The sequence below is a fragment of the Neospora caninum genome, chromosome IX (genome assembly GCF_000208865.1).
Source record: "Neospora caninum Liverpool complete genome, chromosome IX".
NCBI classification, from domain to species: Eukaryota; Apicomplexa; class Conoidasida; order Eucoccidiorida; family Sarcocystidae; genus Neospora; species Neospora caninum.
In genome coordinates, this window is record NC_018390.1 from 4,253,974 (window position 1) to 4,391,032 (window position 137,059).

Sequence of the window (137,059 nt, forward strand, 5' to 3'; positions counted from 1 at the left end):
GACGGACACACGCTCCAGCGAGCCTTTGAGTGAAATCCCTGCATAAACGCATGCGCCCGTGAATGCAGATCCAAACGCACACATAACCACACACGTGTGAAGACACAAAATCCGCAAAAGGACGCAGTCTCGCGGTTGTGAAGGTGACTTTCTTTCGGTGTCGACGTAGAGGCGACACTGGCGGGTTCGGCGGGGAACGAAGGGAGCAAACGCGTTGCTGCTCACTCGCGCCTTGAAACCCGGAAGACAAACCCTTCCTAGGTTCGTTGCGTAGGCGTTCTTTCCAGCTTTTCCTCCGTCGACGTTGAACAACCAGTTTTGCTGCGAATGTCTGGTGCCGGGAAAAATTCGACTGCGTGGCCCGAGACCGCGTCACCGCGCCGCGCTTTCCAGTCGACGTCTTACTCTCAACATCTCTTTCCCCGCTCGCTTCGCGTTTCTCGATGCGCGGGTGAGCAGGCGAGCCGCCTCGCCGTGAGTTCCGGGTTTCTCGAAAGAAATTAGGGCGTCTTTAGAGTCTCCCGGAGCACAGCCTGTCGGCGTGGCTGTGCGCGTGCGAGGGTCCGCATGCAGGCAGGAACGCGTGGCGTGGCGAAGAAATACAGGCGGAGGCGAGGGCAGACAGCGCGCGCGAGAAGGCTTCGCAGAGCGAAGTAAATGCAATGGAGGGAGGGCAGCCCCCACAGGGGGGTGGCGAGCCTGCTGCAGTCCCCGAGCAACTCAACGGCGCGGATGTCGGCGGCCTTTCGGCGCCCGGTGTGGCGTCTCCAGTGGAAGTTTTTCCTCAGTCACAAGTACAGGGCGGCGAGAACCAGACCGCGGCGTTGCAACAAGCTGCGACCGAAGCGGTGGGTTCGCCGCATCGCCCTCCCAGATCGAGCGCGGAAGACCCCAGCGACGCGGGCCGCGACGCAAAGGCCAACGCTCAAGGGACTGGCGTCTTGGCGGACGCCCTTCGAACTCGCGTGCTCCGCGGCGATGCGCAGCTTCCCGTTAAACTCCCCAGCACGGACACGGACACGCAGGCGACCCACCCCACTTTCCTGTCGTGTCTGCGCGGCCAAACTCCCGGGCAAGAGGCGGTCAATCCGTTGCGGCGCGCTGCCGCTCCGCAAAGCGTCGATCGGAGCTCCGCGGAGCCGAAGCGAGCGATGCATAGGGCAGAAACCGCAGGGTTTTCGAGGCGCGTGAAATCAGATTCAGTGAGCGGTCCGCTGGCGCCGGCCGCCGAACGTTCTCAAGAAAAGGCTCAAATGCAAGGTGGACGTACAGCGAGCGAGACAGCCCCGGGGCTGTGTTCAGGGGAGCTGGCTCGGGACGTTCCAGCGAGTGCCGTGGGTCTCGGAGGTTCTGGCGGCGCCGCGGAAACTTTAGAAAAGCATGCAGGGGCCAGGAACTTGCTCGACACGCAGGGCGCGAGCGGGTGTTTGCTGGACCTGCCGAGGTCGACCGTGGCGGCTCGAAATTCGGACGGGAGCAGAACGCCCGAGACTTGCCTGTCTCCGGTGGATACCCCTGAGACTCCGTCTTCTCTTCCCACCGTGGCTTCTCTCGGAAACTCCCCCGTCTCACACGCGGGAGGAGACGCGTTTCAAGGGGAAACGTCCTTTCTTCCGATGCCGGCACCTGCTTTTGACCGTCCCCTGGCCACTTCCACCGCTCGCGCACCTCCGGCCTCTGCTGACTCGTCTTCATCTCCGTCTTCCGCTGGCACGCCGGCGGCATCTGCGTCTCCGTCCCCGCTGCCTTGGCGCCAGAGTGTGTCTCCTTCGTGGTCCCTTCGTCCGCGGCGGGCTGTTCCGAACGTCGTCCCAGATGTCGAGTTGTTCTCGACTGTGCGCCGGCTGCAGCGCAGGAGCCTGATGAAGCTCACCGGCTCGGACGAGGGGGCGTACGGGGAGAACTGCTGCGCCTCGCTGCTGGAGCTCTTCCGCCTTCTCCAGGAGCGCTATGGTCTCTCTCCGGCGTCGGTCTTTCTTGACATCGGCAGTGGGAGCGGCGTCCCGTCTTTCCTCGCCTCCGCCGCGGTGGGGTGTGTAGCCTCGCTGGGCGTCGAGATAGACAGCAACGTGTACGCCATCGCCTGCAATAACCACCTCCAGCTGCTGGACCAGCGGCTGGTTGCTTCCCTGGCAACGCAAGATCTGCTCCTGCGCACACGGGAGGCGCGTCCTCACAGCGAACAGCCCGAGGCTTTGTCTTCCGGAAGGAACGGCGGCACCCACGGGGGCGACTGCGGGAGTTTCTTGGCGCCGCTGGACGGCGTCGTGGGGCCTGCTCTTCTGAACTGCCTCCGCGACCGCACCGCCGTGACCGAAGAGGACCTAACTTTCTCCGTGGCCAATGTGAGCGCAGGCCTGGATCGCGAGGCCGAGAAGGAAGGCGAGAATGAGAAGGAAGGAGAGGCCGAGCAGACGCACGCGGAGAGGGGCGGTGGGGAGGAAGCCAGAGAGCCGCGTGCTTCGTCGCAAACAGTGCCAGGGCAGGGCGCCCGCGCAGATCCAGCAGACTGTCCGAACTCGGGCGTGTCGGACTCTCTTTTCGCGCTGTCTCCGACGGGTTTGGCGTATCCATGCAACGTCGCATTTAAGTGCGCAGATGCGTCCTTGTTTGCCTCGTTTGACGGCGTCTCACACATTTTCTCCTTCGATCTGGCCATGCCGCCGAGGGTGCTCTTCCGGCTTTGCTCGCTGTTCAACCGGTCCCAGTCCCCGGTCGTCTACGTCTCCTTCCACTCGACTCTCGCCTCAACGTACGGCCTCGACGCTCGCCTCGTTCAGCGCCTCCGCATGCGCATGGCTGGGAGCGCCGAGAGCCACGTGGCCTTCATTTACGTCCGCAGCTGTCTCTCTCTGGCGCAGCTCGCCCTCGCGGGAGGCGAACGAGCGGCGCGGCCGAGACTGTCCAGCGCGGAGAACAAATCGCGTCCGCGTTTGTCGAAGACCGCTCCGTTCGGACACGTGTACGAGAAAGGGTTGCAACGGAGTGGCCCGCAGCTGCTCAGCGACGGCGCTGTACTCCGAAGCGGGAGAGACGCGGCAGCGACGCCACAGGAAGAGGGATGGGATTGCGCATTTACTGCGGGCGGAACGCGGGAAACGTGGAGGGAGATCGAGCACGCGAGTTTGGTTCGGGCGCTTCTCTTGCGGGGCGTGGTCCACAGTCGGACCGAGAGCTTCTTCAGCCGCTGTGTCCTGGCCGGCGTCTTGCCGCGGGTAGCCTTCACGCTCCTTCACGCGGTAGGGCTCCTGTGTACGGACACCCCGTTGAGTTTCGAGGCGCAGGAAGGCGAGGTTCGCGTGGAGCAACCCGAGGGAGGGAGGAGGAAGGAAAACGACAAAGCAGAAACGGGGGAGACGGAAAACGTCCGGTTTTCTCCTCTGTCGGACTCCGTCCTTCCCGCGTTGCAGTGCTGCCGCAAGTGTTGTTCCGAGATCTTCCTCTCAAACCTCGCAGGTGGCGACGGGGAGTTTGGCGGGTCCCCCAGACACGCACAAGGCGCGACGGTGCCGTCCATTCGCGGCCTCGCTCTCCCCGTCCCTCGCCTCCCTCAGCAACAGCTTCTTCTGCTGCGTCGCCTCGTCGGAGTCTTCGGGCTGGACCAGCTGCTGGAAACGGGCGCGCTGTCCCCTGAGAGTCTGGAAGACCTCTTTCTTCTCCGGCCGGTGTCGGCGTGTCTGTGCGGAGACAGGCCGTGCGCCTCCGGGCGGCACTCCGGTGCATGCGCGGCTGAGGCAGCTGAGGCAGCTGCGGCAACTGAGGAGAGAGGGAACGGAGAAGCGAAGAGAAGCTCGGTTTCTTCGCTGCGGTCGCCGTCGTCGTTTGTCTGTGTCCACGGCGTTCGGCGCCTCGCGCTGTTCCTCGGAAAGGTGATTCTTCAGAGGCGCCTCGCGCGTCCAGACTGCGACAGAGACGCCCAGCTGGCGCCTGCAGGGGGATCGGAGCCGGTTGCGGGCGACGCGGTGGGCTGGACCAGCGCACTCCTCGAAGTCCGCGTGTGCAGAAAGTGGGACATCCAGAGAAAGGCCGGCGTTAGCACAGACCCGATCTCGCTGGATGCGTGGAACGCGGAAGCGCCCTCCTTCAGCGGAAACCGGCGAAGTGCGCGCCTGCGGCGGGAAGGCGCGAGCCGCGCTCCGGGAGTCGCCACGCAGAAAACAGTTCGTAAAGTTTCACAGGCCCGGAGCAGGAAACCCCCCGGGACGACGAAGGCCCAGGGCAGAGGACCACACAAGTTCAACGTCAACCGCGCGAGGCCACGCCCTCGACGAGAAGGACGCGCAGCCGGCAACGGGAGCCAGCGAGGCAGACGCGGGGCGCCAGTGGGGGTGCACAAGGCGGCGAGAACACTTCGCGGAAATGGGGGGGTTCGGCGAGCACAAGCGTCGCACGACGAGCGGAAGCCGCTGCGAGGCGAGGAATCGCCGGACGGGTTCGAAGAGCGAGAAGCGTCGCTCGATGACAAGTGGATGCGCTTCTTTGTCTGCTGCGGCGCCGATCTGTCAGTTCCGGACGCCCCCGATGGAGGTCAACCGGTGGACAGTGAGAAAAGAGGATACATGCTGGGACCAAGTGGAATCGGCGACGTTGGCGTTTTAGAAATCCCCTGCCTCTCCCCCCTCTGCTACACTTGTGGCGCCCGCACCGTCCTCCCGCAGTTGCTCGAAGCCAATGCCCCCCCTGCAGTCCAGCAACTCAAGATCCAGTCCGAAATTCTACAGCTCCAAACCAACCCTCTCATTCAGGTGAGAACGAGCGTGGACAATGTCGAAACGTGCAGGGCCGTCCGAGGTTCTCTCTACCCGTGGCTAGGCGAACACATCCGGCGTTTCCGGATGCATCCCCACGTTCATGGACAGCATGCATGCGAACACCAGAAGTCAGCCGCGCACGCGTAGCAGTGTGCGTCTGTGTGGGAATGACGCCAGGGTGTATTTGGGTGTCTGTACACATGGTGCAAGGGGGCTCAGATGCATCTTAGCTCTCAGGGCCTTCGTCGGGAAGGTGAGGTGTCCGTGTCTCTTGCGCGGAGGGTCTGCCGCTGCGCAGTCTGCCTGCGTCGTGGGGTGCCGTAGGCGTGTGCACGAGACGCATGCAGATGAAGGAAAGGAAAAAGAGTCGGACTGCAGCCAGTCAGAAACGGACACATGTCATCTAAGGGAAGGGACGTGATGCGTTTGTGGGCGTAGGCCTAGCTCATCTTCTCCAGTGTGTGCACGGCAGTTTCTCCTCCTGTGTTTGCAGCTGGCAGACAAAGAAGGCCAGGCGGCGTGGGATGCGAACCTGAGCCGAGAGGCAGGAGCCTTTTTTCGCCTGGGAAGTGAGGACGAATCCGAAGGCAATGGAGACGAGAGACACGGACGAGGAGCGACCTGCAAAGGCCGCGCGTGTTCAAAGGGGCAAAGGGCTGCCGCGGCGGACCGCTTGAAACGAAGAGACGAAAGCCACCCAAATCGCTCGGCGGGACATTTACGTGAGGCCACGTTTCCGAGCCTTTCAGACACCAGCGGCGCAGATCAGGTTGAGTTAGCCGAACGCCGCCCACGGTGCGTCCACGCCATCCGAGCGACGCTCCTGGAGCGCCTGAACGAGGTGCTGTCTCCGAGGGACACCTCGGCTGCAGGCGCACCGCTTTTGTGTGGAGAAGCGAAAGAGGACCTCGCGGACGGACTCCCGGTTAAGAGTGAATCTATCTCGGAAGGCGAAGTGACCCATCACCAATTGGAGGTGGAGCTTTGCCGGAGGGTTGAATGGAGAAGACGACTCTGTGATCCGTTTTCGTCTGATCCCGTGCCTGACGAGATTCGCTGCTCCCCGGTGGCCTTCCTGGGTGCGCCGGCTCCGGCGGACTCTCTCCAGTTTGTCTGGGATTTCGCGAGAAGTGCAGATCCCTCTGTTCCCCCCCGTTTCCTGTCCAGAGGAGACGGGAGGCCCCGGGGCTTCCGCGCCGGCGACGTCGTGCCCCTTTTGTGGCCCGAGGTGCGGGCGACGGACACCCACGCGGAGAGAGGGAAGCAGGAAATCGTGTGTTGGAATGCCCAGCTGCTCCGTGTACAGCGGAAGACGAGTGTGGGGGTCGCGAAGGATCCGATTTGCTCGGCCGCTTCGCCGCAGCGCACGAGACGCGAGGCGAGGCGGGGCGAGGAACGGGTCAAGAGCGCGGCGCCGGGAGACTCCTCTGTCTGGTGCGAGCGCGAAGCGACGGCACAGAGCCGCGAGACCCGCCGAACCGGCCGCAAGGGCGCACAGTCAATGGAAGCCGAATTCGGCGTCGCCGAGAACGGGTGGGAAATGGAAGAGGAACTGGACTGGGAGATCGCGCCTGGTCTGCCGTTGTGGGAGTGTCGCTGGGAAGTCAGGGCGTTCCCTGTCGCCGGCGACGCAGAAACCTGCTATCAGGAAGCGCGGGAGTGGATCGTGGCCCAGCTGACGGCGCAGGAGACAGCGGCGCTGCACCTTCTTCGCCGGCTGAATGCGCCGCTTCTGCGACTCTCTCGCCAAGCCGCGGTCGCGTGTCTCCATCTGGACCCCTGCGTGGCGCCGGAGGAAGTGGCGGAGCTGCGGAAAACGGTCCACGAGGCGGACCAGCTGCAGCGGCTCTGGGTCCACGCGCGGTTTCTCGAGTTCGCCCTTCTCCAGGAACTCATGGTGGTGGATTGGCGAGAGGCGAAAAACGGAGTCTGGGACGCGCGCCTCCGGGGTCTGTTGCAGGGGCAGATCCTGCGTCTCCAGCAGCTCCAGACCCTGCGGGAACTGGGCGAGCGAGACATCTCTCCGGCCCGCGCCCAGGTGCTCCTGAGACAGCTAAAAGACGCGCGGGAACCCCGCGGACTCCTTCATTTGCCGGCGAGCGCCGCCACGGGGGTATTCCCCATTCAAGAGGCGCAGGAAGAGGCACAGGATGCGCGCTCCCCGTCTTCTGGCGGCGAGGGAGGGACGAACGCGACGCGCGCCCAGGCTGAGGAAGCAGGGGAAGTCTCTCAGGCGTTGGGGCACGCACCTGCGGCCGCAGTGCGGGAGGCCGTTCTGTCCCTTCTGGCTTCTCTTTTTCGGGGGAGGAGACCGACTCAGCTCGTGGAGGAGATTCTCCGCAGGGCCGTGAGGCTCTTGGATCTCCTCTGCATCCGGACGCAAGGGCCCTCGCGAGAGGCTGTGGCGGCTGCGTGGGCGCGTAGGGCAAACGAGTCGGAGCTCTGCGCGTGGCTGCCCGAGGCCGTTCGGGACGTTCCGCCTGGGAGCGAAAGCCGTCGACCGCGGGGAGCAGAGGAACGACAGGCGTGGGCGACCAGCCGGTTGGCAGTGCTCCGCAATTTCCTGCGGCGCCAGCTGGGTGAATTCAGGCGTCAGCTGTTGAGAGAAGTCGAGGAGGAGCAGCACGCCATGCTGCTGTGGTTGCTGGCGAGAGAAAGCGCGACGGAGGCCTCGCAGGTGACGGCGCGAGGCCGTCGAGAAACAGACGAAACGTCGGGAGTCTCGCCAGGCGGAGAGCCCAGCGACGGTTCGAGTGAGAACCGCTTGACCTCACAGCGGGGTTCCTCCTCAGTTACGGGGGACCGGTCGACGAACGGAAGTGAGACGAAGCCTGCCTCAAGCACTGAACGGCCGGGTAAAGAAATCGGCGGTGGCGGGTGTTCATCCTCAGAGAGTTCTTCGACGGAAGCTGGAGGGGACGGCAAGGCGGCGCGCGCGAACGCTCGATCGTTTTCCTCAGAAAAAAACGTCTTCGCTCTCACCTTCGTGACAGCAGGTGCTAAAGGGGTTCCCGAGGCGTTCGCCTGTCTCCACTCCCTCCCAGAGCATCTGGAGGCGCTGATGAAAGGCCCGTTGCCCAGGAGCCTCCCCATTCGTGGCCAGGACGGGAATGGAGAAGGCGCACAAACAGTGGAAATGTGTCCACTGTGGCGCTCCTACTTTCTGCAGTTGGGTTTGATCCACACAGCCAAAGAGCTCCTCTTCAGACGGTCTCTCCTAGACGCAGGCGACTCGCCTGCGGCACCCGCGCGCCAACCGCGCGCATCTCCCACTGAAGACAAACAGGCAGTTGTGCCTGGAGAGGCGTGTATCGATTGCATGCGCGAAGGCGTCACGCATCTAGCCGCTGGGACCTTGCCTTTGCCAGGGAAGGAAAAGACGGCGACAGAGGTTTCGCGTACGCCGGAAATCGCGGCAGACCGCGAAGAAGCGAATCGGTGCAAAGCTTTCGGTCCGACACACAAAGGACAGAGAGACAGGGACGAGGATGGCCTTCTCGCGTCGCCCAGGGCGCCGAAGAAGCGAAGGAGCGCCGAAAGCCGTGTGAATTAAAGAACAAGCTATACAGGCTAGGGGAAATGTAGGGAAACATGTCGACTCAATCTATCCATTTACATGGTCGGAAAACATATGGAATATTTATTTATATACGTTTGTGTCCGGCGAAATCGCCTTCAATGAAAAAATGCATACCTGTGCATGTGTTAATACTTTCTTACGTCCCCAAAAAAGACTCACGGGCCGTAGACGTTATGTATGGGAACATTTTAACGGTGGCATAAGCACGTTAGTACGATTTTATGTGTACCGTATTCTATGAGCTTCGGAGGTTAGCAGAACGAATGGCTGAGAACGCATAGAGGTCCATGAATTTGGGCGAATCCTTGGACATAATTTTCACGTAAAGTAGCTTTATAAAGACGCAGAAAATATACGTTCCTCGGTTCCTGTATTCGACACAGTTGTTTTAAAACGCGTCGGGAATACTGTGTGTGTTATTTGTCTCGACCGCGATCTAACAGCGTGCAAACAGTAAGGGTCGGCATGGATGAACATGTATATCTACGTGAGGCGAAGTAGGTCGTCTGCGCTTACGTGCATCCGTGTATACACACCTATCTGGGTTCGCGTGCTTGGCCAGGCGCTCATACTTGTGTGTCACTACTGGAGACCTCTGCACATTTTTCCGCTCTCTGAAGCGCCGGGAAACAGCAGTACCACGGTAGAGGAGCGTGCCTCCATGTGCATGCAAACCTGCTGAGGTAGCTGCATGCGAATTTTATGTATGCCAACAGAGGTACACCGCGTTGTGTGTGTAGCTAGGGTGGGCAGTGTCATCCGCATGCTTTAGTTGGACGTGGATCACGTTTTACACCGCCGCCGGGGTTCCGTGCGTTTTTGGACGTACGTTTTATTCCGAGAAGGAGGGAGAGCGTTTTCGGCCGCGAATGCTGATGAAAGGCTTTGCGACGCCAGCATCTAGCTGAATAGAGGAAACCAGATGTTCAAGAGCGCAGAAGGGATTCTGCCACAGTCACGTTTTCATGCTTATGTTGATGGCTCAAGTGGTAAGGCACTTTCGCGTTGCGCGCGCCACATCGGAGATGAGCAAATATATTATCAATGTGCTTTTATGGTGTTTTGGTGACGTAACTGTATTTTGGATGGTGAGTTTTGTACTTGGGGCACACTGTATTAGCGGCCCACTGCTTGCCATGTGCCTCTTTCTGTCTGCAACAAATGCATTTCCCTTTTTTTCTTGGCATGCTGGAAGAATTCAGTTTGTATTTTTCTTCGCTTGAGAGTGTTTTACCGAGACGAGGCTGATTTGCACTGACTTGAGAGTGACGAGAGTCTCTGTCGAAATGCCTCGTAAGGTTCGTGGCTGTATAGGCGCCACAGAGCCATACCGCAGAATGTCTTTGTGTTTCTATTCTCTTGTCAAAACGGGTTTGGTGGGGAAGGAGGGAGGGAATTGGCGGATTCTGCCTTTTTGATGAGAAACTTTCCGGTTTATAGAATGACCAGGGGACACCGACGGGCCGGGGAAGCGTGAGCGCGCTCCCTTTTTGCACTACGTTTCATTCGGTGTTAGAACAGAAGAAACACCCCAAGGGACGTGGAAGAACGGGCAAACAATCGAGGAACGCGGCAGCTCGCGTTGAAAGCCTTGCATATTTGGGGGGGTTGGGGGGGGGGGTATCATTGTATGGAGGTATATAGAACCCCGTCATGGTTGCATTACCAAGGGGCCGAGTGGAGAGCTCTGCAAGAGCAAGGCAAGAACTGGGCAACGCCCTTTGAGCTGCCGCACTGAGTCGGGGGAAGACGAGTTCCATGCGTACACGTTCTGGAGTTATAACACATATTTTCCGTTCATATGTGAGGTACGCCGGCAGTTTAAAGGGACGGGAAAGAGGGTGATGAGCCGATTCGGGAATGTGACTTCTACGGTGAGTATGGGTCAACTGTTATCCAGACTCGGGGTAGCGTGAGGGATATAGTTTTCGTGTATCAGATCTTGGGACTAGTCTTTGCACAATTGAATGCCTCTACACTTGTCAAATGTTGCGGCAGTAAAATGCGCCTTGCGCTTCCGGGCAAGGGAACTCTCAGCCGTAGAACTAATCGGTCGGCTTCCGACTCGGGCCACTCCGCATGGGGGCGTCCGCATGCTACCTTGCCAAAAACCAATTGATAACCCCTTCGAATCGGATATTTGGATCGAAGGCCTCCTAGGTCGCAACAGGTTCCTCAAGCGTCTGCAGCTGAGAATGGTGTCCAACGTTTCCCTGGGAGAAGCATCGAACAGTGCGTCGTCCATGCACAATCCCCGGTGTGTGGCGCTGTGGTCCTCTCCAGGAGATCATCCACCGTGCCTCTCTAATACACTTAAACCGCGAAAGGGTACCTCGCAGGCATAGATCTACTGTGTCTTTCCGCATCTCTGCTTTACCCTACCGTTTTCACACGTCAGAGTCCACCTGTGGACCGCACTGTCCGAGCCCCACAAGACAAGAAAGTGTCGCTTCTTGAGCCATCCCTTGTGGTCCGATTGAGGTCTAGTGATAAGCCACTGGACAAAAACCGTTTCTTTTACAGTTGTCTACACGCACACGCCAAGGTGCGTCGTGTGTGCAACAACGCCTTGCTAATGTAGTATTCGACTTGCCCATACTTCCGTGTTGGACTCGCGAGTTTAATTGAGTAAACAACGGTCCTGGCTATGAAACACTCGAATCTCTGCAATGCGACAGTGCGTGCCTCACCGAAGAAAGAAAACACACAACAGTGGTACGCGCAGTAAAACGTTTCTGAGACCGCCGTCGCCCATTCGCTTTCGTAAAGAGTTTTCGAGGGAGAACTGCTACACATGTAGCAGCTGACCGAATGGAGCCACAGCCGCGCGCGCGAGGCACCTGTAGTTCAACCTTCATTTTCTTACACGAAAGGGATGATGATGCACGCGACTTGATACATCCCCTCGAAAACTATTGTGAAGTCACCTCCATGTCCTAGTGTTGTTTGGACAACAGAGTGCAAGGGAGAAAGGACTCCTGAAAGCACCGTTCTGGAAGTGGAATGATGAACGGCATTTGCATAGGAAACAGAAATGTACTGCGGAACTTCCCTGTGGTATTCATTCCCCAGAGCGTCAAGAAAGGCACGCAATACCGGCAACGCTAACGAAAAGGATTCCAACTACAGCCTGGCTAATGGCTGCATGCACACGTGAGGTCGCATTTGAAGTCGTGTGCGTCGTTGTCGACACGGCGGTTGCTGCTGATACGTCAATATGGATCTGGCATGCCGCCGTGCGCAGAGAGCCGGAACCGCCTGTAGTACTACAAGAGTAACAGAGAGCTTGCTTTTCGGACGGTAGCTGGGGAAAGGTCACCGTGTATACGCCGTTTCCTTCCCTCTCGGAGCGCCTTGCCTGGGGAACAAGTGTTGAAAGATCGACTTCTTTAGTGCAGGCGCCATCTTTGTTGTCAAAAACCTTGAGTGCGGCTTCTGGTGTCAGAGTGGATGTCGCTGGTGGATCGCAGCTGAACTGAACAGTTTGATTCGCCTTGGAAACGGTGGCTTTCTGTTTCCCACTCTCGGCTGTGCAAGTAAGGACGTTCTCTGGCTGTTGCGGGTCATCTTCAGACGAATCGTCGGTACCGGGTTCCTGCTTCTTTGCCGGAATTCGAATCGTAACAGGACAGGCGTCCTTTGCGACATCCAACACGGACTTCCCGCCTCGCTTGCAAAAATACTTTAAGGTTTTTCCTTCTTCTGTGCGGGAGGTGTCGGGTATCTGAAGAGTGTAACCTGAGTCGTTCCCACTGCCATGATCAAGGGTGGCGTCTTTGTACAAATCGCGAAGGAGCTTTTTGGTGTGCCCCGCGACGGTGATGTCCTCTGCTACTTCCTGCTCTCCTTTTAAACCAAGGTGGTTACGACCTTGGGGGGCTGCGGCCGCCACGAATACGTATAGGGGATCTGAAGGAACCAAGGTGTCGAATGGGGAACCGCACTTGAACTGGACGCTCCGTCCTGCTTCCGGAAACTGAACCGTTACTCCACCAGTGTTGTCACACGTTTGCGCGCTCGTCTTAGAAAGTTCAGTCCCCGCCGCTGCAATTGGTGCCCGCGAGGAAGAGAGAGTGATGCTGATGCCAATAACCAACAAAACTCTCGGTAGGACTCCCATTTTGTATTCGAACGGTACGGTCCGTGTACGGCTGCAGCGGCTACCCTCTCTGCTTTTACCAACTTTGGCGGCGCTTGTAGACGAAAGGAGGGCAGGATGAACTATAGCTCCATTGGGTAGGGCTGTTTGTAAAGGAGTGCGAGAAAAAAACGTCCCATAAGACTGATCGCACCGTGAAATCGGGGAGAAAAATTGTTTCTGCGTCTGTCCTTTGGCCATGAATTCTACCTGCACCGAACGTCAGCAGTGGGAGTCCTTCAGGCCAGCCCCGTTTAGATGCACACCCACTACCTGACCCCGTCCCCCGTCAGAGCTCCTGCCGTGATGCGCCGTCCACGAGATTGATTTTTGCACTTGCCCTGAGCATAAAGGCGAACGCTCCTTTCTGGTGGTCGCAAGAGACACGTAGACTCTAGGACTTCGAAGCCCTCGGAGTCTCGTGCCTGGGCGTATCACATCCCAGGGGACACCAGGGTGTCTTTTTCCCGGTTCGTGGCTTGGCTGGGACGACGGGTTGTTTCGCAGTCTAGTTGTCCGTGTGTTGTCCGTTTGTTATCGAACAGGCCAGTACCAAATGAGAATAGGTTCGGTACCTCGACTAACAACGCCAAGGAAAATGAATCAAACGGTCTGCCGCCGCCGTCACGAACCATTTATTTTCTTTCATGGGGCGACACCTGATGTTTCAAATACTAATCTTACTTTCGTAGAGACAACTGTCCGTTCTAGTCCTTTGCCTCACAGTAGATTTTGCTTTCACCCCGACGTCACTGAGCATGAACGCCTCAAAGAATAGATGACAGAAAATAATAAGGGACATCCATCAGCGAAAAAGGCACGAGCTTTGTTGCCGGGCTGCTGCTGGTGGCTGAAAGTGTCACCATACTACAATGGCTCAGGCCAATTCGGAAGGTGCAGGCAAGCATTTTACTGAGAAAGCGTTAGCTTGTAGTTCATTATTTTCCAGGACTCGTAGCTGACAACTCGTGGAACAACAAGAGGAGATACGTGCCATCAGACAGGTCGCAAAAACGATCTAACACAGCAGGCGACGGTTTGGTCCAGAGACAATCGGAGAGACTGTTTTTTGCCAGACGCGTATATTTATCAGTGTATGCGATTCATCCATCTCCAGAGGCTATGCTTTCCTTGTGTCACTATGCTACACCGTCGCTCAGTTCTGCCTGTACAGTTTTCTTTCCTTGCCAATGTGATTGTAGGCATGACTGACAGTATAGACGATCGGGTTCCGGCCCTGATGTCCCGTGGTCCACTCACTTGTTGGTTCCAGGGTGTGTGCTGTTTGCACCCTGGTGCTGAGGGGCCGTTCTGCCCCGTCCATGGGGTGGAAAGATTCAAATTTGGTTCTACTTTTGAAATTGTACCTAGTTGTTAGAACTCCGGTTGTCCACACACATTTTGCTGTTCAACGGTGTGCATCTATGCGATACCGACGCCGACATAGACTCTTGTCAGAACACCGTAAATCAGGGTACACCCGCTATCTACGGCGAGCATGGGGAAAGAAGATATTGCTCACATAGACTCTTGTCAGAACACCGTAAATCAGGGTACACCCGCTATCTACGGCGAGCATGGGGAAAGAAGATATTGCTTCGAACACCTCGTCTCATCGTTGGAACACACAGCAGCGTTGTGAAACCGGAGTGAAAGCAATGGACGAATCCAGATTCTTGCGTGACATAGTTGGGTGTTCACACGTTTCATGCCCATCCAGAAAGTCGGGTTGGTACAGGGAAGGCCTTGGCCGACCATGTAGCCCTGAGCTGAGTTCAGAGGCTTGGAAAGCACTGATGGCGACTGCCGACCGGAGAAGAAACGTGAACTGCGGTTCAGCATAGTCGCCGCTACTACTCATGCACAGATTTCGCAAAAATCACGACACAAAATCTCGGCGTCCCTCTTCCTGCTTGCTTGGTGCCATGTCAAGGATGTACTCTCCTGAAGGCAGGCGTCAAGTTATCGGGCGTGCTAACGGTACAAAAGCAGATTCTGCTGATGGCTGCCTCGAAATCGTACCTAGAGCAAAGAAAGCGATCGCCCCCGGCGACCTCATAATGTATCCAGAAACGCGTTCGCATTCCCGCCATCTCCGAATGATTGCCGTAACTTGATATCCTATCTCTATAGGACAATTATACGTGGAGGCGCAGTGTCGACGGCAGTCGAGTCGATGCGGATGCGCCATTGTGTGTCTCCTCTTGAGTGCCGGGCATGGTGCCGCGTAAAAAAGGTCAAAGGAGCAGTATCAAGTTGCAGCTGAGAAACATTTTTCATTACCGTTTCGAAAGGGTCGTCTTCCCTCTCTACTAGAAAGCAAGTGCCATGACACCAGTGGCAAGAGCCGCAACTACTGAGAAAAAGGCGGCTGCCATGCTTTTCGAACCACGGAAGATCGGCCCGTCACCATTTGATTCGGGGTCTGCGGATGTAGATGACAGAACAGTAATTCGGAACTTGCAGCTTGTCTCGGTCCGTGAGCTTTCGCGCGTGTCACTGTTGTCTGCTTCGCCGGATGTGCACTGGTAGCATATGGCTTTGTTTCCAGTGGAGGGGAGACGCGGAATTCCCACAGTAACGATGCCCTTTTGATCTGATCTCACAGCTGCAGGAACGAGCGTCGTCAGGGACTGTACGGTTTCACATTTGCCATCTCCATCGTCAAATACAGCGGACGTCTCCTCGGGCTGAAACGACAGTCCTGCACTGCATTTCAGCTTCAGCTCGCCTGGTTCCGAGACGGTAAGTTCCTTGTCTTGACCAGCATTGCACGTATTGACGTCCGGAGGCAAAGTGTCCTCTTGACCTTGCGGAGGAGAGGTTCCATTTTCGGTTTCACCTTCGGGGCTTTTGGCAGCTACTTTGATGTCGACAAGGCACATACGGCGCGGCGCTGCCGACGAGAGGTCATTCGCTTCGACCGGGCCATTCTCACCAGCAGCACCTGCTTCTTTACAGAGGTATAAAATGTACGTTTCCTTGGGAGGTCTTGATGAATTGGGAACTCTGAGTGTGTGGCTACTTCCGCCCTGGCCGTGCTGAAAAGTAGCCCCCGGCATTACGGTATTGAGAGGTACTCCTTGCCCTGGCGATGAATTCTCAGTATACACCAGAAGGGGATCAGAGGGGTCAAGAGTGGTAATCTTAGGGCCACACTTGAAAGTCAGTATTTCCTGACCAAGTGGCAAGGCTAGATTTAAATATTTGCCGTCTGTGCAAATGTTTTCGTCAGTGCCTGGAATTTCGGGGTCAGCTAAAACCCTGCCGCATCCCGTCAAGACAGTAATACCGGCCACAGCCGTGGCGAATCTCATCATTGCCATCTTGATTGTTCTCATTCCACTCCACACCAGGGTGGAATTGCAAACAGCTAAACCCAAGACACTAGCAAATGGGGGCAAATATAACGGAAATGGAAAAAATTCACAGACAGAGAAGAAAGGTCGCTCGGCACACGGCGTCGTACGGTTGCGTGCTAGGTCATTGTCTGGGTCCAGGAGCTGCTGAGAGGTGCGACTGTCTTTTGTCGCCTGAATGAACGACAGCGCTTCGGCGCGTAATTGCTAGATTAACTCGCTTATCTGAGTAGCGTAGAGAGCGTCAGGGAGAAAGAGAAGAAAAGTCAAAAAAAAGCTAAGACACTTCCGGAACGAAACAACTTTCAGCTCTGCTGGGCTAGGAAGGGCGTTGTCGCCCCCGAGGCGGACCACAAAGCGCCCGCAAGAGATTAAACCGGCGCTGCTGCTCTCTAAGAAGCTGCATTGTGAGCAGTTATCAGAAATACTTATTTTGGGAAACCCTGGCTTTGGATAGCCAAGTTGATGGGGAAGGTTGAGGGTCGTCCGCGAGCCGAGAGTCCGGTTCAGTTGATGCAGCAAGCCAATAAGTAGACCGACAGAATGTCGATGCCTGTTTGAGCGGGAGGGAGTCAACCAGGTAGATGTACATATATGTGGAAGGCAGCTATATCCTGGGCGCATAGATAAGCACGTACGTGCAAATTCCCGTTGCCAGGTAGCGAAATTTACGGGTGAGGGATAGACAGATAATGACGCATCGACAGCAGGACGACAACTTCAATTGTAAGTGGAAGACGATTAGTGTGGGCATCACTCGTGTTTGCTCTGTCGCGAGAAATGCCCATGCATAGTGTGTCAGAAACACTTAAATTGTTGTCTGCATGCTAGGGCTGAAACGCAAATGCCTCCCGACAAATCGAGTTCTTTAGATAGGCCAGAAGAAACCCGTTCTCAAATGTGAAAGACAACGGAAAATGCCGACCTGGAATCATCCGCTAGTTAGATAAGTATCGAGTAGATTTTTCCCCTGGTTCGCAGTAATGGGTTCGACTATTGGGGATGCCTAGCGCTCCTACAAGTGCGTAGATTCTAAAGGATTGTCATATGCCGTGGATGATACGACCTCATAGGGCAACTCACATGGAACGCCGCGTCGTGACCGGGAAATCGGTCGAGTCCTCGCCTTGCGCGAGACTGAAAGCGCTAAGAAAGTGCGGTTTATTGGTGACAGAGATGAAAAATGACCCCACGACTTGCAGTTCATCCTGATCCACTTGGATTCCCGCCAACCAATCAGAGCTCGATGATCATAATGAAACGGGCAGGCAGCTAGCAGTGGACTTCACATGAAGCGCGTCTGGATTGTGCCGTCGTGTCGTTTCGCGAGTATCTAGATATATGTAACAGCTTTTCTTCCCGCCACCCTCCCACAATAAATAATATCGGTTGCTTCGATCATGTTCGCGTGAAAACGGTGTTGTCTCATACGAAAAAGCTGTTTGTTCTTCACTGCCGGCGGCTGGCGTGTGCAGGGGCACCGCGTAGCCTCGTTTTCCTGGTTCGTCTTCGAACGGTAGAACAGTGCAGAATGCCTTTGTTATTCACGCAAGGTTCTAGAGTCTTTATGGTTCCCCAGAAGCAGCATTGAACAACCTATCTGCCGCTGTTGGCAGAGTGGACAAACGCAGAGCTGGCGAGAAGAACTGAACTTAGAAGCTAAGCACACCCCGAGAGAGACCGCGCGAAACGATTCACCCAGAGAGCAGGTTGTCCACGGCGAAAATGGGTCCGGCGCCCTCGCTGCCTCCACTCGAACTCGTGTCTCTTCGTCCTTCCCCTCCGGGGTTCTGCACGCCTCCAAGTTGCCCGAGTTTCCTTTCCTCTCCACCGTATGTTTCTTCCCCCGAGTCTACAGCGAACTCGTCTCTTCTGACGAAGCACAACTTCTCGACTTGCTGCGGAGGCCGTCCTAGCGCCCTGTGCATGTGGAGCCGCTTCCGCTCCTGCTGGTGGCATGCGGCGGGAACAGCCCCTGTGTTGGCGTCTGTATGCAGGCTGAGAACAACGCCTGGAACACTCCCTGTGTGCCTTAACTCCGAGCGATGTCCTGGGCACTCTCTGATCTCCGCCGGTCGGCCAGCTAGCTCATCTGTTTGTACAGACTCCGCCCGCAGTCCGTACACAGGAGGCGGGGGGAAGGCATATCCAGGGCGTGGGCGAAAGACATCTGTTGCCAGCGGTTTCAGCGTTACGCCGGCGCCCCGTGGACGGCCCGCTGGAGACAGAGAGCCCGACGCCTGTCGCAGGAGCGCTGCATCCGGAGAAGGGACGGAGCCGGCGAGAGCAGACTCAACGACTTGCTGTGAGCCGTTGTTCTCGGTGGTGTCCCGCCCAGCAGGATTCCGCGCCCCAGACTCGTAGCTAAACCGTCGGGCGCTCTGCGAGTCCCCAGTGTCTCCGCTTGCGGCGCTCTCTTGAGGGGCGGGACGGGGGTCAGCACGGCGAGGAGGCAGCCGACGCATCGGCCCAGAGGAGACAGACCCTGTAAACTGCCGCATGTGGTTCCTGTTCAGAAGGACAGAGCCGCCGGCAGGCGGTGCCCCGTTGGGCGAGCGGGCTGGGTCGGTTGTGGGTAGCCTGTCCCCTGTCTCTGTCTTTCTTCCGGGCTCGGCTTCGGGCGGGCACTCCGCATGCTGTAGAGCCCGCACGCCTCCGCGAGGTGGCCGACTCGGACGAGGACACACCAGCGAATGCCCGCGCCGGGGACGGATGTCAGTGCAGTCATCTAAGGAGAGACAACTTGGGCCACGGACCTCTTGCGGCGCCTGCACGGGAATGAGGAGGGAGCAGTTTTCTGTCGAAGACCGAGACGGAGGGATAGCACTTTGACGGATGTTCGCAACTCCCTGGGAACCTCCCGGGGCTGGCGACCCAGTGGTCGCCTCCCCGTCGTTGCGCTGCCTAGAGCCGACATCGGAGACAAGCGTCAGGACTCGAGGAGGCGTAGAAGTCTTCAGGACCGAAAGTCGAGCTGCGGGAATCTCTCTCATTCTCGGCCCGTGCATTTCCTGGGCCGCAGCAAGAAGCCTGGACTGGTGGGCCAGCGCATGCAGGTGCTGCGGAGCGCGAGAAACTAGGGTCGAGACACCGCCCCCGAGACCAGTTGTCTCCTCGACCTCTGGCGGAAGGTGTGGGGTCCCTCGCCCCCTCTGGATGTCTTTCTTGGTCTCTGGGGAGACGTCGCCGACGGGACGAGGGCCTTCTAGCAGCACATTCCGAATCTCAATGGGTGGGCGAGTGTGGCGCCGTCCCTTCAGCTCAGTTGTTTCGCCACGTTCACAACTCTCCGACGGAAGAGAAGAAAAACGCCGGTCCTCTGAGCCTCGAGAGCTTTCTGCGGCACGTGTCCCCTCGACGCCACTGCGGCTGCCACCCGATCCGGCGTCCGCAGTGCCTCGGGGCCTGCGAAAGGAGACTGTCCCCGCCGAGTTCTTGAAGACTGGATCGGCGTGCTCGCCAAGGGCCTGCTGGGCTCCAAAGCCCTCGGTCGCCCCGCGCGTCTCCCCCACAGCCCCGCCCGCGCCTCCAGGCTTCTTCTCCCCCGGAATCAGACAAAGAGATGCATGCGACCCCGGACGCCCTACGGCGAGCTTATCCACGGATCCGAGAGACGAAGACGAGCAGAGAGAAAAAGGCTGCGAAGAAACATGAGCGGGGAAGGAAGCGTGTGAGGAGAGCGGAGCCGCGAGGCGAGAGGACATGAGGGACGGAGGCCCTCCCGGAGCTAAGGCGGGAGAGGAAGGGAGGAGTGGAAGGCCAGGCACAGGAGAAAAGGTTGCGGACGACTGCGCAACTCGGCCTGGCGCGCAGGACACGGGAGGCGATTGACAGGGGCGCGGCGACACAGAAGGAGATTTTGAGGGGGTCACAGGCAGGAAGGGGGCGAGCGGCGCAGCGTAGGGAGCAAGTGGAAGGCTCGGGAGGAGGCGAGTCGACGGCGGCGCGGAATCGAAACGATAGATTTGGTCCAGCGCGTAGAGAAGAAGGCGCTCCAGGGCGACAGTTAGAGGATGGAACGGGAGACTCGGAGACGCCGCTGCACACCCACACACACCGAGACGCGCAGCTCCGCAAGAGAGTAGAAAGAGGAGGCAAACAGCCTTCCGCCAAAGGAGAAGACGAAAAACGAAGAAGGGCGCTACCAGACGCCTTCTCTTCCCGTTTCATGTGCCCTGTTCTTTGACCTGTTTTGTCTCGCGTCTCTTTACGAAGCCAAACACCTTCTCTCTCGCTCGTCGTGCTCCTCTCTCAGTTCGTCCTCACCGGCGGCTAATCCATGCACAGACGACGCTCCCAGCGCCAGACGTAACAGTTCTTCTTCGCTTTCTTCCGGAGACACGCAAGCGGATGTGTGTCCCTGCGCGCTGCTGCGGTGGGCGCCTCTCTCAGCCTCCTCGCTGCGGTCTCCTCTCGCTTCTTGAATCGCCCTGTCTCTCTCGGCTCTTGGGGCCGGACCCGTCGCGGGCCGCAGCCGAGTCGCGCGGTGGAGGAGGGACGCGGTCGCGAGCTCGGCGCGAATGAGCGCGGCAAGGAGACACCACTCCGCCTGCAATAAAGAAATTCGGCGAACCAGAGGAGAGAAAGGAATAAAACGAGAGGGGAAGGCAACGCCGGAGACAACGATACGAAGGAGAAAAAGGCTCAAGAGGAACGGAAGAAAGAAGACTCAATAAGAAAAAAAACTGCCCGCGACACCAAGAAAGAGTTTAAAATGGAAAAAAAGGAGAAGGGAAAGCGAGAGGCGCACGAACCCGGGCCACCGCGTTTGGAATCTTCATCCCGGCGTGCGTACGGCCGCTCGTCACCTTCGACGGTCTGTGTCTCAAAAGAGAGGAGCTCTACACGGAGTCGCTAGGAAGGCAGAAGGCGCGGCGTGGCAGAGACAAGCAGGAAGACTCAGCTAGGACAGAGACAGCAAAGTGGAGAGCTGGGTCGTTTACCAGTTCACGCTGTTCATCTTGCACTGTAGGTGTCTCAAGCGGCAAGAGAGAAGACATGGACTGAAGCCATTGATCTTCCGAGGGAGAGGAGACAGGGAACGAAATAGCGTCCCAGGAATCTGCGAAGGGCCGAAGCGGCGCTTCGCAAACACGAAGATCCCCGTCGTCTGTGTCTGTCTCCTCTCTCTCCGTCTCTCTCTCTTTCCCCGCTATCGTCTCCCTCTCGATCGTCTCCCTCTCGTCCTCGTCTTCCTTCTCGTCTTGTTCGTTGTTGGAGACACGGCTGTCTCCCTCGTCGCGCTCCGTGTCGAGCCTCGGGCAGTCACCAGCGCCACTCAGGAAGAGGGCAACGGGCGCCAAGGTCGTGTCGCGCGCAGAGACAGCAGGCGAGGAAGAAGTCGCGTCAGCACAAGACGAGGAGCGACGACACGGGCACGGGAACGACCCAGCGCGGCGTCTGTCGGAAGACGCATCCCGCTGAGAGATTGTCTCTTGTTCGTTGTCTTCTGCGCCGCGCGCCTTCCCCATCTCCCCTCCACTGGTCTCTCTCGAGGGCGCCGTGCTCGACGAGGACGAGCGCACGCGAGGAGCGGAACAGGCCGAAGAAGTGAAGGCTGAGCAGGGAGGAAACGGCCTTCCCAACCCCCCTTCTCTTTCACTTTCGAGTGTCTCGGGTGTCCCCGCTGCTCCGGCTGCAGCGCCTGCGGAAACGGTGGTGGCTCGCCTGCGTCGTCTCCGCGCTCCGGACAGATCGGCCTCTCTGCATGCATGCAAGAACGCTGCAGCCACATCGTCGAGTCGTATTTTTCCGTCAAAGCTCGGGTTTCCGGCCGTGTCACTCGGAAGTTCCGGGCGTCCGCCTCGCCGACATTCGGCGCTTTTTGCGTCTGGCCGGGAGAAATGTCGCCCCTCGCCCTCACTCTCTTCCGCCGCGGCCTCGCCGGAGGCGTGGCGGCGCAGGGCCCCGCGCAGAGCTTTCAGGATCCGGTCCGGAAGCCGAAAAGGAGCGTCTCGAGCGCTCTCGTGTTTCTCCAGGAAGAACTTCGGCTCGCTGAAGACGAAACTATCTCTGAAGAAGGCGAAAATAAGCTTCTCCATCTGCGACTCCTGCGTTCCCTCCGCAGGCTTTCTGCCGCTCTCCGTCGCGCCTGCTCTCTCCGATCCCTGGTCTCCTCTCGCGCTCGGTCCAGTCCCTTCGCAGGCCGCGTCTTCGGCGCGCACGGGACAGGCGATGTCTTGGACGTCGGCGCGCGTCCCTCGTTTGTCGTCCTCTTTCCCCTTTGCAGAAAAGGGGAAGAACGAGAACGTGGAGCCTTGCTCGCTCGGTTTTCCCTCTTCGTGCCCCAGTGCGGCTGCCCGTTCCACGTTTCGCCTCTCTTCCCTCACCCGTTCTCTCTCGGAGGCGAGAAACACGCCCCGGATAACTGAGGGCGGCAACCCAGTCGCCGGAAAAGCCCAGAGCGCCCTTCTTCCCGCTCGCCACCCCCCCGGAACTGGTCCATGCATGCATGCCTCTCCGGCTCTCGCGCCCGGAACCTCCTGCGTCTCGCGGCTCGTCTCCGCCCCGCTCCTTACGCGTTCTTCTCGCGGGGGGTGCGGGTCTTTTGGCTCGCTTTTCAGCTGTGCGCGACCTGTCGCTCTCGACAGAAAGGCTGCATGCGCCGCGCGGCCTAGGTCCAGGGCATCAGCGAGAGCGAGGATTTGCGGAGCCTGCACGAGGAGCGAGTGCGCCGGGGAGAGTTCTTCCCAGTAAAAGACGCGAGTCTCCCGGGACTTCTGGCCGAGAGGCGCGGCGTGTCCTGTGTGGTCGCGTCGCTTCTCGCCGGGGAACTGTGCCTTCTCTCCGCTCGCTGAAAACGCCCAGCCTAGCGACAGAGGCAGGCAGAAGGCGAGGGAGGAAGCGAGCGAAGCTGCGCGCGTTTGCGCGGCTGTCAAACTCATCCGCTCCACGGCGTCAGGAGACAGCCGAGGAAACTCAGCTGAAGAGACACGCTGGCGGCAGAGCGCGCGCCGCTGCGCAAACTGCTCGGCGTGCTGCGCCCCCGCAAAAAGTGTCTCCGGATCCTCGCCCCACCGCGACTGCGACGCCACACAAGCCGAGGAGAGCAGCGACGAGACAGGCCGCGAAGGACACCCGCGAGGCGCAGAGGAACGAGGAACGGGAGAGGAAGGAGCGACGCCTTCGCGCGGTGTGTGTCGGGCAGACGGCCGAGGCGTCGAAGAGAGAAAGGGAGCTGGAACGAGACGCGGAAGGTAGGAGGCAATGTGGCTGCGGCACAGGAGGAGGAACAGCACGTCCCACCCGAAAGGGAAGAAGTTCCTGCCAGCGATGAAGTCGTTTCGGGCTCCGACAACCACCGGAAAGCCTCGTGTCTCCTCCCCTTCCGCGCCTGCAGAAGGAAGGGCCGAGGCGGAGGGGGGCGCGAGGCGACCGGGCACAGGCGCCACGCCGAGCGCTTCGAAGGCGGGACGAACGGGCGAGACGAGAAGCTGTTTCAAGAGTTGGTCGGCAAAGAGGAGCGATATTTGCTTCTTTCGCTCCCTCAGAAACGCTGCCTCTTGTTCGCGCGAAGACACGCGAGGCGAAGATCCACGCGCATTCCGCCGGGACCGGGCCGGGGCCCTCTCGTGCGTCTCCGGCTGCCAGGCGCCGGGCGCAGAACGACCTGTCTCCGCTCCTCGCGAGTGAGGCCCCTGAACGCGCAGCCGAAAGAGAGACGGAGCGGCGGGCACAGACAGCGCCTCCGACGCAGCCGTCGAGCGAGAGGACTGAACGCCTGCTGGGGATCTCTCCTCGCTCAGCGCGAGCGCATCGACCAGCCACTGAACCGTCAAGCGCAGCGAAGGGAGAGGCGGAACAAAGACGGGGAAAACGAGGAAGTTCGGCGCAGGGAAAAGAAGGTGAAGAGGCGAGAGGCGCGGCCGCGAAAAGTACCGCGACTTCCTCGGACACGGACGGGCTGTCGCCCCCGCGTGGAGCCGGCGGCGCCCGGCGCCTTCTGTTCGCATCCAGCGCTCTGCAGCACGGGGCTGCGAGCCATGCGGACCTCCACTCTCTCCAGTTCCTCCTCGCTGCGGCGCGTCCGCGGAGAGACGAGCAGCCACGCCCCGCCTGTCGCGGCGCCAGGCTGCTCTCGTCAGCGGCCGGAAACCCTGCGCTGCCTTTTCCAACGGAGGTGGACGGCGGAGCGGCAAATACTCCGAACTGAGCATCCCCGGCAACCGAAGACCCGAAGAAGAGAGATCTTCGGGCGTCGCCTCCGCAGGCGGAGACAGACGGATGCGTACACCGGCGATGACGAGACTGTCTAGAGCATAGCAAGTGTTCACGTCGCGTTCTCCACAGGGCTCCGAGTTGTGTTTCTCTTCGCTTTGCATGCGCCCGGCCCCACCCTGTCTCGCGCCTTCGTCGGTCTGGTGTCCAACCTCTGAGCGCTGGCGTCCAGTTTCCCCCGTCGCCCCTCCCCGCACTTCACGATCGCGCCTCACTCCGTTCCGGTTCTTGTAGACGGCGTCGACGAAGAGAGAAGGCTGCAAAAGGCCGTAGAGGCGCCGGACGAAGGCTTCGACGTCCGCGAGGAAGCAGTCAGTCGCTGCGCCAGGCGTCCGCGAGGAGACTGCGAGTCTCTCGCGGGCGACCTGCAGCAGACAGGAGAGGAAGAGGGCGTAGCGGTGCGCGATGAAAGCGAGCAGAGCGGGGAGCGAAGAAAAATTCTGCAGGAGATTCTCCTGGAGAGGCGGCAGGGAGATTTTTGGGGTGCGCGCGAGGTCAGGAGCCGAAAAGGCCGAAAACGCGCGCTTCCTTCGAGCCCGCAGCCTTCGCGCCTTCTCCCTCTCCGTTCGCGCGGCCAGGGCGCGGACTACTACGGGCCAGCGGGGCCGCGAGACGGAAGACCGGGAAGAGACAGACACGGAGCGAGAGGAGGCAGCCTGTCCACGAGGGTTGGAAAGCTGCCGAGAACGCGACGCCGGCGAATCGGCCGGAAACGAAGACGAGGGAGGGGAGACGCGAGCGGACGGAGCGAGCGACTGGAGAGAAGTCGAGGGCAAAGGCTGCCTGTCCCGTGCCGCGCCTCCTCTCTCCACGACATCTCCGCTGGTCTCCGTGGCCGGCTCAGCTCCCAGGGCGGACGAACCGAACGAAGTGAGGCGCGCCCCTAACTCACTCCCGCCTGCATCGCCTTCTTCCAACCTGTCTCCTGCCTCTTCGCCTCCCCTCCCTTCGTCCGCCTCGTCCTCTTCGTCCGCTTCTTCCTCTTCGGTCTCTTCGTCCGCTTCGGTCCCTTCTTCCTCGCTCGACACCAGAGATTCGTCTATCGACGTCGAAGACACGTGTTCGTCCTCACTCCCGTCTTCCTCCTCGTCCTCGTCTTCTTCGTCTCTCGATCCCCAGACGTGGTGGTTTCCGAGGCCGAAGAGCGAGACGTCGCCGCGGAACCAGCCGCGGAGAGAAGTGACAGGCTGGGCGGACCCCAGACGGCACGAATTCAGCGCCCGCAGGGAGAAGTAGTCTCCGACTGTCGGCCGAAAAGGCCGAAGCAGCGGGTGGCTAAGCGTCAGGCCGCAGAGGAAGTGCGGCGGCAACAGAAAGCGGAGACGGAGACGCCCTCGGCCCTCGTCCTCGAAGGCTGCCAGCGCCGCGGCGCCGCGAGAGGCGAGCGCAGAGCTGCTCCGGCCTGCTGGAGGGGAGGCAGAGACACCTGCGAGCCCCCGGTGACACGCCGGGCTCTCGTCTGGGGTTCCCCAGAAACAGGAAAAGAAGTCCCGAACAACAGCCCAGTCCCCCGCAGGCGAAGCGGCAGAGGTCGACTGTAGACCAGCAGTCCAGAGCGCGAGAAGCTCCCCGACAAACGCCTCGATGCAGCGCTGCTGGCTCCGCCTCATGAGTCGCTGGACGGGGGCTACCAAGTCCTTTCGAAAGTCGAAGTCGCCGTGCGTCGCTTTCTCTGGGAAGTGGCCAACCGCCCATTCCTCGACGTCGCGTCTTGCAAAGGCTGAGAGCGCAGCGACTCTCGCGGCTTCCAGTCTAGGATCCGTCTCGTCTGCGCTGCTCGCCTGCCTCCTCTCCTCGAGGTCCCCGCGCTCCCCACCGTCTGGCCCTAGCGGCCGCGCCCCCCTCGCGCCCCAGCCAGCCGCCCCGTGGGCCGTGGTGTCTCCGCGGTCGCAACTCGCCGGTTGTCGCCCCCTGCGCCTGTCCGCCTCTTCCTCAGCAGGGTCAGCGCCTGGCTGCGAAGGCTTTGGGCCCGCTTCCGCCGCTCTGTCTCTCCTGCTGCCTCCCGGGACTCGGGGGGCGCCGGCCGCGGCCGTCGCTAGTTGGGCTCCAGGCGCCGCGCGGGGCGCGGAGGCGGCGGCGGCGGCGCGGGCCCGCCGCAGCTCGCACACCTTGCGATAGGCGTCAAACATGGCGAGGCTGCCTTCCCACGGGAAAAGTTCGTCTGCTTGGCCGTGGATCCAGAGGACTGGGCAGTCGCATGCAAGCACCTCGTTCTCCACATTCCACCTCGACGCGACGAGCGCCCGCGCAACCAGAGACGGCACAAAAGCCGCCGCTGCATGCGTAATCGAGCGGTACGGACACTGGAGCACCAGCCCCGCAGGCACAGGCAGAGACGCCAGGCGCGAGGCCACCGGGAGCGACTGGGAACCCGCAGAGACAACAGAGGCAGAGGAGGAGAAGCCGGCAAGAGTGGCGCGCGGTGGAGACGAAGAGGGAAGAGAGGACGGGGAAGAAGAAAGACTTGGGGGAGCAGCGGAAGGAGACAGAGATGAGTTGCATCTCGGGGGCAGAGAGGCAGACGAGAGAGTCGGTTGGCGGGAATCTCCACATGAGTCTGTCCTAAAAAACGACTCTTCCGTTTCGTCCCTTTCCTCACCGGCTTCGCATCCTGCCTCGTCCTCCGCCATCCACTTGCCCAGCGTGGTGGCGAGGCCGGCACCGCCTCCGGAGGCGACAGCTGCAGCGACGCCGGCGAAGAAGGAAGCGAATTTCGTTCCCCGCACCCGGCCGGGTGTCTCCGTCGCGAGGTCGGAGCCTTCTTCCGCTCCGCGCGGGTTGGTCTCCCCCACGCAGAAGACATCTGAGCGTTTCTTTCTTCGGCGACGCGTGCCGATCCCCGAGAAACCCTCTGCACTCTCTTCCTGGTGGCCTGGGTCGCTCGCCCCGCCACGTGCGGGCCCGACGAGGCCCCTCGCGCCGACGGGGCGCGGAGACGGCACCGCGGCGGCGAGGCTGCATGCAGCGCGCGTGCACGGGCCGGTTCCGATGGAGGTTCCCCACAGGATGATTTTCTGCGGCGGCCATCGCAGGTGGTCAGTCGCGAAGGCGAGGACGGAGCGGAGCGTCGCGTCCACCGAAGCCTCGTCTGCAGCGCCCGCGTACTTGCCGTATCCGGGATAGTCAAAGAGCAGGAAGTTCGCCCGGAGACGCTCGGCGAGCAAGGCTGAGCGCGCATACACGTCGCCGATGTCGCTCCCGTTCCCGTGTGCGTAGATGATGAGGTACGGCGAAGCCACTGCGCCCGCGGTCGGACCGGAAAAGAGCGCAGACACGCCGTTCGAAACCGCCCCCGGCGAGGCACAAGCGGGTGCATGATTGGAGCCGCGGGGAGCGCGTGCGGGGCCGTTTGGGGAGAGAAGCGTTGAGCCGCTTCGCATTCGCGGACCGTTTCGCGCGGCGTCGCCGTCGTCGCTTTCGAGAACCCCTTCCGGTGCCTCCCCCGTGGTGGGTTTCTCTCGCGTTCTTCCAGCTGCGTCCCGGGGCTCCTCTGGCCTCTTGCCAGGGACGACACAAAATCCACAGACGCACACTTCCGAGCACGCGAGGCTGTGGTCGTCTTTCTCGGTGGCTTTGCCCTGCAGTTCTCTCTCCAGGACGCGCTGCTGAAAGAGAAACTGGCGCTGCAGCAGCGTGAGGAACGCGCGCGTGTGCGTCAAGCGCCGCTGCAAGTCGGCGACCTGCGCGTCAGTCTGCTCCGAGCACGGCCGCGCCTCTGCGCTCTCTGGCAGCTTCCTCGACGCCTCTTCTCTCTCGCCTCCTGGCACGCCTTCGCGGTCGGCCGCCGAGAGACCAGCCTGAGTCGGCGGCTCAGGGCTTAGCTCTTCTCTCCGTCCACTGGCCGAATGTGCGCCTGATTCCCGAGTTGCGGGAACGGCGGCGCGGCCGCGACGGTTTCCGCCGAGTGCACGCAAAGCGCCGTCCTTCCCGGCGCCTGCAGCGCGCGATTGCGCCGGAGACCAGCTTTTTCCGGACTCGTCCCCGCGCTGAGAGTCTCGGCTGAGAGTCCTGGGCGGAAAAGAGTGTTCTGGACGACGCGAGGCGCCGACAGTCTCGAGACACCCGTCGCCCAGAGACGTGTCCCCGTTCGCCGCGGTCGCCTGTCGACTTCTGGGGTTGGAAGTCTCGCCTGGGCACGCCGCCTGCGAATCCCCGCCTCTCGGACCCGCCTCGGCCGCGCGGCTCTCGGGTGTATGTACACCGCGCCGGCGCGCGCGGAGTCTCTCGCGGAAGCGCAAGAGCTCCGCGAGAGAAAGGTGGTAGTGTCGCTCCAGGTTCCGCGCGTGGAGGCGGAGGTGCTCGAGGATTTCGAGCTGCGTCGCGAGATGTTGGCGAAGGTGTTGTCGCGGATGCAGGAGAAGCAGAACGAGCGGGATTTTCGTCTCGGGCGAGTCGAGGCGCGGAAGGAGCAGCAATTGCGGAAAAGAAGTGACCTCGTAGCTGCTCAGCGTCCCGGGGAACATCCCCGAGTCTACGACCTTCTGCACGAGCTGACTCATGGCGCGGGAGGGCGTCGCACGGAAGCCGGAAAAAAGGGACGAAAGAAGCAGCCGTCAGCGTCCACAGGAGACGAAGAAAGAGAGTGGAAAACGAGGAGAAGGAAGAGAGGACGCGCGGAGCGGCCGTGAAACGAGCGGCGGAGACTGTGCCAGGGGCGGGCGACAGAGCGTGAATAGAGACACGAGAGGGTATAAAAAGTCGCCTATCGGCACTCAGAGAAGCGCCCGGATCCTAGAAAAAACGCTCGGGGAAGAAAGAGGGAAAAGAGAAAGAAAAGAGAAAGAAGAGAGAAAGACGAGAGAAAGAGGCGAAGCGAGTGTGTGGCTTGGAGGGCGAAGACGAGGTTACGCCGCGTTTTGCGCCTGCTCTCTCTTCACTCTCGGCCTTGCCTTATCCCCTTTTCCCCTCGCTCTCTGGAGTCGGCACGCCTCAGGAAACAGACACTGAAGAAAAACAGAGAGAGATGTGTGTATTTGCGGTCTCTCCTCGTGGAAAAGACCTCCCAACCCGTTCCCCTCTCCGGGGATATCCGCCTCTCTGTCTCGCGCTCCCCTTGACAGCTTTCGATATAGACACACGCGACAGACTCTGTTTTCTCTCCGCAGGCTCTTCGGCAGCTCCGAGCTTTCCTCTCATGCGAGAAAAGTATCCGCATTTTCTGTTTCCTTCTTCCTCTCAGAATCGCAGGGACGAGCCGCTTCGTCGCGCTGTCCAGCTAGAAGACACGGTCGATTCCCGCGCCGTGTCTTTCCAAAAAGCCTCCCTCTCGCTAGAGCCTCAGAAAGTCTCGGCTTATACACGGGTTACCCGACCCGCGCCAGCAGCATCGACAGCCCGCTCCGGTCAAATTGACCACGGCAAGAAACGAAAGACACATGCAGACACACATGAATAGATATATGAGTATCGGTTGGGAGGTGGATGTCAAAATTCGATTTCCTCACTTTTTATTTGAGGAATTTGCGCCTTAACGCGCATGCCTTCAGGTGTCTCAATCTCGCCTCTCGGTGAGAACGGGCGCATGCATGTCCTGCCTGTTTTCGCAGCGAGACCTGTTTTGGAGGCGCATTTCGTTTCTTGCCTCCTCTTCTGCCCTGTCAAACTGTTTTCTACTTCGCAGACTGTCCTGGGCTCGTCGCTTTTGTCCTGTGTGGAGAGTTCTCTCCTTTCTTGGCAGAGCGCGACGAAAAAGAAGGGGGGTATACGATCGTGGCCCGTCAACAATAAAACGATTTTCCAGATGGCTTGCCCCGCTTTGAATGTTTTCTCCTTTTCCGAGAGGCAACCTCGCCGTCTGAAACACTCTCTGTTTCTGTTGTCGCCTGTTTCCTCGCGTTTCTCGTCTTTGGAGAGGATCTCCTCAACGCGTTTTCCTTCGTCTACGTCAACGTCGTAGTACTTGTCAACTCCCCAGGATCCAGTTAGCTTTCTTCGAGTCGTCTCTTTTCTCGTCCTACCCCTCTTTCTCTCTCTCCGCTGTGGCTGTCCCTCTCTTTCTCTCCCCTCCTTCTCGCCTGTCCTTCTCTCCTCTCTTTCTCTCCCCTCCTTCTCTCCCCTCCTTCTCTCCTCTCTTTCCTCTCTTTCTCTCCCCTCCGCACGTGTTAGTCTGTTTCTCTCGCAAGGGTGCGGCGGCGTGAGGCTGGAGGCGAGACACTGTAAGATCGGGAGGGAAGAGAGAGAACGACAAAAAGGCCAAGAAATGAGGGTGTTGCGTAGAAGAAGAGCGCCGGAAGAGAAATAGAGGACGCCGGAGACTGAGCTCTCACGAGAACAGACGTTTTTTCTCTCAATCGGAGAAACCTCTTTTGGCGACAACGATCGTTTCGTGAGAAGTTAAGAAACGTCGTCTCCACAGTTCTGGAGCAGAGTCGCGCTCTCACAGGTCTGCCTCGTATGTGCGTAACCTCCATCTCTCTGTCTGGCCCTCTCTCCTCTCGTGCGGTCCTTCCTCTTTGTTCTTCAATTCTTTTCGCGTCCGTCTTTTCGTTGATCCGGTGGTCTTTCTTCCTCTTCTTTCTTTTTACTTGTCTGTTTTTCGATGGCGCCTCTGCCTCCTCGCTCGTCGTCTCGCTCTCGGAGCCGCGAGGCTCTTGCGTCGCGTCGCGCGGAGGCCCGCGGACCGCACGGACCCGCGCCTGCGCGGATGTCGCGAAGCAGGCAAGACAGAGACGACGAGGACGAGGCACAGGCGGCCCTGCGCTTGCTCGACGAGGTGGACGATGCTGAGGAGTACGTTCCGCTGAAAAAGCGGCGCGAAATGAAGGCCAAGTTGCTCCAAAAACAAATGCAGGCTCTCGAGGCGCACCTCGAGCGAGAAGAAGGCGGAGGCGACAGCCTCGATGAAGAAGAAGACGACGTGAAGAAGAAAAAGGAGAGCAATGGTAAGCCGCAAAAGGAGGAGGGAAAATCTCAAAGGCACAACACTCACCAGGCTCAGCTCGGGCCGCTGGAGACCTCGGGTCATGGCTCCTTCTCTCCACCTCCTTCCCCCACCTTGTTCGCGTGGTCTTCTCTCCTTCTCTTTTTCTCTTCTCGGGCCTCTCTCTCGCGCTCTGGTCCCTTTCTCTTCGCTGTCTCTCTTTTACGGCATTTTTCTTTTTCTGGTTGGGTTTTTTTGCAGCTGCGCTCTCGCGCGCCCGCGCGGATTTCCGGAAGACGCTGCTGGCGACTAGCCACAAGCTCCGCGCCGAGGCGGAGGCGCAGAAGAAGGACATTGAAAAAGAAATGGAGGAAGAAGAGAAGCGAATTCTCGAACAGGTACGGTCCGGCGAGACGCGTCTGCGGATCGCGGAGCTGTTATCCGCACAGTCGTTTGCACACAAGTCACTGGAGACTTCTGATTTGTCTCTTTGCCGAAAAACATCGGCGTCAGTCGAGTCGAAAACCAGCGAGTGCAGTGGCGGAACGGAGCTGTGCTCTCCCTGGAGTTACACAGAGAAACCTCGACGCCCTTGTGTCTATACACATGGATAGATAAAGATATATACATATATACACATATATATGCATATATATATATATATATATTTGTAGTTATGTGTGTGAATAGAGATCAGAGTTGGGTGCATTATCGATGCATCTCTGACAGAATCTTCCCGGTCCAGAGACGAGCCTCCAGCTCGCGGGCGTCATCTCCGTCGCTCGGTGTACAGTGCACAGGTAACCCTCCGTGTGCCTTCGTTGCGTTCTTCGTTGTGTTTCACTCTGTTTCTTGGATTCGACCGTTCGTGAACTTTCAGGTGTCGAAGTCGATGGGGGCGCCGCTGCAGGGCGTGCGCGAGCGAGCGAAAGGGATCGTGTACACGAGTCGCATGCAGTCGACTTGGCGGCTTCCAGATAAATATGCAGGGATGACGCTGGCCGAGGCGAACGAAGTCCGCGAAAGATTCTTCATTGACGTGAGCGGCGAGGATCCGCCGCCGCCTTTTCGGAACTTCAAGGACATGCGCTTTCCACAGCCCATTCTCAAAGGTCTGCAAGAGCGCGGCATCTCTTTTCCGACTCAGATTCAAATGCAGGTAAAATAAAGCACAGCGAAACTCGGAAGAGAGTGAGAGCACAGGAGGCAGAAAAAGAGACAGAACAAGAGAAGACGAGAGACAGTGCGGGGCACGCCGAGAGGACACACACTTAGGGAAGACACGGGGCGCTGTCCTCTCTCTGCTGTCTCCGGAGCTTTCGGCGGACGCTCTCTCGGCCGCGTTTCCCCTCTTTGGTGTGCGCTCTTCCAGTTGTTTTCTTTGCGTTTTCTGGCATCTCCTCTCCAGGGCATTCCAGCGATCCTCCAAGGGCGAGACATCATCGGCATCGCCTTCACCGGCAGTGGAAAGACTCTCGTCTTCTCGCTTCCGATGATCATGGGAGCACTCGAGTCCGAAACACGGGCAGCGTACCTCCCCGGTGAGAAAGGCTGCGCGCAACAGACCGGTGGACATTTCTGGCGCGCACTCGCGAGAGTTGCACAAGATCCCTCTGTTTTCCAAACGTATACCAAGATTCACAGACACGTATATAAGATGTATTCGACACATTCAAGATACATCAGATGTATAAAAAAGCTTTAAAGATGTATATAAGACGTGTCGAACATATAAAACCGTGTTTTCGAAGGATCGCGTGTGCGGGCAATATATATTTATATATATTATATATTTGTATGTCCCGGATATCCATTACATATGCGGCGTATGTCTGTGTCTCTCGTTCTCTACACGCGGCTACCTCTGTCGCTTTCTCTCGCATTTCCTCCCTCCCTTTTTCTTCCGTGTTCTCTCGCTTGATCTCTCTCGTCTTGTGCATCTCTCTCGCTTGATCTCTCTCGTCTTGTGCATCTCCCTCGCTTGATCTCTCTCGTCTTGTGCATCTCTTTTTCTGTCTGTACACCTGGATCCTGTTTTTGTCTTTTGCGTCTTTCTCCAGGGGAAGGCCCCTTCGGCCTCGTGGTGTGCCCGTCGCGTGAGCTGGCGAGTCAAACGAATGACGTCTGTTCCTTTTTCTGCAAAAAACTCGAGGAGGGCGGCTACCCGGCGCTCCGATGCTTGTGCGTCATTGGCGGCTGCAGCGTGGTCGAGCAGGTGCGAATCAGAAGAAAATGTGGCTGCCAAAATCTCTTGTTGCCTTACCCCTATCCGTGTTTAGTCCCCAGTACATCAACGCACATATGCCTATATATATGTGTATAAATATGTGTATGTGTGCATGCATGTTTGTGGGTGCATGTAGGCCTGTGTCTGTATGTGTTCGGGTTGGTAAGAAATGTGAAGAGTGTCGCTCCGTGTGGTGCGTCTCTGTTTTCCGTTTTTTCCTTTCCTTTTTCGTTTCCTGGGCGCGTGACACAAGTGACGTCTTCGCTCGCCCTCTGCTATCTGTCCTCGAGCGTCCATTCTTCTCGTCGAGTCTGACCGTGCGCGCCGCAGCTGGTCCAGCGTGTATGTCGCGTGGTCTTCCGAAGCCATTCATCGCTTTTTCTCTCTTCTCTTCCTATTGCTCTCTTTTTTGGTCCTCGTCTCTTCTGTTCTTCGAACTCTTCTTGCCTTTGGCCTTGCTGCGCCCCCACTGCCTCCCGGCGCTTTGGGTGTGCGCAGAGCAGTCCAGTCTCTGGCGGTTTTCAAAGAGACGCACGCGCATCTGCCGCAGGGCGATACTTTGAGAAGTTGGAGATTTGTCTCGCTTTTCCCAGGCCAGAGAGGTGCGCCAAGGCGTTCACTGCATCGTCGCGACTCCGGGAAGGCTGACCGACATGCTGAACAAAAGACGGCTCTCGCTTCAACAGTGCGAGTATCTCTGCTTTGATGAGGCAGACAGGTCAGAGAAGAAAGAAAGAAAGAAAGAAAGAAAGAAAGAAAGAAAGAAAGAAAGAAAGAAAGAAAGAAAGAAAGAAAGAAAGAAAGAAAGAAAGAAAGAAAGAAAGGACTTGTCCGTTTCCAAATGAGCTGGGTAAGCAGAGGCTTTTCTGTGTTTTTCAGAATGGTAGATATGGGTTTCGAAGAAGAGGTGCGGAATGTGCTGGACAGTTTCGGTCACCAGCGGCAGACGCTTCTCTTCTCTGCGACGATGCCGCGAAAAATTCAAGAATTCGCAAAGTCGGCTCTGATCGATCCCCTCGTGGTCAACGTCGGACGCGCCGGTGAGTGAACAACACAGATCGCATTTTAACGCGAAACGCGGTGTCTGTCGAGCAGCGCTCTCTCCCGCGGGTTGGAGTGAACAGACGGTGTCCTTTTTCCGACGGAAACTCCACAAACTTTAGAGAGGGAAAAACACGTTGAGAGTCTCTCGCAGGTGCGCATCAGCGCATATGCGAGTATGGATACGTAGTCAAATGTTAGCTGACTACAGACCGTGAGAGCGAAGTTTTGTCGAAGTTGTACCTCCGTTCTTGCAAATCGAAAGAGGCCGCCAGATACTCCAACTCACACACACAAACAGCATTATGCCGTGCCTCGGTATGCAGTCTCCTGCATGCGCAGCACACAGAGTTCCAGGCGCCGGTGCATGCGTATGTTTGGCAGGCACGTGCAGGCCTCTTTTCTTGCGTGCATGTGTATTGCGAATGTCCGAATCCCAGGCGCTGCTAATCTGGACGTCGTGCAAGAGGTTGAGTACGTGAAGCAGGAGAACAAGCTACCGTATCTTCTCCACTGTCTGCAGAAGACCGCGCCGCCAGTGTTGATTTTCTGCGAGAACAAAAAGGACGTGGACGACATCCAGGAGTATTTGCTGCTGAAAGGCGTCGACGCCGCGGCCGTGCACGGCGGCCTGGCACAGGAGGAACGCAGCGACGCCGTCCGAGCTTTCAGGTGAGGAAAATCTCCACGGATCTCACAGACCGCGGCGGGCTCTCCACGACCTCTCCCCTTTTTCCTTGGTACTGGGCGTCTGTGGCGTCGCCCGAGCGGACTTCTCTACGTTTCTGCTGAGAGTCGAGGAACGAAGCAAGGAAGAAGTTTTCCGCTGTCCACAGGCCTTGGGTGGGGGTCTTCGGTTGTGCCTCCTTTCCTCTCAGGGGAAAGCGCGTGGTTTCGCGGCTATATGGTGTGCAGACTCTGAAGGCCTTCTCGCTCGCTTCCGAACTGTGTGTCTTTCCCGAGTTTCTCCTCCGCGCTCGCGGGTCTCCCTTGGCGTCATTGCACCGGTGTCGCGACGCGTTCTCGTCGCCGCTGTGTCTCCGCCGCGGAGACACAGCGGCTGCTCGTACAGTGCCAGTCTGGGCGCTCGCCGGGTGCGTCTCCTCTCCACGTTTTTGAACTCGGCACATGCGCTTCGAAAAACGCGTCTTCTTACAGCGGCTACGCGCGGCATCCTCCGAGAGCCAAGGTCCCCAATGAGGCCTCGGAGCAGGCTTTCCCATTTCGCCCGACTCCACTCGCCTTTCCGTTTTTTTCGTTTTTCTTGTGCGCGTTCCGGCTGTCTGCAGGGAAGGGCGGAAGGATGTGCTCGTCGGCACGGACGTCGCCTCTAAGGGTCTGGATTTCCCCGCGATTCAGCACGTGATAAACTTCGACATGCCGAAAGAAATCGAAAACTACGTCCACCGCATTGGGCGAACAGGCCGCTGCGGCCGGACGGGCGTCGCGACTACCTTCGTGAACAAGAACCAAGAGGAGACAGTCCTCCTCGATTTGAAGGCTCTGCTCATTGAAGCGGGGCAACGCATTCCACCCTTCCTCGAGGCTCTCGATTCCCGAGGTCTGAACTTGAAGGTGAGAAAGGCCTTGTGCGCCCCAGCCTCAAAAGCAGGTGCCCGCGTGCTCTCCTTGTCCTTCCGCGCGCTCTGTGAGAAGAAAGGCCCGGTGCGGCTTTTTTGGCGCAGTCGCCACGCATGCGCTCTGCATGCATCTCGACCGCGGGAGTCTCTGGAAAGAACACATCCAGGGCGCATCGTGGACCTCGCACGTCTGCTGCTGAGCAACTAGGGGCCGTTCACCCTTGCACGTGCGGGGCAACATGTAGAGCGATGCAGGTATATATATATATATATAGATAGATATAGATATAGACATAGACATAGATATAGATATAGATATAGATATAGATATAGATATAGATATAGATAGATAGATAGATAGATAGATAGATAGATAGATATCCGTGTGTATGTGTGCATATAGATGTGTTTATGTATATTCATCTACATATAAGTGTTTTCGCCTTCAATTCTGTGCCGAGTGTTCCTCGGGGATTGCCGGGTGCGGTATGTGCGTGTTCGGGGTTTCTGGTGGTGCCTTGTTCTCCGTTTCTTCTCGGATTTTTTCAAGGTTCGCGTTCCCGCCAGTCTTGTAGTCTTTCGTGGGCGCGTTTCCTCTCTTCAGTCACGTCTCTCTCTCGTTTCTCTCGCGACGGGGCCTGGGTTTTTCCCAGCGCTGCGCGTGCGTTTCGGCTCTCCGTCCGCTGTCTCGTCGTGGATTTCCACGTCTCTCCGCACAGCTGTCTGAATCCAGGCGCGCGCTGTCTCTGCTCTCAGGAAATTGGCGGAGTCCGTGGATGTGCGTATTGCGGCGGTCTCGGGCACCGCATCGCCCAGTGCCCCAAACTCGAAACTCAGAAACGACAGACGCAAGGGGCAACTGGAAAAGACTTCCTCACTTCCGGCTCCCGTTACGGCAATACAGCCCAATACGGCGGAGACTGGTGACAGACGCAGCCATACATATATATATATATATATATGCATATATGCATATATATATGTATATGTATATGTATATATATATATATATATGGACGCATGGACGTATACGCAGGCATGTACAGAGACGTATATCCAGAGAAGGATACTTACATGTTTGTGTATATTTGTATACGCTGTTCCTGCGCATGGATGTCGATCTGCCTTTGGCAGGCCTGTGTCTGTGTATTTCCGTTTTTGCCTGGACGTGTACCTGCCGTGCGAGCGTCCAGGTACTGAGGAAAGAAGAATTTGAGTAGAAGGCGTCTACGTACGGCAGCGGCGTTTTCGTGGGCCGATTCAAAACTTTTGAAGCGCCGTGTGTATCTCTGCAAGATTAAGGTTGCACATGCACATATGCATACGTCTTTCTGTGCGGACGGTACGTACATCGCAGCTTCTGGGTTTCGCCGTAGCGTATTTGTTTGACAGCTTTCGCACGCGCTAGGCGACTTCTGCGGTGCAAATGTTTGTGTATGTGTATGTGACGTATACGCATGCACGTTTATATAATCGTTTGTATGCGCGTGTAAACGGCGGATACAGGCACTGAGGACGGAAGGAAGGTTTTATCTTTTCTCTGAGGGAAGAAGCATGTTTTCCAATGCAGAGATCGGGTGCGTAACGGGACGGAAGGCAGGTCGTTTTCGTGCTGTTTTCCTTGTGAGTCTATACCGACTGTGGAAGCCACAGCGATTCGTTTTTTCCCTTGGCGCAGCATATCTGTTGGGGAGGGAATCGACAGACTGGTACATACGTTTAGGTTCTTCTAGAGCTGCCCGACACATCTGCACTCCCTGCTTACGCCGAAAGGTGCGAAATGGAGAGAGCCTCCATGCGCCCTCCAAACTGAAAAAAAGTGCGCCCATCGCCGAGGCCGTTTTCGAGTCCACACGTTCCGGGAACCGGGCGTGGTAAGCTACCGCCGACGGGCGGTTCTGGAGCAGAAATACAGGCGGCGTGATCGACTTCTACCAAGAGTTGGTCAGGTGCGTACTCTCTGCGCCATCCGTTATTCGATCACGCAGAAGATCGAGTGTGTATACTCTCGAAAAATTAGCTACAGGGGGTAAACGTCAGAAAAGGCGGCAAAACTCGTGTCCCTGCGGGTTACAAAGGTCCGATCTGAGAGTGTGTGAGAAATCGTAGCGAGAGAGCACGAAGACACAGACTGGGAGCTCTTATGGAGTTCTGGTCTCCAGCTTTGTACACGGGGGCGCGCGGTGATGTCCGCAGTGCAACATGGGAACTCAGCTGTTTCCCGGTTATGAAACCAAAAACCACGTGCGAGACGTAGAGGAGTGCACGTCTCTCGCAGTGGGCGGGCAAACTTCGACCTAGAAGCCTTCTCTGTTTTGAGGTGAGTGCCGCGCAGAGTGCGCAAACCCCCTGTTTTTCAGCTGGGTGAACTCTGCCAAACTTCCTCCAAAGAGACCCTCAGCTTGGCAGTTGAGAAGAGGCTCTCTGCGCTCTTTGTTTGCTGTGGTTGTTCCTTCTCGAGTCCGTCTCTGGTCATCGCTTTGTCGGACCTCTCGCGCCCCCTTTCGTCTTTACTCGTCCCTTTCTCAGGAAACTGTCGCCTGTTTTCTTTCACAGGCTGTTTCCTGCGTTCCTCGTTCTCTGGTTCCTCCTCAGCCCTGCAAACCGCTCTTTTTTTTCTCTGGGAGTGAATCAGTATTTTGCGCCGATCTGCATTGCAAGAGAGTTCTCGCGGGTTCGGCCGCGCTTGGCGTGCGGCCCGTGTCGCAGTCTGCCCTGCGTTTTCGTTTCGCAGTCTGCCCTGCGTTTTCGTTTCGCAGTCTGCCCCGTTCAGGCCCTGTGTCGGCGACCCGCGATTCGGCGCGGATACGGTCACTTTCAACGTGGCAGAACCTCGTCCACGCGTTCTCGGAACCAAAACTCGTAGCAAGAACCCGCGAACCGACAACGACGTGCCTGAAACGTGTGCCACGAGTATAGAGAGACCACTACCCAATCTAGGGTCGTCAGTATGAATGGATAGACCCAAGTCTTCCTTGCAGACGAGTCGGGCTACCGGTTTAGATCTTGAATGTCTCTGTTTACCGGGTTCGAAAGTTCTGCTGAGCTTTCCCAGCAGTAGCGGTCGAACGACGAAGGAGGCGAGTGCCTGTTGCCCCCCAGCAATCGTAAAGATCTTGGCTGTCTGTATCTCATAACTGGAGTCATATTCAGTACCCTAGGGACTATAATGTCTCTGTTTATTCGATTTGAGTTATACAGTTCTGGATCGCGGATCATTTGTACAGAGACGATATCTACTTATAATGTGATAATGACAATACATGGTCTAGCTATGATCTTTATGTTCTTAAGGCTGGCCAGTAGCCAAGGTACCAAATATGGTATTGGACAAAGAAAGGTTTGTAATCACTGTAGCATCCCAGAAACTCATTTGTTCTCATGGTAGTACATATCCGAGGGGAGAAGGCAGTCTCTGGGAATCACGCGCGGCACGATCACGTCCTAGACATCCGCATCTGTCAGGCGTCGCCACGAAGCAGAAACGGCGATGAGGTGCCGGTTTCTGGTGAAGACAACGCAGTTTTCCCTTGCCACAGGGTCACGCGGAATGGAACGAGATTTGCGTTCATCAGTCGCGCGAATCCCCCCGAAGGAAAGAAACCACACTTCGGCACGGTCCGGCGAAGAAAAGGCACCAGGCAGCATAAACTAAGCGTCGCCTGGAAAATTTTGTTGCGGGCAAGGGGGCGTTACAAACACACTGCCTTCATATTTATTCACGTGTCCCAGGCCGTTGTCTACACTCTTCCGCACGCCACCAACTCGTGCGTTTCCTGGGTTGCCACGTGAGGCTAGCCGGCGGAGACACGCCAGGCAGCGGTCTTGTCTTGCAGGCCGCCGCGTTCCGCCTCCAGCGTCCTTGGAAACGCCCGACACACGTCTCAGGCGTGTTTGGCGCTTCAAAACGATTTCCATGGAGTCGCCGCAGTCCTCGGTTTCTGCGCCTCCGAACCAGATGTTTCGTAGACATGGGGGCAATGTCACACGTGGCAGTTGCCCGGTTCCTGCTTCTCTTTTTTCTGTGTTCCCAGCTTCACGGCCCGCAGCTGTTCGCGTCCTGAAATGAACTCGAAACGCGCGCGTTCGGTGAGGGTCGGGGACGCACGCTCGTGTTTGCCGAGGCCGAGCGGATCGCGCCGGTGGTGTCTCCAGGGTCATTAGAAAACGAAGCCGCCCGTGAAGCTCCGAGGGCAATGACTCCTCTAGGACCGAAAATCCGGCATGTTCTGGGATATCCGTTCCGTAAGATTGTCCGCACGTTGCGGGCGGCTGGCGCCAGCGTTGGACGCAAGGTGACGTCATGGACGTCGGGTTTCATTTGGAAAAGGCGCTGGACGGCGCTCGTCGCCGAGACGGTCGCACAGATGAAGAAGGAAAGGAAACAGGAGAAGGAAGAGCGACAGGGCTGCGCCGCGGTAGCCCCCTTTGTAACGAATCCTCACGCGCTGCCGACGTCGCTGGGGGCACTTTCGGCGGAGATGTTGGACGCGCTGACCGGGCTGTTCCCGCCTCAGCAACCTGTCGAGATGAAGTCGAAAGTGACAGGCTCCTCCATCACAGTCAGGTTCTTGGAAACTGTGGGTGTCTCTTCGTACGGAAGCGTTTTGATCAGATGCCAGAGCTCCGCCGAAGCGGAAGAATGCTCTCTTGAGGCGTTCCCCGTTACAAATCCTTCATTGCGCTCGAGTGCAACCGTCAGGAGGCAGTATCTAAGAGCAATGAAGCAACTCAAAACTGCGTCAGGGCCCTCACAGGTCGGCATCCCCCGAGATCTTCTCGTGCTGAAAAGCGCCCGAGGCAGCTGGTGTCCTCAACGTCCTAGGGATGCCTTTGCGTTTCCGAATGTGTTCTTCAAGCGGTCTCTCCAGGCTGAAAAGCTCCGAGAAGTTCTGACGCACATGGCAGCCGCCACAGACCCCGGGGGGCAACGGACGGCGCATGACGCTCGAGTCTCCCTGACGAAGCAAGTGCACAAGGGTGTATCGCTCGCTTCCCCAACTCTGTGTCGACACGGAAACATCAACATTGACAGCATCTTTGTCACGGTCGATGGCATTGTGCACCTGCAACCGCCCGTTGCAGAGTGTCCGTCGCCTGAACAGTCCTCCGTTGCAGCAGATCGTCATGAAAGCACTGCAGAGGCCGCGGCGGAAGAAACTGACCAAGACAGAGAAATACTAGCGCCCGCGGAGGAACCCATCAGCGACGACCTTGCGCTCGCCATTGTCTTTACGCATATTTGGTGTCCCCTCCGGAACTTCGAAGATGTTGCCTACGAACTGACGTTACTCAATCGTTTCGAACGCGAGGTCCCAGAAGAGTTCTTCGAACGATGTGCTTCGCCGCCAGATGCTATCGAAGTCTTGATCGCGATGTTGGCTTTGTGAGCCTGGAAACTTGAGAGAGTAGTAGTGACGGTGTGCTCGCTTGAATAGTTTTTGTTTGTGTAATTCCCATTTTGTGGTAGATTTTGTTTCATCATCATCACAACTGAGACATTGGTGCAGATACCTGTACTTCTGAGAACCTCCTGTGTTGGAGCGGACGACCGTCTCTGGAAAGCCCCTCGCTTTTTTTTGGAACCGCTTACACGTTACGAACTGAGGCAAAGGAATCGCTGGCCAGGCGGTTCCGGGATGTCTTTATATGGACGCGCTCGTGAGTGAAACACAAGGGTTCTCTCGCTCTCAGGCAAGGCGCGGTAACGAACGCTTACCGTTCTCACCCTCAGCACATCCCGTTGCCGCACCCACCTAGTGACGTCACCAACTCGCTTGCGTTTTTATGTGGCAGAGTTCGCGTTAACTGCAGATTTCTCAGGCAAAAACTCGCCCAGTTTTCCCACGAGTCAGAGCAGTATATATAGAGCTGTGATGAGGCGCGCGCGCCTCGCGTTGACACGCAACTAAAAGTTCTCTCTCTTTCGATTCGTGGTCTTCTCTCGCGACAACAACGCTCTCTGTTTCCGCCGTTGCGTTCCTCCCAGCTTGCTCCGCTTCACTTTTTGTCGCGTTCCTTTTCCCTCTCGACGGGTGGAGCGCCGTGGGCCACGGGCGTGTGTGAAGAGACCCCCGTTGCCTGTCGCAAAGGCGTGTGTCGAAAGTCTTGCGCTGAGCGATCGTCTTTTGCTTTGCGTCGAGCTCTCAGCTGCAGTTTTTTTTTCGCCAGAGTCTCTCTCGACGAAAAGGATTTGTTCCGCCCCGAGCTGCCAAAGCGCGAAAGCTCTGGCGGGGAGGCCAGGTATGTGCCTCGCGCGCCCTCCAGGCTCTCTGCGTAGGGCGCGTTCCCTGGAACGGTTCGTTTCTCTCCGTTCTTTCTCTCTTTTTGCTGCTTGCTTCTCTTTCGACGTTCGGACCACACAGAGAATCGAAGGGGACTCCGTGTCGAAGAGACAGAGGGTGCCTGCGTGGAACTCGTTTTTTCGCACGAAAAGAAGGGCTCTGAAGCGAGAAGACACAACGCCTCTCGCGGTTCTCTCTCTCTTCCGCGGGGGTTGCGAATCGCCACACCGTTTGCGAGTTTTGTCCAGGACCTCCCGTGGGGCGAGTTTCCGTTCCCTTCCGTTTTCTCCCTCCACAGAAAAAGCGTGAGGGATATGTGTCTTGCTCGATTTCCGCTCCGCCGCGCGGACAACATCTTTCGCCGGTCCTGCTCCAAAGCTTGCGAGATCCTCTGCTGTCTCGAAGAGTCTGAGCTCTCCCCAGGGCGTTTTATCGTAGAGAAGGTCTAGCAAAGCGAGTGCTTCGTTTCCCGCGACGCCGTCCGGCTGTCGATACACCCGGTCCTCGTCCATAATTCCCAACAGGTGTTCGAAAAGAGTCGACCTTTCCTTTTCGTCCACGCTCCAAAAGAGGCGCACATTCTTTTTGGCGTGGAAAGCCGTCTGTTCCCTGAAGGAAGAAAAGAAAACGCCCAGGTCTCATATGCGTCGCTCTCGGTTTAAACCGCACATACCAGTCGGCCTTTCCTTGATCCCGCCCAGTCAGATGGACAGCCGATTTTTCCAGCTTCTTCACGTTTGTCGTCTTTCCCTGGTGTCAACTGAAACTCGACAAAAGAATTTTTGCATCTCCGCGACTCGGTGGCGAGCCTGAAGCCAACTGTGACCCAGCGACGCTGACGGCGTCCGGTTCTGTCTCGATCTTCTCTCCGACACTTCGCGCTCGCTCTTTGGCCCCGGTCTTCCCTCCACGAAGATGGTGTTCTTTCTCTCGATTGCTTCGCGGCTTCTGCGAGATGTTTCTTGCTTCCGTTCCCTCGTCTGAGACCTGTGTTTCCTTACTTCCCCCTCCTCAACCGCGTTTCCTCCGCACAAAATGACGGACTCTGCTCTCCTCGAGGCTCCGGCTCTCGACCGGGGAAGCCCCCTGCCCTCTCCGACTGTGTCTGTAAGACGACCTAACTTGGCGGGGTGACCGGGTTCTCCGCCCCGTTCTTGACTTCTCTGAAAAAACCGTATTGGTAGCTGGAATCAGATGAGCCATGTTCAAACGGAATTTCACATTGGGGCACGTTTTTTAAGTGTGTCCACGCATGTGCCGCGTGTATGTACAGCTCTCACCTTGAGGCGGATATCTCCGTCCTCAGTGTCTGGGCTTGCGCCTAGACCCTCGAAGGGGACTGGCACTGCGTTGAGAGGCGGCTTTTCGGCGGTTGAAGATAGGGTGTTTGTTTTCACTGAAGGATGCGAATGTCCTGCCTCTTTCACGTCCAACTGGACCTGTTCTCCTGTGTATTTGACGCGCAGCACTCGGCCTTCATCGACATCGGCTGGGTCTCTGCGCTCGGCTGCGTCTCTGCCCTCGTTGCTTGTCTCCTCTCGGGCATTTCGATCTTTCTCCATCTTGCACATTACGCCTTCCCCTCGCTGCAAAAATATGTCGTCCGCATTCTCCTGTTTGTTCCTGTCTACGCCGGTGAGTCAGAAAACGCCAGTCCACGCCGCTTATCCGTCCTGTCCCCTATATACCCCGTTAGTTCACAGCCTCGGCACATACCTGCGTCTGCGCCAACCTACACCTCTCCACACCAATAGATCTACGAGTATGGATCTGAATCCGTATGCCGAGCAGTAGACATGTCCATGTGTGCGTCTTCGCGGCCAACGGTATCGATCTCCGAGTCTCTTAGGTTCGCGCTGAACCTCCCCGAAACGCAATCGTGGGGGTCCGAGCGAGATTCTCTGTACACTCCAATTCTATGCTTACACCTCACGGTGTTCAAACTTCCTCTTCAGTCTCCCCTTTTCTCTCTTCACGTGTCTATGTATACGCATGTGCATACATATAAATATATATATATATATATATATATATAGTCAAATATACGCCTGCATGTATGGGTGTGTATCTGTTTGTTTGTGTGTGCACGTGTGTTTTGCTTGTGTTTGCAGTGTCTTCTCTGGTGATTTTGATTGTGCCGAGTCAGTTTGTGTACATTGAGGCGCTGCGAGACATGTGGGAAGCAGTCGTCGTGTACTCCTTCTTCTGTTTGATCCTTTCGCGCTGCGGTGGAGAAGACACGTGTGCGAGTGCGCTCAGCCGAGACCCAGGCTCTGTGCGCCATCCGCAGCCGGTCCCCTGTCTCCTGCGCGTCTGGAAGAAACTCCTGCGACTGCCCGCGACGGAGGCTGCGCTGCCTCCGCTCGGACGCCGGTTTGGGCAAAACGACGTGGCGCATGCAGTGAGCGGGAAGGAAAAGGAGGGGCCGCGTGCCGAGCGCGCAGGCGAGGAAGGTTCCAACCCCGCCAGCGCACAGACGGCGCGAACCCCTCCAGGCTTCTACGGCCGAGAGGCCAGAAGAGACCGCTACGGTTCCAACCGCGACCGGAGACAGAATGCTTGGTTTGGAGAAGACAGTGTGCTGATGTGCAGAGAAGATGTACCCACTGACCTCGCCTTCGTCAAATGCTGCAAGCGGTGGATTCTCCAGTTCATTTTTGTAAGGAAAGCCAGGGGGCGAGGGGAGGGGTGTTTACCCTTTTGGAAAGAGATGCGGGGCGCCATAACCAGGCAGTCGCCCCGACCAAGCACAGACAAGTCCCTCTGGCTTTCTCTGTCTCGGCGTCTGTCGTCGTATCTCGGCTTCTACACCTTTCCCCACCTGTCGACCGCGCAATTTACCTGTGCTTCCTCTCTCCTGGTCTCTAACAGCGTTTTTCTCCCCTGCGATTTGCTTTAGTTGGCCTTCCTCCACTCCGGGCGCCGTCGCCTGTCACCCGTTTTCCTTTGATCCGTCGCGCGCCGCTCCTCTGTCGTTTCAGGTGAAGCCTACCATGGCGCTCGTCTCGCTGGTCATGTTCAGTGTCGGCAAGTACCACACGTTCGGCTTCCAAGTGCCCTACATGATCATCTACAACATTTCCATCTGTGGCGCTCTCTACGCCCTCGGTTTGTTCTATCTCGCCACGCGCAAGCTCCCCGCTCTGGTAAATCGCCAATTCTTTTCTCTCCCAGACACTTTCGACGTGTGACACATGCCGACGTGTACTTTATAAATAAATATATATATATATATGCATATATGTGTATATATATATATATATATGTACACATGTATTTGTGGGTATGTGCAGTGATGTCCTGTCCACGGAAATAGTTGTCTGTTGCGGTGGAAGAATCGTGGGTCGGGTTTGTGTAGTTCTGCGATGTAAGCGACGTTTCGTTTGTCTTGCAAAAACATCTGAATGAATGCGTGCGCGTGCGTGGTGCGTAGATGTAAACACAGGCGACCGACGGCGAGCGTATTTGTGAATTCGAGATCACTTTGCATACGTTTAAATCCAAAGCCAACAAAGAACCGCGCCTTTTGCTTCCTTGATTCTCGGGTTGTTCACACTTTTCCTGTCCGCTCTCTTCCTTTTACAGATCTAAGCATATGTAAAGTTAAACCTATAGAATTATCTATATGTATGTGTACATGCTCAGGCGGGAAATGTGTAGGTCTAAAGGCAAGTACGCATGTCGGATGTGTGTACTTCGGTAGGTGCGGTGTCTGCCTGAATCGTGTCTGTGTCGTGTTCCTCCTCGGGGTTTTGCCCGGTTTTCAGCTGTTTCTTCTGGTGTTTGTCCCTCGACAGCTCCAGTTCCACCCTGTGGCGAAGTTCTTCGCGATGAAGCTGGTAATTGTCGCGACGTGGTACCAGGCCTTCTTCCTTGGCATCATCGACGGAATGACCGTCCGAGATGTGACAGTGAGCACACCTGCCCCAACGCCATTCTGGCGCTTTCGAGTCTCCTCAGGAGAAAGCAGACAGGGAGGGCAACTCGCTCTCCTTTTCTCTCTCTCTTGATCTCTCGCTCGTTCTTTCTCTCTGTCTCTCTCTTGTTCTCCCTCTTTCTCTCGTGTTCTCTCTTTCCTCTCTTCTCTCTTTCTCTCTCTTGTTCTCTCTTTCCTCTCTTCTCTCTTTCTCTTGTTCTCTCTCTCTTTCTCGTTCGTAGTGAAGGCATGCGACGAGCTGCTTCCCACGATCTTGTGCACGTGGGCGACAGTTTTCCACCTTTTCCGGCGGTGCCCGAGTGTGTGTCCACGCGTCTCTCCTAAACCGTAAACGCGGTGTCTTCCGTGTCGTTTTCTTTTTTCCAGAAGTGGACGAACTGGCTCTTGTGCATCGAGATGCCGTTGTTCGCGTTGCTGAACGCGTACGCCTACCCCGTCCTCGAGTTCCTGCCGTCTGCGGAGGCGCATGAGCCCCACAGCCTGTCCAGCTACGATCCCTTCCAGTCTTCTTCTGCCCCCGGCAATGTCACTGTCGGCAAGGCTGTCTCTTCCTCAACTGCTGATCTGCCAGGTAAAAGAGAGGCCTCGCAACAAGCTCCACGCGCGCATATTCCCGTGCTTTTTTCGCGTCTCCTCTCCGTGTGCTCTGCATGTGTCGCGCGTTTTCTCGGGGGATTTCCGGTACTTTTCCGCGTAGGCCTCGACAAGGCGCAGCCGGGAGTCGTCCAGGGCGTGGCGATCGGAGACGTAGCGCAAGGGGGGGGAAGCCCAAAGCCGTCTTCGCCCCAGAACGGAAACAATTTCGCGCTCGCAGCCTCTTCCTCGAGTTCCGCCTTCAGCGAAGTCGGCGGCGCCGTCGCGGCTGCAGCTTCCAAGATCGACGCGACTCTCCACGTCGCCGCGACGACGATCGGACGGCCCTTCCATGGTAAAGAAAGAAAACAGACCAGAGAAGGGGAAGACAACGAAAAGGGTCGTTCAACTATTCATGCGAGCGGTAGTTAAACCCTGGACTGGGAAAGAAGAAACTCGAGAGGAAGGAATCGACAGCTGTTGGGAACGCGGGAGACGCCAGTTCTCTTCGAAAAGTTTCCGTGCGTCGTGTCCGCGTACGAGAGCGGGGCTCGCCCCAAAAAAAGGTCGACAGCTGGGGCTTTTCCTGCCGTTCGGCGCGCGCCGCCTTCCGGTTCCTTGCAGGCATCAGCTGCGTCGCGGATCCTGCGGCGCGCGAAGTGGCTCTGCGAAACGTGAAAGACGCCGTCCTTATGTCAGACGTGGTCACTGACGCCTACTACAATTTCCACGCAAAGTACAACCAACATGCGCTGCTTATCAATGAACCGCCGGTAAGAAACGCACACGCTCTCAAGCACCGAATACACATATATACATATATATACATACACAAATGTAAAAATGCATGTTTGTATATACAGGCGTGTACGTGTGTGTTCATATGTATCTCTTTATAAATATGTACATATATATTGTGAGTATGTGTCTGTGTGGCAGATGTGTCTTATTCAGCGTCATTTTCCTCAGGGGAAGTCGTGCGGCTTGTGTCAAGTGCCTGTTTGTGTCTTTCTCGGTCTTCTTTCTCGTGTCTTGACAGCCGGAAACTCAGAGTCCTCGAGAGAGCGTGCGCGATGACAGTCCTTTCAATTCCCCCCGGTCCAAGCAGACTGGGCTCTCTGTGGGGGCGGCGCTGAGTTCTTCCGAGCCTTCGGTTCCGACTTCTGCGCCTTCCGCTCCTTCTCTCTCTTCTCTCTCCTCTTCCGTGCCCTCGTTTTCTCTCAAGTTCGTGCCTGAAGCAGGCTCCCGCTTGTCGTCCGCGCCGGCTTCCTGCTCGTCGCGCGAAGACCCCAGGAAGAAAGACGAGTTTTTCGCGCTCTTCCCTGCGGAGGCGACGCGAGAGGCTGAGACAGTCGAGGGCGAGACGTGCCGAGACAGCGAAGGCCACGCCGTGCATGCGGTGCGCGTCACGTCCAGCGCGTCTCATCCCGGGGTACCGTGAAAGAGGCGAAAGGAGCTTCAAAGAGCAGAGGAGACAGAAGAGAGCAATGAGAGAGAAGAGGGAAATGAGAGAGGAGGGAGCAATGAGAGAGGGGAGAGAGAGCGATGAAGGACAGGGGGAAACGAGAGGAAACTCGTAGGGAGGAGAGGAAAGATTTTCACGTTTTCAACTGCTCGTGCGCCAGACAAGGGAACAAAGAGGTAAAAGGAGAGGACGCAGACTGGAGTGAAGTCATCTCGTCTCATGTTTGTTTCTTTTTGTTTCTTCTCGGCTCCTTTCCGATGCCTCCTGGCGTACATTTTGAAGGGAACGGCGCGAGTGTTGGCAAGGAGACCTCGGCGGGTCTCTTTTCCTTCATTTCTTCCTTTCTGCATGCATGTGGGGTTATCTCGCATCCTCCGCTCCGGGGGGAAGTGCGTGCATTTAAAAGGGTAGGTGAACCTACGAAAGAATGCCGCGTAGGGGCCCTACCACAAAGTTGTTCATGCATTTGGATATTTCCAGATGTGTAGATATATACGCATGTTTGCAAAGGTGATCGGGTGTACATACACCTCGATACGGTCACGTGCATGCATGTGCATCTTTTTCGTGCGTTTTATCGGTGGTGCATGCGGCTGATCGACGGTTTCTGTCTTTCGTTCTGTAAAGGTGACACCCCGACGGGGCGCCTCTTTTTTTGTCTGTCGTCACTGCGTGCCCTCTTTGTCGCCTCTTCTTCCACTTATTCGTCTGCATCGTCTTGGTTTTCCTTTTTAAAAACGACAAACTTGGAGTCGCTACATAGATTGTTCGGTCTTGTCGTTCGGCCACATGCTGGTAAATCCCACTTCGTATCCACGAGGACAGGGAGAAGTCTCAGGGCGCCAGAAAATCAACATTGAGGATCCTCTCTTTCTCTAGGGGATTGTCCCCCTCCGCCGTGCCAGGTTTCCCATCGTGGTCCCGCGATTAGGCTTCCTCTCGCGGTTCATCTCCGTTCTCATCCGCAAACCTCTGTGGCGGGTCTTCTCGCTCTCTTCTGTTGTCGCTCATCCTCTGGAGCTGTCTTGCTCCTGCGCCTGGAAATATAGGGCCCTCTAGGCGTTTCCCCGCCCTTCCCTTTTCTCTCCTTTTTTCCGTCTCTCTCGTTTTGTCTCCTTTCGCGCGATGCGAACAGCGCAGGGGCTTCACGAGCCAACAGACTAAGAGCCAGACCGAAACTCAACCAAATGCGTTCTACGCACATATCCATATATCTCCAAATATCTCCACGTATATCCATTTAAATGTATATGTGTGTGTGAGTGTACATGTGCCTGTGCGTGAATTTCTTGTTTCTATATGTATACATGAAAATGCATATATACACACATGAAAAAACGTCTTCTGGTCTCGCAGGCGTGGAGTCTCGAGTGTTTTCAGGAGAGACGTGAGTCTTTCGCGGATCTAGATCGATCAGCAGAGGGCAAGAGGGTCTTCAACAAAAGGGACAAAACGGACAGGAACAAGAGGCCGAACAAAACGTGACCAAGAAAAGATGAACAGCCAAAGAAACGCAGAGACACGACATGGCACCTCCGACTAGAATCGGCCGCCATCTAATTAAATTTCAAAAGGGGGAGGATTTGCTCTCTTTCTTCTCCTTTCTCTCCTTTCGTTTCTTCTCTCTTCTCTCCTGTTGTCTCTTCTCTCTCTTCGCTCGCTTTATCTTTCCTCTCTCCCATTCTCTCTCTCTCCTTTTCCCTCTTTCTTCTCTTCTCTCTCTCCTCTCGCCTTGCGTCTCCTGCCGTCATCTCCCTTGTCCTCTTTCGTCCCTCCGATGTCTTCCTCTGTTCAGTAAGGTGCACATCGGCCATGATTCGAATTGAAAGGTGAGCCTCCAGGCGTGTCCGCGTCTCTGCTGCTGTCTCCTTTTGGCCAACGGTGGTTTCGGATGTTCAGGCGCTTCTGTTTGGCGGGTGCGACGCGAGAGTCCTCTTCGTCTGCCTGCAGGGGAGACAGGCAGAAGACAGTGTGGGGTGGCTCTAGAAAGCGCAAGAAAGCCTCCCACCTTGGCAAGCCGTCGCTGCGAAACAGCAGTCCTTCCTGGGAGCATAAAGCTGGAGAGACCCCCGAGACTCGACGAGGCACGGTTCCCGAGCTTACAGCAACGGGCGCAAAGAGAAGACTACGGAGAAGACAGAGAGAGGACTAACGGACGAAAGGGGCGTGCACAGAAGGAAGTGGGGAGAAGAATGGCTTTCCTGCGTCCTTCGGCCGCGCAGGGAGCGCCGCTCTTCGCTCTCTTACCAGCTCCTGCTTCCACGCACACAGGCGTCCGTCTTCCCCGCAAGTCACCACGACGAAGGACGAGAAAGGCGCACCGGCAGGAAACGCAAGGTGGGCTGCGGAGGAGGAAAAGGAGGAGGGAATCGTCGTTGCGTCTCTGCGAAACACGAAAAGCGCCGCATGCGCGCAGAATGAAGACCAGCTGATCTCACCAACGAGTGAAGAGCCAGGCAGGAAGGGGGAGCGAAAAACAAGAAACGGAAAAACAGAAACAGCGAAACGAAACGGACAAAAAAATGAGAAAAGGGTAAAAAACGCACACGATGTGAAAAAAAAGACTGAAACAAAAGCGAATCGCTGTACTCTCACTCCGTCCTCCTATGCGTGTCTCTCCTTCGTTTTTTCATCTTCGCTTCTATTTTCTCCTTCCCTCTCCCTTTCTTTTCTGTTTCCTCTTTTTCTACTCGTTTTTCTCTTCTCTCTCTTCTTCTCGTTCCTCTCTCTTCTCTCTCTTCTTCTCGTTCCTCTCTCTTCTCTCTCTTCTTCTCGTTCCTCTCTTTTCTCTCTCTTCCCTCTCCTCCCTCTTCTTCTCTCTCTTCCCTCTCCTCTCTCTTCCTCTCTCTTCCTCTCTCTCTTTTCTCTCTCTTCCCTCTCCTCTCTCTTCCTCTCTCTCTTTTCTCTCTCTTCCCTCTCCTCTCTCTTCTTCTCTCTCTTTTCTCTCTCTTCCCTCTCCTCTCTCTTCTTATCTCTCTTTTCTCTCTCTTCCCTCTCCTCTCTCTTCTTATCTCTCTTTTCTCTCTCTTCCCTCTCCTCTCTCTTCTTATCTCTCTTTTCTCTCTCTTCCCTCTCCTCTCTCTTCTTATCTCTCTTTTCTCTCTCCTCTCTCTTCTTCTCTCTCTTTTCTCTCTCTTCCCTCTCCTCTCTCTTCTTATCTCTCTTTTCTCTCTCTTCCCTCTCCTCTCTCTTCTTATCTCTCTTTTCTCTCTCTTCCCTCTCCTCTCTCTTCTTATCTCTCTTTTCTCTCTCTTCCCTCTCCTCTCTCTTCTTATCTCTCTTTTCTCTCTCTTCCCTCTCCTCTCTCTTCTTATCTCTCTTTTCTCTCTCTTCCCTCTCCTCTCTCTTCTCTCTCTTTTGCGCACCTGACGAGGCCAGTGTGGCCCGAGCGAGTCGGCGGGACGGCGAATTGCGCCGCAGGCAGGAGACCGTCGAGGTTCGCGTGGAAGAGCACCAAGTTCCCCTCGACGCTGCCTGAAAATCAAAGAAAAAGACGCCGAGCGAGCGGGAGGCAATCGAGGGAGAAGCACGAGGAGAACTCCGGCCCGCGCGCACTGGAACAAGAAAAGCATATCCGAACACGGCTCTGTTCCCCTCCGCAAAATGGAAAGACAAGCGAGGAAAGGCCCGAAACTTGGACCGTCATGAGCAGACGCGCCAGGAAAAACGCGTTCTTTCGAGAACGGAGCGAAACGGGCACCGTTCTGGTGAGGGCCGCACACAACAGCGCGAACGGGTCAGCTATCTTGCATGCGGGAAGAGAGGGACAGAGAAAAGACTCCGAGACAGAGAAACAGCTCCGAGAGAAGGAACGCGACGACGGGTGAGGAAGGCTACCCGCAAGGAGGAAGAGTCTGCCGGATGCGTGTTCGTAGAAGCTTTCGATGATGCATCCGCCGCTCTCTGCCACCGTGAGAGCAGGGTGGTTTCTGAGTTGTTGCCAGTCGGCCTTCTTCTCGATTTGCCATCCCGCGTTCTCCCTTTGTCCGTTCAGCTCTCCGTCGGTCTCCATTTCTTCTTCTCTCTCGGCGGAGGCGAACTTCTGCGCGAGACCAGAGAGGTGCCAGAGGGCGACGTCTTCCATCGGGCTCGTCACGCAAATGCAGTCGTCCTCGGGGCCCAGGACAGAGAGGTTCTTCACCGGTCTTCCGTGCGAAAAGCATCCGACCATCATCCGGTCTTCTTCTTCGTCCGGCAGATCGTCGCTGTCGCCTCCCGGCGCTGCAGGAGCGGACGAAGACGGAAGATCACCGTTCCATTTGCCTCGGGTGAGGTCGTAGACGCAGACGAGTTGGTCTTCTGCTCCAGAGAAGAGGAGGTGGTCAGCAGTGGGGTGGAAGAGGAGAGCAGTGACCGTGTCGGAGTGCGCCTCGACGCGCGCGAGCGCGTTTTGCGGGCCGAACTCGGCCTTTTTGTCCTTTCCTTTCTTCCGTCGCCCGCTACAGGGCGCCTGAGCAGACGCCTCCTCGCGTCCCGAGCACGACTTTACTCCCCCGCGGAGATCGAAGAGCCAGCAGATGTTTTTCACGCTCGTCGCGAGCAGCGAATCCGAGCTGTTCAGCGACACCGTCCAGACTTCCGCGTCGGTGCTCCCCGCAGGAGCCAGGCGGAGAGTCCCCACGCACGGCGCAGCCGACGGCAGTCGGGAGTCCCAGAGGCGCACAGTTCCGTCTTGCGAGGCGGAGGCGAGGACGTGCGGCGAGGAGGAGAAGAAGGAGAGATGGGTGATCTGGGAGGCGTGCGCGAAGGGAATTTCGGAAGTTGGTGAGAAGGTGAATGGGTCAAGGAACAGCAGGGAACGCGAGGAAGAAGACACGCACAGTCGAGACGCGGTGCTGTTGCATACGACATGCTGGAGAAAGGGAGGCGACGCAGAAGGAGCAGAGAAGGAGGCCTGGAGCGTGAACGGGTAGCTGTCGACACAAGAGTTCCCTGGAGAGCAGGAGAGCAGAGACAACGGAGTCGCCATTCTCTCACGACACCGGGGAAGGCCAGAGCGTCCCTTTGTGGGAAGAAAGAGGGCAAACCGTTCAGGGACGAGACCGTCTCATTTGGATCGGCGGGGCGGAAGGAGCGGATTCGGCTCCGGTCGCTTCACGGAGTTTTTCCCGAGCGAGAGAGACCACCGGCAGCGCCGTGCAGAGAAAATTCGAGGGAAAGGGTTCGCGAGTCCCTCTGAAAGGAAACGCGAAAAAGCGAAGCCTGGCAGGAACACCTCACCGGCTTTCTTCAGGACGATGTAAGACGCGAAGCAACGCTGTAAGCACGCCCGCCACGGGTTGTAGCACAGCTCCGGCGACGAGGAAAGAACGCGGGGGAGAAAGAAAAGGGAAAAAGACTGGAAGGACTCCTTTCTGTCGCGCCTTCTCCAGTCTGCACGTTCATGCCGGAAAATCCTCAAAGGAACTTCCCGCTCTCTCGTAATTTGAGCCCATCGAAACAGTCGACGCTCGCATGCATGCAGCATTTTCACAGAAAACTGCATGGGCGGATTCAGCGATGCATGCAAGAAACAAACCGTTTTGGTAGTGTGTGCGAGAACAAGGGTTCTACGGAAACGATTTGCAAATTCGACAGCCAAAAAGCACCGCCAGTGGAAAGCAACAACTGCAGATAGGTATGATGAACAGGGGAAAAGGGAAGTCGCTCTCTATCCTCTTCCCGTGGATATCTCTCCACCGAGTCGCTACCTCTCAACTTCTCTCTATACCTGTATATATATATATATATATGTACATGTAGAAAGAAGCACGCGTCGGTTTTTCCGTTTGTCGGTGTTTAGTCGGAACCAAAAAGAAAAGATTGTGCTGTTGTTCGTAAGAGGATCAGAGTCTGCTGGGTTTGGTTCTATCCGAGGCACGACAGAACTCTTCGCGCCCACATGGACAAGGCGAACTGCTCTGCGTTTCTTGCTTCTAAACGGCACACAACGAAAAGCGTGTAGAAAAGGGTGTGCTCGGATATTCCCTCGCCACAGGCAGATGTGTGGGTGTCAGCAGCTGGAGAAGACTCCGTCGAGAGGGAACAAGAGGGGTGGTGTCGAGGCGGCCGAGCAACACTCGGTCAGCTGTTTTTGGCAGAAAGAAAAACAAAACAGTTCACGAGTTTTCCCCCAAAACAGGTCACGGAGTTTTCCGCCAGATGCACGCGTGGGCGTCAACGAAGGGGCCGTTCTTCTGTGCGTACTCTCCAGCATGGTCATGTAGCGTGAAAGAGACTCATGTGCATGCATAACTTGTTTTGGTAGAGGTCGTTAGGTAGATGTCGATATACACAGATTGATGCATCTACCTAGGCTGTCTCTGCGCCACGATTCGTTGCTAGCACGTTGAGTTTTGGGAACAACCGTTCGCGGGAAGCATTCATTTCGGCGCCAGCAGCCGCCCCCAGACAGGTCTTCTTTCCTCGAGAACGGCTGCTGTTTCGACAGAAGACGAGACAGCAGCCGACGGTACTCCAAAGGCGAGGTACTTGGAAGCGTGTGTCTTTGGCTGGGGCTCGCCAGGAAGTTGTGTCCTTGCGCAGAAAGACAGAGCAAAAGGGCGTGACCGTCTGTGCAGGATAACTCTCCGCGCCGAGGTCGGGCTTCACGCCTGCGTTCGCAAGTATGCAGACCACGGGGGGTGTAGATGAGAGCCTCTAAAGATAGGTGCCTGGATGGTACGACTTTGTGACGCACACATTTACCTTTTCATATGGATGTGCAGAGGTGTAAATAGTGATTGCGCGCATACATGAGAAGGTGGTCCGTCGTGCGGCGTTGAACGTAACAAGCTAGCAAGGTAAGTGCAACGACGAATACATGCATATGTTGGTGCGGATATGGTTTCCGTAGAGGCAACTATACGCGCATACATGCGTTCAATTGGAATAAACAAGAGTTTCAAACTCAAAAGGAACAGCAGCACGCGCCTTTCAACGTGCATATATTTATGGGTACTGCCAAAAACGACAGATGCACCCGGAAAGCCTATCCACACGTAGACTTGTGCTGTTTCTGATGTTTTTAGGGCGAGAGTTTGTTGCAGAAAGGAACGCATTTTCCTGTGTGGCATTCCGTGGTGACCGTCTTCGTGTTCCAGTCGTAACGCAATTATAGCAGAGGGTCTTTGTCGAAAAGCTCCTATGTTTCGCTGCCTAAGCGCATCTCCGGAGGCGATCAAAAACATCGCCTAAGTCGTTCGACCTGCTTCTCTCTGGGCAAACAGTTTTTGCTGGCTTTCCGTCTCTTTCCTTCGTACCAAGGAGAGACGAAACAAATGTTTTCCGTCCCTGGGCTTGTGATCCACTTTTTGCCTTCCTTTTCTCGAGTGTTTTTCTGGGACACTGAATGCCCTGCCACGAGTCAGCATTCTCATGAGTTTCAAGAGCCCAGTTTTGTTAGTTTTTTCCAGGTTTTCCTTTTATATCGACCCTTCCCACCTTTCTTGCCTTCACAGCTTGCGAGGAAGGCTACTGGGAGTGGTTTCATATAGGTTTTTCACTTTCTAGACGTCCAACAGTTGATTTCCCTTAGTGGCACCCACGTTGCTTCCGTGTTAAGGAACCTCCAACTCCCCGGCACGATCCCTTGTCTGTGCAAAGTGTGTACAGAGCAGAATCTGAAGCGAGTTTTTCGGGGATGCAAGAATTGTGCGAAGAGGAACGAGAGAGTTTTGTAACGAAAATGGTATAGAAAGACAGCACACCGGCGGGTACTTTTGCAGTTCTTCTCGAGTTTTTATTTCCCCTCTTTCTTCCAGGTTTTGTCGGCATGACGAACGGCGTTGCCCAGGAAGGAGACCGCAGCCGGGTATTCCTGGCTTCTTGCTGCACGTTAAGCAAAAGGCCACCTCGTTGTCTCGAATGCAATCACAAAAGGTCTCTCGAAGCAAGGTTCTTCCTTTTGCACGTGCATTTCTAGACAAAGGTGGAAGTTTTCTCCTGTTACCTATTCGTTTTGGGCGGATTTCCCTAACGAAGACGCAGCATCTCTTCTCCCATCCATTCCGTAACGACCCCCAACCCTCGCAGATCTTGGGAAACTTGCGGCGGACGAATGTAGTCAAACACACAGGTGGACGGAGCAATTCAACCTAACAAGTGTATGGCTACTTGGATATAAATATATATATGTATATATATATATGTGATATATATGTGAACATATGCATTCATGGTAGATGTTGGTCGCATTTACGGTTTGCCTCTCTTTCACACCCTGACTTCTTTCTCCCACAATCTCATCAAACGCTGCATCTTCAAGCTCGGGCCAAATGTCCATTGTCGCGTCACCACTATGGCAACCTGTACAGTCAGCAGAATGGGTTTACTTCATTCTACCTCCGTCCGCGAAGTTGCAAAGCTACCGAAGGAGAGCCTTTTGCTCGTTTGCCAGCTCCCACGATTCGCTCCTTCACCTAGAAATGCAAGCCACAGTATATTCTGTCTCTCTCGCGGCCTCGAGCCTCGGGGACACTGCCGTTCCGCACCAGTTACTGCGCTCTCAATGAAAAGGCTTTTCCTCCTCATTCCGTTGTGTCTTGCACTTGTGGAAATTTTTGCCCCCTCTTTGGCTCACGCAAACGTGGACTGCCCTCCGCCGCTGTCTGGCGATGCGCAAGATTCTGACACAGGCTTCACACAAAGGTGTCAGGTGCGCGCCAGCACGAAACTGAGAAAAGAGGGAAACGGGCACCGTCGGCAGAGTGGAGAACCGAAATCCCTATTTTTCGGAAAACAGAGGGGTTCAGAGTCGACAGCGCCTCCCGTCAGGCGCAATCGGGAAGTGGCCTCGAGGCAGCGTGCACGAAGCCGTGCTCTCGCAAACTCCGACAACAGGCAGTTGGTGGCCGCGCCTTCTTCACCTGCGTCGAACTCTTCTGACTCCTCTTCTGCCTCCTTACCCTCAGGGCCTTTGGGGGTGCTATCGGGGAGTGTGTTAGCTTCTTCCCTGGGTCCGTTGCTGCCAGGGATGGCAGCGAGAGAGGACGAGCTCCGTCGAGCGCGGCTCCAAGCCCAAGGTTTTATTCTTTCAGAACCTGTCCCCAGACACGAGACCGGCTCGCGCGCTCAGACCCATCTCTCCACACCGGTCTCCACAGCCCTCGCCCTGCGCCACGAACAAGCGAAGCTCCCGGGAGGCGAAGCGGCGAGGAGCGACAGCAATGGCAGAGAGAGTCCACCGAGGAGCAACGGAGAGGGGAGTCTCTTTTCACAGGGAAGGGAGGAAGAGGAAGAGAAGAATGAAGAAACACGAAGGCACATTCCGGGCCGCGCGACCGCTAGACCGGTTGCCCAAGCTCCCGCCTCCTGGCTCGAGAGGCCATTCGTGGCGCTCGCCGCTTCGGCAGCCCAAGCGGCTCTGGCCGCAGCCGCCGCTGCGGTAAGAGGCGACTCGAGTCCAGGAACTGAATCTGCGTCGGCCTCTGGGACTTCTCGGGTTACCGAGAGCAAAAATGAAGAGGAAAGTTCGAGGTCCACAGAACCCGGACCCGGTCCCGCGATGACGCTCGAAAGTGTCAACGAGAAGGTGGAAGAAGTTCTCAGTCATGTCGTGGATCTGTTTACCGGTGCTGGGAGGTTGCGAGGCAGTCCGGGTTCCTCAGGACATCAAGCGGAACTCGCCTCATCCTCCGTGGCTGCAGGCGGGTCGGACGCTCGGCACAGTCCGGTTGGGCTCCCATCTTCGGACAAGGAAAAAGGGACACGACAAAGGGAGGAACGGAGGCCCACGGACAGCTCGGAGGGTGAAGAAGAGGCAGGCGTTCAGGTCATGGACGAGGCGTCCATGACTGCAGAAGAAGAGAGCGCGGGCGTTTCCACTAGCGCGGAAGACAACAGCAAGACGACCCGGTCTCATGACAAACATTCGTCAAATCGGTCTTCAGGAGGCCGACTCCCACTGGAGGGATCTGTGTCTCGAACAAACTCACAAGATGAAGGTCCAGAGGAAAATACTGAGATAGACGATGATGGCGAGGAGCTCCTCCAGCGAGCGCACAACCTCACCAAAAGTTCGGATGAATCTCCCAGGAGGCATCGCGTCAACAGTGTCGGTGATGCAGAAAGCCCTCCGGCGAAGCACACTAGCGCATCTTTTGACGGAGACGCCCTCGTCAGCGATGGAGCATCCCCTGGGAGCCGGGAAAAAGGTGTAGACGGCCAGGAACAAGAGATTGAGGGAAGCGATGAAAGATTTTTAAATCGGCACTCTGGAATTCGGTTCCCTCTCAACAAAAATATGGAGACGCCAACGGATACACGCGTCAAGGCTGTTGGGAAGACCCGTGAAGGCACGGTGAGCCAGCAGAATGGAAGGCCAAGGAGACTTCACGGTTCGAGGCAAATCGACTTGAAGACAGGAGCCTCAGTTTCGAACGAGGCGGAGAGCGCAGCTTCCTCTAACGGAGCGGAGGCGGAGGGCAATGCGAAAGAAACGCGTTTTCACGGTCGAAAGGCTCATGAAGGTCGGGCGGGAGAGGGGCCAGGAGGCAAAGAGCAGGTACACACTGACTGGCCTGTGCGCCATCACACACATCACTCGGCCGGAGAGGCGGCTGAAAATATCCCCCCCTCGAAGCACGAAGCTGGAACGCAACCGTTCAGAGAAGCCATCATCCGAGAACCTGTTCCCTGGCAGGTACCTGACAGAGAATCTATAGCCGACGATCCTCAGAATGGGCGCGGCGAAATAAATGCGCAGTCTGTTCGTGAGAACGCACCAGAGGGCGGAAATCCCAGAGCACGAAACGTAACAAACACAGCGGGAAGCCCGCATGGCCAGTTGGGAGTCGATGCAACCTTTGCGCGCGACGCGACTGTTCCGGGCGAGAAGCCCCCTGATTCCCCTGTCTTTCCTCCTACGGAACCGGAACTTCCTCAGGCGTCCCAGCACAACACAGACGAAGATGGTGGTTCGCGACTGTTGCGGAGACCGGAGGATATGTCTGACCTTCCCCCGACCGCTGGCCTGGTTGATTTCCTGACTGTTCCAACCGACGTTCGCACAGCTGAATGGCAACAAATGGAAGACCCGTCTAGTGCGGAGCCGCGTCGTCCTCCTGGAGAGACGTCACCCAAGACAGCTTCAACATCTTCCCCGGCCCATCTCCTCTTGAATACGAAAGGGCCGAGACGACACGGTGCCTCAGCGCCTACGCAGAGCGGCTTTGACCGGTTGTACCCTCAGTTTGTGGCAGCTGAAAATATAGAAAATTTGCGAGGCTCTGAAACACAGGGGGAGGAGGCAAGTATGCAGACTGGTCAATTGGAACTGCTGACTGATGCAGAAGCCGACGAGCCCGTGGCTCCGTCAGCATCCTCGCCAGTGGGGATCTCTAGCCAAATAGTTGGTAAACAGGTAACACCAGGCGCGAATGCCTATGAGGCGAACAAAGAGAAGGCGCAACTGAAAGGAGAGCACGAACCAGGCGCTGGCTCAGTCGAGCCCGAGTCACATGTAGGAGCACAGATTGGTTCAGCTGCAGCGGCCGCCGCGACTTCTTTCGCAGAAAAACTCCGGCAGCTGGACTGGGAGAAGCTGGCTCTCGACAGCCCAGTCAATAAAGCGTTGCCGTTGTTCAGCTATCTTCTCGGACAGGGCGGATCTGCCCAAATACCTAAATTTGAGCACCAAAGGCGGAGCATGGTTGTGGCAAACTCGCCTGCAGCGCTGCCTCCTGTCTTCGGACAAGCTGCCGAACCGGGAGGGCGCCTGACATCAGATCCTCTCGGGGTGGGGCAACGGCTTACAACTGAGCAGCCCGGTGAAACAGACCAGGTGAAACTGATGGGCTACAGTGTAGGTCCACTGAGACATCCTTTAGGCGCAAACCAGCGCACCGAAAGCCCCGCTAAGGCGAAAAACGTAGAGCCGTTTGTGAGTTCGGATAGACCTGACAAGTTCGGCTTCGATCAGACGCCGAACGCATCCACTCTGACCACTGTCTTCAGTCCTTTCGTTGCTTCACAGCAATCCACCGCGGGGGTGCAGGGACAAACAGACTCTCTTGCTACAGCTCGAGTGCCTCTATCTGTGACGTCCAACCTGCAACCCCTTGGACGGATCATGGGCCTGCGAACGGACTCATCACTGGGATCAATGTTTTCTGCCCCGCCGACAGATCCGGCTCTTCCTAATGTCCACTCTACGACTCCGCCGCCCTTTTCCGCCTCGAATGCCGTTGGTCAGAGAGTCGACAGGGGGATGACGTTCAACGAGGCTGGTGCCGCGAATACGCAACTGACACTCACGGCTTGGCCAGCCTCATTCACCGGACTAAATGGCCGAGGCATACTACAGGCAGCATCTTCACTTCTGAAAGGATTTTAGGTGGTTACGAGACGAAAGGCAAACTTTCTGTGGAAGCGGGTTATCTCTCATGAGAGATCCTATTGAGATCCGTGTCGCTGCAGTGTTCGACCACGATTTAAGTCCATGTAGAGGGATAGCAGATATACTATGCGAACAGGTTTACTGTGTCAATGTTTGACTAGAGCTGTCCGAACTGCCTACAGCTGGTATAATTTGATAAGATAAACCGTCTACTCAGATGCTAGTATGATCAGTTCCATCGTACTGGGAGCGATAATCACAGAGAGGATTCCTCCGCTCGGAAGCTCACCTCTGGGGAAGACTCGCACTGACGCTCAACCGCTCTATCGAGATCCCTACGCCACGCCAAAGGCATCGTTCATTTTTGCGTTGAGCAGGCGTGGTTCGACTCAGCATTCAGTACAGCGGCTTGTGGTTTCAGTCGCACGTGAAGGTGACTCACCGTCTCCGTCCTCTCTCTAATAGCGACCGTCTTCTCACTGAGAAAGGACAGGCACGTTACACATTGGCACTAAGCTGGGGATCTGGCGAAGCGCACAGGATCATTGTGATGTCGCCAGGTTGGACGCTGAGCAATCCTTTTCGTAGTTGATATTACGTGTGAAGTTGCCGAATATCACGTTCTGTGGTCGCGCACAACTTCTGGAACATTAATGCACCTGCGGTACTATCACTGCACCGGGAGTCTTTTTCCCGTGAGAAGCAGCATTGGCTACTACTGAACTAACTCAGTACCGGAATTAAACAGAAGCCACAAGTTAGCGATCGATATTGATGTGCTTTATGGATTCAGCGGTGTTCGGTGGATTTCTTCGGGGACACACATTATATCAGTGCGTACAAGCCAGAGCTTCCTCGTCTCGCTAACTAACAACGACGCTGCAGCTGAAGGGTACGCAGTTCCTGCTGCTGTGCGCCTCCTTATGTGTTTACGGACTGGTCTCTCAGACTCAGCGCAAAGGTGAACTCTGGCTTTGGCAGCTACGGCCTGAAAAAACCCAGGCACCTCCATCATTCTGCGGCAGACAAAAAGCCATACAGTCGACCTCCATATTTGCTGCAACCCTTCATGGTATCACTATTTTCCCGCCGCCTAGAACGGGACAACACTGCAAACAGCTGCACATTTAGCCAACATTCCGCACACTACTGCTCCGTCACTGCACGAAAAAACCGCTTTCTGGACAGAGCTACCCGCAGGTGGCGACGACGCCCTTCAATTTCATCTGGTGAGATTTGACCACCTCGCAAACGAGAGCAAAATGCTACGCAAAATCCAGAACTCAGACCTGCTACAAAGCCGATGAAGCCACGGCATTTACAACCAGTCCCTCTATACTCTGTCAAAAGTCAGGCCTGAGTCGGACTCACGTCCTGTCTGCCTGCATATCCTCGGCCAGGTGCTACTTAGAGGATGAACGACTAAAAGGCTGAAAATCTGTGCGTACGTGACATGGAATCATCGGACTGTTCAGCGCCAGGTCGGAATTCAGTCCGCTACAAAACTACTGCCATCACACGGCGCGAGGCCAGCGCAACCTGACTTTTCGTCCTCAAACGCGACAAGCCAACAATCTGGCCGATTCTTCAAACCAGAGGTTTTCTCCACGAAAGAGATAAGAAAAGTATCTGTAGGACGAATTGACAAATCCTCTCCCGCAGGCGGTCACTTACAGCAAGAATCACCCAAAAGCGAGTCACCCCTTTGTAGCTTCTTGACGGACTACGTCTGTACTCGAGATCAAAAGAAAACGCTAAACAAGACAAAGCAATACACCCAACGGCTGTGACTGTCCTCGATATACCCCGCAATTGTCCGACGACTGGTCACCCATGAGTTTTGTGGTGCGAGGGCTCGGTATTTTGGGACGAGTGTGGCCGTCAAAGAACTGCAACTGAGAACGTTTTCTTCGACCTCACGGAGTGTGGATGATATATCTCTGCAAATGACGCTTTTTGGAAAGGTTAAACCCAAGAAACAGACAAGAGACGTTTCAGATATACACAGACTTTCGTTCGAGACAAGCAAACACGTGTCACCAGCGGCACTCCCTCTGATACGATGCTGTCCCTGCCGCTTGCTTGACCACGTCAACCTCACACTTTAGGCACGAACAGTCCAAGCAATGAAACACCGCACTACACTCTAAATCCCACTTTTCCACATGGGAGGTGTGTGAATGTTTCTGCTCCAGGCCATACACGCTCTCACGTTTTTCATCTTGGCGAACACACGATGTTGTTTGCCACTGTCTTCCATTTCTGCAGTCCCCACCCCAACGCACACACTTTAAACGTATACGTTGCAGCAAGCTTCCATAATTTGCACCGAAAGCCCAGGTCCACAAGCCGTAGGACAAAAACGGGGCCGTGTGACTGCACTGCCCTTCAGCCGCTGTCGTGTGTCAGGCTTCTAACCCGCCGTCTACGACGCGACTGCAGCACCAGAGCACGCACCTTCTAGTACCATGGATTCCGAAAGGCAATCCGTCTACAATCCCACCAAAAAACATTGAGAGCAAATTTACTTGCCACCCTTCTTGTAGGCGATCATTTCCCTCTCGTATCGTGCCTTGTCTGCGACCGCCTTGGACTCGTACGGCTTCTTCTGCGCGTCTGAGAGTTTCCCCCACGCTTCCCCGACCATCTTCCCAACCTCAGCGAGCTTGGATTTGAGCTCCGGGTTCTTGCGAATGATCTCTTCCCGCTTGTCCTTGGAGAAGAAAATGAAGGCACTCAGTGGCCGCTTCGGCGCATTGGGGTCCTTCTTCGCCTTGGTCTTTTTCACTATCGTCTTCTTGGGCGCCATTGTGTTCTATTCCACCAGGGGTAGAGCACTACTGCAGCTTGGTGCTGTCAGGGCGACACGGAAGGAGTGGAACGATTGGGAGCGCGCGCAAACCCGCAGGAATAAAAAAGTACAGCGAAGAATTTATCTTCCGACGACACGCAAGACAAGTAAAAAAAAGATGAATGTGCGAGAAAAGATAAAAAAATAGCAGATGCACAGTATCCAACCACCTGTGCCCGTCCTGACAGACTCCCTGAGTTGCCGGGATGTGTCCCAGAGAGGAGAGTGTACGCAACGGAAGCCCAGCGAGGCAACCGGAGAGGGCCGGGGCAGCAGCCACTAGGGGATGCGTTTTACCTGCCGCTGCCCGCGCAAACAACCGCGGAGCAGCAAGAGCAGCCTGGAGCGAGCGCACCACACAGGGGAGGATTCGTATTGCGGCCCAGCCAGTACTGTACCTCTCTAGTAGTCCGCAGCCGCACTGTTCCTTCTTGGAGACGTCGCCGCGCTCGAAAAAGTGAGACTGTGCATGTACGAATCGAAAAAGCAGCGGGTTCGTTTCAGCCGAAAAAAAGACGCAAAAACCTGCGGACGGGGAAACCGTTGCCGCACAAGCTGTGTGTACATTCCAAGAAAGTAGAAAAACTAGGCTTTTAGCGCCAGAGGTGCGTCTAGAGAGAGAGCCCCCAGTGTCTACTGCCGCTGTACCGGGCCGGCTACAGAGGAGAGAGAGTGGCAGAAAGGCTACCGCCTATATGTACACTGAGACGGACAACTTGTGAGAAACTCGTTATCCGTTTCATGGCGGGCCAGCCCACAAGAACGTGGCTGTTGCGCTGCCCTCTGGCGCGGTGAATTCGTCAGGGTGGATTATTTGTCGTGGTGGCTCCGCTCCTCTGTTTTTTGCTGCTGGCCGCGCCACCTGCAAGCTTTGCGGGAACGCGTCGCTCTTTCCCCGGCCTGCCTGCTGGCCAAACCCGGCGTCTTTCGCCGACAACCACGGCGGAAAATACCAGAGCGTGTGCATCCGCCAACTTACGGGGAAAGAAACTTTAGCGTGCTGGTTTGAGGGCACTGGAGAAAGTACCGGCACCAGGATACACAATGTTTTTCAGAACCCTGGAACCCACGGGTCTGTAGTCTGGGGTGGTCAGACCCGATCTAGTGGTCTCATTTTATAATCCGCGTGGTCTGCTCGGTCGACACAGACAAAACCCATTCGCAAACCTGCTCTGAAGTGTCCCGCGTGCCGAGCCGGTCCTGGACAGTTCCCACTTCGGTTTACATTTACGGGCGAAGCAACCAGTGATCGGTTTGTCGCGTCAGGGTGGCCGGCGTTTCTCGTCTGCACGCGGTGAGTTACACACCTTTGCATTTCAAGCTTCTTGTTGAATTTCATCCACGAGTGGTCTAGTAGTAAACTGATCCCTGGTTGCGTGCACAAACGACCAAGAGCTGTATGTCCAACCGAAGCATAGTAAGGAACCCGGTCAATTTCAAAACTAGATGAGACTGGTAACGTACGGGACTTGCACAAGTGGGTGTAGATTGCTGGACAACACAGTTCTTTGTTTATCACTGGGTTACTCTTTTCTAGGATTGATGCCACTGTCTCGCGTTGAACGGGGACCCGTTCTGCCATGCACCGAGCAGACGTCGTTCCACGGGAGCATCTTTCTCGTTCGTTAAGAGAATTTGGTTTCAGGGAAGCCGGTGGTGAGTTTTCCTTCGGATTGTCTTAGTCAGGCCGCGTATTGGGGGAGAATCGAGACGCACACATGCACACGATTCCCACGCCGAGGGACTCCCTCTACACAGTGCCATCTGCGGCCTACGGTAATCAGCAGGTTCCAGTGGGTTCGCCAGAAATAAAGGGGTTAAATCGCGATAGCTTGACCACTCAGCGCTTAGAAACGACGACTGACCATGGCATCAATATCTCCGACCTTTCCATACTTCTCTTCAATCGTGTTGATGCCGCTTCTTGCCGCGCTGCGCAGAGTAACCACATCACAGACAGAGAACCTTTCTTCACCGAAACAAGCCCCCTTTTCTGCGTGGTCGTGGTGGCAAACGCACTTCGCAGGGTCCCCTGTGAAGGCCTTGGAAAAGAGCCTGGTTTCCGTGTAAAAGTCAATACTGTGGAAAAGCAATGGGGCGAGTTTCACAGTCAAAACGGACTCTAGTGGCTGACCACATACATCCCCGTTTCGAGTAATGGGGGTTGCTTTATCTACTTGTAGCATCGCACAAGGCGCTTGAAAGTCGAAACACAGGCACCGAGTCTTCGCCGGGTTGTTTTCCACCGCGCACCTGATCTAACCTGATCTCAGCCTAGGCAATCGTTACACGGTTAAACATGGTGAAGCACGAGAATGATATCTTGCAATCGTAACAAAGCTAGCCCCTTTTCCGGTGATAGAACTGCATGGTATGGTGGGAATTTTGGAACGTACCTGCCATGCTGGAAAAGCATGATAGCTCGAGCCGCCATGAACGCGATAGCGAGTGCAACAAAGAGTAGCACACTCTCGATCCTCACCGCAAGCCTTTGGCGACGTCCGAAGACATGTACAATCATGAAACTCGCTAAAACGAAACAGGCGAGCGAAATCATGAAGCACCAGAGGATGCGGTCTTGTTGCTGCCTCAGGTATCGGATTGCGGTTTGCATTGACTCAAAACCGTCCGCTCCTCTCAAGGCGAGACCTGCAAGAAAGACCGATCAAAAGCATAGACATTTCAATGCAGTGTTAAATATCGAACTAAACTTGGTAATACAGAATCTATGGCACAGCTGTGTGCGACTAGCAGAAAGGACTTCATCGTTGCAAATGCGAGCGCGGAGTCCTGGCCTGGATGGGATCAAAGAACCCCGAGATTCCCTAGGATTCGTAGCTTGGGGATTAACAGAGGTTGAACGGGGAGCGTACTGAAGCCAGTGCCTAGCATGGTGAGCGCGTGCCTGATCTGCTGAATACGCACGACACTTTCCTACTGCACACCGCCTGTGGTGCCATCGCGCTGTAGTTCCGCAATATCACAACAAACACAACGAAGCTGGCGCCGTTGACACAAATGGAACCTGCGAGATCGGAGCTTGCACTTGTAGAGTGACACAACGAGCCTAGCTTCTGGACAAGAACGTGTGGGATACAGGATCTTGCTTCGGTTGCACTGCTCATGATTTCATGCGAGACTCAAAGCTACAACTCATACCGGGGGCCAGGATGCAGGAGAAGGTGCAGTTGACGATAACATAGAGGGCAAGAATGAAGCTGAGACTTGTCAGGGTAATGTGCAACAACGCGGAAAATGCAGTGGCTTCTTCTGGTGGAGGGCTTGAAAGCTGATGGAATGAGAAGCCAGCCACGACTGTAGCTTGCGTCGCAATGATCCAGTAGTTTCGCGTGAACCAGTCAAGCTCCCTCTTCCTGATCAAGAGGTCTTTTTTGCTCGCTCCAGTTACCAGATCATTCTTCAGAATGGACAACATCTTTGCCAGAGTAAGACGAGAGAGAGACTGCTTGGGAGAGTCACTTTGCAACGCCACTGCGATACTGTGCGGGAGACGACCGCAGCCTCTGTGGCGCCGCGAGTGCTAACGAAATGACCAGGTATCCAGGAAGGCGTTGCCACGGCAACGAGGTAGGAGAATGAAAGGAAAATGAATTTTCTGACTAGAATGAGGCAACCGGACACGAAGACGCAAGGAGGCGGTCGCTGGTTTCGAGGTACACACAGGATCACGGTACGACCTGCTGCTCGTTATTGGACTGTCCTTTGCTGGGTAAAGCCACTGCTGCCTGTGTATTATATTTTTAAAAGGCTTGTTCTCCCCGGATTTTTGAACCAGGCAGACTTTAAGAACTCAAACGACTTGACACGGGTTCCCGCAGCATACACGCCGCCGTGTCTTGTTCGCCGACTGTCTTGCGTGGTCTCTCTCCAGTGACCGAAACGCTCGACATGCATGCTAACTTTTCGTCGAGAATTGAATTCCCTTTCACTTGCCAGGGGAGCACACACGGCTAGTCTGGCCTTTGAGGTGGCGTCGTCGTCATTGACGACGTCACTTTGTAAAAGTAAGAGAGCGAGATGTGAGCCAGCCTCAGAAAAAATTTTAAGCTGCGGGGGAAAGCGTCTAGCGACGCGAAGAATACTCCACACACTGAACAGTTTTCTCTCCACCCCGTCCTCCCAACATCGAAAGCTGTGTGGACCGGGAAACCAAACTCGCCTCTGCGAAGCAAAGAACCCTAGCACTGTGGCAACGATGACTTACAACTTTCTGAAAGCGTAGTTGCTGCCGTCTGTGGCGAATGCATGCTAGCCGGTTTCAAAGAAACGATAGCTCTCCTGTTTCCCCGCTGCAGCTTCCTGTCTGTTAAGTAAGCGTCTGCGTCTTGGATATCGTAACATGCGGCAAACAGTTCACTTTCGTCCAGCAGAGGGAGACTGCCCCCACGACTTTGCGTGAGAGACTATTTTTCCCCTCCTAGATTCGTCAGGATAGGTCAAATTGAACCGACGTCACGTGCTGAGACTGGAGAACCCCGTTGTGTGGAGGCCATGTTTCTAGGGAAAACCTGGGGCCCCGCCGTTAAAGTTGCGACCTCGCCCGCAGGATCAAAGCAAGAAAAAGACTTGAGCTATTTCCGAGGATGCTGCTGTTTTGACTGATGTGACCCAGGGTGGAGAAGGGACAAGTCGCAGATCCTGCGTGGGATGCCCGTATGTGCTGAAAAGGGATTCGCGGACTTTCTCAGTTCGTGGCAGCTGGGCTGAGCCATGTCACTTTGAGAAAACAGGAAACGATGTCCCTCCCCTACGACGTTCCTTTTCCCAGAGATACAGTTTTGCCGCTCCTTCCCTTATTCCACGGGCCCTTCATCGACAACTGTAGGTTATGCGCGCCCCATGCCACAAGCGGGTAAAATGGGATCACTCCACGAATATGTGGTCTATGAAGTTTTTAAACAAGAGGCGATGTCAGACTTTCTGGCCACCGCACAGGAATTATCACTGTTTTCGCGCTCTTGCTTGCTCGCGACATTCGCTGTCCGCGAACCAGCCCAACGCGTTGCCTATTCCGACATTTTGGAATTGGACGCGCAGAAGCTCCACCCTCCAGAACAACGCCTTAAAACCTCGATTTTCCAAGTGGCGAACAGCCGCTGACCTGCGATTCCAAAAGGACCTTCGCGTATCCCCCCGCTTCCGGCTAGAAAAGCAAACGGTTCCCATAAAGCTGTGGACCACATAGAAAGCGCCTTTCCGTTATGCCTGTCGCTGGTGTTGGTAGCCTATGCGTACACATCCTTCTGACACCCCGAGCGAACCGAAGGAACTGCTTTCCAGCGAGGCCTGCCAGCGTACCATCGAACGGCCTCGTGTCCTTCAGAGCGAAAGATCTTTCTTTGGGGGAATCTTTTTCCCCTTCCGTCGTCCGATTCGTGGTCCTCTCAGTGCTGACGCGTGTCCTTTCTGTTTGCGGCGTTCTGCTCGTGGAAGTCGTGGGGCTCACGCTTGATTCGGAAGGATGAGCGGTTTGGCCATGTACGCCTCATGCGCCCGTTTCCTTCGTACCATGAAGCAGCAGAACAGCATGATAACCAGGCCGGCAACCATGCAAGCTGCGGCGACTGCAATGACCTTGCCGTGTTGACTCATTGCGACTGCTGGGTCTGGCTGGTGAAAGATAATGGGGGGAGCAGTGAGAGGACTGCCCGTCACCTGGAGAGCGGGATGCAGCATCGTTGCGCCCAACATCTGCCAATTGATAAAAGACATTGCGTTCGGCGCCACAAAATCCTGTGGCCGGTCTCGAATTCGAGATCCGACCACCCTTGCATTCGTGGACAAAGATGACTCCCGAGGCTCCACGTGGGGCGTCGCACCTCTCTTGCCCAGCGAGTGCGCCAACAAGGACTGCTTTTCTTCGGACGGTGGAAAGGCGGAGTGAGGCACACGGCGGGACTCTCGTTCGGCGCGCGAGTACCAGTCGGGAGTAAGCGGCGCGAGATCGACGTCAGAAAAATGGTTTTGACCCTCGGAAAGCGTATGGTGTCGAAGAATCTGGGAAAATGCACCCTTTGTCGCAACTCCGGAGGCGCGCGACGCCAAAAAAGGGATCTCCCTGTCCTTGTGCAGAGCCCGGTCGTCCGGTGTCCGCGCGGTCGCCATTTTGAACGGACTTCGCCGCTCTTTCGAGCCCACACGAAAAGACGAAACCGTTGGCGATACAAAAAGAAAGCGGTCTCGCGGAGAGGCAGTTGCGGCAGACGCACCGACAGAGTCCAGCAGTGGCAACACGATCGAAAGTAAAGCCGAGACAAGAACGAGCGACAAGATGTGCAGAGGGAGAAATCGAGAGCGAGTAACTGACCCCGGGAACCTGCGTCGTTTGCGCCCCAATAAGAACCACACTCCGCTAAGAGCAGTGGCCGAGTCGTCGCACTCCAGTTTTATCCCTGCTGGTGACCTCGAGGAAAGCACAACCCACACGCGCGAGGGCTCTGAGGCGCCCATCCGCCCACAGCCGACTGCAGCGGCAGAAGGCGGCGCTTCGGATGACGACTGGTTACCAATCGCCATCGTTACCAGAAGGGATGACAACAGAGGTCCGAAGGGAGGGCGAGGAAGAGACTAGGCTGCAAGGCGGAACTATGCAGCCCAAGACGACCGCATCCTCTCCATCGCCGTGGTTGCCGGCTCGAGCCCCGGCTCTCCAAATTTTTGTCGTGGACGTTTTAACTGCTGACTTATGGAGAAGAACAAAAGAAGCGTTTTCGCCAAAGAAAAACCGCGGGATGGCACAAGTTACCGTGTCTGTGAGCGGGACACGGAGACGAACGAGACAAAACGGCGACGGCCAGCTGTTTGACCACGACAGAGAATTTCACGCGTGCAATGAGACCACAGAAACTATCTGTTTTTTTCGCGTTCGTTTCTCGCAACGAGAGGCGCTGAGCAAGGACTCCACCGGCAAAAGGCCCCTTCCTTCGTCGAGGCTTCGCCAATGCGATGAAGCTAGCTGCGTGGTACCAGCGCCGAGCTGACGGCGCCGTATGCCGGTGAAGACCGACACCTCGGAGATGCTGCTGCTGCCGGCAGGAAACAGTTTTTGCTTCGAATGGGGAGAAAAGAAGGAGCAAAATCGGGAGCGACATCGATTTTGGGGACTGCCAGAGCCTGGCGCCTTCTGCTGGGCTTTCCCCACCGTTCTGCCCTCCGGTGGTGCCTTCGAGCCGTCACTTGTCTTGCGAACTCTTACAGCTTGCAGCGGCTTTCCGCCCCAAGCTCGAGGGAGAAACCGGTGTGCCCCGGGGTTTTGCACTATCCAACACTCCCCGAAAATCCACACTCTGACGAGGAGCCCTGACTCCCCAAACCCCGTTATGCCTCTGCCTGGACTGATGCTGGCCGTGTATCCAGAATGACAGAAATTCCGTGACAAGGCGCTCGTGCGGGGGGCGGTCACAGCTGAAGGCTCCGAGTCGGTACTCGTACCATTTTGGTGCATTCGAAGCTCTGGCGAACATATCCTCACCTCCGAAAGTGTGTGTTATCGAGGTCACCTGTCGCCAAAAAAAAACGTAGGCCCCGGAGTCGCGGCGCGCAAACGCGGGGACCAGTCGGGAGGACTTCCAGGCTCGCAGTATGCCTTGGAGGCCATGGACGGACGCCACAGACTTCTACGTTTACCCGTCAAGCAGGCTCGACCATCCTAAGGTCGGGTTTTTTCTGGAAAGAAACTTGGGTACCAGCCCAGCAGGGGGACCGGAAACAGAGAATGCCCAGACGCACGTGATAAGGGACAAACTGCGCGTGACACGCCCGATGGAAACAGAGATTGTTCGCTCTTAGGTGTTAATCACGTCTCAAAACTATGCACAGAAAGTGGTGGCAAATACCGTCGACTGCATGTTGATTTCCATTTATCGTTTTTTAAAGACACCTGGACACACCACCCTACCTTGGAACTTCACGTGCGGTAAACCCTCTTTTTTCTCCATTGGCGGATGCGGCTATACTTGCACGAAACTCCACCACCTTTTTCCAGCTCTTTGACTTCTAGTCTAAACCGCGTGCCTGAGCACGGGGTCCTCCACCCACCGACTGCAAAAAAGGGGAACCGAATTAGTTGCTGTGCCGCCTGCGCTGCCTCAGTCTGCAGTGGTGCTCGACAGAAACGCTGCGCTTCCTAAATTCCAATCGAAACGAAAACTGGTAACTGACACTGGGGGGGGGGGGGGGGGGGGAAGGGGGGGACTGCTCCCCAAGAGAGATGGCTCCTCTCCCCTCGCTCACATGTCGGTCCAGAGTAGGGCTTTTCTAGTATTTTCCGTTCCAGGGAGCACCGCATGAAACCATATATCTGCGTAGGCGAGTTCGTGCTCACCGGCTGCCTTCACCAGTCTCGGAATAGAACAGGCTGAAATTGAATGTGGCTATATCTCCACCTGAGAAATAGAGACAATCACGTCAGCCTGTGCGGTATACTGCTACTGAAACTGTATGGCGGATCCATGCCATGATTCCGGCACAAGTGTTCTTTATGCACGCAGAACACATTCGAGAGTTCGTGGAGGGCGCCTAAGATGATGATAGAGAAGAGGGAAGGGACGAGCAACGCGTGCAGCATTCGACGCCTTTTTACTGGGATCTGTTTTCTGTTGACCTCCTAACGGCATAGCAACTCTGCAGTCTCTCCCATTTCTCTGGACCCCATCACGCAGGAAGGCAGCCAGTGCTGAAAGGAAATTCATTCCAAGAGACGATGCCGCGTAGGCTCAGACAGCGGGACTCTCCACTGCTGTCGAAAGGAAAACTGCCTTCGACGAGAGACTACCATTTTCTGGTTCACACCTTCTGTAGTCGGATGTACTAGCGATTGGTGCCTCTCGAATTGCTGCGGATATCACTTTCTGCACAAAGGCTAAGCACTTGACAAATGTTTGAGGTAGGTATGTGTATCCCAAAGTAGTGGCTGCGCAACGTCGCTGATCTCTATTGCCTGGGCAATCACAAAAGGATCTCAAGGACCTCGTCCACAGCAGTCGTGTTTTTTTGTACATCCAGAACAGCTAGATAAAGACTGCAATGGCCAGAGGTTGGTTTCTTCTCGCCATCTGTCGTGGGTGCGCTCTTGGCGTGCTTGGCGCAGGCGCCCCCAAAATCTTCAGAGCAGATGGCGCGTCAATTTTGAGTGTTCCGCATTCGCGGAAGAGATAGCACCCGCGTGCTCTCTGCATTGCCATCGATGTCCTGAGAGAGAGAGAGTCGGGATGTCTGCTGCCAACCTCACAACACAAGCGGTCTCCACTGCAATCTTAACCCATCGTGATTGACGAAACCCCTGCTCCATACAACCGACCTGGGAGTCTGGATTTGCCGAAGAAGGCGAAGAGGCAGAAAGTACCACTGTGCGGCAGCGAGGAATCCGTTTCGCTTTGATCCGCGTAGAGCCACCGTCCAGAAAAGGATTCGGGAGTGGTATCCTTACGTCTGGAGGGGACCCGCCTCTTCTGTTCAGTCTCCCTAGAATTCCCCTCCCTCGGTGTCACTCCGCAGAGCACTGGACGCAATCGCAGGAAATCGAGGACCTCACAACAGCAGCCACGAGCGGGCGGAGGCTCTTGAATATGTGCCTTCACCATCTTAGAAAGTCTACCAACTCACAGAACGCACCGGTTGTGGAGTTGCCTGTATGCGCGTTTCACCTTCCGCCACATGTCTTTTTCTACTGTCAGCCTGGCTTTCCGGCTCTTTGAATGGCTAAAAACCTGCCGGCTCCTCATCTTTCACTGTTGAGTTTCTCGACTTTTTATGTGGGGAAAAAGGGTCCACTCTCCGTGCACGCATTCACCCTCGAGGCGACACTGTTGCTGTCCTTGCGGCACCGGGGCACTGTCGGGCACGTCTGTTTCGTGTATCCTTACGCTTGCCGCTTCGGTCTCGCCCCGCCTCGGTAGAACTCTTCGGCGGTGAAGCATTTTACCGAAAGTGTCTCCTGAGACCGTGGCTGTCGCCCCTGCAACCACAGAAAATCCGCGTTTCTTGTTTCGCAACGCCGCGGGGCACCGGTGAAAACGGGAGGCAGTATTCGACGCGCTGCGACACCGGGTACGCGCCTCCTGAGTGTTGCTTTCTGTTTTTTGTCGGCGACGAGCAGCAACGCGCTGTACTTTTCTTCGCCATTCTATATCTTGCTTACCTTGAGTGGACAACTGTAATGAGGCTGACGAATAGGCCGGCAAGACGCGCATTTCTTGCCCCCCACCGTGTCTCCTGCACGAGGTTCTCGCACCGAGTCACTCTAGTGACCTACGAGATTTGCCTGCATCCCCTGTCGTGCGGAAAGTTTCTTTCTTTTCCTCTAGACCACTGTTTCGACACGCACCTCACTCCCATTCTGTTGGCCTCGAGCAGTCTTCTCTTTCGCCCTCTGCTTTTGCAAATTTCGGTTAGCTGCTTGTCGCCTCCCTACTGTTTGTGCTTCTCTGTCAAGGGCCAACGGCGAAGAACGCGTCATATTTGTGTTCTGTCGTAAAAATCGATCTTTGAGAGTTCAGAAACAGCTATATCTACATTGCGCAAACTTCCAGTCTCTCGTAGGTTTCTTGCGAAGAGAAGGAGAGTGAACAACCGCCAAACTGGAGGACCGCCTCGTCCTGCGCCTCCGTCTTTTCGCTGCCGTGTCGACTGCAGCGCCTCTTCTTTCTTCGTTCAAACCGCTCAGCCTGTGTAATTTCCGGCCTCTCGGTCCGTTCTTTCACTCTCCCTCTTTTTCCGCGCGAAAGCCAACGTTGAACGAAAAAGCCTCAGACTCCATGGCGAGCACGAGAATCTCGAGTTAGGTGTCGAATTTCTTTTTCTTCCGTGCGGAGCGGGTCGTCTTGTTTGGAGGGGGGGCTGTCTTCCTTTTTCTCCCGACACCTGGCAACCGCTGCGCGTCTACGTCTTCACGTTTGCTTTCCGTTTTTTCCAACTTGCTTTCTTTCACTTCCCTCCGCGCCCCTTTTCCCCTACACCTCATTCTATCTCCCCGGAAAGTGTTTAAAGGGTTGACGCTCCAAATCTGCGCTGTCTGCTCCGCAAAATTTCCGATTCCGACCGCCAGCTCACCTCTTCAGCCGTGCTCGGCGCGGAGCGCCCAACTTGCATTTTTTCTCTTTGTTTCTCCGGCGTTTTTTTCTACTTCGCTTCGGCTGAAGAATCCCGAAGAAAGACAGTCTTTCTGCGTTCCCCAGGTTCCGGCTCTGACGACGAACGGCCCGAAATTGGACACATCCAACGAGTCAGCCGTCTCTGCGCGCACAACCGCGCCCTTATCGTCCCTCGCATATGTTTAATTACTTGCATAGGTCTTCGCTAGTGTGCGTCTCCATCTAAATCTGTGTGTGAACTTGTCGTCGTTGAATCTATGGAGGCCGAAACGCACCCGTTTGTACGCATGCAGACGCACGGACACCCTTCAGTGTCTTTGTAGCTCTTTGCACCAGCCGTGTTTCTGCCACCGTGCGTGAACCAGTCTCTTTCGCCTTTCCTTGTCACAAGACGTTTTCAGGCAGTGTGTGTACCCCAGGTGTACGCAGTTCGGCCCCGTCGCTTGCCTTGCATTTTTTTCTGCAGTGTCCGTTGCTTCCTGCGTCTGTCTCGCGTCGCTTCTTTCCTTGGACTTTTTCCGTACGCTCCAAAGCACGCACAGGCTTCGCCCTGTTGCCACTGCCTCAAAAAAACAACAGGTTCGTGAGAGTCGCTTCACGCGTCCAACGCGGAGGCGCGCTCGCCGTTTTGCTCCGGACGAGGCGCGCTCGGCCGTCGGTCTCTCGAACAAAAAGCCGTATCCGGGGCGGCTCTGCTCCGGCTCCCTTCCTCGTCCACGTTCCACAGCCTGGCGGGACGAAAGGCCGTTGTGTGTGTGTGTGGACCCTCTCTCACACACGTAGGTAGCGACAAAGCTCTGCGTCGATCGATGCCAGTGTCCCTCCATGTGTCTTGGCGCGCCGTCCTGTGCGCGGTGTAGCCTGTCTGTTTGCGCTCCTCTTTCGGCCCTCCAGACTCGGCGGCTCGGACGCGACCCGTCCCTGTGTTGAGCTCTCGCGCGGGTTGTCCCTCTCCTCTGAAGAGGTTCCCTCCCTGCCGCCGCTCGGGTCACGCCTAACCGTAAACTCTAAGGCGACGCGCCTCTGTTTGTCCTCTCCATAGATCCCCTCCTTTGCTCGCAACCCTGCGAAGATGCCGCCCGGGACGACTCACCGGAGCGGGGCTTCCCGCCGCCAGTTCTCTGGTTTCTACGGCGCCTCTGGCGAGTCAGACGGCCAGGCGTTTCCCCCAGCTGACGACCCGGGGCCCGGTCGGAAGCTCTCGTCTTCGTATCAGTCCTCGTCGTACTTCTCTTCGATGTACATTCCGTCTTCTTACCTGTCTTCTTCCTTCGCGCCGTCTTCACGGCCCTTCTACCCGCGCGCCGGCGCGGCCGCTTCCGAGTCGCCGCGAGCGGGCGGCGCAGACTCTCGCTCCGCATCCTATGCCTCCGCGACCGGAGTCTCCTTCCGTCCCCTCACGCCGCCCTCGCCGCCCTCGCCGTCCTCGCCCCTCTCGCCCCTCTCGCCCTCGGCGGCCTCGGCGGCCTCGGCCCTGCCCGGCGCGGCGTTTCGCGGGTCTGCCTCGCCGGCGAAGGCGGCGTCTCGGGAGTTTTCTCGCGACGCCCTCGCCCACTCTGCAGACGTGGAGCACCTGAAGCGGGTGGTGAGCCGCATCGAGCGCGACCACACGGCGAAGCGCCGCCAGATCCACCAACAACAGACGCTGCTGCAGCAGCAAGAGACTCTGCTCCTGCACCAGGAGCGTCAGTTGTTGGAGCGCGAAGAGGAGATCCAGCGGCTGTCTCGGGAGTTGGCCGAGCTGAAGGTCGAGGCGAAGGAACGCAAAGTGATGGCCGAGGAGGCGCGGTCTGCCTGGCTCGACGCGACTCGATCGCTGCAGGCCTTCAAGGCGCGAGTGTGCGACGGCGAGGAGACTCACCGCCTCGTGGCAGACGTCCTGAGCGAGGCGGAGAAGAAGGAAAAGAACCTCGCCGAGAAGATCGCCTTCCTCGAGAAACAGTGCAGTCGAAACTGCAGAGGCGGCCCGAACGCGAGACTGCGGAGCGGGACCGCCGAGACGCAGGCGCGGGGCGAGGCCGGAGACACGGTCACGCGCGCGTGTGAACGGCCCGAAGAAGCGAGCAGAGGGAGAGAGGCTGTCGGCCACTTCCTCGGCATGCTGAAGCATACTGCCCGCGGGGACGCGGACGCTGAGAGGCGCGAAGACGCTGCGCCCCAGTCGGCGCAAGAGCCCGTGCGGCGGCTCCTCGCCGCGAACCCGAGCCTCGCTGACGCCGAGGAAGTCCTCGCGTTTCTCTTCCAGAGCCTGCGGCGCGAAACCCTGCAGGTTCGTCTGTACGTCCAGCAGCGCCGCGCACTGCGCGCCGTGGAGGCCGCGGACGACTCCGACTCGTCCTTTGAGAGCGAAGAGAACGCCTGGGTGGAGGAGGCCTACGAGAAGCTGCGGGCTCACCACGTCCCGAAGGAGAGTCTGTTTCTTCTTTTTTTCTTCTCCCGCACCTCCACGCTCCACAAAATCATGCTGACGTGCCTCGAAGAAGGCAACACGCGCTGGCTCGGCCTTCTCAAAGAAGCAATCGTCGCGCAGTTCCTCCACCGACGCCTCGTCTCGCTCCAAGACCTCTCCCGGCACCCTTTTCTTTCTCCTGAACGACGCATCGACCGGGAAGGACAGGCAGCGCGGGAGAGCCACGCAGACGGCGGGACGAGACGCATCGAAGACGAGACCGCGTGCGCTGGCGAGGCGGCCGCCGAGCAGTTCTCAGCAGGCGACGACGGCTGGCTCCGCTCGCAGGACCCGCGCGAGAAATCTTGCGGCGCGGGGTCGACGCGCGAAGAGCGGGAGAAGGAAAACGCGCAATGCAGAGAGGGGACGCTCCAGGCCCGTCTTTCGGGCGAAAGGAAGGGAGAGGAGAAACCGCGCGCAAGGGACTCGACCTCCCCACACAAGGGCGGCAGTGAGGAAGAGCCCCGCCACGCTGAGAACCTCAACCACGCCTTGGAAGCGCGGACAACAGATGCTTCTCTCTCTCTCGCCGCCGAGCAGCATCCGCTTCTCGTTCTCCTTCGCAGTTCGCGCGGCAACTGGCAAGCGTCTCTTGCGTGGCTGTCCCAGTCGCTTCTCGCCGCAGGACCTTCCTTCTTCTCCCTCCACTACTCTTCGCCCCACGCACAGCCACACTCTTCTTCTTCTTCTTCCTCTTCTTCTTCTTCGGATTTTGAGGGGCGCGAAGGCGGCGAGGCCGCGGCTGTCGCGTCGGCTGGTCGCGCAGGACAGTTGGTGGACGAAGACGGAAACAGTGTGCTGCACTGGACATGCAAGCGGAATGCGCCGGAAGTCATTTCGCGGTTCAATCTGCTTGCGCTATCGACGCTGTCGATTTTCTCGAGAAACAAGAAGGGGGAGACGCCGGCGGACCTGCTCCCGCCGCTCCTCGCGCCGCCGAGCGACAACTCAGCAGACCGGCTGAGCAACAGCGCGATCGTCAACGCCCAGAAATGCATCAAACTGTGGAGACCCATCGTCTTTGAAATCGCCAACAAGGTGAGAAAGGGAGGTGGGAGTCGCCGGGTCCCCTTGAAACCCGAAGCTGCATGTGCGTTTCCCTTCGCTCTCTCCGCCGTCTCCAGCGTCTCCAGCGTCTCCGTTTCCTGACGATCCCACGTGGCGGTGCGGGCCTTGTGAGAGGCACGAGATACAGGGGGAAACGGGGCTGGGGGTTGTGTTTTTTCCCTGCAAACTTCCGACGTTTTCCCGTTCCCCCTCTCCATTCGCGTCCCCTTTTCCGGTCGCCGTTTGTCTCGGATCTTCTCTCTCGTTGCTTGCTGTCTCTACCTCCTGAACCCGCTGTGGGGTCTCGCTGGGTGTTCGGCAGGCGAGCGCCTGTTACCGAACCCACGAAAACGAAGCGGCCTACTGTACGTACGCGGAGGCGTTCAAGTTGCAGTCGGTGCTCTTGGAGACCCATCGCCGCCTCGAGCGTCTCGGGCGTCCCACGCTCTCTTCGACGGTTTCCCTTGTCGAAAACACCGCAAAGCTTGCGTTCAATAAGGCAAGCGTCTTCGCAAAACAAGGACAGGGACAGTTAGCGAGGGAAGAGGCGACTTGTGAGACGCAGAGACACAGACAAGGACGCGTTTTCGCGTTTGTACACCACCACCCCACTGGACTGCTTAAGACAGCTAAAAGTGTTGGATTTCACTATCCTACCGGTTTCTATCCACGTCGATGCTCTCTCTTGGGATTCTTCAACCAGAGTATTTACCCGCTGGTTCCCTACTTGCTGGACTCAGTCCATTTAAAAGGATTAATATGAAAAAATTACAGGTGCATGGCTGTCGTCAGCTCGCGGCGTGGGCGCTCCCCTCACAGTTTTTTATCTTTAAAGGCAGACGAGATATACATTTTTAGACTGAATTGCCGAAACGTTCCCCACGATCGCACAGTGCGTGCGACACGCCGAACGCCGAAGAGAGAGAAAACGCAACGCCTTTTCCCTCTCTGCATTTGCGTTTTCCTTTTCACCAGGCAAGAAGCGCTCTGAGACTGGGAATGTGGCAAGAGGCCGTTCGATGTGCAGCAGACTGCTCGGCGTTGATGCCCTCGTACCGCGGGGCGTACGACACGGCAGCAGAAGTAAGGTCCTGGAACAAACTTGTCTTCCCCCTTCTCTCTTTCTCCCCTTCTCTGTTTCTCCCCTTCTCTCTGCCTTCCATCTCTCTCTGCGCCGACCGTTTTCCTGGCGATGTCCCCGTGCTGGAGGCCTTCCTCCTCTGCTCCCCGCGGGTCTATTGCGCTTTTCCGCGTCCTGTTTCCTGTCGAGTTCTTCCCGAGAGCCAGGGTTCTCCGTTCTCTCCTGTTTGGATTTGCCGATCTGTCCTTTGTCTTTATTATCTCGCGTTTCTTCCAGGCTTCCGAATTGCTGCTCGACTGGGAAGGCGCAGTGTCGGCCATGACCCAGATGCAGCAGCGCTGCGGCGCCTCCTTCACTGCGGCGGATCGCCTGAGGTGAGAAGGCGGGCCATTTTCGGGTTCCCCATGGGCTCTCTTTTCTCGTGGAAACCCGAAACCGGCTTCGCGTCAGACGAAGCCTCCGCGCCTTCTTTTTAGATCGCCGCCAAAAGATTTCTTTCCCCTCTCCGCGGTGGACATCGTATATCTTGCCTGTGCCTCTCTCTTCGCAAGTGGCCGTGTGCGATACTTGGGCTGCGATCCGGCGCCTCTTCTTCTTTCCTTCACCGCGGCTCTCGCTCGAATTGCCTTCCGCTGTCCATTTTTCTTCTCCGTCTCTTCCAGGAAAGAGCGATTCGAGGCGCAGCTTAAGGCGTCCGCCTTCCAAGTGCTCGGCGTTGAGAAGGGCGCTTCCGCAGCCCTCATCAACCGAGTAAGAAGGAAAAGAGAGACTGCCCGAACAGAAGGGAAAAGGGAAGACCGAAGAGACGCGAGCGCCGCCAGGACACAGTGTTCCTCTTTACTTGCACGGAGTTTTGTCAATCGACATACAGCCTATCTGTATGTGTGTCTTTCTATCCATCTATGTTGATCCGTATCTGTCTCTGTGTATCTGTATATCGATGTCGGTCTACGCCTCTCGTGCGGTATCTCGGTGAATCTAGACGCTTGCATGCTCCAATTTGAGGAGCGACTTCCCGGGCAAGAGGGGCTGGGTGCTAGCTGTTTTTGCGGAGGTTCTTTGCGTTGCTTTCGCTGAGCACGTTCCCACCTTTTTTTCCCCGTTTTTTGCCCGTTCTCGTTGCGCCTTTTCCAGGCGTTTCGCAAGTGGAGCATTCGCTTTCACCCGGATAAAGCGGCGGGTCTCACCCCCGATCTCCGGCTCCGCAACGAAAACTTTTTCAAGAGGTGAGGATCCCCACAACGGGCAAAGAAAGATGTGGACAGAAAGGGGACAAGAGAACAAGAAGTCGAAAAAACTGGTGTTTCCCCCTCTTTTTTCCTAGAAAAAGAGAAGGCGAGTAAAACTGATGTCCTTTTCTCCTTTTTCCTAGGTTGAACGAAGCGCGACTGGCCCTCCTGGATCGGGAGCGGTGCGCCGTCCACCTGCGGCTGCCGCACCAGCCGCTGTACGAACACCCTGGCGAAGCGGCCGAGATTTTGCAGTCCTCGCGAAAGCCCGCGCCTGCGAATCCCTCCCGCCGCGAGGACGGCACCTCGCCCTCAACGGCAGTCCGTGCGTCGTGCGGCGCGTCGACTCCCCCGCCTTCGCCTCTGCGGAAAGCGGCTTCTCCAAAATCGGAGGCAAAGTCGCGTGCGTCCTCGGAGCTGGGTGCGGCGAGCCTGGACGATTTGCGTTATCAGCGAGAGGCGCTCCTGCGGTCGCTGACCAGTCTGGGCAGTCAACGGAGAGCCGTCGAAGAAGAAATCGCCGAGCAGGAGAAACGCGACGGCGAGCGCGGCGGCGGAGACGCTGAGCCGCACGCGCTGCGCGCCAGTCGCCAGCACCGCGAAATCGAAATTCGAAAGTTGAAAGAAAAGGAAGAAGCGAAACGCCAGAAACTCGCTGAAGTCCTCAACGAATTGCAACTCAGACTCAAACAAGGAGCCGAGCAAGAAGACAGAGGAGAGGGGGAAGAGAGCGAAAAGGGGGAAGAGGGGGAAGACAGGAAAGGCAGAGAAGAGAGGAGGGAGAGTGGTGTCGCAGGAGCGGCAGCGAGGCGAGGCGATTCGATGCCAGGAAGTCAGCGGGTCAGCATCGACGTGCCTTCGACTCGAGAGGCGACGGAGGCGCCGTCCTTTTCTTTTGAGAAGGAACGGGGGGTGGAAGGCGGAGAGAGTGAGGCTGCGCATGCACCGGGGTTTTCTCAGTCCGCGTCGCGCTTTCCTCCGGTGTCTTCGCGGCTCGGGAAGGGGAGCCGTCGCGCGGGCGAAGAACGCGAAGACGCCGATGAAGAAAATGATTTTCTGCAGGCCTGTGGAGAGGCCGCAGACTGGGGCGACGAGGAGACGGATTCGGAAGACCATGACTTCTTTTCGAACCAAAACGTTTTTGAGATGCCCAGGGGGGATGCATCGAAGGGGGCAGAGACGCCGGCGCCTGGGAGAGAAGGCGTGAGGGAGAAGGCGCCCACCGAGAAAGAGACGAGCGAGATAGAAGACGCTTTCTTCGGACTGCCTTCGCGGGATGCCTCGGAGGCTGCGTTTTCCTTCGAGGGGAACCTTTCCCGAAGCTCCACCAAGGCGGGCGAGGCTTCGAACCATTCCTCCTCCTTCTCGTCCTTCGCGTCGTCTTCGCCTTCTTCCTTCTCTTCGCTCTCTGCCTCGCTCGCGCGCGCCAAGGAGGTCTTGACGCGCGCCTCTGCGCTGGCAAGCGAGAGCTCTCCTCAGACAAAAGGCACACGAGCAAGACACTCGTTCTTCTCTCCGCCACCCACCCCATCTTCCTCGGCGCCTTCTGCGTCCTCGTCTCTCCCTTCCACACAAATCCCCGGCGCCACCTTCCTCGCCTCTTCTTCCTCTTCTTCTTCTTCCTCTTCATCCTCCTCTTCTTCCTCTTCATCCTCCTCTTCTTCTTCCTCTTCCTCCTCTTCTTCCTCCTCTTCTTCCGCTTCTTCGTCTTCTTCGACTGCGTCGTCTTCCCTAGCGGCGAGCAAAGCTTTCCGGGATGTGCGCGGGAAAAGTTGCATATCTCCACGGAAGAAGAGCATGGGGGTGAACAAGACGGAGACAGCTCGGCGGTTTTTTGCAGCGCCGGAGGAGCTGTTGAGGGAGCGCAGAGGAGAGACGGAGCGGAAGAAGATGGCCCCGCCGCCTCTGTATAAGACTCCGATTCCTCTCTTGAAGAAGATCACTTCGAAGGCCCCAGAGAAGACGGAGACGAACAACGAGAAAGCAAGGGAAACAAAAGAAACGAGTCAGAACTCTCATCCCCTTTCCACTTCTTCGCTGTCGTCGACGTCCTCTCCGGCTGAGTCCGCGCGAGAGAAGACGCCCCCCGCGAGTGCCTCTCGTGCTTTCGCGTCTTCGACGGAGGCAGAGCGCACAGGCGAGTTGCCCAAGTCTGGGAGTTTCGCCGCAAAGACGCCGAGCCCATTTCTTTTTCGCGAGGCGCATCAGACTCTCGGAAACCCGCGAACGACTGACGGGCGGAAGGCGAATCGGCTCTCGGAGGGAGCGAAGGCAGGCGAGCGAAGAGCGGAAGGCCCCTCGAGGCGGAAGGACCAGAGAACTGCCCGGCCACCTAGCCGGGACAGCCTGAGCGATCAGAACTTTGGCGAGAGGGAGGAGGCTAGCGGAGAGAGTCAGGGAAGAACCGGGGACTCGGTGAGCGAGGGAGAGCGAGCGGAGACGGTTGGGGCAGGGAAGAGCAATACGTTCGAGGATTCGTTCTCGCCGCGAGCTTCAGGCAGAGGCGAAGCCTCGCGCACGACTTCCTCTCGCGACACCAAACCTGCGTCTCCAGATCCTCTCCTGGGCACTGCAGACCGACACAGGCTCTTCGCTCCTTCCTCTTCTTCTGGTTCTCCTGTTTATGCTGGCAAGGTGCGGAAGGAAGAAAGCGTGACTGGCGGCGGCCAGACGTCTCTCTCTGCTTTCCGAGGGGAGAGGGGCGGGGCGCGAGAGGAGCCTGCTGGGAGCCTGCGGTCGCCGGGGGTTTCCCAACTCAGCGACGACGCCAATGGTCGGGCGGAGACCCGCTCGGAGGCGGCAAACGACAGGCTGTCGAACCCTGGCAGAGACAGTCGAGAGACGGAGGAAAGAAGGGAAGGGGGGGGAGAAACGCGAGAGGACAATCCTGCCGGCAAGAGAAAGCTGAGAATCGGAGAAGGCCAGACTCTCGGCTCTTCTTGCCCCGTGCTCAACACGGACAGGGGAGACGACTGCTTATCCTCACGTCGTTCCCACTACCCTGGTCCAGACACCCAAGCATCCTTTCCGTCTTTGTCTGCTTCGTCCTCCTCTTGTTCGTTTTCGGCGTCTTTGGGTGGGTTTGAGGGGAGAGCAGGGGGGGAGGGCGAGACGGCGAGCAGTGTGTCGCGGAGCGAGAAGGGACAAACTCCGGGGCGGAAGGCACCTGCGCTTTTCTTCGTGCCGGAAGCTCGCCACGCCGCCGCTGCGCCTTCTCTCTCAGCTCTGGCGGCTTTGCGCCCGCGGGCTGCCTGCAGCGGCGAGAAGAGACAGGAACGCGACGCACGCCGAGAGAAGGGGACCGCCGACGGGAGCTCGCACGGCCGCCGGCAGTTCTCTCCACACCAGGAGGAAGTCGTGCGCGAGTTTCTGGCAGAGAAATACGGCTTCTAAGGGAACGCGACCCGAAGAAAAGCAAGAAGAAACACGTAGCGTGCGTAACAGGCGGGACACTGGAGAGAAGAAATCTTGCAACGAAGGAATGGAACCATCCGGGCCGAGAGAAAGGAAGAGAGCAAGAGAGAGGGGAAGAGAGAGGAGCGAGATGTGGAGGCGATGCGATTTGACCCGGAGAAACCGCGGGGGACGGGGGTGAGCTCCAGGCCGTGGCTCGGTCGTTTCCGCTCTCAGCTTTTCTTTTTTCGGTGAAACCTTTTCGACCGTCCTTTTCGTTGCCAGTCGCGAGACGGCTGCCTGATTCAACTGCGCCTTCCAACTGCACAGGTGCGAGCACGATCACACCACAAGAAAAAGAACAGAGATAAGAGACACAGAAGAGAGGAGAGACACAGGAGAGAGAAGAGACACAGGAGAGAGAAGAGACACAGGAGAGAGAAGAGACACACAAGAGAGGAGAGACACACAAGAGAGGAGAGACACACAAGAGAGGAGAGACACAGGAGAGAGGAGAGACACAGGAGAGAGAAGAGACACAGGAGAGAGGAGAGACACAGGAGAGAGAAGAGACATAGAAGAGTGAAGAGACACAGAAGAGAGAAGACAGGGAAGTGTGCTTGCCTGGGTTTGACATTGTTTTTTCGACTGGTTTCTCTCCAGGTATGCCCACAGTTCGCAGCCGTTCTGTTTTTGTTTCTCTCTTCCACTGTTTCTCTCTCCTTCGGTCGTGCCGAGGTGGGAGGTGCGAGCGGCAACTGGAGAGAGAAGGGCGTTTTCTGGGGAGTCTACACTCCGAGGTGTGGACTTTCTGTTTAGATCTCAAAGTGTTTTTAAAGTATTGTTTCCGGTTCCGAGCGCTCTTGTGCTGTTCACGATGGGGAACGGCAACTCGTGCCGCCGCGAGAGAAAGGAGCGCCAAGGGCGCAGAAGGCGACCAGCGAAAAAGCAGAGAAGAAAAGACTTCGATGCAGCGGAAGAGAAAAAGGGACAGCGAGAAGAAAAGACTTCGATGCAGCGGAAGAGAAAAAGGGAGAGAGAGAAGACGAGTAGAAGTAGGGACATGAACAGCTGAGAGTAGCCCTTTTTTCCGCAGAAAACAGTAACGCCCCTTGAAGGCAGGAGAAATCGAGCTTGCAGTGTGACGTTGCTATATACAGCACACACCCGAAGGAAAATGCTTGAAACGGCCAAAAGTGTTGGATTTCACTATCCTACGACAAAAAGCCGCGACAGAAAAAAGAAAAGACCGAGACACAGCCTATCCCATTTTCCTCTTCCGTTGCAAGGAAAGCATCCCGAAACAGCCCGCTGGCTGACGGAGAGGTAGAGGAACAGCGATAGAGAGAAGCCGAAGAAAAACGGTGAAGAAAAGGGGTGGTGAAAAGCCGGCGCTGAGCCGCGACATCGAGAGGTCCTCTGCCAGTCTTGCGCAAGCAAAGACGCCGAAATTTCTTCACAGATAGAGCAAGCGGGGTAACACTCTGAAACGCCCGCCGCCTGTTCAAATATCCGTATTACCGTTTAACACGAGAAATTGAAAAAGTTCATACGCCACCGAGAGGTCCCACTATACATACACAAATACATACAGGCAAACATATGGAACTACGCAAATATAAATATATACATGCATATATATATGTATATATGCATGTGCATTTGTATGCACACAATTGTAAAGACAGGAGCCTATCTATACCTGTGGCGGATACGCCTGGTGTGACGTTTTGGTTTTGCAGGTTTTTCACGAAAGAGCCCAATGCCCGGCAGGCAGCTCTCGCTCACTGGCTTCGCATCTGGGCGCCCCAAACGTTTTTTCCCCTTTCTGTTTGCGAGAGACGCGTGCTTGAGGCCAGCCTAAACGCGCCTCTGTTCCTAACGCAATCGCCTGCCGGTCTCCTGCGAGTCCGACGCATCTGCTTGCGTGCCCGTGCTGTCTGTGTACCGTTTTTGGCAAAGCGCAAGTCGACGCATGCCAAGCTGAAGCAGAAAATCGCGCCGCTGCGTTCAACCAGAGCCCCATGCGAAATTCCATGTGGCCTTCTGACCACCAGAGGCGCCTTCTCTCAACACTCGATCTCCCTTTCTCAGCAGCCTACGTGTATTTCCACAGTGACAACATACCAAAAACTACGTTGTTAGCGAGTGGCTCTGTCCACATCTCTCCCTCTCCCTATCTCTCTCTCTAGAAGCACCGATGGGTGGGAGCAACGGAGGCCACGAGAAGCGATTACGAGGCGAGCGCCGTGAGCCGTGCGAGGAAGGCGGCGTACGACCTTGTCATTTTTTCCTTCACGAGCTCGCTGTCTGCAGTCCACTGAAAGGCAGAAAAGACCCCGTCGACGTCCGCGTCGGAGACACCGTTGTCGTTTCTCCACGCTTCGCCTTGCGGCGCTGTAAGAACGGAGCCAGGCAGCCTCGACCTTTGATTGTCAGCATCTGCCTCGCCGTCTGCCGTCTCCTGGTTGCCTTCACCTTTCTTCTCTGCTTCACCCTTCGCCTGTGTTCTTTTCGGTTTCGGCCTTCCCTGCGTCGCCTCGTTCTCAGACCACGACGCCAGGAGAAACGTGGCAGCGACTTCTTCCATCAGTTCCAGAGGAAGGTCCGCCTCTGCCCACGTCTGCGCGTTCTCTTTGCTCTCTTCTCGCTCTTTCTCTCCCTCGGTTCTCTCCCGACTGTCCCCGTCCCTTCTCGCGTCTCCACGAGGTTCTCTCCTTGACGTTTCTAAGCTCTTCGCGTCTATTTCGCGACATCCCAGGCCGAGGAGGCTGCGCAGAGTCTCCTCTCGGGTTTTGACTGGCCGAGGCTCACGAAGTGAAAAGATCGGATGCGAAGGATCGAACAAATGCGCCAGGAGGCTTTCCGCAAAGAGGCGAGGAAGAGGCGCGTCTGGGCGACAGCCTCGCGGCACCTAAAAAACCGATGCAGAAGTCGAAGAGAAGAATCTTGAAAGCCGAAAAAACAGCGAACGAGGCACAGAGGAACCGGGCGCCCGCCCCCTGTCTTTTCTCGCCCCCGAGACGCGAATCAAGACCGACGCCTTCCATCTTCCTGTCCCCCCTTTTCTCTCGCTTTCTGCTTACCGCCGCAGCCCTCCATTGTGCCTCAGCTTCTGCCCACGCCACCTCGAGCGCCATGAGATCCTGCAGGCACAGACGCGGAGAGCGAAAATGCACAGACCGCTCCCGCCCCGTCTTCCTTTCTCCACCCTGCCTCTGCGGACGAAACGCGCTCGGCAGGCTCTCGCATCCTCTCCGCATCTAAGCCGAAAGACTAGCGTCACCCCCCTCTCGCCGCCAGCTTCCGGCCCGCGGTGCGTGCCGCGAACAAAGCCCTCAGTCCGACGAGGCAAGAAAGTGAGCAGGGAAACAGAGAAAACGAGGGAGAAGACGGATCGAATTCTTGATGACTGCTGTCCCTCGCCTTACTTGATTGCTAAACATGCAGCTACAAGGACTCGACGCAGGCAAGCCGACTCACCGCAAACGCTTGATGGAAGGCCGCTCGAACGTTGGAAATATTGAACGCGTTCTTGCCCAAGTCAATATCGGGTGTCTGCAGACAGGGGTTGGACAGACCGAAATCCGAGAGGATTTCGGGCCCTTCTTTCTGGGATCCCGTCGCCAGGAAAAACAGTAACGCTTCCTCTTTCTGAACTGCGCCTTTCCGCCGTTTCACGTTGTGTCCTTTCGGCCCTTTGCTCGCACCGAATCACACGCTCGATGCTTCGCCCACGTTTGCCCATCTGACATCCCCAAATGCGAGTCGACATCCGCTATTCCCTCCCTCCGATCCTCTCTCGTCTTTGGCTTCTCTCTTCGCTTCTCTCTCTTCTTCTCTCTCCTCTTTTTCTTGTCTCTTTCTTCTCGCTTTCTTACCGTCGGGCTCTCCATGCACAAGAGCTCGCGTCTCTCGCCCCACAGTTCGGGTCGGACGTTCTTCAGAAATGTGTGACCCAGACCTCGAACGCTGAAAAAGGACACAACAAGCAGCATCGAAAAAACACAACGACAACGCGTAGCCAGGAGAAAGCCAGGGGACAGCACACGGGGAGAAACCAACCTACAACTGGAGAACTGGTCCACACGGCGAGCCCTCATTTTTGCTTCAAAGATCGTGAAGATGAGAAAAAACCCCCCAGGGAATTGCAAATTCACCGTTGCTCTCCGCCGTCTTGCTACTTTAACGGCACCTTTTGCCCCTCACTTCCCTTTCTGCCTTCCTCGTCCGTTTTGTCTCTTTTTCCCTTCTTCTCTTCCGCTCTCTCTGTTGCATCTCACCACCCGCCCCAATCGCGGTAGTTCCAGTGCTTGCCCCAGAAATGCAGGAAATCCAGGAGAAGGTGAGAGAAAAGCACGCCACGCTGCAGCGTCGGATCATGAGCTGGCGACCAGGACTTGAAAAAGAGAAGGCCCATCGTAAACAACAAATAACTCCCTGCGCCGCCCCGGTACGTCTCCGACAAATTTCGCTGGAAAACAAAAAACAGGCAATAAACGGTGGTAGAAACGCATATATATATATATATATATAGATATATATACGTAGATATACGTATGTGGATATACGTCCTCAGTGCATCTCCATGTGGCTTATGCAAGAATCTTTACATACACACGTGCACATTTTTGACTGCATGAAAAGTTACACACGCATGCTTAAGTAGCAAAAATCGACACAGGTGTTAGATATGCATTTACATATATCATGCTTTTCCGGAGTATAACCTAGGGTGTGGACAACCAGCGAGCATCTCACGCACTGCCTGCCGCGCATGCATTTGTTTATGTATATGGACGTGAACACTTTTACAGATGGAACTTCACTCTGTTCGTAGGTTCGTAGTGATGCGGCCTGACCAGTTTAAGGAAGAGCTTGATGAGGAGCAAGAGCGGACGGAGAAGAGGGAACTTGATGAGCTGCAGCGGAAACCGGAACGCGAGAGGCAAAATAGGTGGAAATGCAAGGACACACGGCACGAAATAGAACGATCTGCATCTGCATCTGGACCACTGTCGAGCACGCAACACACTGCGGATATCCGTGCGCACCCCTCGCTCCGCGGCGACCGACACGCCTCCGCAAATTCGACTCTTCTCTCCTCTCAAGCTCTTCTGACCGCTCGCGTTCTCCGCTGCTTGCACATGCGACTGGCGCTTGCATCGCAAAGCTCATGTCTTTCACCCCCGCCACAGTTGAACGGACCTGTTTTCTGGCCTCAAACACACACACTCAGGAGCTCCACCTCACCGAGAAGTGCAGTTAAAACACCCGAATATAAACCGAATTACACATCTCGTCACACATTTGCGTGCCTGTACACGTATACATATATATATATATATATATATATATATATGGATTTGAAAATATACATGTGTATGTTCGGGGCCCCGTACGTATATGTGTGATCACGTTGAGATGGGTGGTTGTCTGTGCGGGTATTTCGAGTGTTTACCATTTCCCTCGCGAATGCAGTGGTTTCCAGGCTGCTAGGCTGGTTGACGGTGACGTCGACGGGGACGCCTGTCTCAGCGTCGATGTACTTGATAATCGGCACCCGGGCAGTGGCGACGAGCTCGAGAGCCTGCGCGACTTTCAGATGGAGAAGCGTGGAGGAGAGCAGCGTAAGTTGCGCCACGCTTTCGGTGTGGTGCCGAGCCGCCTCGGGCGGCAGAGATGCGAGGAACGCCCCTTTGCCTTCGTCGCGTCTCCTCTTCCGAGTTGCAGACGCGGCGCGAGGCTCGTCCTCGCACCCGCGGGAGGCAGGAACAGCCGCAGACGAAGAAGGGTCCGAAGAAGAAGTGGAAGCAGAAGGAAGAGAAGAAGTCGAGGGAATCAATATGCAGACGTCGACGTCGCCGCCAGGCAGCATCATGTTCGTCGCGAAGCTTCCAAAGCATCTGCGGATGCGGGACGAGCAACGGCGGGGAAACCGAGTGAGACGGAAGTCCCGAGGAGCAACATCCCACGAAACTGAAAAGACGGAAAGCACCTGGAGACACGCAACTATCCTTTCAGCGAAGGGGAGAGGAGGAAAAAGGCAGGAAAAGAAGAGAGAAAACAGTCTGGAGAAAGTGGATCAAGTCGCCAAGGGAGCGGAGAGAGAAGACGAGCGGGAAGAGACGAACCGCGAGAGCAGGAGCGGAGCGCGCGGAATATGCCTACTTGCACGAGCAACCGGGGAAGGAGAGGGCGGCGGCAAACTGAAGGCGGGCGATAGCCTTCAGCGTTTTGTATTCTTCGACCTGAATGAGACAGAACATCGAGAGGAACGTATTTGCTGGAGAGCAGAGAAGGGACGCCTTTGGTGGCGAGAGACAAAGTGGACACGCCCTTGACTGTCCCTCGACTTTTTTTCTTCCGGCTCCGACCACGCACACACAAACTTCGCTCTCGCTCCTCCTCTCTCTCTCGGTCTCGTTCTCGCTCTCTTGCTGTCTCTTTCTGTCTCTCTCTTGCTTTCTCTTCCTCTCCCTCTGGCTTTCTGTCTCGTGCTCTTTCTCTCCTTCTCTCTCGTCTCCCGCGTTTCCCTCTGCGTCGCTCGTCGCCCCAGCTCTCTGGCGTGTGTCTTCCTCGCTGTCCCTTTCCACTCCTCTTGCATGCGGCTCCTCCCGACGGTGTTCCCCTGTGACGGGCGCGCCCGCGCTGCAGAGTGTCCCTGTTTCCGCGCCGTTGCTCACCGCCGTCGGTTGGATGAAGGTGAGGAGACCGCAGATTTCCTTGTGAAGAGAAACGTGGAAGGACGGGGGGACGGAACGTTCGCTTCTCGAGCGGGAAGTTCGGCGGCTTTCGTCTCGCCCGCGAGTCTCTTGCGTCTCTCGAGGCCTGCCGTCTCCGTCCCTCTCCCGCGGCCCCGCAGGGTCTCCGACCGTGGCACATCCAGCAGGCGGGCGAAACCACGGCGGGTCCGTAGCCACCTCCGCCGCTGTCTTCTTTTGCTCCGGTCTCGGCACGGTTTTCTTCGTCTCTTCGAAGGCGAGAAAATCTTCCTTCAGAGCGTGAGACGCGACGAGCCGCTCCCGGACGTGCAGCCGTGCTCTCTTCTCGGAGTCCTCAGCGCCCGCGGACGAAGTCGCGCGGCCGTCGCTGCCGGGATCCTCGCCGGCGTGAGAGTCTCCATTCTTCTCCGTCGGCGAGGAACCCGAATCCGATGCCTCGCCGTCCCTCTGGCCCACAGGTCCGCGACGCGCCCGTGTGGCGTGGTACTCGGAGAGTTTCTTCTGAGAAGACGGCGAGCGACACAGACACACACACACACCGGCTTTCTGCGTTCGAGAAGGAGAGCTGCCTCGGCGCCAGGTGCCTTCTTCCTTTCTCGACGAAAGAGACACGCCCCACACAAACGCACGGCCTTCCTTGCATCCGGTCTCCTTTTTCTCGCGTCTTGCTTTCATCGCTTTCGCCCGAAATCGCTTCGCCGTTCACGCCAAACTCACCTTGAAAACTTTGTTCAGTTCCCGCTGCCGGAGATGCTTGGCTTCGTCGTCGAGGAGATACGCGTCAGCGCCTGGGATCCAAGTTGCGGAGGAAGGGGAGGGAGGAGACGACGCTTCTCCACGAGGGAACTGGTCACACGTTTCTTCACTCCCCAGCCGAGAGCACTCACCGCGGGGCTCTGCAGTTTCCGTCTGTTCCGCGCACGCGCGTTCGCTCTGCGCCTCCTTCTCGTTTCCCTCGTCTCCACCCCGGCGCTGTCCAGCTGCTGGATTTGCCATGGCGTGGTCGCGAGCGTCCGCGCCGTGTGTGTCTCTCGCGTCCTTTCCTGTTCCGTGGCGTGTTCACGGCCCTTTCTCCCGTCCGCGAAGTCTGTCTCCTCTCTGGCGTCTTCCGTCTCTCCCTTTGTTCCACCTTGGCAAATCGGAGTCGGGGAACGGCCAGTGCAGGAGCGGCGACGGACACTGTCGAGAGTCTCGAGACACAACCGAGGCAGAAACGGGCGCTTCGCTCCTTTCTGAAACAAAGCGGCTGTCCGTGGACGGGAGACAGAGGCCGAGGGGTGCGAGAGCGCAGCGCGCTCCCTTTTCTCGCAGAAGAACAAATCTTTCAGGCGGAACGTCGAAAGACGGAAACGAGCTCGCACAAGACAAACGCCGAGACTCCCAGGCGATCTGCCGCGGGCCCCATCCAGCAAACCTAGAAAGGTCTGCTCCCCGCGGGGAGAAACGAGGAATGTGTTCGCCTTTACGCGTCCTTGAAGGACTCTGGGGAAACCGGTTTACGGGCGTTCTCTGCTGTCAAGGCGGCCACAGAAAGCAGTTTCTTGGCTCCTCAGAAGCGGCTGGCAGCCGAGGCAGGCGCGTGACTCGCTCGATCGAGAAATCGAGGTCCGTGTTGGAACGCAGTAGAGAGGGCCGACATCGAGCGAGAGAGAAGCGGGCTGACCTGAAAAAACGCTGCACAGTCCCTGCAAGACAAAGGCAGCGACGCGCGTCAAAGAGGCAAGCTCCCAACCGGCTTCTTGTAGCCGAAACTCAAGACAGTGTCACAAACGCCGAGGTTCTCGCAGAGAAGGTATCCCGTCTCTGTGGACTTGCAAAGCTGCTTGAAACAGAAAGTCCGATTTTGGAAGAAGACGATAGCCTTTTCGCCGTCCATCCCCAGACAAACGTCTTGCCTGAGCGCATGCAACTCCCCAGGAAAAACACCGACCGCATGCCATGCGACCGGCCGCCGCGTGAGCGTCACTCAAAACGCCGAGTTTCGTGGAGGCGTCAAGCTCTCCGTTGTTTATGGACGAAAAATGTCCCTCTCCACAAAAGACTGTGTGTCTTTGCGGCGATGAAAACGACGCACAACGAACAGGAAAACGAAATACACTTTTTCCAGACAGGACAGCGTCGGTTCCACGGTAGCAGACAGATCCTCTCTGCAGGTGAATGCAAGTAGTTCGTAACGTATTTTGAAAGTGTGTAACACACGTAGACACATCGATCTGTGTCTCCCTAGTCTGTCGAGTTCAGGCAGTCCCGCGCAAACTTCTCTCGAAAGCCTCATTCCTTCTCGTGGCTCGCAGCTGCGCAGCAATGAATAAACTTACTCGACCTGTAAGGGACCGGCGACAAGTTTTTCTCTAGAGCATGTGAAGAGGAACGGTTAAGAGGAGTGCGCATCGCTCAGTGGCGTCAACCGGAGAGCAAGAATCCCTTTATAAGCTGTGAACATGGACAGACCCCGGGCACTCCTTCGACTCAATTGACTGCAGAAAACTCTGCATCGCGTTTTGAGGGCGTGTGTTTCTGTGGCAAGAAAAACGGCTTCAAGTGAAAGAGCAGCAGAGGAAGGCGCAAGGGCTCCACTGAGTTAACTTTCGCGTGATTACCGACGGTGTTACGCACACGCGGACTTCCCTATTTATTTCGGACCTGAACGTCAAGTGGGTTTTAAAAGCTAAATGGTTTTCTCTACTTCCTGCTTGGATACTTCCTGCCTTGTGAAGCGATTGATATGTGGCAGGATGCCTTCCGTATGATCAAGGCAGTGCCCATCGATGTCTCCTGAAGGAAAGACGCCTGGCGGGCTGAGATGGCGCTCAGTTTCAACACGGTTAGCAGAATCTCTGGTGTTTCGCCAGAGTCTACCAGCGTCGATTTGCCTGTGGGAACTCCCTGTGTGGACACGACGTTATCGGACGAAGAAAAACGAAGAAGGGGTCGGCTATTCGTATGAATGAATAGTTGCTCATCCCTGTCAGCCAAGACGCACCACGCCGCTGCGTTCACAGTCCGGTTGCGAGAGCCCAGCGCTGCATGTTCTTCGCACAGAGTGACGGAAAGCTCGAGTAGAGATACATGGTTCGAGCAGAATGTCGACGGATGGCAGGAAAAACACATGACCAGTTACCTTGAAAGGCCAGTGTCCATACGTGGGCTCAAGCACGGGCCCCCTACTGCTCGCCGTAACGATGTACAGCTGCATTAGATTTCCCACGTCACGAACGCGTTCTGCAAGTTGACGCAGTGGCGCTTTCTTGGGAATGGCGGTGCCCATAGCTAGAAAAAGTATTTTCCTGCAGAGAAAGTCTACTAATGGAGGGCGCCGACAACCGGATTTCTTTGCTGGAGATGGACGTCTCCCGCAGCTCCGAGTTGGCACTTAAACAAGACAGGAGTCACGCCTACCGATCTTTATCAGCGGAGACCCGTGCATCGTGACTACGCAGCATGTCCGTTATGCGGCGGGTGGTTGATCTGTCACGGCAGTCGGGAGAAGGCGGTCGCAAGACTCCGACGCCAGCGAGCGAGATGCGCACGCGTTCCTGTCATTGCAGTCTCTGCCAGGCACAACAAAACTGTTTGTGACGGTTGTCGCGGGCACCGTTAGATGGTGCTTGCTGGTAGTGGCCTTCCGGCATTCTTTGTGCAGGGTGCCTCGCTCTCCGCCCCTTTGGCGACAAAAGCGCTCACGATGCTACGTCTGATCCAGGCTCGGTCCGTTTCTCGTATGCAGTCTTATCTCCATTTGACATCCTTTTAGCGCGACCAGGAATCTCTCGTCGTTTTTTAAGTCAAAGAGTCAGTATTCGCGGTTCGATGCCGTCTCCGTTTTTTATTCGATTTGAGGTATGCGGCTTGGATCAGCACACGACACCAGCTGAGCAAATTTTTCTCCGCCAACAGGAACAGGCAATTCGCCACCGTGCTATATCTTTCTCGACACAGTCCGACGGATGTGTGCCATGTCTGAAGCGGTATGCGCAAGGCTCCATACCGTCCGTCATCTGTCATCGACAGCCCAGACCTCCCCCAGGGAGAAGAAAGTCGAAGAAACAAAAGTTTGTCACGCTGGAAGAGACTTCGGGACACGGAAAATCTATCGAAGAATGCTGTACACCTCAGTCGGCCTCGCCGCTTCCGGCCCAGGACAGTGCCACGGCACATGTTAGGTCCGTAGCCTCTTCTCCCATTCCAGTCCGAATTTATTTCGCGGCGGCTTGTGATGCCGTTGGGATGGAGGTCTTTGCGCAGCAGAGAAGATCTCGACTGGCACGTGCTGCTGCGCTGAACTCGGTCCTACGAGCCGACCGGGGCTCCTGCCGAGATGCCTTTTTATCACGCGGGAAAAAGCAGGTGTAGCAGCTCCGCCACTTCACACCACGGAAGACACCTGGTTTTCTTCTTGGAAGCATATCGTGTGGCGAAACCTAAATCGCGACATTTGACAGCGAACGTCCCACCAGACATGACTCTTGCGAGACCGGAGTTCAGGCGCTCGGAGACGCGGAGGGCTAAACACTCCCGCCGTACCCAGCTTCCAGCCGGCGGTCGTTTTTTCCCCCCGCGCACCCAGTGTGTTTCAGGAGAGAGACTGCAGTTCCCCGGCGCCTTGCCGCTGAGCTGCGTGTCCACTGGCGGCTTTGGAACAAATTTTTGAAACGGGCAGTCATTCCTCGCCTTCAATGTTTCGTAGCAAGTGGAGATGTGGGCACAGCTTCACTTCTCTGTTTCGTTGAACGCCAAAGAACCACTCTGTACACGGCCGCTCCCCCCCGACGCTCCCGCGGCTCGAGGCGCGGTTGTCCTTCGGACTCCTAGCCTGGCCATTCCCCATTTTTTACCGTTTTCCCGCCGTGAGAACCGGACGGCACCCTTGTTAGTATCAACCGTCTCAGTGTTCATTTTAAAGTGTTCCGACTTGTCATCTGGTTAGGAGGCCTGCAGCCAGCGATCAGTGTGCCGAAGCCTGTTTCGTGTCGCCTGGTACAAACCGGCGAGGAAAACAAAACTTCCTCCCTGCGCCTTCTTCCCGTTCCTGTCCGAACAAGACCTCCTGCATGCTCCGCCTCCGGTCCCTTTTCTGACGCTGCACTGGTTGCATTAGCCCGCCGCGAACAGCTGGAGCCCCGCGGCGGCGGTAAAGGGTTCCCTTTTTCGGGCCACTGTCTCCAGCTCTCTCAGCAAGAGACGATGGTCCGCCCACTGTGGTAATACACCAGACCCGGTCAACGGAACTCTCTCCTGCCCCTGGAAAGGCCCCAAAGTTTTCACTGGCCGGCAGCGTGCGGGTCGGCGTTACTCCGTACAAACCTTTTTTTCACCATGGCCGCAGCGAAGGTGGCTCTTCTGAAGGAGCTGGAAGAGACTGGGGCTACGTTGACGGACCCAGAAGACGGCGCAAGCGATCAAGATGAATCGCCGACGGTACCAATCAGACGGCAAAGGTCCAGGCAGAGACTGCACAAATGGGAGGACCTGAAGACGGTGTGGAATCCGGTGTCCGTGACGTCTATCCGGCCGCGCCGCGCCAAACGCCATGGCAGGCGAGAGTGGTTAGTCGGCGCAGCGTACACGCTCAGCCTGTTAATGATGGCGGCGACAATCGCTCTTATGCTTCGCGCCAGGCAGCAGCCTCGGCACGTCGAGCTCATCCGAGGGCGGCGCCTGGTCCGGGAAGTTCGCTCGGCCTTTGCGGAAAGCTCGGACATCCGAGCCGTTCAAGTGATGGCTCAGGGCGCCGAGAGTTTGGCGCAGCTGTACGAGCACTTGCAAGCGCGCACGCCGGAAAGGAAGACCCTAGTCGCTGTCGAAACCTACCTGAATATAGCGCTAAACGTCCGGAAGATCGTAGATATGGAGAGGAACTTGAAACTCATTCAATTTGAAATGACGCAGTTCCTTGAAAGGGAGAGTCGTGAACTGCTCACTTCCTTGCAATTCGGAAAAGAACCGGAACATGCTCAACGGGATACGGAAACGAGGCTCGAATCAGACTACGGGTTGAACGATCCGAGACAATCGCCGCAGTACGTGCACTGGCGCGACCGTGCGGATAAACTCTTGGACGAGCTGACAGGCCTGTATGCGAAAAATGCGGAACTGTATACGCATATGAACGCCGAGCTTTCAAGATATGCGCCGCACCGTGCGCAAAAGTACCTGGAACTGCAGTCTGTTCTCAGTGTCGGCGGCGTGGATATCGCGACGACTGCGCAAGAAGTGTTGCGCAGCACCGGTTACTTGCCACTTTTCAGGGGAACGGAGGAACTCCAAGCAGATTTTGCAAAGGCGACTGATCGTGAGCGACAGAGGACTACCTGGCAAAACCTTTTCGTGAGGGGGTCCAAACCTGCCAGCGAACTGACGATATCGACAGAAGTGTCCCGTCTGGCAAGACAAGTGGACAGACTCATGGCGATGCAACGACGCAGTGCACGCATCCAAAAGGAAGTGGGCCTACCCGGGGTTCTCAGAGGCTGGTGGCTGGTCAATGTGCCCGGCAACATCGTAGGACACGAACTGAAGCTTGCCAGCGAGACCCACCTGGCGCTTTTGCAGAAAGATAAAGAAAAGAAAACAGAGCGTTCTTAACACGTGTTCCTGACTAGATAGAAACGGAGTGAAACGCGCCGCTCAGGCCAGAGTTGCAAACATGGAAGCGACCGCCTCAAGAATCGCGTTTTTATAGCAATGCGTATGCAAATCTTATGTGGAGTCGGTCGCCTCACCAGGCAACACGCCAGACCTCGAAGAAGCGAATTCGAAGAGCACGGTCCGCAGCAAAATGCTGTTCAACGTGTTGTGTTAACTGTCGCTCCTCGTCCAATAGTACTTCGCGATACCGCAAGGTTCCACGGCGAGTTGGGGGGCGCGGCGTTACGAGTTGTGCTGGTACAACTCGCAGCCGGATTCTTTCGAGGGCGCCGACTGGTGTTGGGTTCGACGGCAAAGGCGTCGCGCACCAAACAGAAATTCGCAGCCGACTGAGTTCTACATTTTTGTATTGCCACACGTCTCCTCCGGCGAACGTGCGAGACCATGTGTGTTTTTCTATTTACTGGTACACATTTCAGCCGTGTCATTGTCGGTGTTAGCTTGGGATTCTTTCGTCAGGATAGTTATAGCTCGCTGGTCGTATGCTCGCTGATAAAACTTTGAGTGAGTACGAAAGTCCCTTTTTTTAAAAGACTCTCGGAAAAGGGCTTGGCAATGATCTATTTTGTTTACCGGTAACCAACCTACGGTTCGGCCGGGAAAAGAGTGAGAATACTTTCCATTGAACACAGTAAATACAGTCTGGCGAGCCCAGTGAGTGGTCACTTTGAACGTAGGTCACCCAGGCATTACAGGTGTGGAAGGCTAGAGCTTAACACCCGGAGTAGCTGCTGGTCCTCAAACTGTAGCACCATCCTTTTACTTTCGGAGCAGCATTCTTCGTCCTCGATCTTGCAGCCGGATACACGAAACATCACGAGACTGACGCTGTGTGAATAGTCTCAGGCGTACACGCATTCAGTGTGCTGTGTACTGTGCTCTCTACTCGAGAATTCAAATATTTTAGAGTTATTGATAGAGCACACAAAATCCAGGGGAGAACAACGAGGGCAAAAGCGACCTTCATAAATATCTGACAGATATTTGAACCATAATAGACTCACGCTCCACTGCTCCGTAACTTGAGTAGGACAAGCACGTTTTACTGTACGACTTGATGAGCTGGGTAAAGTGGTTCTCTTCCGTGTGTCACAGTTTTCGAGGCCCCCTTGAGCGTCAAACAGCTACCGCTTTAGAACAGCCTATGTGCTGCACTCGTGGACATGTATGCAACCATAGATCTGAAAGATTAGCCATATGTAACGAGAGGCACGCAGATACGGGTAGCTGAACAGTTTCCAAAAGATCACAATTTGCCGTTCGGGGGTGAATGCATGAGCACAGCCCCACTGTGGCATGCAGATAATTTGCCCTTTTATTTGTCATCAAGTAAAGGTGTGCCGGAGATTTTCGTTCAGATCTGAAGATCTCATCACTTACTGAAAAAAAATCCTCGACTAAATGAGGCAAAAGCATTTGCCATGGTGGCGCTCGAAAGGGGTCGATTGTTTTGGTGGTCCCAGAAAGCTTTCCCTGCAGAAAAACATCTGTGATGCTCCCGTCGTTCTCGCGCAGCAAAGCACAGAAATACCAGACAGTCCTCATCTGACTTGCATCACTTGGATGCTTTCCTACCTAGTATTAACCACAAACTTCCTCCTGTACCATTTCTTTTCTGTTCAAGTGCATCTTGCATCGATTTCCTCGCGCGTCCCCGGCTCAAGCTGGTGTTTTTCCGCCAGTGTCACTCCATGAATGGAATTCATTTAGAAAGCGTCGAAATACTACAACGAATCTGTTATGGCGCAGGCAGGACAGGCGCACTCAGTGGCAGTAGATATGCTTTGCCTGTCCGCACGAGGTGATACGCGCCTGATGGATCAACGCTCCGAGCTCGCTCTCATGGACGCTAACGTAACACAGACTTCTCGGGCTTTTCTGTCTTCTGTTACTTGGTGAAACGATTGAATCTGGCCTCTCTGGCCTTTCGTCTGGTTGCTATGCACCCTGTTCCGGGGTGCTTGACTTGTGAGAGAATAGCTGGATCCAATTCTCCACTAGATTGTCAGCTAGCATTTGCAAGTGGAACCTAGCATTATTTGTTGATCACGCGAGCACCGGTAACCCTTTCCCTTTTTCGTTTCCTCGCTGATGCGGGGCTACTGAGCATCATATAGGGTCAGCGAATCGCGTGCTAATCTCGTACAGAAAGCCGATTGGGGTCCAGCGGACTGTCTAAAGTTGGAACGGGCCTTCCCCGTACCGTTTGCCGAGGAGAAAGTGACCAAGCGGTCTCGAGACATACAAGAAATGACCCATCATTGGCCGGAAGAAGGTCGGCGTTCCTGGCGCTAGAACCTCAGCACACCTTCCCAACAGTTTGCCTCTTCCCTCTCTTCACCATGTTGGTCGAAACACCCGTTTCCATCATCGATCTGGAAACGCAGGTGGACAGGCTCATTAGCGCCATTAGGGGCCACAGCGGGAAGGTGGCCCAGGGTGCTCACTCTGCCTTCGCTAACAAAGCCTACGTAAGTTGGTAACTCAAGCGGTGTCGGAAAATAAAAGAACGCTTTCCACGGCGACGTGCGTTTCTCGTGACGTGGCGTTGAAGCAGCTTTCCATATAGCATCAGAGAGCATTGTCTTGCCGGCTCTTAAAGCAACCTGAACTCTTGGCGTGCACCGCAAGAAACAGCTGCGAAGTGATCACTGCTCAAGCGCACCGGAAACACACGATGAAAACCGACGGCTTTTCGACCTTTTGCTGGAAGCGTGCGCGGCGACACGTAAAGGCGTCACAAAAAAACTGTGGGCAACCAGAGGCGGCCCGTCGCTTTCCGCCCTAGTAGAAGCGCCTTTGCTCCACTCAAATTCCCTTTACAATCGAGCTGGTACGATGGATGCAGACTGAAGACTGGCGAGAGATAAGGCAGGTGCTTGCCGCGTGGGCCGCGAACCGCATTCCTCTCTGCGTTCGGCTCCAACAGGCCTGCCGCCTGGGATTTGAGCTCGCAGCCGCTGGAGCGACAGAGTTAGTCTGGTCCGCGATCTGTGAGTATTTCCACGACGAAGTGAACGAGCAGGTGCACACCGTCTTCGGCGCGCGGGACAAAAGTCGAGGCGTGACCGCAAGTTCCGCCACTGCATCCAAGAATGGCTGTCTTCCCGCACCTGCCGCGCGGGGGGAGAGCGGCGAAGATGGTGTGCTTTCAGCCCCCAGGACGTCGACGAGCCGCAAAAGTACAGACATGCAACTAGTCACTGCTGTCTGCCTCATGGTACAGTTGCGAACCGTTGTTACCTTTCACCGAGCCTCAAAGAATGATCCGCATCTTTACACGGCGCAGTCGATCCGCGAAGCGGCAGACAGGCTGCAAGAATGCCAGCACTACCTCCGGGCTTTCGTTCAGCTACCATGCCAAGATCGCGAGTCGTACTATTGGATTCCGCTCCAGTGTAGCATCATGGTTTACCGCATCTGTAGATACTTGCGAACGGAACATCATGGAAGTTTATGTAGGCCGTGCTTAGCGTGGGTGCTTTCGTGCCTCGACGCGAGTGTCCCGCTGCTGAGTCCTCAGTACCTGCGCTGGAAGTCATCTTTAGCTCTTCAGATTATTCGCGTCAGCGAGACTGAGATGGCGTTCGACGATGCCAGCCGCGTGTGCACTCGCATGCTGGGGGAAGTCCAGAAGCTGGAACTATACGAACGCATGGAACCCCCTGTCCCGGAAGAAATCAGAAACATCTTGGCCCACACACGCTTTCTCTTCACGGCGCTCAGTCTCAAGTACCAGTGCTGGTCCGAAGAACTTCCAGTAAGCAGTGAGTGCCTTCGTCTGGAGCTGCTGCCTGAAGCTTTGGAATTGAAATAGCGGGAGACACACTGCACGTCGTTTCTCTCTCCGAAGCAGGAGGGAGTATCTACTGTACGCAGTGTCCTCGCTCAGGTACACGCGCAGTCTTCCACGACTGTGGAATTGCGTTTCAGCACCGTTCTCTCCGAGGGAGGAGAACACGGCGGGGCTCGTCAACTGGGAACAACGACTGGAAGGCTCGCCGCCCACAGATAATCGCATCGCCCGACACTTTTCCGTAGAGGCACCATGTGAATACACTCCAGTGTGGAATGCCGCCAGAAAGTACACTGTCGCAAAGACAGAGACCCAAGCCCGGACAGCGGTGGCTAGTGGGACGCATCCACGGAATTCGTGTAAGAGGGAATTCCTCCACGTGGCAAAATGGGATGCGTTCAAGAGAGAGAGGCGCGTATTTCACTTGCACCAGCTCTGATTCAAGGGTTTTGCAAAAGGGAATACCGGTGTGCTAAACGCCACGAATCGCGTTGTCGCCGTGGAACGCGGCAGGCCGAGCGCTGTGATAGAACGATGTCTCTCGGCAGTGATCCACCTCTCAGGGACAAAAAACTCTGGCTGGGGCTTTCCGAGAGCGCAACGTCTAAGAGGGGTGCCGGGGATTGTCAACTGAACGCGATCATCACACTCGTGGAACCTAACGGACTGGCGCGGAGGCTACTGCGTTTTCAATGCGTTAAATGTTCCAAACACTAAAGGTGCGAGTACTTTCTCGTGGTGTCCTAGAGCCGCTGCCGGACGGCAGCAGGCGTGGTATAGAGTCGGTTGAAGCGCGGCGTCTTTAAAACTTGTTTGCCTTTTTATGCATTTTTATGTGTCTGCGTAGCGGCCGTGGAGACTCTACAGCAGTTGTCTCGGGACTTCGCTGCGGTTTACGCCCGAGAAACACAAGACACAGACCCGTTTGGCCCGAATGTAGGCAGAGGCCGCGCGCCTGCTGCTCCCGCAACTTTTGCCCCGTCTACTCTTCCGCTAGAGGATGTGCACGGATCCAGCTATCTGCCGCAGCGTCTGGTGATGACTTTGCTGCTGGAGTTCGCTTCCCTCGACGACGGTTCTCAGCGCTTAGTTGACCTCTCGGATTGGCTGCCACAGGCCGAGAGTCTCCTGCCTCAGTATCTGCCGCCTTCCGACCGTCTATCCGCCGACACCCCAAGCCGTGTTCTCAGAGCAGAAGATTTATCCGCGGGCCCGAGAGCTGGGGTATGGCCAGCAGGAACTGCGGACGGCTCCCCGAATCACGCCGGCGGAACAGGGAATGCGCCACAGAGGAAGAAAAAAACCGCTGCCGCAAGCGATGTTAAGGAGCCTACGCTCTCTAAAGAGACTGGCGCTACTGGTTACGGACTCCAGTCACCTGCAGCGGAGGAGGCCGGAAAGTGTGTGCAGTTCAGTTTAGTGGACCAGTGTCTCACCGCCGCCGGGGGTGTTCTGAGTGACATTCTCTCTGGGACAGAGAAGATCGATCAACTCATTCAGTCTGTTCCACTTGCGGAAGACCCGAGCTGGAGCGGAGCCGTCGCGGCTCAAAGCGCAGTCACCGACGGACTGGCAAAGAGAGGAGGATCGAAGAAAAACAGACCTAGCTCTCATGCGCCCAGTGCAGAAAGGGGGGAAATCTCCGCTTCGCCGAGCTTGGCCGCTACCCTAGCAGCCGTCAGAGCTGCCCAGAGAGCCGCCATGGAGCTGCCGGAGAGTATCCATGTCGAACTGTTTCTCCTGTGCTTCCGATTTCGGAATCAACTAGGCGAAAGGTTCCAGCGCCTTTGTCGCACACTTGAAGCCAGACTCCGGTACAGGTAGGTAGCCAGGCACCACAGAGTTCGTTCGCCAGTTTTCGGTGGCAAACCTCAGAGTTCACGGTCGTTCATGCTGTACACAAAGACGTGCATCGACACCCACTGATCACCTGCTACCCTATAGAAGACCCGAGCAAACACAGCGACACCGACGCGGAGGTAGGCTGAGACGGAAAGAGCCCTATATTTCCCCCTCTTAGCCAGCGTAGGAGAGACACCCGCAGCGCCGTTGTTGGTGACTGCCAGGGCGTGCGTCCTTGAATAACCATGGCACTCCCGAGACATTCTCCGTCGCGCGGATAGAGATGTCTAGGGACGTGGTGTTCCCCCCCCGCAGGCTTTTCTTCCTTCGCTGATTCAAAGACAGTCGCCGTCGCCTTTGCTTCTCCGCGCGGGACCTACCCGCTGGTTTTTGTTTTGATGTGTTGCGCACTCGGTTTCGATCTTCGTTTTCGCGTCCGACACTTTTCTTCGCTTCCCACAGACACTTTTTGAACCCGCCGTTGGTGGACCTGGCAGTTTCTTCGTCGACTTCCGGGAAGCTTGCGCGTCGAGGGTCTGCTGCGGGTAGCGAGTCGAACGAGTCGCCTCCGTGGACGGTGTTGTCTTGTGATTTGCTGACCTTCAAGCAAGCTCTTCCCCTAGGGGCCACAGGCGGCGTGACTTCGTCGACCGGAACGTATCTCGTGGGGCAGCGCTGGGACTGGGAGCGCGTCCTGAGGAGCGTCGCCCGGCCGTGCTCCGCGGGAGAGTCCGACGAAGAAGCTGCAGCTGCAGAGAAACTCGAAGTCGTGCGCCGCGAGCTCGAGAGTGTAGCGCTGATTTGTGACCTGCGTCCCGTGTGGGCGACGAGTCACGAAGAAGCCAAGAAACTGTACAGAAAAGGGAACTCCGGCGGATCGACAGATCTTGAGGGCGACAGAGCCGCCTCAGCTCCCGTCGCCGGCGATCTCACAGCTGCGCTCGAATTTGATGCCCGCCGCCTACTCAGCGACACCGTGGCTGGGTTTCGGAAGCATCTCGTGAATGAAATCGACAACGGTCTCATTCCCTCCGAAGTGGCGTCTCTGGTTGCTCTAGAAATCCCCCTGCGCAAGTCGCAAGATCGAGAGACCACCGCATCTCGCAAACCTACCCAGAACTTGTTCCTCGTCTATCTCCGGTGCTCGGGGCGCGCCCGTCCGGTTCGAGCGGGAGGGAATAGTGGCAGAGAGACGAATTTCGATCCACCAGGAGGGTTTTGCGGAGAAAAGGACGCGACCGCGCCGCTCGAGGGGTCGGGACACAGTCTCGGAAAGGCAGAGAGCGACTGGTCCGGTGGGGAAAGGAGTGTCTGTTTGATGCAAACCGACGTTCAAAGTTTGAGTCGACTGACAGAAGAAACGACCTCGTGGACGCCCATCGTGAAGCACACGGCCGAGATCCCCGGCTGTTCTCTCGCACATGCACTCTTACAACCTGCGAAGGACCTCGCTCTTGTACCGTCGCAGTTTCCGTTCTGCCACCCTCCCTCCCCGAAATTCTCCTTACTCGTTCACCCCGACCTGAGACGGACACCCCCAGAACTCCAGGTCAAGCGAACCACCGGCGAAAAAGCTGCGACTTGCAAGCTGCAGGTTTTCGCATGTGACTGGAAAGTGTAACCCGAAATGGGACACACTGCCGATAACTGAGATCTAGGAAAAAAGCGACCAGCCGATTTCGTTTCGTAGCCCCCCCCCTTATTTCCGTGGCGCCTGTGGGACTGCTTTCGTCACCTCGACCCACAATGAATGCCTTAAACATTCCTGTCCACAAATACTACTACGGAACTCCATAAACGTATATAACATTGCATGTCTTCGCGTGTGCGAGTCACACAAATAATACCTAGACACACATAAAGATATGCATACACATGCATCCATGTATTCGCGTAACGCCTGCTTCCGTTCTCCCCTTTTCCCGCGTTTGTCTCGTTTCGAGGCACTCTTCCTGACATGCATTTTCTGTTGGTTGCCGCGTCGCTGCCACGTCTTTGCCGCAGGGAAAGGCGTTCCAACTTTATGCAAGTTTGTGGGCAGAGGTCGACGCTCTTCCTTCTCTCTTCTCGCAGTTCAAATTCGCAATGGCGGGGCTTCTCGCGCCGCTTCAAGTTTCCAGGAGGGGCCTGCGGGAGGCCCAGGCTCGCTGCTGCGCCGCCACAAGCACGGCGAGTTACAGACTGGAGCTGACGGAAGTGACTTACAGAGACGCGGAGTACCGACATCTGTTGGACACGAGCGTTAAGCTTCTTTCCCTTCTTCTTGACGACCCTCATTTGGCTTCCCTGTTTTTCGTGAAAGAGCAGGAATTTGTCTACGACGTTGTCTTTGAGGCAAGTGCGACCTGCCCCGGCCCGCTCTCTCAAAAACACCGCATTCGATGTCGCCGCACCGCGTTTCTGCCAATCCACCCAGACGAAGGATCTCGGCCCGTCTCCGTGCGCGGCCTTATACGCTTTAAGGCGCTCTCTCTATATATACGGTTTCTGTTATTGATGCCCCCAGACACATACATATACATATATATACATACATGTATATATACATGTATGTGCATGCATGTCTCGTCGACTAGGATAATGGGCACACATCCGCATCGGACCGATGAGCAGACCATTCGGATATGCCTTCTGATGGTTTTCTGCTTTCGTTCCCCTTTTCGCCCAAAAGAGTTTGTCGCCCCACTGATTTCCGTTTGGCAGCACCCCGCGATCCTGGTGCGTGTCTCTGCTTCTCCGTTCTGCGCTTGGCTCTGTCGGTCTCCAGCTTTGGTCCGGTCACCTCACAGAAGTGATTCAGTGGATAGACGAAACGGCCAGCCGCGACAACTGGGGAAGATACGAGGAGGATGCCTCGCTCCTTCGCCGATGGGAAGGGTTTCTCTGCTCAGCTCTCGGCACTGTGTTGCGGGCCATGCTGACCTGTGGACTCCAAGACGCGAATGCGATTGCGCAGGCGACCTACACACTGACGAGGCTCCTCAGAGCGCGGAAGGAACACCGGTACACCCCAGGGGTTCTCTCCACATTTCAGGAAAAGAGGCCCGAAAAGCAGAGAGTCCCGGCGAACCTGTGCAACGACCGTGCATTCGACAGGGGATCTCGCGTTGCCGGCGAAAGTTCTTCGGAGAGGTTCATAGGATTTTTGTCTCTCCCATATTTCCTTTTGCGCGCACATCTCATCTACATATATGCAGCTTGTACCTCGACCAATCTGTGATTGCCACGCTTTCGTTCTACACGTACACCCGGGGACTCTTATATGTGCCTCCATCTATTATGTATGTACGCGTATGGAAGCGTAAGTATATGAAGAGGGTTGCGAGAGCTGTGCGTCTCCACTTGTATCCGTGCCGTTGCCTCGCTTGGAAGGAGACCTTCTTCGTTTCTGTGCATTAACTCGGCTACGCATCCCGTACGCGAAGGGCGTACCCGTTTCTTCCCTTCTTCTCAGGGCAGCTCGGAAGCATGTCCGGTCTGCCGTGGCCCACGTCGAGGAGATTGTCGGATCCTTAATGCAGCAGTCTGGCAGCGGCCTGGACCCGTGTCTCACAGCGTCTCTGGATCCTCTTCCCTATCTCTTGGAAGAAGAAACCTTTAGAGAGAGAGAAAAACAGGAAACTCTTCTTTCCCCTAGAGCGTCTCCTGGCGCCGTCGCGCGTACGCGGCGAGGCGCGTACATCAGCGGCAGCTTCGCCAGTTTCGAAGGCGACAGCCAGAGCAACGCGAACGATGGCGAGGGAGAAAAATATCTCGGGCAGGAGAAAAAGTGGGGAGCATTCGTCCTGCAGAGCGCCAGCCTTCTCGTCATGCTCTACGACCTCAGTCTCAAGCTCGATCTGGAGGTAAAGGAAACCACCCTACTGAAGTCGACAGGAAGATGCTCCGGTTTCAGGTTGAAGAGCAAAGACCAACCAGACCCAGAAACAAATTACACGAGCAAGATGTGGAGAGAACACCTGCACTCGAAGAACAGAGACCCAAGAAACGCCACGATAGACGCCCGATAAGGTTTCATCTTCAATGAGCAGCAGAGTCATATATATATATATATATATATATGGATATATTGGATGTATTCTTTCGTGAAAACCAGTTCTGGTATTCCGATCGCCTATTCGATGAACATATAAGAACTATAGAGAGGTATCACCTGCGAACCTGTTGACGGGGGGCGGTCCACGTAAATACATGTGCCGCATGGGCGAAGAGTTTGGGTTCTCGATTGGTGATGGCTCTGCACAGCTACGGAGAGCCGTCAGTATATGCATCATGCATAGGATAGCGAGAGGCACTTCCGACACATTCTGTGGCAAGAAACGCACAAGTACGTCTGAACACATTCTATATGCGTATTTGGGCAGCTGGACCGGTGTGCGCAGGTAGACCCGCATCTATGTTTCCTGTCTTCTTTCAATCCTGTTTCTTTTTCGTCTGCTGGCGCTGTTAGTCTCGTCTCCCTCCTCCCTGTCGCTCCTGGCCTCTCTCTTCTTTCTCCCTCTTTCGTTCACAAGGACACGTTCGCTTCCGTTCGTCTTCTTCCATCCTGCAGCTGGGTGAACAGCCGGAGCGAGAAAAGGCGCTTGCTACTTCGAAAGAGAGGGGGATGAGAACCGAAGACGCTGCGAAGGCGGAGCAGTCGCATGCGGAGAAACTCATGCGTCAGCAGCTTCAGGAAATGGGAAACCTGGATTTGTCTCCGCTGGAGAACCACCTGCTTACGAAGTTGGGGCAGAACCCGTATCGTCTCTGTCTCTTTTGGTGTCGCCTCTCGGAGAGTCGGCAGGTCAACGCGCAGCAGATTCTCACCGTCGCTGTTCGGGAGCTCGAGAGCGCCGTAGCTACAGAAAGGCAGCTTGTTCATGCAGGCTGGCTGTTTCAGACGGACGATCCAGCGGCGGCGCCGCCGACGTCTCGCCCTCCGATTCTCCTCGGCCGGTCGTGTACCTCTCTGTCCCTTTCCATGCCGGCGACTCGAAAAAATGTCATGTCTCAGGACGCATTCGTCACCTTGTTCGGAGGGAAAATCGCGGGGTCGGGCATCTCAGTCACGAAACTGCACACCGATCTGCTGCACACTGGGTTCCGACACCCCCCCCAAGGCATCGTCCACATTCCTCATCTCGCCCCCAACACCAAGTACCACTGTGAGTGAAGAACGTTGACGGGGGCGAGAGCAGAAACGAGGAAACCTCTCCCGTTCCTAGCGAGGGGAACCCTACGGGGGGGAGGCGGCGACCTGCAAACCTGACAGGCTGCTGAAAAGCTGTACAGAGACACACACATCTCGGCGGGACAGCCAGCACCGTAGTAGAGGCGTAGGCGTGTGAATAGCCACTGGTATCTCCAAAAGCCGATCGCAGAGCGACATAAGGAACAGTTTTGTGCACACGCAGCAAGAACACTCGGCTATCCAGGCAACGGACTCCAGCACTTATACTCATCAGCAGAGACGCTTTTGATCCGGGCCGATATGCAACCCGCTGGACAGGACACTCCACGTGGACATGATTCCGGATATAGTTGCAGGCATGCACGTGGCCACGCCGCCAACGAAAAGAGCTGTACATACATCCTCAGGCGCCTCTATGCGTTAATTTATATATATATATATATCTATTACATATATATCTATCACATTACATATATATATATATATATATTACATTCCGTATATATATATATATATATATTACATATATATATATATATATTACATTCCGTATATATATATATATATATATATATTACATATATATATATATATATTACATGACATATATATATTACATTACGTATATTTATTACATATATATAGATATATATTACATATATATATATATATATATATATAGTTGTGTAGGTGCATACAAGCGCATTGTGTGCGTGTGTGGCAAATATGTGCGGAATTTTAGGAGTAGGGCAGAGTGTTTGCATTCCCGTTCGGGTCTAGAATTTTGCAGCCGTTTTGTTTATCCGCGCGCGGATGTACAGCCATCGTTTCTTGAATCGATCCGCCACTGCTCTGTCGAGGAGCACGGTAAAAGCACACATCGGCTTCTCACCCAAAACGGAAGACCCGGAGCCCGTGCTAGCGGCATTCCGCGTTTTTCTTCTCCGGAAGTGGCGCAACGCATACACTGGCGACGAAAGAACAGAAACAGAAACGCATTTAAACATTGGACGCGTGCTGTTTGCTCTACGTGCCTGTGCTGTTCAATAGTTGCATGCGAAGAGCACATCGACCTGAGGAAGAGTCTGGCGCTGAGCGAAACAACTCCGGATTTCGGCACCTACTATCCGCTACCGATTCCTCTTCTCTGGATGCACATCTTGAGTTCCGCACAGAAACTGGGCATCAAGAGCATCACCAAAGTGAGCGTTCTTTACCACTGCAGAGAGAGAGAGAGTTATTGTTTGCATTTGAAAGCAAGCCCCGCGGTTGGGAAGCGAGTCGGACGCTCCCGAGCTTCGTGAACTCGTGAACGACTCGAGACTTACGGCCAAATTGCTCTCGAAACCCAGAAACAAATACCTGTCTACGTCCTTCGGGGCTGCAGGACATACGAACAGATTCGTTTGCTGGGAGACGAAGGCCGCCGCACTTCGCCCTCTTCCCTCCCCGGTGCACATTGGCCTCGACCACGGCTGCATCTAGTTCAATTTGAAGAGTGAATTGAGGACGGGCCCTGCCTGATTTTGTGACCTCGAGGAAGCGATGCAGCTGAAAGTCTCGTCTCTGTACGCGTCCAAGGACGTCGATAGCTTCACGCCTATGCATGTCCCTCTGTAAATGCAGATATCCTTTTCCGTATATGTACAGGTTCAGGTTCCAAGAGCACAGGCACGACTGCATTTGTGTCTCAGGTCGTGTGTGCGTCTGGTAGGATCGAAATCCGCAGAGAAAGTTGACTGAACGTTCATCTTTCCCGTGCGGTTTTGGTTTGTGCAGATCTGCTGGGAAAAACTGTGGAGCTTCTTCTGTGAAGAAAAACGCGTCAGTCCGACGGCGGGCGGCCACACGATCTGCCACTTCAAGCCTTTTATTGCAGGTGAGACGAAAGCCCGAAGCTGTAAAGGCGAAACTCTCTTTTTCCTCTGGTCAGATATGCGCCCACGACACCAAATAGCCCACAGCGCAGCTTCTTGTCAACATTCATCAGTATCTCGCCACTTGCTTGCCTTCCGATTGCATGGATGGAGATGCATCTGCAAGTCAGGAGTTCGAGGCAGGAGATCACGCGGACTTGATCGTAAACACTCGGCCCACCGGCGACTCTACACGGCTACCTACACGTATATATATATATATATATATATATATATATTTATTTATTTATATGCATAGATCCGTGAATGTAGATGTGTAAATCTTTTTCTCTAGATGCATATGGGTATGGAAAGCGTTCAAGGGGTCATGACGGCTTTCTGCATCAGAAGACGCCCTGGCAAGCGTGTGTCTTCGCCTTTTGGGAACAGCCGGTCTCCACACGTAACGAAAACAGCAGGGAGGTTTGTTTGCAGGCCCAAGAGCACATGCGTGCTTGTAACTGGAGGGTTTTGGGGTAGCGCCGTCACCCATGTTGAGCAGAGTTCCAGTTTTCCCTTCCTTCTCGTCCTTTCTAAAATGGACAGCGCTCCTGCTTATTCTCCCTGCGGCCTCCCCTCGTCTCAGAGCGGCAATCTCCTTATGTCCTGGACGCTTTTGCCCGAGCCATCTGTGCCAAGGTGAGGTCTCGGCCGCGTTGAAAAAAGCACAAGATGTGCCACGCCCCTCCCCGCGAATCTCGAGACGCCCACAACGCTGACTTGGCACACACTTCTATATGCTTTTCTGTAGAGGCGAGGTATCTGTATTTACGCCTTTTTATGTGTAGGTATTTAACTCCTCAGGCCAACACACACGTGGGCTGCATGACGCGCCTTCATCTGCACATCGATTGGTGAGGGTCCGTAAGGTGTACGTGAAGATGCATCCCGTATTTTGCATGCGTTGCCTCCCGAGATGCGCGTGAAACGATGCGTTCCCGTGTGCCTTGGTTTGCGCGTCTGTGTCGGTGCCTTCCTCTCCCTGCGGGGCACAGTACTCCCATGCGCCCCTCGCCTCGGGCCGTTTTTCTGGACCTGGCCGAGATACCCGACGGGGACAGGAGAAGCGACAGCGGCGGGCGAGTCGCCTGCTGATTGCTGTGGAAGCTGCGAGTCTCGCGCGCAACTATTCCTGCCTGTTTAGTGCAGTTGCGGCCTACGACGCGCAGCTTCGGCCCCTGCTCTGTCTCCGCACGCTTCCGCCTCTTCTTCTGGACGGGGTTGTTAAATGCCTGGTTGCCATGGAAGGCGTGCCGTGCACAGCATGGCATCCTCGAGGCCGAGCGCTGTTCGGCCTCCTCACCTCTCGGCTGATGCTGCTTCAGACGCAGTGGCTGCAGGTAGGAGGAGGAGACGAATGGGGGGACCTGAAGGGGCAGGCTGCTCAAGAAGCGGAGGCAGTGAGGAGAAACGATACGAGAGTACGAGAGCCGACGAAGATTTTTTTCCTGATAGGATATGATAGAGGAACGGAAGGGAGCTCAGCGAGAAAAGCGAGGGAAGGAGCGACTAGATAGAGCAAGGCAGGTTCCCCCGTGGCTGGTGCCCCGCACAGACGCCATATGAAGTTTCGCCCGTTCGCTTGCTTGCAGCCTCTCCGATTCTGCCGCGTTCTTGCGTTTCGCCCCCTTCGTCGCTCCCAGCGCACTTGCTGCAGCTATCTCCTGTCTCTTTCGTCTCCTTTGCTCTGGCCGTCTCTTGTCTCCTCGATCTCCCCGGGAGTCGCGGCCCTCTTCCAGTTCTGAAATTGCCTTAACACCGTGTCTCTGTGCTGCGAAACAGCTGGCGGTCTACTCCGCGCTGAAAACGACCTGCTGCGTTCCGCAACTCACGTGCCCCGGGCTGGCCAGCCGGGCTACCTTTGAGGAGACGGAAATGCTTTTGCACTCCGCAGTCGCCGCCGTCGTCGTGGGCGGAGAGCGCGACGTCGGCAGCCTACGGTCGGTACCGCCCAGAAAAAGCGGATGTGCACCCTCGGACACACATGCGCGACTGGACTGAGTCTGAGTGAACGCCTCGAGGATGTGTCAATAGTTGGGTATATAGTATGCTCTTCTTGGATAGTATAGGCCGTGTTATTTTCCACAAGCGACGACATCTTATACGGCAGATTAGCTACGTCCTTTCGCAAGCAGTTTTTTTTGGCGTCGCAGGCAGCCCGGCCACACTCCGCCTTTCCCCCCCCGCAGGGAAGAAAGCGCCGCTTCAAACCCTTGCAGGGCGGCCCTGAGATTCCCGTCGTCCACGTTTGGGTCTACTGCAAACCAGCGCTGGGAGACTCTGTACGGAGAAAGGAACCGGCGGAAAACGGCCAATGTGCATGCCTTCTTCCGACCGCGCGTTTCAGTTGCAGCACGGGGAAGCCACGGCTCTCGCCTCCACGGAGCGACACGGAAGGCGACGTTCTTCCAGGGTCCCCTTAGTGTGGGAAAGAAGAGGAAAGAGCATTGGTTTTTGCCGTTTCCGAGCGAGCATTTTCTGTGGGGCCAGGGACGCTCTCGCGAGCCCCAGGGAAGCGGCCGCGGCTCAGACGGGAGGGGCCTCTTGTGGCGTTCTCCGCTTCGCTGCAGTTCTGTGCCTCGATCCTCTGCTGCCTGCTTTTTGCCAGAGCTCTGCTGCCAGAAGCCACCGAAGAGGATCTTCATGTTGCCGTCCTGGACCTGGACGCCATTCGGAAGGTGTCCAGCGCGGAGGACGCAGCCAAGTGTGCCCTTGCCGTTCTGGACCGCCTTCGGACCCACGCGCTCCTGAGACTCCCCCCTCCGTCGCTTCCTTCCTCTTCTTCATGTCCTTCGGTTTCCTTTCCTGTCGCTCCGTATTTCTACGGGTTGTTGATGACCTTGGCCCTACGAAAGTGCTCTCGCCAGTGGAAAGGTCGACCCACTCTGGAGTTTGCGTGGCTTATTCGCGAGGCCAGAAGCCTGCTCTTGAGTGCGGCCTCTCGCCCCAACTCCGCTTCCCCCTCGTCTCGAGTCGAGGGCGGCGACGCGAACGCGGCTCGCCTCTCTCCGCTTAAAGGCGGCGGCACCTCTGCTCTTCAGCTACCCCCCGCGTCCTCGGCCCCTGCGCTGTCCTTAGACAGGCAGCTGGAGGCTGCGACGGACGCCCTCGCTCGCTTCTTTCTGGATGAAACGGAAGCGACGGGCGTCGTCCGCTGCGATCCAGTCGAGGCCGTGCACCCTGGAGGCAGTGACATGCACCACTTGGCTGCGCCGTGGTCTTCTCTCGACTCGTATCCGGTCTTCCTCCGCCTCTTCGCTTCGGCTTCGCCCGCGCCCCCTCTCGGCGAGAGACCTCAGGGCCCGCGGGCATGCTCACCCGGTGGCCCGGCCGCCACAGCGGCTCCGCACGCGTCTCCCCTCGGTTCGCACAAGTGCCGCTTCCTGCGCGACCGCCCGCTGCAGTCCGAGGAGCTGCGCGCGGCGCTCGTGGCGAGCCGAGAGTCGCCCCTGACCCTCTGGCTGGCGGAGGTCGAGTTGCTGGCTGTCCGGCCGCTGCTCCAGCTTCTGCGGGAAGCGACGCGCCGCGGCCGAGTGCCGAGCTGGCGGTACGTGGTGTTGGATCCCTCCCAGGACCTCGAACAGCGAGAAGAGGTCTTGAGGCAGCATGCGCAGCTCCAGGGCGTTGACGCAGTCTCCGCGGGGGACGAAGCAACAGGGGAACCGGACTCCGCGCTCGCGGGCTGTACCCATACGCCCTGTGCGAGAGCCTGCGGCCGTAACGAGGCGTCGCGCTGGACGCGCAGGTCGACGCAGAGCCCACTTCCTTCCACATCCTGGGCTCTCTCGCCAGGCGACGCAGAGGAAGATGCCGCGCCGCACGCCAGCTCGCCTGATCCCGCTTGTTCCGGCGAAGAGGCGCTCAGGCAACACCGCGGAACGGATGCGTCCACCCTACTAAGAACTGGCAAAGAATCGAACCCCCGTCTCTCGCGGGTGTCGGTGCGCCCCGACCCGGCCGACCCCCCGCCGCGGCTCGCCGTGGGAAGGCCCTCGCAGATGGCGCCTTCCTCCATCAGGGATTCGGATCTCTCGTCTCCCTCGTCTTCGCCACTCTCGCCCTCCCTGGCGAGGCCTGGCCTTGCGGGGCGCGACCGCGGCGGATGGAGCCGCGAGGCAGAGTTGCGATTGGTCGCGAGCGTGGTGGGTCACCTGGCGCAGGCGGCTCTGTTGGCGTCTCTTGCGGAGGCTCCTCAGCTTCTGCAGTTGTGTTTGTTGAGTGCGTTGAACACACTTCTCTGTTCGGTTCCGTCTCCGAGAGAAATCGTCGATTTTTCTCTTTTCCTGTCTCAAAACGACGCAGCAAAGCAGGAGGACGAGTGCGCGCTCGATGCGCCGCCCGCCCTTGGACCTCCCTCTGCGCCGCCTCCCAACACTCTCCACGTCGCCTCGACCTCGGCAAATCCCCCGTCGAGCCGATTCAGCAGCAATCCAGGAGCGGCGGGTCCAGCTGCCTCGCCGACAGACGCCGCGCTCAAGGAAGGCAAGCGCGGAACGCCGCTCGCCCCATGTTTCCTCGCGGCCTACCTCCGCACAGCTGGCCTTGCTTCGCTCCTTCCCTACGGGCGGAACCAGCTCAGGGAGAAAGCTCTTTCGCCGTCGGATCTCGCGTCCGGCGTCCACCTGCCCCCCCTCTTCCTCCAGGCCCTCGGAGACAAAACGGCTGGGGGCCTCTCCGGCGGAGACCGAAGAGACAGGACCGTTCGCCAGGCGGGCGACTCGGGTGCGCGGAACGGCTCTTCTCTTGCCCCACGCGCGGCCAGCGGGTCAGGGGCGGCGGCCGGAAAAGTCTCGGGAGAAAGAAGTGGAAAATCTTCCGTGAGAGCGAAAGGCAAGTCGGTCGGCGGCCCCGGCTACTCCGCATTTGGGACCGCTTTGAGCGGAGCGCGAGAAGGTGACGAGGGGAGTCCTCCGGTCGACAACGGGGGGGCGCGCGGGAGGCTCGAGAGGAAGCCTGCAGACAGCGAGGGAGACAGTGGAGAAAGGGACCGAGAGGAATCGCCACTGCCCCTCTGGGTGGCGTTTGGCGTCTTGGCGCAAATGTGCGTCGACTTCTTAGCCAACCACAAGTCAGAGAGAGCTCGCCTCAGCGCGCCTGCAGGCGACGCAAAGAGCGGCGGCACGGCGAGCGGGAGAGGCAATGCAAGACTTTGCGCCATTGAGGGCGACCGCGAAGAAGAAAGAGAGGATCAGGGACACAGAACGTTGCAAAGCGACGCCGAGGACGTCCTCGCGGTTGCTTCAGACAGAGAAGCGAGCGACCGGCGTCCAATTGCGGGAGGAGCAGAAGAGGCGCCGGGGCGGCGACAGCGAGAGACAGGTGAAGCAGGAAAGAGAGGGGATACACTCTCGAGGAACGCGCGCCGACGCGGGGCCAGGCCAACTGGCCCCCGAGACCCACAACAGGAGACTGTTTCTGAAAGAGCGAGGGGAAGCCTGCGGGACCGAGAGGCGGAGTGTGTCTTTTCGGACGCGGCAGACAGCCCAGACGCGAGTTGGCGTTGCAAGTGGCGGAACACCTGCGCTCGAAAAGGGAACAAACTGCTCGTGTACCCCATGCGACCAGCTGCCGATCCCTTGCACACACATATATACGCATATATAGGCGGACGTTTCGACTTGTGTATGGTGTGCATGCGCGTCGATTTGAGGTGCAAAGAGACAGGCGCCAACAGGCAAACAGACGAAGATGAGGGCAGAAAAATTCCGCGCACCGCTGTGAACACACTTACACAAAAACGGATGCCGACAGGAACCACTCAGGTCGAGAGCTAGGCAACTGGTGTACAGCACGCAAGTACAGCGGTGAAAAGAGACGACCCAACTTACCCATATATATATATATATATATATGTACACAGATAGGTGTGGGGACGGACCCGCGGACTGGACAGCTTGATATGGCGAGGACATGCTGGAGCGTTTCCTTTGCAGACGCAACCCGCCAGCGAGAAGCGACTGGTGTCTCTCCCGAGGGGATGCCAAATCGTGTCTCCGCGATTTCTCGCGAAAGGTCTCCCCCCTGGTGTGGGGACTGGGAGACAGCCATGCAGCCAACGAGGGATGTACGCAGAGGGACACGGCCCGGCTGCAAGACGCGATACGACTACTTTGATGCGGAGAAACTGCCCTTTGAGGGTAAGCCATGCGAGCTTGTAGATTCAAAGCTAGCCCTGTCTCGAAAAGAGCTGCGACACCCGGTCAACAAGTCAGCCCTATAGATCCATGCACATTGACATATATATATATATATATATATATATATATATATATATATATATATGGATACCTGTATTTCTACGTATGCACAGGTATATGCGTGCATAGATGCATCCAGCACATGCACAAGAAGTATACAGACCTAAAAATGGGTCTCCAGGTGTAGAGTATGCATACATACATACATACATACATACCAGAACTGGTCAAGGTGTCTTTACCCTCTTCCGTTTCTCTCCCCCCAGCTTTTCAAGTCTTTGTCCCGGCAGCCGGCCGCGTGCCGAAGGAGGGCTCGTCTTCATCTCCTATTGCCACCCTCTGTCTAGGATCGTGGACTGTATTTTGTCCGTAAAGATGTTCAAGTTTGCATTTGCGCAGGCGAGTGCGTCTGTCTGTGCCGCTGTCTTTGCCGACGGTCCGTTTGGGCTTGGCTCTGCTCTTTTTGCGCCGGCAGATATCGACTTGAGGAGCATCGGGCGCCTCTTCATCTTCTGCATCCAAGTCCTGATGCTCAAGTCGCGGTGGCACCAGACTGTCGCCCTCTGCATCCGATTCAACGCGCTCACGGGGAACCAGTTCGCCTTCGCCCTCTCGTCCTACGCTCTCGCGGCTCAGCAGCACATTGTGGCGCTCCATAAGGCGGCGGTTGAAGAGTCGAAGGAGCAGATGAAAAAGGCCGAACAAGAGCTGGGGAGTCCACAGGGAGATCGAAGAAAGACGGAGAGGTAACTGGAAACATGCCTCGGTGCCTCACCTGTCAGGGACCTACAAAACATGTCCACACTTGCTGAACCTAGCTACCGAGAGGTAGAAGCCAAACACAGGTCCATGTGGGTTTGCGGCCACATGCGTACAAATGCCCACGCGCAACTGGAGAGACATGCCTAACTCCAGTGAGAGCGTCAGACAGATACGTGCATGTGGGGTCCCCTATATATATATATATATATATATATATATATATATATGTACTGTATGTATATATGTGTCTGCATAGGCCTCTGCGCGCATATGTGTTTTGGGCAGTTTATAGCAGTGTCGTATCGCATGAGTTGCATGCATGTACCTGCCTGGTCGCTTGGATAAAGGTGAGAGCCGTTCAAACAGCAGGACCTTGCTCAGGATGTTTTTTCCACGAATCAGAAACGGTGAATGTAGACGGCGGAAACCTTGGTCCGTGGTTTTTTTTGAGAGCGAGTCTCTCTTTTCTCTCCCCGTTTTATTGCATCTGCGTGTCTCTGTGTCTCCGCATAAGTCCCACAGACCACTCACGAGGAGGTACTTTAAGAGGGGCTGTTGGATATCTTCGCAGACTCACGTCTCTGCTTGTATCTCGACACGCACACTTCTTCACTATGGAAAGAAAGACCGGTCCACGCGGGCCGGAATCTCTTTCACATGCGCTCCGTCTCCAGATGGATACTTGGTGGATTGTCACTTACGCACAGTTGGTGGCAAGAGAGCGACACAGAACCCATTTCGTCAGTCCGAATCTGAGAGGGAGCGGTATGGCCTCCATATCCACTAAATCGACTCTGCCTTTCCCCGTAGGCGTGCAGCTGTTGTCGGGCCAGCACATCGCCAAGAACGCCTGTACTTCCACAGGAAGAAGTGCTACGACGCCGTGCTGGAGGGCCAGGTGTTTGCCTATTCGTTGACGAAGGCAGTGGAAGCCCAGCTAAGGCAAGAACGCGCCGAAGCGGGCATATACGAGGTGAGCAAACGAGCGAGAAGAGAGCCGCGCGCCGTATATAGACAGACAGCAGAAGATCTGCGCTCGGTCTCTCTACCTCTTTCTAGCGATGGCAGCCGCACAAAGGAGGAACAAAGTGGGAGCGCAAGTTGTCCGACGTGTCTGGTGAAACGAAGGGCCGCAAAAGAGAAGACAAGAGAGGGCGAAAGAGAAGGAGCGACCCGCAGAGGCTTTGGCGCTGGTTTCTCGTGTTGAACGATAACTCACACCAAAAGACAGTGCCTGGTCTATGATTGGCCATTGCTCTCCCCATTGAGTTTTTCTTTTTCTCCCTCCGCTGCCATTCCGTTTCAGTCCTCTGGGGAGACTCAGCTGCGTGCCGCGCGGCTGCAGTTGTCTCGCTTTTGGCAGCAGCTCCTCGGTCCGAGTTCTGCGGGGGCCGTTCTGGACGTGGCGGCTTCCTGCGCTTCTCAAGACCCCACACATCCTCTTCCTCCGTCTTCGCCTGCTTTACTCTCTTCGTCCATCGATGTCTCTCCGTCCACGGGAGTCTTCTCTGCCTCCAAAGCTTCGTCGTGCAGGCCGGCCGGAACTGAGCCGAATTCGCCCCTGAAGGCCTCGGCGGTTCTCCATGCGTACTGCCTCGCCGAGGGTTTTCTCCGCCGACACCAGCAAGCGGATCTCCTGTCTCTGGCCCTCTTTGAAAAGGGGAATATGCTTTGCATTTCCGGCAAGGCGGCGCTCGCGGCGAAGGCGTGGCGCGAAGCCGTTGACGCGGCGCACCGCCAGATGGACGCGGTGCTCCAGACCGAGTGTGCCGAGTCTCTGCGTGTGGGGCGAGAGCCCGGGGACCCCTGTGGAGACGCGAATGGCGCGGCCGGCAGTGGGTGTCTACACCCGGAGACCCGGACCCGAACGCAGCCTTCGGCGTGTGCCAAGACTTGCCACCGCTCAGCAGCCCGGATCTCGTCGCCTCAAGTGTGCAGCTCGCCTCCGTCTCCGCGGAAGGCTCTGGCCTCGAAAGAGACGAAAAAGCCCCTCGTGGCTGGCCTCGCCTCCGCAGTGCCTACACCGCAAACTGGGCCCCCGAACGGGTCACAGATGCGGCTTGCGCTCCAGAGCCTCGTGCCGCTCTACTTTGCGGCGCGCCTCGGCCACTTCAACTCCCTCGACTTCCACTTGGCAAGCGCTGCGTTGGCGTCGCAGGTGGTCAGGCGCGTCCTGGCTGCTTCCGAGCCGCACCCGTTGGATCTGGCGCGTTTTTTTCAGTACCGCAGCGACGGCAAGTGCATGCGCTACCGCATGCGCGAGGTTGGCCGCCTCGGCGCGCTGTTTGAAGACGCGCTGGAGGTAGGCGGCGCAAGCATGCAGTCGTTCTTGGCTGCGCTCCTCTGGTTCGCCCAGATCCTCACCGACACGCAGGTCGAGCCTGTGCACGCACACGCGCTCTTCGCCCTCGCAGAGTTCCTCGCAGCCGACGCATGCAAACACGTGGAGACGGCGACGCTCTGCCGAGCCCGCCGCGCGACGCTCCTGACCAGGTGAGCGCGATGAAACGGCTAGTGCGTGCTGACGGTGGCGTCGCGAGAGAAAAGAATGGAGAGAGAAAACAGGGTGTGTGGCGGCGAAGACGGAGCGCAGGAGGCAGGCTGACGCGGAACCAGAAAAGACGAAAAGGTGAGAAGAGGAGAGAAGGACGCGCGGAGTTTTGTTCAACGGAGAAGGAGATGCCAGCGTCGGAAAGACTGGACGGGGTGGACCGAGGGCCCCCCAGAGCGGAAAGAAGAGACTCCGGGGAGAACGCTGGCGGGGGTGTTCTGCTCAGCTTGACGCGCGACAAGGAGCGCAGAAGACAAAAGCGGTGTCGCTGAGATTTCCGTCCTTCGAGCCAGTCTCCGTGTGTCCCCCCCACCGTCCTCTTCCCTCCTGCACTCGTGCCCTTCTCTGTCTCCGGTTCTCTCCAGCGCGGGCGACCTCCAAGCGGCGTTCTGGCAGCTCGTCGCAATCTACCAAGGCCAAGACACCGAAACGATGACGGGCGTTTTCAATCGGGACTGTCTCGACGAAATGGTGGAGCCGCAGGGCTCTTGCGGGCCTCTGCATCTTCCGCCTTCTCCAAGTCCTTTCGCCCCTGCTTCGTCGGCGTGTGCGGGTGCCTCAGAGGGCTTTCTGAACTTTGCGCCTGTGGGGCATGAGCAGAACGCGCGAGCCACCGCAACGGTACTTGCGCTGAATCTTCCCCCGTAAGCAACGTGGCGGATCGCCCGTGACCTCGTGTCTGCGGAAAAGGCGCCACCCGGAGGGATGCAGGATCCTCACTTGGCTGCAAGCGAGGCCCTCCTGCGAGAAACGCGTAAACGCCGCTGGGGCGAGGAGACGGACTCGCCGAGGAGCCTGTGGACAGTCGCCTCTTTCGGACTCAAGCCTGCGGAGACTGAGGTTCGGTGCACGCGGTCTGCTGTCGTTTTCCGCATGCTCGCTGGTGGCGCGCAAGACTGCATGCTGGGCACGCCGTTTTGTCTTTCTGGAAGCGACCAGCGACGCGTCTCGGGGGGTCGCCTCGCCGCGATCTTCCGTGTAAGCACCGTCGCTTTCGAGCTCGGAACCGGGAGCAACAGTTCGCGAACGCCTGTTCCGTTTTGCCCTCTGTGTCACCAGACAACTGGAGCAACTATACGGACGAGACGCCGCCTTCTTCTTCGCCTTGGCCCGCGCCCAGTGGCTTTTCGCGGCAGACGCTCGGATGCCAGTCTGCCTTGATGCCGGCGTAGGACAGGAGGGGAGAAGCCGTGGGAAACACAGGGGCCAGAGAGAGCTAGAGAAGGGCCGGTGAAAGAGAAAGATTGACCCAGAGAGAAAGGCGTCCCTTTTAAACAGTTATAAGTAGGCGCCCATGCCCAGTCCTACAAAGACATATGTGCAAATGTCTGGATATGAATGTGACTGAGCACATGGGTTGTACTTGCGTGTCTCTGTATGTGCACTTGCCTGGGGAAACACGACCTGCGCGTAGTTCTGCTGGAAGGACTGCAAAGTTTCCGAGGCATCTTCTAGGCTTTAGAACTGATTGTGGCTCTGTGGTCAGGGCCAGCGACTCGCCGAGCGCCTTGAGCGCCTAACGGCGCTGGAGACGTTTTTGCTTGGTCTCGTGAAGGACATCCTGGCGGAGCCCGAGAAACAGCCACAGAGTCCATCGCTGGGAGATCTACCCTCCGGTAAACCGAGACGAATAGGGACACAGAGCGAAACAAGCATTGCGGGAAGGCAATGTCCGACCGATTCATGGTGCCTCGGTCTAGATCTAACCCTATGTATACAACTATCAACCTCTGAGATATATCTCTGCATATGCCTCGCCAAATAGTGCATGTACATGGCTGCACACATTCATTCGTCCGTGAACAGGTCTTCGATGGCAGCCCGCCTGACTACCAAAGGAAAGAACGAGTCGCATAACACATGGGTCTTTCTTCATAACTGTATGTATCTAGACACCAGTGAATGCACAGAGGCAAATGTGTGCATGCCCCCGACCCTTCTTGGTTTCGAGACCAGTTTACTGTCAATTCCCCCCCACTGTTTTGGAATCTTCCACTTCGAGCCTACATCTGCATGAGTGTTTTTACGCAGGTATTGACCTGCATGCGTTCCGCTCCAGACGCTTCCACAGAGGTTGCGATACACCGGTAAACTTCTCGCTGTCGGTATATATATATATATATATATATATATATTTATAGGCTTAAGCAGCCTGTTGCCATGTGACCATGGGGCCCGTCATCCGAACCTCACTTTTCCATCTAGCTTTTGAACGGCATGCACATATTTCCGCAGCGCCTCCGACTTCGAGTAGGGGCCCGTCGAGGCTGATCACGAGCCCGATAGGGGCGAGACACCATGGCGCTGGACAGAGCAGTGGAGGAAACGGTTCCCTTTCTGCCTCAACCGAGGAGGCTACTGCCTCTTCGCTGCTGGGGAATCTGACTCTACGCGACCTTCACCTTATCAGGTACGGAGCACCCTATCGCCCTAATGATAGTCCCATGCCAAAGCATGCATCTGCACGGGAATTCGCATTCGAGACGCGCTGGAGCGCCTGCTATTTGAGACAGAGGTTTCAATATCCTACCGGTCTTCATGTTTGCTTGGAAGCTGTAGTCACTAGTATAAGTGTAGCACCAATCCGGTAGGTGCTCAAAGCTTTCACCTTGCCGGAGACGAGCATCGATAGCGTGCGGCGACGCGTGCGACACAAACACGTGCACCCAGAGCCGACTCCGGACGCACCCGTCCCCCGACACTCAGACTCAGATATAAATACATATATGTATATATAGGTATATGTATATGCACATTCGTGTATATATGTATAGGTGTGTTTGCATGGATGTGCAGATTGCATGAGTATGCATGGGGAATAAGGAGGAAAGACGAGGAAGCAGTTTATGGGCGAACTTCTCACCGCACCGCTCGGGGTCCCTGTATCTGCAAATGCTTCCTTTAAAAGTGGATACATCTCGATACACCCACAACGGAAGCCAGCACGCCTCTGCATATATATGGGAACGTAAGCTGTCGCATGCACAGGGGACTAGGCGTGTCATGTATATCTGTGGAGTACTGCGTTGGAGGCACCATGAATTTGCACCCTTTCCGTGTCCCTGCACGACCAACCCTGTATGGCAATGTCGCTGGAGGTGCCTCGTTTACACCTATACAGATTTACATATATATACCAATGTGTATACTCACATTAGCATTTCTTCACGCGCACCTCTTGGCGGGTGTAGCCCTTCACGAATTTCAAGAGAGGCCGAGGCCCTCACTGGGGGCTTGGGCGGCCTTTTCCGAGCATCGAAGGCGTTGCAGGCGTGGTTCTCTTCGCTCTGCGTGTCCAGTGCAGGCGCTTGGGAGGTTCTTCTGCGGTCTCTCCTTCTTTTGGCCAGAGTGTGTGGATTGCGGGCGACTCCCCAGCAGGCCGCGTCAGTTTTGACGTTCGCAATTCACCTTGCACAGCACCGCCTGGATGCGTTGCGCCTCGACTCCGCCCTGCCTTGCCTTCTTTCGCCGTCGCCTCCCGCGGTGCACCAGACCTGTGGGCGCGGCCGCAGGGGAACAGACGGCTCCAGCGGAGTCGGGGACCGATCGAGCGGAGCGGAAAAGGGGACCAGTCGAGAGACACACGCACAGGAAAGCGGAGAAGACGCAAGGGAGCACGCACGCTGCCCGGCGCCTCCGGAACTGAATGCAGGCGTGGTTTTTCCGACACCCGAAGTAAGTGAGGAAGACAGCTTCCGGCGTTTTCTCGAAAGGACAACAGAGAGCCAGAACCCTGTTCCTTTCTCTCTGCGACCACTCCAGTCTCGGTCTCCAGCGTTGTCCTTGCCTTGTGTGTTTCGCCCCTAGCCTGTTTCCGTCGCTTTCGTCTACCTTTCGTCTCCTTTTCCTGTTGCCATGTGCAGCTGAATCTTCAACTCTTTCTGCATCTGGCGCACGCGACCATGCAGATCTCTGACCTGGACTCTGCGTTCGCGCTTGTCGAGCGCCTGTTGGCCACCTGCTCGGGGCATGCTTTGCGTCCCGATCTCGAGGCGTCTTCTCGTTCTCTTTCGCCTTCCCTGGGCTCCCTCTCGCCCGCGTCCTCGACGCTTTCTGGCCTCTCGACGAAGCCGTCGGTCTCCGACTGCTCTGTGCGTTTCTCGGCTTCGCCGGAGTCTCCTTCTTCCTCTCCGGGGTCTCCATTCGCCTTTCCGCTGCCGCCGCCTCTGGAGCGCAGGAAGGTGGAAACCGTGTGTGCGCCGCTCGCCGTCGTCGACCTGCTTCTCCTCCAAGCAGACATGCTGCTCTTGAAGGGCAGCCTGCCGGAGGCGTTCCAGGCGGCCGTCCGTGCGCTCGACTACGCGGAGCGTTTGCGGCTCCACAAGTCCCTTCAATACGTGAAGGCGTGTGAAAAAGTGTACCTTTTGCTGACCGCAAACCCCGCCCTTGGCTCGCTCCTGGACGCGCCGGTCTCGCGGAAATCCCTACAACGGGGCAAGACACCGAGAGCAGCGTCGTCGCCCGAACCCACCGAGCCGTTCCCAGAGGGCGGCTGTGAGGCCAGTCTGCCCCACAGTCAGGCTTGCGCCTGGGCGCGTCGCGACGCCCCCTCGGGGTTCTCGCCCGAGGCGGCTGTGAAGCAGGCGCCAGCTGCTTCCCGGAGCTTCGCCTCGGCCTCGCCCGTCCGCAGTCGCGGCGACGGGGCCGGACGCGAAAGACAAGAGGCCGGGACAGGGGGATCCTCCTGCGCCGAAGGGTCCTCCTTTTTTCGCTCCGTGTCTGGAGGTCTCGGCCGAGTGTCGAGAAGAGAGTGGAGAGGCGAGGGCGACGGCGAGCTCGGTCAGGGACAGGAGCGCCGCCTCGGCCACCCGACCGGGGTCCGCCGGTTGGGCTTGGTCGCCTCGCCGTCGTTAACGACTCGCTTCGGACCTCAGCCGCGAGAGCGACAGGGGAATGCGAGAACGGCCGTTCGCACTCTCCCGCTGAGCAAGAAAGCAAAGGATTTGGCCAGGCAGACGGGCAAAACGGGCCCTGATTCTTTCGCGCTTTGCCCCGTCGCCTGCGCGACCGGAAGTGCGTACTTCTCACACCTCGCGGTGCTTCAAAATCTCCTGATTAACGCCATCGAGCGACTCGACGAGGGAGCGCCGGGAGAGGAAGGCGATGCGTGCGGAGACAGAGCGGAGAACCCGGCACCAGCTGCCCGGGAGACTGTCTCTGGCTCGAACGGCGACAAACGCGTTGCATCAGAAACGGCAGACCAGCCGGATTCGGCGGGAGAATGCGGGGGCAACGGCCAGGCCGCGACCGCTGCGGCAGCACCCGAGCTCGAGCGCTGGCCTCGAGACAGTTTGCGTTTCAATGGAGTCGGCATCGCACCCTCTTCTTTCGGTGCGGATCTTGACGCCGCCGTCATCGTCAGCTTGGTAGCCGCCGTTTCCCCGAAGGAAATTGTGGGTTGGCCGTCCTCCGCGTCTTTGGCCTTTCTCCCGGGCTTTTCTGTTGAAGTGCCTGCTGAGTCGCTCCTGTCTCCTCTGAGAGCGTTCATCTCCGAGATCCTTCCTCTATCTCTCCGCGTGGCCGAGACGCCTACGCCGTACCCGAGCTTTTTAACTCTGCTTTCTGGAGACGCCCGCTCGCCCCTGGCCTTTCCCCGGCCTGCTCCAGCCCCTGGGAGCGGGCCGGCGCCGCAGGGGCCTTCGCCCCCTGTTGCTGCGAGGGCGCCGGAACCAAACCTGTACGCACCGCAGCAGGAGCTGCGGCTGCAGCTGGCTGTGGAGCTCGTCGACGTTCTTCTGAAGAAAGGTGACTACATGCACGCGGGCCTCCTGGTCTCCGACTTGGTGCCCCGCGTGCGGCGCATTGCGGCCGTACTGCCGTTCCTCGCTGCCCGCCTGGGGCTTCTGCACCTTCGGACTCGGCGGCTGGGGACAGATCTCGCCCGGATGGAGAGACACATTTTGCGCAGCGGGGACCCGAGCCTGCGGAGCCCGTCGCCGCCAGCCCTGCGGCCTTCGGAACAGAGCAGCCAGAACACGCACTGGCTCCACCAACTCGGCAAGTATGTGGGGAGCGTCTTGACTCTCTCGGCGTTCATCGAGACGCTCTGTGGGCACGACTTTGCGCTCCTTCTCTCCCTTTACCAAGAGGGCATACGCGGGCTCCTCACCTACTTTCTGCTGGAGGAAGGATGTAAAAGTGCGGCTGCGCGGCGCGGCGCGTTCATGGCCATCCACGCACTCCGCGCGGCAGCTGAAGAAACGATGGGGCTCCAGAAAAAGGCCCTGAAGGGTGCGCTCGTCGCGAGCCTCGCGCCCTCCGGCACTGAGAAAAGCGGCCAGACTGGGGCGGCAGGAGCCGGGCACCGCACTGTTCCTTTGGCCGTTTCGACGATGGCAGGGGAGACACAAGCCAAGGACGGCGACAGAGGGGACAGGGGCGCGGCGGCGCTGGACGCTGGGAAACTCTCACCCGCTGCCATCAAATACCTTGCCGCCTTGGCGGCCAACGAAGCGGAAGGCCCCGGAAGCTGCGTGAGCACAGCGCCCAACGCAGGTACGTCACAGAACTCGAGCTGCGGGAGTAGTCACCCGCGACACAGTTCGAGTTCACACGGGGTGGCGCGCCGGGTGCCCTTGACTGATCGGAAGTCAGCCCAGTCTCTGCTCCTCGCCCCCCCTCGCCTTCAGCTGCGTGTTCAGTGATGCTTCGAAGTGCGTCGGGCTCTCTCCTATCTGCATTCCCCGCGAGTGACCTTTGCGTTTCGAGCGTCAGTATGCTCTTGCGTCTGTCTTTCCTTTCGCAGACCTCAAGGTTGCCCTACCTTCCATTCTTGCTTGCCTCTCTTCTCTGCGAGACCGGTGCACCCTGTTTCACTCGTTCAATCGGGAACAGCGGGCGGCTGCAGACTACCTTCACATGCTTCTCTTCTGTCATGCCCCCCGGTATCGTTCGCTCGCATGTCTTTCGCCAAACGCGTTCCTTCTCTCCGGCGCAGCTGCCGCGTCTTCGGACGCCTCCTCCTCCACACATCCCACCAAGAATTCTGTGCGAACGCCTTCTCCGTCCAGCCGCACTGGCGCTGCGTCCTCGTCCTCTGCGTCTGTGTCGCTCGCGTCTCTGTTCGCTCCCCAGACTGGCAGCAGATCCGCCGACGCGCCCTGGACCGCGCTTATGAACTCGACCTGGCGTCTGGGCTGGTGCTGGCTTCCGTCGGCTCCCTTCGATGCATCTGAATCCGCTGTCTTTGACCCGACGACCCGGCAGTGGACACTCTGTTCGCCTCCACGAGGGGCAGACGCTGTAACTTTGCTTGTTTGTTCGCGCGGTAAGAAATTGCGGTCTCTGCCGAATTCTCCAGGTTCGTTGGCAGCAAGCGGAGACGGGGGCCGCGAGAGCCGACTGCCTGCTTCCGATGGAGGGCGAGGAGGGAAGGGGGAGAAGCCGGAGAGAACAGGCCCCGCGTCGCTCTCTCCTCAGAGTCAGAGCTCCTCGATTCTCTCTCCGACCTCCAGAGAGAACGGGACCAACTCGCCGGGAAATGGCGCCACCCGCAGCCCCGCCGCCTCGGCTGCGCAGCTGACCGAGGCACCGGGGTCGCCTGGCAGGGCGGGAGGCGTGACGGTGGGGAAACCGAGCAAGGCGGATAGCGGGCGACGCGGCGCATCCACCGGGAGGGGCGAAGAAGACGGAAATCGAGGAGGAAGCCCGGAGGAAAACGGTGCCGAGGGAACGGTGTACATGGGTCAGTACAGTCACAGACGACTCCTCGACATGAGCATGCTTTTCAAAAAGCTTTGCCGACAGGTGGGCAGAGAGGGGAAGGGAAAAGAGATCTTCCACGACGAAGCCAAACACGCGAGGGCCGGCGAAGCCACACGACTCGACAGGGCGGCAAACAGCAAAGTAGAGGACCAGTACGCCCAGGGGACCAAGACACACTCGCAACGTTTCCGGGACACTCGATTCTGAGGGGCACAGGAGTTACCGGAAGACAGATCACAGCCACGCAGGACCAAAATCGCAGCCTGTGCACCGCTGACTCGCGTCATGCTTGCGTGCGTATCCCCGCGTCCTGATCACTGGAGAGAGTTCTGTCGAGCATGTGCAGCCGCACGTGCCAGCACACGTGTGGGAAGTTGGACACCTGTGTCTTCATAGATACGCGCGGTGCCAGCCTGGACACGTGTGGGGATGCATGTGGATGCACGGCGGCGCGAAGCTGGAAATGCGCGACGTGTGTGGCAACGGATCCCAGGGGCGATCTTTCGTCGCTTGTCTTTTGCTGTATCGAGTCTTGCCGGCGAGCGGCTCGTGCGGAGAGGTCCGGGCTTTTTCGTGTGGCCTTTTGTGTAGGTCCGCCGGGGCGGAAACGTTGGCTCACTGACACGCTCCCAGGCGCTGGAGCTCTCGGGAGCGCAGGTGCTTCGCGAGGTGGACCGGCGGCAGGCGTGGGCAGTGGAAGACAACCTAGTCAGTTACCGGATCATCAGCAACGCGTTCTACCGGTTGTTTTTGCTCCTCAATGACGGCTTGGTTCCACGGACTGTGGCTGGGGACGCCGAGGGAGGCGGGCCGTATCACGCGAGAAGGCGGGCGTGGATTGAAGGCCCAGCTGGCACGGTCTTCAGCAGCACGACCGGCCGCCTCGGCGCAAGTGGGGACAGCTCGTTGGGGTCTTCCAGCCCATCTTTCCGTTCTTCCACTGCGGCGCGCCCTTCCTTGTGGCGGAATCGATCGTCTGATGGGAGTTCTGCGCAGGGATCGTCGTTGGGGGCCAGTTATGCTCTGCACTCGTTTTCCTCGCCCGTGTTCTTTGGCAGTCGGCGAGGCGTCTGGGGAGCAGAGGAAACGAGTGCCCCCCAGAGTCGCGGCGGAGCTCTTGAGTTCCTTCAGGACCTCGACCACGGAGATATTGTTCGCGCGCACGCCTCCAGGCGGTCCTACGCGATCAAGGCTGTGTACCGACTGTGGAATGACATGCGCGTCGTCACTCAGGAGCAGGCTGCCGCCACGCAGGCCCCAGGCGCTGCAAATGAACAAGGCAAGGCGACGAAAATCAACAAACGGGTAAGCGAACTGGCAGACATGACATCAGCAAACTTCCAAAACCGTCCTTCTCAGTTGCCGTTTACGCTTTTTATCTGAAGCCACCGATTCGGAACGATGAAGGCGTGGAACCGGGAGACGGTTTTAGTCCCATTCCAGGGATCTTGCTCTTTACGTCGCTTGGCTTTTCTTCTTTTTGCGTGCTTTGTGTGTTCTCGTCGCATGTCCTTTGTCACTAGGTGGGTTCGGCGGCCCAGCTGGCAGGGAGCCAGACCGGCCATTCGGGGGCAAGCAGCGAGACAGGGGTTTCACCGCCAGACCGGAAATCTCAAGGATACGTGGTCGAAGGCGTCAGCAACGACGTCCTCTATGGCGTGCTCTTGGCCTGCGCAGATTTGGCAAATCCCGTTCACGTTGCCAGCACATGCGGGAAAGAATCAATCAATCGATTTTTCGTGGACGCTTTGGCGCCATGCGTGGTTGCCAGTGTCGGGGACAATGACTCATCCGCTTAGCCCTGAAGTCGCGGGACCGCAGACCAGCGAGTTTCGGTGTGCCAACACGCGGGGCTTGTTTTCCACATGCGGCTCCGAGGGCAACGGAGTTCAAGGAACCCGTTTTTATTCGTTCTGTGTCACTGGGAAGTGTCTTGGTCCTCCCGTGACCGCGTGCCAGTTTATGTTTCGCCTGTTGAACGGATGCAGCCTTTCGGGGATGTGGTATGGGGAATCCGGATGTGTGACGGAAGAAGGAGAATTTTCGTTCCTAGCACACGCCATTAAAGACGACACGTACCCGACGTTCCTGTATCGCCGCTCCACCTCTTCTCGAAACGTGGATTATCAGTCACCGTCCCTGTAGGTTGACGGATCCGCTGCTTCTGGCTTGAGCTGACCGGGCTACACGTATTACACGCTGTACATGGTCTGTTCTATTTTCAAGTGTCGCCAATCTGCGCAACCTTTCTTGACGCTTGCCTTCAAACCGGAGAGATGTTGGCGCCACGCGGCAGGAGAACTGTTCCCTAGTGGCAAATGCACTAAAATAGGACGTTGGAGCACTACACAGCGCCTCTCAGAGAAACTAGTATGGCGAAATAGGGAATAGGAAGACCACGATGTTGTTTTTGTCGATGTCGGTTCTCGGATCGTGCCAAACCGATGAAGAGTCCGCCGTGTCTCGTACTTCCGCCAGCGGTCCTCCAGAAATGCGTGACCTCGTGGTCACAGACGCCCCACTGAGGAACCAATTCTCTGGGACAGCAGCATTCTTCATCCTTCTTGCTGTACGATTCCTTGAACACACACGTGCCCGGACTTGCCTTGCGCGAAAAAAAATCGTATCGCTGACAGTGTTCTACCTGGTTGGCCTGCCGACTTCCATTTTGTGTTGGGCTTGGTTTCGTTCTTCAGCTAGCGCTCCTTCCCTACCGTTGCGCAGTCTCTTGGCACTAACCAGCTACCGCTCGACCGATTGGAGCTCGACTTTCACCAGTGCCTACCAAAGGATGGACACCCCATCTCGATTTTTCTGGACCACTATCTCTCTGCTGCATGCTAGAGAAGCACAGTCAAACCGTCGTTAGAGAGTTCTTTGTTCGCAGCGTGTGGAGTCCTGTCTGGCGGCAGAGAGGTTAGGGGTACAAATTAATTTAATGAATATGTTTGTAATATGAAATATAATGGATTTTATTTAAAAACTAAAAAGTCTGTACCTTTACAAACATTTCTATTTCAAACACACACAAGGCGGTGGCGGACGCCGAGTTCAAGGCATCCGAGCCACCCGTATACCGCTCCCCCCTGTCTCTCGGATTTGTGCCTTTGCCGTTCGCCCTTCGTAGAGTCTTTCTGTCGCTCTTCAAAATTCGAAAAAGCTCATTTTACAAGGCGGCATGTGGCGATGAAACAAGCGAGACGACTGGGTGACTTCGGAACAGTCTCCCCTGGTGAACGCGGGTGTGCATGCGGCAGCCGGTAGGGCCCGCGTGCTGGCTTCGTGTCTCCTGCCTCCCATTCTAGCCCCCCCTCTCTGATCCATTCTTCAGTCTACCGTTTTTCTTCAAAGGTTCCCCCCGAGCAGGAACGGACCTTGTATCTGCACCAGAAGAAACAACACGGCTCACATCCTCGCTCGATTCTTCCGTGTCGTCCAGTCAAGACTCCTCGAGGTGAGCCGCGATCGAGCCAGCGATCCGCTAAACTTGCGACTTTTCTCACGCGCAAGTATGGGAAAAACCAATGCGCACAAAGTTGAGTGTCGTAGTAGAGCATTCTATAAAACGACGGTCGATACGGCAAACGACGCTTTTTAAAACGGAAACCCCGGCACTGCCGGGACTCCGTTTGTCCTCTGCTAGTTGTTAGATCGGAAGCCCGGTCAGGCAAGCCCTCACCCAAAAAAGAACACCTCTCTGCGTTACGGAAGATTTGCACTCGGGGCCTCAACGAAAGAACACGCACAATGGACTGCTGCAGACGACAGATGCTTCTCCAGGCCACGAGGAGGCGGCAACCTGGTATCTCGATCCCCCTTTCCCGCGTAATGCCTTCTCTTTCTTCGGCGGTCTCTTCTTTCGCTCCCACGGAAAAGATTTCTACGGCAGGGCCTGCTGGCTTATTCTCGCCGGCCTCGGCTCAGACACCTGCTCTTTCTCGGGTATGTGAGCGGCCCGGGTGCACAAGTATCACGGGAGTCTTCTCGTATCATACAAGAACCGCTCAAGTACAAGATTCGTTCTTCCAGGGAAACGCCCTATCTCTTCCGCCGTCCTTCCACCTGTCAAGGCCTGCATCCACTCGGAAAAAAGGTCTCCCCTTGCGTTCACATCGGCGGTGTATCCGAACTGCCCGCCACGTCAGGTGTCGTGTCACGCTGGCTGCTGTCGAAGATGCAGAACCCTCAAAAAGAGCTGCAGGAAGTTGTGGACCGGCAGAGGTTACGTCTTCGTCTGCGACTTCGCGTGCCGCTCTGGGTGACGCTCAACAGACCATCGAAGCCGCCCTTGAGCGACACGCGCCGCAAGAAGCTGAGAACAAGACAGTGCGGAGGAAGGAAACTGGAGAGGGTCGGACAGAGGCGAGGCCAAGAAGAGAAGGCGACAGAAGCTGGTGGTATGGGGCGTTGCAGCGGGCCTTCCAGCGTGAAATTCGCGAGTGGTTCGTCCAAAAAAAGCAGGGAACGCTCTTCCACATTTGGCGTGCCCCTGGAGTTGTCTTCGCTTCCACCAAGTAGGGCAGCGTTTCTGCTGGCAGTTTCCTCGTTCCCAAACAAGTTCACTCCCGTTGCCGCTTGTTTTGTATCCACCTTTAAAAACACCAGTCATACTACATGATACGCCGTGTGCGTTTGTCCCGTGTGCGTATGATGCATAGCTCGCAAACAGGCCTTTTTGATGTTTTGTAGCCGTAAACATTTCTGTCTCCAAGTTTATGCAGCCCGAGGGGAAGAAACCGCAGCACGAGTTTATGATGTGTATGTTCAACATGATTTTTCAGTCTCATTCTGTATTTGCGTGTGCATACGAGCTGGATGCTCGGAGCGTGCCTAGCCCTTGAGGTCGGCTGTTCTGCCCTTCGGTCTTCTTTAGATTTATGGCCGCTCCGTTTTTGCTTCTTTCTTCTTCGGCTTCTAATGGGCTTCCCGAGGTGGCCGCGTTTCTTTCTGCCAGAGGGGTTCTGTATCTTCCTGGCGCGTTGCGGTGGGCTGTTCCCTCGCTTCGAGCCTCTCGTCAAATATCCTTTTTCTGGTTTTGTCTTTCCTTTTGATTTTCTCTGTGGTCACAGGTTGGTTAAATCCGGCGTGACGCCCCCTCCCCTGTCCCAGTGGTACTTTCCTGCCTCGATTGATGAGCAGCAACTCAAGTCTCCTTCATCTCTTCAGTCTTTGTTTCGTCTCAACCACACCCAGGAGACGGACGAAGAGCCTGAAGCTCCAGGAGCCGTGGGAGAACAGCGCGATGCACACTTTGGGAGCAGCAGTTTTGAAGAGAGCTTCCCGACATGCAGTCTTTTCTTTTTATCCTCTAGCAAATCCTCCGCAGGCTTCCTGATGCAGCAGGTTGTCCTCCACCCTGAAACACTTTACGTTGCCGTCGCGCCTGACTACGATGCGCTCTTCACTCTTCTGCGACTTGCTGCCCGGTGAGGTTCTAAAGCGTTGGAGAACAGGGGAGAGGCCAGGGCTGGCGATTTCTCTACAAGCTCTCAGGGCGGCTACGTGTCTAAAAATTCAAAGGATAACCATCACCTCAAGCTCTGAGAAACAGCCAAAAATCTTTGACGAGACAGGGCCAGTTGCAGAATGTCAGTTTTCACTGGTCACTCGTGCCGTACACATGGGAACCTGAGGCTGCAGATAGCAATGGGGCTAGCACCCTGAGGAGAAGCGTGCGCAATTCGTGATTTTCGTATGGTGTCGTCTGCGGTGTGCTCTCAGGGCCTTCTGCATGGACCCTTGTGGCTTTCAGCAGTTCCCGAATCTTCGTGTGCTTTGCACTCACCCTCTTCATGTCCCCTCATTCCTCCCCAACAATCTTGTCAACGAAGTGTATATCCACCTAAGCGACCTTCCCAGATCCGTGGCGTCACGTTCCACTTCGCGATGTCCTCTCCTCTCTCCGTCTTTCCTCCCTCAATTATACCCACGGTTGCGGGCTGGCACAAACATCTTCATTGGCATGGAAACGCCTCACGCAAGACCTGGCGCCCCATCAGGGGAACCTGAAATGAGTTCCGGTTCTATCACTCACAGGCGCACTGCTCTTGGGAAAGAGAACGTGGAGGCTCCTGGTCCAGGACGACCGGGCGAGACGTCGGTTCATGAACCCACGGAAGAGGCTGGGGATCCAGCGGTACAAAGTGGCCATGAGAGCCCCCAAGAGGGGCATGCAGCAGGTGTTCTTGCACAGAAGCCAGGCACAAAGGAGAGCGAAGAGCCCTCCTGCAGAGACACTTCGCTTATGTGGACTCCAGATGCACACGTACTTCGTCTGCTGCGTGTTAGTGGCTGTGTAAAAGGCCTGGAAGCGGCAGACGTGGCGCTGCCGCGTTCACTGAGAGTGCCGTCAGACGCACGTTTATACAGGACTCGCCACACCTGCGCTAGAGCTGTCGTTGGTTCCAAAAACCGGACGGGAACACGAAGTGGTAGTACAAACCAAAGAAAAGGAAGAGAGTTCCTCTTTAGTGTGGTGGGATGTGACGGGAGCGGAGATGTCGAAGGAGAATGCCGTGACCTGAAGGCGTCGGCCTCTAAAGGATCGAAGAGCCTTCCCCCGTATCACAAGCGAGATCATTTTGGCCACTTCTGTGACAGAGAAATCACGCAAGGGAAAGAGGGACCCTCTGTGAGTGCGAACGTAAATGATTCACAGAGTGACTGCGACTATCCTGAAGCCCATCCAAAGTTAGAGAACCGCTCCACGTTACAGCAGACGAACATACCGGACGTAGTCGCCGAGGACGGATCCGCGATTTTGAATAGGCACGACGGACCCGACAGCACGTCGAACTGGAGCATTCGCGCCGGTCCACCAGGGAATCAACTGCAAAACAAGGCTCTCGAGGACATGGCCGCAGCAGAAAAAGGTCGGATTCTATCACCACAAGAGAGCGATGGATGGTTCGGCATTGGCCCGTTTGTCCCGACTCGGTGGGGCAGGCCTTTGCCGGTTAGTCAGCATGAACCCGGGGGAACGGCTCCGCCGCGGCATGCACACTGTAACGATCGCTCAGCTGGCAGTTCGTTTCACCGGAGCAACAAGCCGACAACTAACACCAACGGAGGAACACGCATTTTGCGACTGGCAACGGGCGGGCGTATCCTCATCCGGGAATGGCTTCGCGACGGCAAGGAAGAGCGAAAGCGAACAAATCAACAGCTCCTTTCCCATACGGATGGGAAAGCCTCATTGATCCAGTCCGGTGTGGACAGTCAAGGCAGGCTGTTGGATGACGCAAGCGACACTTCCAGAATCCGCGTGTGGACCTCACGTGGAACGGAATCAGGTGTATCTTTTCAGTATGTTAAACTCAGGAAGCTAGCTCCGTGCCTTCCAAACTTTCGTCTCCTCGAACACTGTTTGTGACAATGCCTGTCTAACGGAGTGTTTTTTGTCGAAAACCGCTGGTTGCTGGACCCTGTGGCAGGAGAGGCACCAGGTGATTGACAAGACCAACCGGTTGAAGTAAACCCGTTCGGCTGAGAGCGAGGGGAGGCGGGTTTATGCTGCTACTGAAGGCGTGCCGCTGTCTAGTTCTGGTTATGAGGATGGACGGTTCAGCCGGTTTTGGTAGTCGCGTCGGGTTCAAAAGTAGTAGAGGATCTGATCATGGATGGTCTGTCGGGGCCTCAAGCAGATACTAATGGCTGCACTCGGTACCGTTCATGTCATGCTCCTTGCACGAGATTTTCAGTAAGCTCGTACACTGGGCAATCCGTTAGGGGCTGCACCTTGCCCCGGGATGATTCACGCAAGAACCTATGTGACAGACTCTGAATGCTCTCATGCGGCATATGGTGCTCCTTGAATCCTAGAATCCTAAAATGATGCGTTCGTTTTCGTTTCAGCCCTCCAGACGCTTCCAGTTCACATCTCGAAGGCCGCTCAACAACATGACGACATGCAGCAACAACAGTTGGAGACATGCGGGGGGATATGAATCAGGCAGGACCAGGTAAGTTGGGGTTTGCTACCTTTCTGCTCACGAACGTTAATACTACAGTAACGTTCTGAGCGGTACAGCTGTGAACGGCTGCGATCTACACGACAGATCGGCAGCACTGTCCAACGAAGACCCACAGGAGCGAACCGCAAATGCGTCGTCTACCATAGCGAAGACGGCGTGTACACATGGTGAGATTATTAGAGCGCACCGCGACATCTCTGCAGCCCTCGTGTTCCTGGCGCCTCCAATGCTGTGGAGGTGACGGCTTCTGCCGTTCTAAAGTTGCTCATGTGCAAGGAAGCTGACCCACAATCAGATATCTCTGTTTTGTCACAAACTGCCCAGGTCGACAGCATCGCCTCGCGGGCAGTTGCTTGAACAGATCGGTACACGAGAACAATAGTACGTTCCCGAAGTATCTCCGTGAAATTACGGGGCGCAGACAATTGTGAACCAGTCTGGTTCTTCTGCCCGAAGTCTGACTGGACACTGGTAGCCGGCTACACTGAGTCGGCAGCGACCCGAGCACAGCTGTGGCACCAACGACAAAGGATAGGTAGCTTGTTGGCGTCCTCATGCCAGAACGAAAGAAGGGTCATTCTGTTTATATCTCGCACGACAGGCTCAACATATGACCGAATTCGTATGCGCGAAAGAATAAGCGCATGGGTAGGAACAACTCGCATTGTGAGATGAATTGAATTGCCCGAACGGGCGGACGACCTTCCAATGATCTGAAGAGGGCGCGAGCTGATAAAATGGCATGTACAGCGCGCAAACGGGTGTTCCGTTTGGTTTTCCTCAGGTCATTCCCTCCTTCAGAGCCACGGAACTTCAACGCTACAAGCCCCGAAAAAATATACTGAAGCTAGTGCTCCATTCTATCTACAGTGTACTCCCTGTTCACCTGGTGAGCACGAACGAACTGAGCCCGTCTATGTTGCAGCAGCAGCACAGCAACAGGTTGGAACTAGCAGGAATAACACTCCTAAGCACACGGCCGGCAATGATACCGCTTAAAGCGCTGGCTAACGGCGATACTCATTCCCACTGTGCCAGCTTAATCGAGGGGACGTACAAACATCACGGATGCAGAGGCCAGTTAAATTGGACAGGACCCCTCAAAAAGGTATTTTCCCGATTCCGCTCTGAACCCTCTCAAGTCAAAATGTGCCCCATATTTCACACACCCGAGAAACACGGCGAATGAAAGGCAGAAGTGGAATAAATTCGTCACGTCTTGAACACTGCAGACTTCTCGCAACTTATAAGCATCGTTCTACGGAAGCGAAAAACAGAACAGATGGCGACCCTAGTGGTGCAGGCAACAGCATCTCTGAGACAACGTGTCTTCGCGTGCATCCACAAGCAGTTCCAGGATATCTGCGTTCGAATGGGCCGCACCCCGACGTCTTCCCGAGAAAACACGAATTCCCACTTGACGGCTGAATTCAGGATTAGTATTAGCAGTAACTCATATGGCCTGTCCCTTTCGTGAATCTTATTACGTTGCTCTTCTATTTTCTTCGCCGCAGTGTTTACTAGGAGACTCTGTCAGAATTCGACGACTGCGTCCGGATTATTGCACACCACCCAACGGTGAAGCTTGTTGGAGCCGTTTCGGTTGCCGTATTTTTGGCAGAGAGCAAGGGAGTGGAAGCCTGCACTGGAAAAAAAGGTGGCTACACTACGACTACGACTGTAAATCCCATCCCTTTGAAAGATGAGAGGGAGTGCTTCCAGGTCCCATACAGTGTCGAGAAGACATGCTACAAGGACGAGACGGTTTGTCGCCCGTACGGGTGTCCTGCGCCGCCGCTGGAAGAGGTGGTGTTATATTGTTACCGAAGTGGCATCGGACACCTGCTACCAGCTCGTTAAGAAAAAGTGCGGTATGACTGTGCCAAAACCAACAGTTGTGCTCGACAATCCCTCTTACCCTGGCCAAGGGCTGCAAGAAAACGGGGATGGAGTAAGATCTCAGTGCTAGTTACAACATTGTTAGCGTGCCGAAGTGTGAAACCATCTCTCGTACAAACCAAGACACTTGCTAGGAACCTGCAGCATTTGAGCAGGGGTATGTGGCTGGTGCTCAGAAACGCATCGGAAATGAGAGGTGGAATTGGGACTGGTGAACGACACGTGCAATCGGACAGTCGATTCGCCTTTGCTATACGAATACGAACACACGATCTCAGAGACAGTGTGCACGACGAGGTTGCGCCAGAAGACAGGGTAATGACGGAAGAGAATTGAGACTCAAGCGCAGTATTCTTTGCCCTGAACCAAAGTGGGAAAAGAGGCG

The 137,059-nt window shown here is 56.4% G+C and overlaps 16 protein-coding genes across 16 annotated transcripts; 8 read left to right on the forward strand and 8 right to left on the reverse strand.

Annotated features, from left to right (window-relative positions):
* Positions 1-662: 662 nt before the first annotated feature.
* NCLIV_043590 (conserved hypothetical protein) lies at positions 663-8,304 on the forward strand (the record flags this gene model as incomplete). Its single annotated transcript, XM_003881276.1, has 2 exons — positions 663-4,745; positions 5,245-8,304. The coding sequence occupies 2 exons, from the start codon at positions 663-665 to the stop codon at positions 8,302-8,304; spliced, it is 7,143 nt and encodes a 2,380-aa protein (XP_003881325.1).
* A 3,103-nt stretch (positions 8,305-11,407) lies between these two features.
* Positions 11,408-12,670, reverse strand: NCLIV_043600 (srs domain-containing protein; the record flags this gene model as incomplete). Its single annotated transcript, XM_003881277.1, has 1 exon — positions 11,408-12,670. The coding sequence occupies one exon, from the start codon at positions 12,668-12,670 to the stop codon at positions 11,408-11,410; it is 1,263 nt and encodes a 420-aa protein (XP_003881326.1).
* A 2,111-nt stretch (positions 12,671-14,781) lies between these two features.
* NCLIV_043601 (srs domain-containing protein) lies at positions 14,782-15,810 on the reverse strand (the record flags this gene model as incomplete). Its single annotated transcript, XM_003881278.1, has 1 exon — positions 14,782-15,810. The coding sequence occupies one exon, from the start codon at positions 15,808-15,810 to the stop codon at positions 14,782-14,784; it is 1,029 nt and encodes a 342-aa protein (XP_003881327.1).
* A 1,712-nt stretch (positions 15,811-17,522) lies between these two features.
* Positions 17,523-28,544, reverse strand: NCLIV_043610 (conserved hypothetical protein; the record flags this gene model as incomplete). The annotated part of the gene is made up of 3 exons (XM_003881279.1): positions 17,523-19,867; positions 20,095-20,377; positions 20,772-28,544. The coding sequence occupies 3 exons, from the start codon at positions 28,542-28,544 to the stop codon at positions 17,523-17,525; spliced, it is 10,401 nt and encodes a 3,466-aa protein (XP_003881328.1).
* Positions 28,545-30,583: 2,039 nt separating this feature from the next.
* NCLIV_043620 (hypothetical protein) lies at positions 30,584-36,679 on the forward strand (the record flags this gene model as incomplete). The annotated part of the gene is made up of 10 exons (XM_003881280.1): positions 30,584-30,926; positions 31,166-31,302; positions 31,785-32,063; positions 32,313-32,445; positions 32,965-33,119; positions 33,725-33,849; positions 34,011-34,171; positions 34,613-34,844; positions 35,462-35,747; positions 36,509-36,679. The coding sequence occupies 10 exons, from the start codon at positions 30,584-30,586 to the stop codon at positions 36,677-36,679; spliced, it is 2,022 nt and encodes a 673-aa protein (XP_003881329.1).
* Positions 36,680-39,948: 3,269 nt separating this feature from the next.
* On the forward strand, positions 39,949-41,142 carry NCLIV_043630 (putative RNA helicase-1; the record flags this gene model as incomplete). Its single annotated transcript, XM_003881281.1, has 1 exon — positions 39,949-41,142. One exon carries the CDS (start codon positions 39,949-39,951, stop codon positions 41,140-41,142), a length of 1,194 nt encoding a protein of 397 aa, XP_003881330.1.
* Positions 41,143-43,071: 1,929 nt separating this feature from the next.
* NCLIV_043640 (transmembrane protein 184A, related) lies at positions 43,072-47,987 on the forward strand (the record flags this gene model as incomplete). Its single annotated transcript, XM_003881282.1, has 9 exons — positions 43,072-43,143; positions 43,503-43,671; positions 44,148-44,695; positions 45,018-45,182; positions 45,804-45,947; positions 46,340-46,544; positions 46,671-46,901; positions 47,171-47,319; positions 47,586-47,987. 9 exons carry the CDS (start codon positions 43,072-43,074, stop codon positions 47,985-47,987), a joined length of 2,085 nt encoding a protein of 694 aa, XP_003881331.1.
* Positions 47,988-49,802: 1,815 nt separating this feature from the next.
* On the reverse strand, positions 49,803-52,980 carry NCLIV_043650 (putative WD domain, G-beta repeat-containing protein; the record flags this gene model as incomplete). The annotated part of the gene is made up of 4 exons (XM_003881283.1): positions 49,803-49,955; positions 50,259-50,394; positions 51,377-51,485; positions 51,849-52,980. 4 exons carry the CDS (start codon positions 52,978-52,980, stop codon positions 49,803-49,805), a joined length of 1,530 nt encoding a protein of 509 aa, XP_003881332.1.
* A 3,984-nt stretch (positions 52,981-56,964) lies between these two features.
* NCLIV_043660 (conserved hypothetical protein) lies at positions 56,965-60,324 on the forward strand (the record flags this gene model as incomplete). The annotated part of the gene is made up of 1 exon (XM_003881284.1): positions 56,965-60,324. The coding sequence occupies one exon, from the start codon at positions 56,965-56,967 to the stop codon at positions 60,322-60,324; it is 3,360 nt and encodes a 1,119-aa protein (XP_003881333.1).
* Positions 60,325-62,851: 2,527 nt separating this feature from the next.
* NCLIV_043670 (high mobility group protein, related) lies at positions 62,852-63,136 on the reverse strand (the record flags this gene model as incomplete). The annotated part of the gene is made up of 1 exon (XM_003881285.1): positions 62,852-63,136. One exon carries the CDS (start codon positions 63,134-63,136, stop codon positions 62,852-62,854), a length of 285 nt encoding a protein of 94 aa, XP_003881334.1.
* Positions 63,137-65,025: 1,889 nt separating this feature from the next.
* Positions 65,026-66,614, reverse strand: NCLIV_043680 (hypothetical protein; the record flags this gene model as incomplete). Its single annotated transcript, XM_003881286.1, has 3 exons — positions 65,026-65,110; positions 65,575-65,827; positions 66,338-66,614. The coding sequence occupies 3 exons, from the start codon at positions 66,612-66,614 to the stop codon at positions 65,026-65,028; spliced, it is 615 nt and encodes a 204-aa protein (XP_003881335.1).
* A 2,027-nt stretch (positions 66,615-68,641) lies between these two features.
* NCLIV_043690 (conserved hypothetical protein) lies at positions 68,642-69,304 on the reverse strand (the record flags this gene model as incomplete). The annotated part of the gene is made up of 1 exon (XM_003881287.1): positions 68,642-69,304. The coding sequence occupies one exon, from the start codon at positions 69,302-69,304 to the stop codon at positions 68,642-68,644; it is 663 nt and encodes a 220-aa protein (XP_003881336.1).
* A 6,057-nt stretch (positions 69,305-75,361) lies between these two features.
* NCLIV_043700 (putative DNAJ domain-containing protein) lies at positions 75,362-83,488 on the forward strand (the record flags this gene model as incomplete). Its single annotated transcript, XM_003881288.1, has 7 exons — positions 75,362-77,776; positions 78,108-78,150; positions 78,816-78,868; positions 79,143-79,240; positions 79,529-79,616; positions 80,001-80,092; positions 80,239-83,488. 7 exons carry the CDS (start codon positions 75,362-75,364, stop codon positions 83,486-83,488), a joined length of 6,039 nt encoding a protein of 2,012 aa, XP_003881337.1.
* A 2,233-nt stretch (positions 83,489-85,721) lies between these two features.
* NCLIV_043710 (conserved hypothetical protein) lies at positions 85,722-91,209 on the reverse strand (the record flags this gene model as incomplete). The annotated part of the gene is made up of 10 exons (XM_003881289.1): positions 85,722-86,402; positions 86,575-86,634; positions 86,972-87,046; positions 87,370-87,460; positions 87,772-87,962; positions 88,351-88,410; positions 88,950-89,394; positions 89,660-89,739; positions 90,175-90,714; positions 90,931-91,209. 10 exons carry the CDS (start codon positions 91,207-91,209, stop codon positions 85,722-85,724), a joined length of 2,502 nt encoding a protein of 833 aa, XP_003881338.1.
* Positions 91,210-95,529: 4,320 nt separating this feature from the next.
* Positions 95,530-96,798, forward strand: NCLIV_043720 (conserved hypothetical protein; the record flags this gene model as incomplete). The annotated part of the gene is made up of 1 exon (XM_003881290.1): positions 95,530-96,798. The coding sequence occupies one exon, from the start codon at positions 95,530-95,532 to the stop codon at positions 96,796-96,798; it is 1,269 nt and encodes a 422-aa protein (XP_003881339.1).
* A 2,405-nt stretch (positions 96,799-99,203) lies between these two features.
* On the forward strand, positions 99,204-128,601 carry NCLIV_043730 (hypothetical protein; the record flags this gene model as incomplete). Its single annotated transcript, XM_003881291.1, has 27 exons — positions 99,204-99,332; positions 99,791-100,628; positions 101,505-102,477; positions 102,962-103,794; positions 105,289-105,502; positions 105,954-106,344; positions 107,052-107,646; positions 108,723-108,874; positions 109,452-109,551; positions 110,175-110,227; positions 110,584-110,988; positions 111,371-111,528; positions 112,197-113,135; positions 113,334-114,907; positions 115,522-115,725; positions 116,261-116,531; positions 117,358-117,520; positions 117,854-119,040; positions 119,464-119,742; positions 120,158-120,266; positions 120,585-120,714; positions 121,334-121,508; positions 122,398-122,773; positions 122,962-125,593; positions 125,844-126,844; positions 127,394-128,107; positions 128,326-128,601. The coding sequence occupies 27 exons, from the start codon at positions 99,204-99,206 to the stop codon at positions 128,599-128,601; spliced, it is 14,871 nt and encodes a 4,956-aa protein (XP_003881340.1).
* Positions 128,602-137,059: the final 8,458 nt, after the last annotated feature.